Source organism: Loxodonta africana, chromosome 9, assembly GCF_030014295.1.
Source record: "Loxodonta africana isolate mLoxAfr1 chromosome 9, mLoxAfr1.hap2, whole genome shotgun sequence".
NCBI classification, from domain to species: Eukaryota; Metazoa; Chordata; class Mammalia; order Proboscidea; family Elephantidae; genus Loxodonta; species Loxodonta africana.
This window is the reverse complement of record NC_087350.1, coordinates 50,121,077-50,244,250: the sequence shown is the minus strand read 5'-3', so window position 1 is coordinate 50,244,250 and position 123,174 is coordinate 50,121,077. Positions and strand designations below refer to the sequence as shown.

At 40.7% G+C, this 123,174-nt stretch overlaps 1 protein-coding gene across 4 annotated transcripts; it reads left to right on the top strand.

The window, feature by feature from the left end:
• The first annotated feature begins 3,042 nt into the window (after positions 1-3,042).
• GAPVD1 (GTPase activating protein and VPS9 domains 1) lies at positions 3,043-85,994 on the top strand. Of its 4 annotated transcripts, XM_003407735.4 has the most exons (27): positions 3,043-3,182; positions 25,262-25,479; positions 26,756-27,599; positions 29,017-29,103; positions 29,830-29,964; positions 30,108-30,297; positions 33,167-33,327; positions 34,770-34,899; positions 36,712-36,837; positions 38,958-39,131; positions 41,096-41,236; positions 42,300-42,434; positions 42,904-43,023; positions 46,230-46,307; positions 46,438-46,808; positions 49,117-49,204; positions 50,151-50,231; positions 53,574-53,696; positions 55,115-55,244; positions 56,998-57,104; positions 57,432-57,591; positions 59,087-59,274; positions 59,749-59,962; positions 61,904-61,976; positions 62,923-63,120; positions 64,460-72,005; positions 72,932-85,994. In XM_003407735.4, exons 2-26 carry the CDS (start codon positions 25,295-25,297, stop codon positions 64,598-64,600), a joined length of 4,380 nt encoding a protein of 1,459 aa, XP_003407783.1. In that variant the 5' UTR covers positions 3,043-3,182; positions 25,262-25,294; the 3' UTR covers positions 64,601-72,005; positions 72,932-85,994. The 4 variants fall into 4 exon arrangements, with proteins under 4 accessions (XP_003407783.1, XP_010585929.1, XP_010585931.1 ...); XM_010587627.3 differs by lacking the exon at positions 72,932-85,994 and having other exon boundaries at positions 34,770-34,836; positions 64,460-69,920; XM_010587629.3 differs by lacking the exons at positions 50,151-50,231; positions 72,932-85,994 and having other exon boundaries at positions 34,770-34,836; positions 64,460-69,920.
• Positions 85,995-123,174: the final 37,180 nt, after the last annotated feature.

Genomic DNA, 123,174 nt, shown 5'->3' with positions numbered 1-123,174 from the left:
ATGGTTGAATTCTTGTTTCTTCTCTTTCATCTTGCTCTCCCTCTTCCTAAGCTTTATTTCTTTATGGATGGAGCCTTGCTTTTCTTTCTGGTAGGGTCTTCTGTCAGTTAACTGTCATATTTCTTTCCTAAGCATTTTGTTGTGTGCGTTCGAGTCGATTCCAACTCATAGTTGACCCTATAGGACAGAGTAGAACTGCCTCATAGAGTTGCCAAGGAGCAGCTGGTGTATTCGAACTGTCAACCTTTCTGTTAACAGCTTGAGCTCTTAACCACTTCACTACCAGGGCTTCTTCCAAAGCATAGATGTATAATATCTTTAAGTGTTACTCTCCCCAGGGGTATACACATTTCAATTAGGATCTCCCGAGGAACAGCCTCCAAATTCAGAAGAATGAGAGTGTTGGACTAAATGATCTCTGAGACTCAGCTCTACCATCTGTGCCCTTTTCAGACCTGGGGATAAAATATTTTTGTCCAGAAATAGCTGTCAGGGGCTCCTCAAATCACTTGGCATAGTACCTACTTTCTTGGCTTAACTCTAAGACTGGCTGTGCATACATAGAAAGAAAGAGGACATTTTTAAGTTCTAACTTTGTTGCTGCTTTGTAATTCTGAGGCAAGGTAGCTTAATGGGCAGTATGGAGTTGGGAGTATGAAAACCTGAACTCTAGTCAAGATCCAGTATGAATTTCGTGACTATGGACAAGTATCTTCGTATTTCTTTCCATCAGGGCATGCTGTGTTATAATGGAAAGAATAAGGCATTGGCAAGAATATACTGTTTATTCATCCCATTCATTAAAAAAAATATGTATTATATATCAGACAGCATACCAGGGAGACAGTAGTGAATAAGATGGCGTTCTTTGTCCTTAAATAGTACTATTTATTAAGTTTTAGAAAGTCTTCACTTTGAGTTATTTTCCTATGTATAAAATGTAGTGCCACCACTCATCTGTCAATTTGTCATACTGTGGTGGCTTGCATGTTGCTAGGATGCTAGAAGCTATGCCACCAGTATTTCAAATACCAGCAGGGTCACTCATGGAGAGATTTCAGTGGAACTTCCAGACTAAGATGAAGAAAGGCCTGGAGATCTGTGTCTGAAAATTAGCCAAAGAAAACCTTTTGGATCACAACAGTGTATTGTCTGATATAGTCTGGAAGATGAGCCCTCTAGGTTGGAAGGCACTACGTAATGGCTGTAACAGTGGGCACAAACATGACAATGATCATGAAGATGGTGCAGGACTGTGCAATGTTTTGTTGTGTTGTACATAGAATCTCCATGAATCAAAGCCAATTGGATGGCAACTAATAACAACAAAAGAGGGTGAGAATAACACCTACTTCATATTCTTTAACAATCACTGTTGTAGTGATCCATAGTTTCTAATGGGAGTGTTGTATTCCTTGGATGTGCTGGAGTGGAAAAAAAGACTGAAAACTGCCTATCTAGTTCAAGCTCTTCGTTTGTAGGTGGCACAATAGGACTCAGAGCTATTAATTCACTATCCCATGCCGGCGCTCTTTTACTTGCCACATACAATGAAGTTTCTTCACTACCCTTAAGATCCTTTCGAAAGTTTTGGGGGCTTTTCTTTCATTCCTCTCAGGCCTCTGTGCTCAGCCTTTCTAGAGTACTCAGTGTTCCATAGCCCACTGTGAACCCATTCATTTTGCTCAGGTCGAGTTCTTCCTTAGTAATCATGGAATGTCATTTCCCCTCTTTGAAGTCAAGCCATCCAGTAACTCCCAAGTGTCACCTCCTTCATACAGCCCCTCAACTTGAGGAGGCCCCTTTCTTCAGGAGCCTCATGCCACTTTGTACCTTAGCTTATTAGTATGATCCTTAATCTGTGGAACTTATTCTTCCATCCTAGATTGTAAACTGAGATCTGTTGCTTTTTTCATCCCCCTGGCGCTTTGGGCTATGCCTTATAACAGAGCTGATAAATAATCTTTGATCAAATTGAATTCTTGAACCTGTTGAATGGCAACATGATAGCAATAATACCTGACCAGCCTACCAGAGAATGCTATTGTGGTAATAAAATGAGACAATAAATATGAAGAAAATTTTGACAATTTTAAAAGGTCCCATCAAGGAGGATGTCTAGATGGAAAGTGGTTTGGGAGCTGATTCACATTTGAAACAGTTGGGAAAACTGATTGTTACTTTTTTTCATTTCTTTTTTCGCCTCGAGACTCTCAGTGTTGTTTTCCATTTTTTGAAGGGCTGTCAAGTGGAAAACATCCTCTATTGCTCCAGGCGGCATAACCACCAGCGTTGGACGGAAGTAAAAGGGAAGCAGATTTCAGCTCAGCAGGAGACAGAACTTTCTAACATTTGGAGCTGTATTACTTAAGGTAGTGAAATTTGAGCTGTTGAAATAGAAGTTGGATGACCATCTGTCTGGAATGTACAAGAGAGAATTCCTGCTCAGGGCAGGATGCTGGACTAACGACCTTTAACGTGTCTTCCAATTATAATGTTTATATTACTGTTCAATTCGGCTAACTTGACCTCTGAAAATATATATATATTTATTAGATAAGTTGTCAATTGATTTACTTTAAATAGCTGTATGGTCAGGTTTATAGATTAAGTTTGATAACATAAGTTGTGGAAAACAAGTTTAATTTCGAAAATCCAGATACCACCCAAGACAATAAACGACACTTTTTAACAGAAACCAAGGGGAAGGTGTGTGAGGGGTGTTGTGCGCGTTATATGTCATTTGTCCTGGACAAGTGAGAGTTGTTATAAAAAACGTAAATGCTCTAAATTGTTTTACTTTACACGTACTTCCTCAGGTGGATTCTTCTTGACCAGCATTACCGTACGCGGAAGCTACGGCCCACACTTGGTCAAAAATTTCCCGGAAGGGAATTTCCCGTCCTCCTACACCCACGACCTCTCCAGCCCGCAGCGGAAGTGGCTGACTAAAGCGGAAGGAGGGCCGCTGGCCGCCCGGGCAGAACTACCGGTCCCAGCGGCCCCCACGGCACCGCGCAAGCGTGGTGGCGTGGCGGCTGTGCCGCCGCAGGACGCAGAGAAGGCAACTAGCTGGCGACGGCGGCGGCGGTGGCAGTGGCAGTTCTCTGCGAGGACCACGTCTACGAGCCACGAGTGGCCATCCGGTGGACCTCCGTGCCCTCCTCCGCATGAGCACATTGGTGAGTGCACGCCCCCCGTTAACCCGCCCTAGGCGCGTGGATCCTTGTCCAGAGGCCAGGCTGCTCCGGCCTAGGGCCGCAGCCTGAGCCTCACGACCGGGCCGCCCGGTCCTGCTGATTCCAGGAGCCCTGGCCGCTTCCCTCTCGTGTCGGACGTGGTGGGAATGGGAGGCGACGCGGTTAGCCCCGGAGAAGAGGTGCGGCGGCGTGTAGGTGCCAGGGTAGCCTAGGGTGGACGGGAGGGAGGGACGCGTGGGGGATGGGAAGGGAAAGCTAGACCTCGGGGCGACTTCGGGTGGGGGCCAGAGGCGAGCGATCCGGCAGGTAGGGAAGCGAGCACAGAGGCGAGGAGATGGAGTGTCTTCTCAGTGCTGCTGGTGGAGATGTGCTTCGGGGACAGTGACAAGCTGGACCTTCGAATCTGGGGGCAGCCCACCTACCATAAACGTGCACACTTGGCATCTCCCCATTTGCTGCTGGAGGTCTGGAAGTGAGGGACTGTTGGTTGCTTCCCATCTCCTTTCCTTCAATTTCGTCTTTTACTAACTGGCAAAATTTAATGGGTGCTGGTCGAGCAAACCGCAGGAGTAAACAGAGTTTTGTGTATAAATCTGCATAAAAACAGGGAAGCGTGGTGTATGTTCAGACGAGAGCTAGGTCAGCGGAGAAACAAGTGCTTTTAAAATTGCGGCAAAAATCAGTTCGTGTAGGGCTTTGAACTAGAAAGACCCTTTAACTTGGGGTCTGTTAGTTGGTGGATAGAATTCAGGGGCTCCTTGAACTAAAATGGGGATAAAATTACACCTTTAATTTTTATGAACTGCTGACTGAAATTTATTATTTCCTTCAATTATGAATGTAGCAAACAAAGCGCAGTAGTATTAGCAATGCCTGTGAGTTTGTCACCAATAAAAATTACAGATGTTTTTGTATCATGTTTACGGTTGTTGCAAATATTTCAAAATATTGTTTATGGCTATCACTTCTTCAAATTTGTGGTAGTTGTTAAACCTTCTAGTGGAAGTGTTATTTAATGTGGAAATAAATTCGTACATATATTGTCATATCTGGGTTTTTTTTTTGTTTTGATAATTATTTTAATATAATTGGTTTCCTTTGTAATCCCACGTATATATTGCTTTTAGAAGCATTCTGAGGAGTCCGTAGGTTTGGCACAAAAAGATTAAGACCTCCTGAAGTGGAAATAAGTTTTTTTGAGATTTATAATCTTTTCTGGGAAAATATTTGAACCATTAGGTAAGAAGGATGACAAAGTAGATTGATAGTACAGATGAAAAAGGGAATTGTGTAATTAGGGAAATAAAAATAAAGATTTGGGTGGGATCAAAACAGTAGTTTTGAAAAATAGAATAGATGACATTTTATTTAGGATACTGGGGTATCAGCAAAATTATCTTAGGAAGAAGGTGCAGTGAATACGTTGGCGCCTAGCTTTTTCTATTAAGGTACCTTCCGGTTACAAGTGTTTGAAGCCTTCTGAGCTCTTTTGTAAACCTGTGAAAGGAAATTTTAGTGTATCCTGGTTTTATTTTAAATCATGTAAATAGTGTGGCTTTTAAAGAGAGAGTATCCTAGTTTTTCTACGCTAAGTGAAAAGTAGCAGGATCTCTCTTCAAATATATGTTCCTATTGCTGTTATAGAAAGTAAGCATGCAGATTATGGAGTTGGAGAGTTGAGAAGTCATTTTTGTAGTTCAGTGTCATTTTGGGATCAGATTTCTCACTGATGAATTACCCTTAACATTTTTTCAGAGTATGTGTGGCTCAAAACTTACATCTATTTGTAAAGCACCTGCCACATCTTGTATGAAAATTTTTTTCTCCTCTAAAATAATAGCAATAATGGAAAACCTCTGCGCACACTTTTTTTTTTAAAGGAGAGTATGGAAAAGTGAAAGAAAGTATTTGTGAAACAGGTTATTGGTGCTGAAACAGTTTATGCTGAACTGAACATGCCATATTACAAGTCACTGTGTTGGAGAGGTCTTGCCTGCCATTTTTTGTGCCCTTACTCTACTCCTCTTGTCATTCTTTGTCCCCTGCCTCTTTGTTTTCTTTGTAGCATGTATTTATCAGACATTATATTATTTGCATGTTTATTCAGTCCTATAATCTTTGTATCTCCACTAGAATGTCAGCTCTGTGAGAAAATGGGGTGTCTTTTTTTTACCACTGTACCAGAATAGCAGCTGGCACATACTAGATGCTCAGTAAATATTTGCTGAATAAATAAATGAATAAGTTAATTTATAGGACCTAGGTTTTTTATTTCTAGGTAAAAAGCACATCCATTTTTTTTTTTTTTAGTCTTGCAAATAATATGTATACTGAGTTGAATCTTTTCATCTTATATTTTTTAAAAGACAGGAAATTATTTCACAAACACTGTGTGCTGTTTTTGTGGGCCTTTGGTTTCATAGGGGACTAATCTTAGTGCATTTTAGTACGTGCTGCCACGTACTAAATAGCTTTTGAATAGCTTTAACTTTCTATGGTGTTGTAATAAAAGAAAAGGCCTGTAGGTAAAATCCTATTTTGCTGAGGTTCTTTTATTGTGTAATTCTAGGTTGGTTATTTTATTACTTAATTACTGTCTGGTTCGGTATGTTAAGTTGAAGAATCCTGAAGAACCACAGATTTGCTTCTGTCAAAAGTAAAAAAAGTAGCTTTAGAGGAGATACTGGTGCTAATATTAGGATTGAAAATTTAGCTTTAGAAATGTACTGTTCTTTAGGAGCCTGGTAGTCATGCATGCCCTATTAATCAGTGAAATATAAATTAAAATAAGTGATACAGCATTTTTCATATCAGATTGATAAAAAAATGTTTGACAACACCACGTATTGGTGAATATGTGGTGAAATGGTGATGGTAGAAACTGCTGGTGGTGTGTAAATCAGTACAGCCACCTTTGAAGAAAATATTTGTAGTACTTAGTAAAACTGAAGATGGGCATATCCTACCCTATAATTTCACAACTTCTGAAAGGAAATAAGAATGGGAGGTGGTTGCAAAGGGGATGATAATCCCCTTTATATATATGTGTACACACATATGTACTTATGCACATGTATGCGTATGTGTATATATGACTAGAAGCAACTATGACAACTATGACAGTATTTTAACAGTTAATTCTGGGAAGCAGAATACGTGTGCTAAATTATTCTTTGACCTTTATTTTCTGTTTTTTTTTTTTTCACTAATCCATAATTTCTGAATACTTTTTCCCAGTTCTTCGTTTTGAAAAATTGTAAGGCTACAGAAGAGTTTTAAGAATAGTATGGTGAACACCTTCACTTAGATTTGCCAGTTAACATTTTGTCATGTTTGCTTTACACAAAACACATAGATGCAGATATTTTTTTGCTGAACTATCTGAGAGTTAGGTTTAAATACCATCAGTACAGTTCACTTGCAGCATGTATTTTCCAAAAACAAAGACTTCATCCTGCATATCTATAATACAGTCATTATAGTCAAGAAATTTAACACAGATAATATAATATTATAATACTTAGCCGTATTCAAATTTCCCCATTTGTCCCAATACCGTCCTTAGTTTTTTTGTTTGTTTGTTTTTTGGTTTAATCCAAGATCTAGTCAAGGATCTTGCATCACATTTAGTTGTCTCCTTGACTCTAGAATGGCTCGCCAGCCTTTTTTTTTTTTTGGTCTCTCATGACAGTGACATTTTTATAAGTGTCTAGACCTACATGTCCAGAATGCTACCTAGGTGATTTTAGGTCTCTCATTGTATGACATCAGAGGTACATGATGTCAGTTTCATTATTGTTGAAGAATTTGATCATTTGATTAAGGTAATATTCACTAGATTTCTATTGTAAAGGCACCTTTTTTCCTTTGTAACTATTAAGTACTCTGTGGTGTGATAATCTTTTTTACTTTCTCAAAGTCGTGAGTTCTTAGTAGAGGTACTGGTATAAAGGGTCAAACAAATTTAGATTGGAGATACCACTTTTTTTTTTTAATTAATTTTTATTGTGCTTTAAGTGAAAGTTTACAAATCAAGTCAGACTCTGATACAAAAATTTATACGCACCTTCCTATACACTCCTAATTGCTCTCCACTCTAATGAGACACCACATTCTCCCTCCACTCTCTCCTTGTGTCCACTCAGGCAGCTTCTGACCCCCTCTGCCCTCTCATGGAGATACCACTTTTAAATAGGGAAGTGGGAAATCTGGGGGTGCTGTATGAAGATGATGTTTGAACTAGACCTTGAATCCTAGATGTAATTGGCCATGGGGATGTTGGAAAAGGGCTCCAGGTGGAGGAGGGAACAACTTGAACAAAGAAAAGACAAAAGAATTTGTAAATCCAATGGGGGAAATATCCAAGTCTTAAAAAAAAAAAAATTATTTTTTATTTTGGGGGCCATGAGGGGAGCTAGGGTGTTAAGTGCCTGAAAAGGAAAGACAAGAGAAAAGATTATAAAGGTAGCTCAGGATGAAAAACGTCTGCAAAAAACTGGGCTACCCAGCTTTTTGCCCCATTATGATCAAAAGTTTATTGTGGGCCCTTGTGGGATCATTTACCTCCAGATGGATAACTACTCCTAAAGTCCACTGTAGTGCATTACTCACAGGATGTCAGTAAACTGAAGAAGAGCCAGAGAAGCGGCACAGGGAAATGGAAAGAGTATGGGCTTTGGAGTCAAAGAAATCTAGATATTAAACACTACTCTGTTGCATTATAGCTGAGTGATCAGGCAGTGAGATATCTGACTTTTCCGAACCTGTTTCATCATCTGTAAAATGGGAGTGAGAAATACGTATCACATGGGATTAAATCTCATAATATACAGAAAGTATCGAGAATATGGTGTTCATTCAGTAATTAGTAGGTATCTTTTGGTGCTCCAGCCTTCAATCTTCTGTTACTCTTTTCCACCTTGGTACCACACCCCACACTTTAAAACAAGCCCTATCTTTTGGTGCTTTTTTGGCCATTGTTGCTGTGTTGTCACTTCCCACTTCACCTGGCTGGCTCCACTGTGAGTTTGCAAACTGCTTTCCAGTGATGGCACACAGTGCTTACCACCCTACAAGGTGTCTTATTTATTTATTTTATTGTGCTTTAAGTGAAAGTTTACAGTTCAAGATAGTTTCTCTTATAAAAATTTATACACACATTGTTATGCGACCCTAGTTGCTCTCCCTTTAATGTGACAGCACACTCCTCTTTTCCACCCTGTATTTGCCGTGTGCATTCAGCCAGCTCCTGTCCATCTCTGCCTTCTCATCTCACCTCCAGACAGGAGCTGCCCATTTAGTCTCATGTATCTACTTCAGCTAAGAAGCACACTCTTCACAAGTATCATTTTGTGTCTTATAGTCCAGTCTAATCTTTGTCAGAAGAGTTGGCTTTGGTAATGGTTTTAGTTTCGGGCTAACAGAGTCCAGGGGCCAAGTCTTCTGGGGTCCCTCCAGTTGCAGTCAGAACATTAAGTCTGGTCTTTTTTCTAGAATTTGAGTTCTACACCCCACTTTTCTCCTGCTCCATCAGGGTCTCTCTGTTGTGTTCCCTGTCAGGATCGTCATTGGTGGTAGCTGGGTACCATCTAGTTGTTCTGGTCTCAGGCTGATGGAGTCTCTGGTTTATGTGGTCCTTCCTGTCTCCTGGGCTCATATTTTCCTTCTGTCTTTGATGTTCTTCATGCTCCTTTGCTCCAGGTGAGTTGGGACCAATTGATGCATCTTAGATGGCCGCTTGCTAGCTTTTAAGACCCCAGATGCTGCTTATCAAAGTGGGATGCAGAACATTTTCCTAATTAACTTTGTTATGCCAGTTGACCTAGATGTCCCCTGAAACCATGGTCCCCAGACCACTGCCCCTGCTACACTGTCCCTCGAAGTGTTTGGTTATACTCAGGAAGCTTCTTAGCTTTTGGTTTAGCCCAGTTGTGCTGACTTTCCCTGTATTGTGTGTTGACCTTCCCTTCACCTAAGATAATTCTTGTCTACTATCTAGTTAGTGAATACCCCTCTCCCTCCCTCCTCACCCTTTGTAACCATCAAAGAATGTTTTCTTCCATGTTTAAACCTTTTCTTGAGTTATTATAATACTGGTCTTGTACAGTATTTGTCCTTTTGTGACTGACTAATTTCACTCAGCATAATGCCCTCCAGATTCATCTATGTTGTTTTTTATTGTTGCATAGTATTCCATTGTGTGACTGTGCCATAATTTGTTTATCCATTCATCTATTGTTGGGCACCTAGGTTGTTTCCATCTTTTTGCTATTGTGAACAGTGCTGCAGTGAACATGGGTGTACATATATCTATTTGTATAAGGGCTGTTATTTCTCTGGGATATATTCCAAGGAGTGGGATTGCTGGATTGCATGGTAGTTCTATTTCTCACGTTTTAAGGAAGCATCAAATTGATTTCCAAAGTGATTGTACCATTTTATATTCCCACCAGTAGTGTATAAGTTTTCCAGTCTCTTCAACATTTATTACTTTGTGTTTTTTGGAGTAATGCTAGCCTTGTTGGGGTGAGATGGTATCTCATTGTAGTTTTGATTTGCATTTCTCTAATGGCTAATGATTGTGAGCATTTCCTCATGTATCTGTTAGCTGCCTGAATGTCTTTTTTGGTGAAGTGCCAGTTCATATCCTTTGCCCATGTTTTATTGCGGTTATTTGCCTTTTTGTTGTTGATGTTTTGCTGTATCTTGTAGATTTTAGAGATAAGATGCTGATTGGATTTGTCATAGCCAAATTTTTTTCCCAGTCTGTGGGTTGTCTTTTTACTCTTAGGTGAAGTCTTTTGATGAGCATAAGTGTTTGCTTTTTAGGAGCTCCCAGTTAGGTAGTTTCTCTTCTGATGTCTGTGTATTGTTAGTAATGGTTTATATGCTGTTTATAGCGTGTATTAGGACTCCTAGTGTTGTCCCTATTTTCCCTTCCATGATCTTTATCGTTTTAGATTTTATATTTAGGTCCTTGATCCATTTTGAGTTAGTTTTTATGCATGGCGTGAAGTATGGATCTTGTTTCTTTTTTTTGCAGACGGATATCCAGTTATGCCAGCACCATTTGTTAAAAAGACTGTCTTTTCCCCAATTAAAGGACTTTGGGCCATTGTCAAATATCAGCTGCTCATAGGTGGATGAATTTATGTCAGGATTCTCAATTCTGTTCCATTTGTCTTTGTATCCGTTGTGTCAGTACCAGGCTGTTTTGACTACGATGTCGGTATAATAGTTTATAAAATCAAGTAATGTGAGGCCTCCCACTCTGTTCTTCTTCTTCAGTAATGCGTTACTTAGCTGGGGTCTCTTCGCTTTCCATATGAAGTTGGTGATTTGTTTTTCCATCTCATTAAAAAATGCCATTGGAGTTTGGGTTGGGATTGCATTGTATCTGTAGGTCGTGTTAGGTAGAATAGACATTTTCACACTGTTGAGTCTTCCTATCTGTGAGCAAGGTATGTTTTTCCACTTATGTAGGTCTCTTGGTTTCTTGCCGTAGTGTCTTCACAAGGTGTCTTTTAATGTTATTCTGGGAACCGTGACCATATATATTAACTTTTTTTTGGGTGTGACTAACAATACAAAATTGACTACTCTTTAAATGTGATGTTGTGTGCCATCAAGTTGATTCTGACACACAGAACCTTATAGAACAGAGTAAAACTGCCTCATAGGGTTTCGCAAGCTGTAATCTTTATAGGAGCGGATCACCAGGTCTTTTCTCCCTTGGAGCTGCTGGTGGGTTAGTAGCTGAGCATTTAAGCATTGTGCTACCAGGTCTCCTTAAAAGTGATATTCTTCAATTTAGTTTATTTGTTAGGAGAAAATTATCCCTAGTGTTTGTAGAAGATTTAGTGGTTTAAGAGGGAAAATGGATATATTCACAGTGAACATTTCACTTTATTCTTTTTTTTATAATCGGGTCAATGTATTGGGGAGAGTTTTTGCAGTGGTGGTATTGGGGAGAGTTGGTTACACGTTATTCTACAAACCTTAGAGGTAAAGTGTGATATTTTTTTAAATGCTAATATAAGTGAAATCCGTTTTCACTTTGGCAAGATTAGTACTTGGAAAAAGGTTTTTTTTTTTTCCCTTCAACTTTGTGGAGCTTTTCTGTTTTTTCATAACATGCATTTCCTTCTCTGGAATTTTTTCTTAGGCAAAATGGATTTCAGTTATGTATTTTTTACGTTTTAACTGCTTAAGCTTACATTTGTATAGATTTATTTTTGGCTTTAGCTCCTTAGATAATCCTAATCAAGGTGTTTTCATTTGTAAAGGATCTAGGACCAATAGTTTCTGTATTGTATATACATTTGAGAAGTTTTAGGCATCAAGTTGTTTGATTCTCGTTACTGAAATTATAGGTAACTAAAATTCCTTCTTTATGCTTACCTACATTTTCTTACTTTTCTGAATATGTATAAATACATATTATGATTTTTGCAAAAATGTTTCAAAAGAACATTCTTTATTGTTTATAGACTGAGACCCAATTTTGAACTCTGCAGTGCAGTGGTCAGAGGAGACAGTAAATATCTGTTGATATTTCAAGTTCTCATATTTAATATATAGAAATGAATGGTGGGGTGAATTAAAAGAGAAAAAAAAAAAACTTACAGACCTTATAAGTGTCTCTGTAATTTTTTTTTTAGGTTTGAATATGAACCAGATACCTAACAAGTATTTGTATCTGAAAGGAAAGTTATAACTTTTAATGCTAACATTGTAATTGTATATATAAAGTCAAAATTATGTTTATATAAACTGGTAAGCCATATTTTATAAGGCTTTAAGCGTACTCTTGTAACCATAAAAACATAGTCAGAATGTCTACTCATTAATCTAAGATGTCTGTCTGAGAAGGTGCTTGCTTGGTCTTGCTTCCATGTAATGCTGGTACACCCATGCCAGATACTTGTGGAAAGCATGTTGCTGAACGTGTTCAGTTCCTTTTTTTTTTTTTCTTACTAATTTATGTTTTTAATATATTTTTCATGAATCTTTGAAAAGACTAAAGTGTTGTTTTTCTATTAGAAAATTTAAAAGGCAAAGTTAGTCATGGAATATTATTAGCCTTTTCCCTTTTCTCAGGAACAGAGTCAAATATTATCTTCCCAAACAACTTAGTCTTAACTTAAAATACTTGTATTTTTCAGGTTTTTAGAACTTAGGCTTAACTTACCTACTTTCAGTCTACTCTGAACTGCCTTCTTTCACTTTCTAATGCAGAAGACTGATTGTACTTCCATTGTTTATAAATCCTTATTACCTGATAAAAATATATTAGGTTTAAAAGTCATGTTACTTAAGGCAGAATTGCAAAATGTTTACAAAAATAGATTTCTGCTGCAGAAAAACTTAGAATTTTTTTTTTTTAATACAGCAACTATTCATTTCATCTTTACTACCTGCTTTAGAACTCAAGGAATATAACTTTGACTCCTCCAAAACAAAGTCCCTTTTACTATCTTAACTCTTGAAGATTGTAATGGCCTACATCGATTGTGGCAGAAAGTGGCTTATTAATTTTCTCTATGAATAAGTTTCTGTTTCTATCATTTCAAAGCATAATTTTAATGATAATAATAGCTAACATTCATTGAGTTTCTTCTTGTTTATATAGCTATTTAAAATCATGAACTCCATAATTTTCTGGAGGCATCTTAATGGTTGGTTTGTTTTTGAAAAGCTGTTTTAACTAGGTAATTTTTTGTGTGTTCCAGAAGGTTCCTTTCAGGTAGAACACAATCAGTGATAGTAATACTACTTATAGTTTGGTAATGAATTTTTAGTAGAAGCCCTGGTGATATAACCGTTAAAGCCCTTAGTTGCTGACTGAAGTTTTGAAGGTTCCAACCCACTCAGCAGCTGTGGGAGAAAGACCTAGCGAGCTGCTCTTACAAGGATCACAGCCTAGAAAACCCTATGGGGTGGTTCTGCTCTGTCACATGGAGTCACTATGAGTGGAAACTGACTCAGTGGTACCTAATAACAATAATGAAATTTATAATTTTTATGAAATATCATTCTGGTGAATGATAAAATGGAGATGACAGGCTGCTGTTTACATGGTTTCTTTATTTTTGAGTGTAGACTCTTGGATCTTGAAACAGGCTTTACCAGTATTACAGCTCAGCAAAAATGCAGCTGAAGCTCAGAGTTCTCGTTCTGCTCTTCCATTTGGTTGTTTTGTACACCCACTGTATTTATGGAAGAAGCTAAGTTTATCCAGGGGACCAAAGCTTCCTCAAAGCATGTGGGTGGTGAAATCTTTTTCATAAAGGTTTGCAGAGGGTTCTAAGGACTTTAGGCTTTTTTTTTAGTTATTTGGTTTATTTTGATCTCCAGATTTATATATGTGTTAGTGTGTTGTCATTAAAGATTGTTGAATAGAAGGAAACTAGATTTGGTGGTATTTAATTTCAGACTATTAAAATTAATGGAGGTTTATTTAAGTGTAAAAGTTCCTGATAGTCATCTTTTTCTACATTGTAGTATCTATTTCTGCATTGCATCTCTTTGTATCATTTATTTTCTCTGGGAAGCAAAGGAATATAATTTTAAAGCCATTGCACTTCTGCTTTCTGTGTGTAGCTTGTTATTGTTGAACTATGTCTGTCTGAAAATTAAGTACTGTGTCCTTTTTGTTGGATTTGAAAATTTTCACATTTTAAAAATATTATTATTCACAGGATTTTGCCTGGTCCACAGTGTTTTAGTAATTGCACTAGCAGATATTTCAGCAGGGGAAATCTTAGTGCCAAGTTTTTATTATGTTTTTTCTTTCTTTTTTTTTAATTACTTAAGGTAATAAATGTTCTTTGTTAAAAAAAAAAAGTTCAAAACAATGCAGAAAATCATAGCTTTCTCCATCCCTCGTAGATGCATGTACTGTATGATTTGGATTTTTAAAAATTTTTTCTTCTTTTTCCAAAAATTATAGTTAAAACTTTTGTTTGCATAGTGCATTACACGTATCAACTTATTTAACCCTCATGATCCTATGAACAAACTATAAAGTAGATTCTATTATTATATCAATTTATGGATGAAACTGAGACAGAAATAAAATGACTACCCAGAGGTCCCACAGCTACTGAATGTCAAAGCTGAGATTTGAGCTCAGGTAGTCGGGCTCCAGGGTTTATGCTTCTAACCCTTACACTGCCTCTGGGATCTTACCAAGCATATTGTTCTATGGTTTGCTTTTTTCCCTCAATGGTATAGACACCTTTCCATGTAATTCTACCTCCTTAGTAACTGTGTAGTATTCCATGGCATAAATACATGGCAGTTTATCTAACTTAAGACCTTTCAGACTTAATCTTGTTTAATATTGCCAATCCCATTAGTAATGATCTTAGGTAATAATTTAAAAAGCCAAGGTTTTGAACTGGAATAGTGAGGATACATTAGTATTTACTAAGTAATGTATATTACCTATCCAAGTGTTTTTTATATTCTCTCAGTTGCGGTTTTCATTATTTTTGTGGTTGATGTGCCTTCTTTAGTTCTGAAAAATTAATAGTGCAGGGGAATAAAATCACTATTTGTTTGGATTTTATTTACTTTTGGTAAGGTCTGTATTTTCTGGTATCATAGCAAGAAGTCTGTTATATACAGTATTTGAATTCTGAATACTACCTGGCTTTTTATTACTGATATCTTCAAAGGAATGTATCTTTCAGTTTCTTGTACTTGTGCCAGGAATAGTTGGCAGTAAGTCTGCTCTCCTTTCTATGATGTTGTATTCTTGTTTCAAATATACCAACTAAAGTTATAAAGTATCACTTGTTTCAGAGATTTTTCCTCATTAACCTGCGTGTCCTAATTGTCAGGAAGCATTTTTTCTGGTAAATTAATAGTAGTTTCAAATGTACTCATTGGAAAATTAGTAGATATTTTTAACTTAAATTTTGTTACTGTCCTTTAATCATTTTGGAACTGAGCTAGCAACAGCTTATCTAATTCCTAACTGGAACATTGTTCTTCACCATTTAGTCAGTGATTTATTAATATAGCAAACATTCAGTACTTGCAGTGTGCCAGTCACTATGCTAGGTAGTGGGAATACCAAGATGAATATATCCCTACTTCAGGAAACTTGGAGTTTTGTTGAGAAAACAACATTTCGTTGTGAACAGTATAAATTGCTATGGTAGAAAACCAAAAACCCCTTGCTATCAAGTCGACTCCGACTCATAGTGACCCTGTAGGATGGGCTAGAACTGCCTCATAGAGCTTCCAGGGAGCACCTGGTGGGTTTGAACTGCCACCCTTTGGTTAGCAGCCATAGCACTTAACCACTGTGCCACCAGAGTTTCTATAATAGAGATGTGCCCAAATGAGGAAGTCTCTGAGTCAAGGGAATGGGCTGTAAAGGCTCCTCGGTATGGCCTGGGCCCTAAAGCCTAAGTGAATTTATTGGCCAATGAAAGAAGTGGGCAAAGAATTCTAAATAGAGGGTGTAAATAGAGGGTCTGGTCTGTGAAAGCCACTTGAAATTGCCATTAGAGTGTCGTGCATACCTACCAGAATGTGAGCTCCTCAAGAGCAGACCTTGTCTGTCTTGTTCATCAGTACCCAGCACATCGTTGGTGTCTAATAAGCATCTATTGAATGAATAAGTGAAGGAAGTACACTGAATAAGTGGTTAAGAGTTATGGCTGCCAACCAAAAGGTTGGCAGTTCGAATCCACCAGGTGCTCCTTGGAAACCCTGTGAGGTGGTTCTGTTCTGTCCTTTAGTGTTGCTAGTGGCATAGTGGTTAAGAGCTACGTCTTTTAACCAGAAAGTTTGGCAGTTCAAATCCACCAGGCGCTCCTTGGAAACTCTATGGGGCAGTCCTATAGGGTCATGAGTCTGAATCGACTTGATGGCAATGGGTGGGTTTTATGGATTGGAATTGACTCAATGGCAATGTGTTTTTTTTTTTTTTTTTTTTGGTTTGGTACTTGTCTGTCCACTTTTTTGAGTGAGAATGAACTCATTTCAGTACATTATTAAGGCCTGACAATTTTTAGATCATGTAATTTAACAAAGCATTATAAAATATGTAAGAAAGTATTCCTGGGCTGAAAGAGATGTATGTAGAAACAGACATGCAGCTAAATCACTGTAATTCAATGTGATTTTTTTAATATTTGTAAAGAGAGATTTGTAAGGGACACCTCTTTCTCTTTCTTTCTTTTTTTTTTTTTAGTGAAAAAATTTGTATTTAGAATTAGCTGGACTCCGTTTAGATAGCCCCAATTTTGTTGTCAGCTTTGAAAGCATCATGGTCAGGAGCCAGTCAAACATAACGCTGCCTTCTCTTCACTAGACCTGATCAGGGTGTTCACCTTGGCCGCATCAGTGTCAAAACTTCTTCACAGCCTACTTGGTGCTTGTTGACCTTGACAGCCACAGTAAACACAAGTGTGTTTTCAGTCTTTTTCATGGCTGATTCATTGGTCAAGCAAAACTTGGTGATGGTATAGTGGTTGTCTTAGACTGGATTCTTTAGAGAAGCAAAACCAGTGAAGCGTATATATACATACTCCATTGGTGTCTAGTTGATTCCAACTCATAGTGACCCTACAGGATGGAGTAGAATTGCCCCATAGGGTTTCCAAGCAGTGGCTGGTAGATTGGAACTGCTGGCCTTTTTGGTTAGCAGCCAAATGCTTAACCACTATGCCACCAGAGCTGCTAAAATATCATGACCCAGCCAAGTTCACACACAGCTTAACCATCACAGCAGTCAAGCTTGTTTCTCCTGGGTACAATCTTCTGAGGATATTTGGGCTGCCTTCGGAGCTGTAGTGTCTTGGGGTGATGAAATCGGTGACTTGTGGATCTTCTTTCTTGTGTATGGCTCGAAAACCCTGGTGGCATAGTGGTTAAGAGCTACAGCTGCTGACCAAAAGGTCTGCATTTCGAATCCACCAGACGCTCCATGGAAACCCTATGGGGCAGTTCTGCTCTGTCCTGCAAGTTTGCTATGAGTCAGAGTCCACTCTGCGGCAACAGGTTTGTTTTTTTTTTTTTTTTTGGTAGATGCCTTTCCATGCTGCCGCCTTGGCCTTCAAAGCCTTTGCTGTGGTTGGGTTTTAGGAGTGGAAGGTGCTTCCTTCTGCATTTTGGCACTGTCTTTGTGAAAAGGCAAGGGACACCTATCTCTCGAATTACGAGTTGGTTAGATTTCTGAAAAGTAGTGCGTAATTAAAATAAATGCTCAGATTAAAATTATTTGATTGAGCAGGAGATAGTATTGTAGTAAAACTAAAAAACCAACCCTGTTGCTGTTGAGTCGGTTCCCATTCGTAGTGACCCTATAGGACAGAGTAGAACTGCACCATGGGGCTTCCAAGGCTGTAATCTTTATGGAAGCAGACTGCCACATCTTTCTCCTGAGGAGCAGCTAGCTGGTGGGTTCCAACCACTGGCTGAGTACTTAACCACTGTGCTGTGAGGCCTCCAACGTTGTAGTAGGTTGTAAAAAAAAATGGCAGTCATGTCCTTTTTTGCTCTGTCACACCACCCAGGGACCTATTAATATGAATACTATGTAAGTACTATGAGGAAAAGTGCCTGTACAAGTAAACAAAAACCGTAACTGACAGCCTTGTGTAGGCATCAGTTCATAAAAATGTTTCCCAGGCTTAATCCTTTGAGTGACATCATGATTTCCCCCAAATCTGAATACTACTTTTGCTATTATTTATTTAATGTTTTTTTTTTTTATAGTATTCTAAAAAAAGTATTTTTAAGGAAGCTTTGCTATTTCTGTAAATGGAAGACTAGCATCACTTACCTTAAATAGAAGTCAACTTAAAGTAATAACAGCAAAACAGTGTAATTAAAACCTTCTTAGCTACCGTATGCAGAAGTCACTGAGTTTGAGGCTTTGTATCCTTTGTTAAAGGGAGAGATGAACAAGTATTAGAGACAAATTGACATCTTACTTAGACTTTCTCCCTGATGTAAATAGAAGGATTGAAAGAGACTCAAAAATGGAATGATTTTCTCACTTAGTAGTTCAGTGTTATTTGGTATCATAAGGGAGGTGAGTGTGTATTCTGTTTGTTGGCAAGATGAGTTCCTGGAGAGCTTCACAAAGGGGAGAGATTTTGGGGCTAGGCCTTAAAGGATAAGTCAAATATGGACTTCTAAGGATATATAATACCATTCGCAAATGTTGGAGACTTTAGGATACGGTGTTTTCAGTGGAACATAGTTCATTATGGCAGCAACATCTGATTTAGGGAAGTGGAGAAACGGTGGGAGATAAGGTAGGAGATGTAAAAGAGGGACTTTGTGGTCGAGGGCTTGATGCCATGTAGCAGATCTTGGACATTATCCTGTAGACAACGGAGGGTAGCATGACAAGATTTGTGTTTTAGAAAGAGTGTTTCAACAACAAGGAGAGAAGAGGAAGAGACTATTGAGATGTTGGACTGACTGGGAGTCAGATGATAATATTGAGGGATATTCTCTCTTTCCACTAGGGAGAGAGAAGAGAGGTAATATAAAAACTAGCTTTTCTTAATTCAGGCTAGGAAATATACTTGCTTTGCTTTAAACAACCAGGAGTTAGTATAAAATGTAATGTAGCAATGGGAATTTCTGTAGGATAGCTGGTAATCCCATTTCTAGGTGGTGGTTGTCTCTGATTTTAGTAAATTACACAGCTCAAATGTTTTTCTTAAGTTTGTGTTATGTTTTATACTGAAAAGAACTTGCCGAATATGTGGATGTAGAAGTATATTACTTGTATAATTAAAAAACTATTTAAAATAGACTTTATTTTTTAGAACAATTTCAATTTACAGGAAAATTGAGAACATAGTAAGAGAGTTCCCATATGCCCTGTACCAAGTTTTCCCTATTATTAACAACTTACATTAGTATAGTATATTTGTTGCAGTTAATGAACCCATATTGTTAGATTACTGTTAACTAAAGTCCGTAGGTTATTCAGATTTCCTTAGTTTTCACCTAATACTCTTTTTCTGTTCCAAGGTACCATCCAGGATACTAGATTACCTTTAGTTTGCATTATTTGTGTAGTTTTTAATGGGATCGTCTTATATTTGACATATCAATGTATTTGCAAAGGTATGCATTCTCAGAATTTCAAAACCATGCTTGTGTGTGGTGAGGAATATTATGTTACTGATAATGCTCTTAGGTTGAAGATATTTGGCCCTTAATTTCACTTTTAATAAGTCTTTTCAAACGCGAGTTCCATAATGTTAGCAGGTAGTCCATCTTTCAAGAAGTTTTGTTAAGAAGGGAAGAATTTAAGCTCAGCCAAGAGATGACAGCTGGGGGATATCTGTATTTTATATGGTGTTTGAATGTATACTCAAATTCAGTAGCTGTTACCACAGTCAGATAAAGTTTTGTAACTTTGCTAGTTGGCAAAAGGAATTTTAAGGAGTCAGTTATAGAACTGAAAATTGGTATATTTAGATAATTTGTTGAGAGCAAGGGCTTCTTTGGAATTGAACAGATCTAAGTCTGTTTGAATCTTGACTTAGCTACTTACTAGATATGTCAGTACTTTTCTCAACTGTTAAATGTGGGTAATGACAGCATAACCCTCATAGAGTTGTGAGGATTCAATGAGGGAAAAAATATGTAAAAGCACTTAGAGTGCCTGGCATAAGTAGACTTAAATAAATATTAGTTTGATATTGATATTGTTGGTTTTCAGGAAACTGATTTATTAGCTAACGTCTGTACTTTCCTGTTGTCTTCAATACGGTAAAATCTTCCCACTTTTAGTTATTCATGCCTAAATTTTCTTTAAGCTATACGTGGTGGCTGCTACTTCCATTGTGCTACCGTGGTACCTTGCAAGATAGAACGGTTTTATAGACTTTACCTTTCAGATTTTCAGATCCTTTTTCACAGCTAATGTTTTTAAATAGTAACCTATTAAGTAGGGTGTGGTACTATTTTTTTCAAAACGTGTGAGCCCATGTATGTGGTGTTAGGTAAACTGAGTTCGATTAACATTTTTGAACTTCTGCTTGCCATCAACTATACTAAGTTGCGCAGTTGTTAGTCCTTACCCTTAGTGTTTACAGTCTAGTTGCAGAGATAGATAGAGATAAAATATCATTATGACCTGGCAGGTGCTGCATGTTATACAAAACAATGTTCAGAGTATAAATTTAATTTAGGTAAACTGTGGGCAAAAATATGTCTGATTTAATTCATATTTTAAACGTCTTGGATTTTATCTAGTGGTTTACTGGCACTTTCCTGTCTTTGTGTGATAATAAAAGTATTATACATTTACACGATGATATTTTTTAAAGTACTGCTTTTTGTAGGTGAGCCACTACCTTTTTTTGACAGCATTCTAACCAGCTTATTATAGAAAAGAAAGCAACAAAGTTTATAATTCTTGAACTTGATTAAAGAAAAAAAGATGCTTAGCATGTTTATTAATGTCTTTGAAGACATTTGGGACTATTGAAAAGTTTAGAAGGTGAGTTCTTGTTTAGATTAGTTGGAGCAGTACTTTTCATGTGTTAATTTTTTAAGTGATGCTATATTTGAAAATATATTTCTATATAAATTGGTTCATATTTTGCTGTGTCACTGAAAACATGCTCCCTCTTTATCTTGCACACTAGTTTGGTTGTAATTAGACTGTGAGCTCCTTGAGATTAGGGGACCTGGCTAGGTTCCAGCAAAACTCATGCTAGACTTGTTCAATTACATTGAATTAAAGCAGCTAGAAAGACAGAAAATATTTTCCCTTAACTTTTTATTATTAAAATTTTCTAATACACAGAAACTGTTGTTGATACAGTGATCACTGTGTACTCACCAGCCAGATTCAACAGTTGTTTACGTATTGCTGCATTTTCTCTTTATTTTCCTGCTGAACCATGTACAAGTAAGTTGCAGATTTTGTGACACTTCACCTCTATATGCTTGAGTATACATCTTTTAAAAATAAGGTATTCTTCTGTGTGACTACAATACCAATATAACATCTCTCTGCCTTTGCTTGGCTGCTCCCTCTCTGTCTGAAATTTTACCCCATCTGTCATCTTCTTTATGTGTGGCAAACACCTTTAAAAAAATTTTTTTTTGCAAATACTTGGTTTTTAAGATTAGGTTCAGGTATCCACCTCCTTAGTCATTCCTTCTCTTTTATTCCTATTCTACATTGTACAGACTTCTAGCACAATGCCCATAATACTTTTGGCCAGCCATTTGCTTGCACGTTTGCCTCATTCTACTAGATTTGAAACTTCTTGAGTGCACTAGGTTTTATTCTTTTTTGTATCCCTAGTACCTAACACATTGCTTGTACCAGACACAAAATAAATCAAGATACTGTGTCCCCATTTTATGGATGAGAGAAAGTGAAGTTCAAAGGATATACATTATGTACCCAGAGTAACAGAATTAATTAATGAAGCAGACAGGTCTTTAAAAGCCCATTTCAAAAAAATTTTTTTAATTGCGTTTCAGGTGAAAGTTTACAGTGCAAATTAGTTTCTCATTCAAAAATTTATACACAAATTGTTTTGTGACATGGGTTGCAGTGTGTCAGCACTCTCCCTCTTTCCACTCTGGGTTCCCTGTGTCCATTCATCCAGTGTTCCTGTCCCTTCCTGCCTTCTGGTCTTTGCTTTTGGGCAGGTGTTGCCCATTTGGTCTCGTATACTTGATTGACTAAGAAAGGCATTCCTCACGTGTGGTACTATTTGTTTTATAGGCCTGTCTAATCTTTGGCTGAAAGGTAGACTTTGAGAGTCGCTTCAGTTCTGAGTTAGCAGGGTGACCACTGGCCCTAGTCTCGGGGGTCCCTCCAGCCTCTGTCAGACCTTTAAGTCTGGTCTTTTTTTGTAAGTTTGAATTTTGTTCTACATTTTTTTCCCTGTTCTGCCTGGAACCCTCTATTGTGATCCCTGTCAGAGCAGCTGGTAGTGGTAGCTAGGCACTATCTAGTTCTTCTGGGCTTAGGCTGGTGGAGGCTGTGGTTCATGTGGTCCATTAGTCCTTTGAACTAATATTTTCCTTGGGTCTATGCTTTTTTTTTTTCATTCTCCTTTGCTCTGGATGAGATGGGACCAATAGATGTGTCTTAGATGGCCACTCAGAAGCTTTTAAGACCCCAGATGCTGCTCACCAAAGTAGGATGTAGAACATTTTCTTTATGAACTATGTTATGCCAGCTGACCTAGATGTCCCCTGGGACTATGGTCCTCAGCCTCAGTAACTTGGTCCCTCAAGGTGTTTAGATGTGTCTGGAAAGCTTCTATGACTTTGCCTTGGTGAAGTAGTGCTGACTTCCCCTATATCGTGTGTTGTCTTTCCCTTCACCAAAGTTAATACTTGTCTACTATCTAGTTAGTGATTTCCCCTCCCTGTACCTCTCCTCCCTTGTAACTGTCAAAGATAGTTTTTTTCTGTGTGTAGACCTTTTCTTGAGTTTTTATAATCATGGTCTCATGTAATACTTGTCCTTACGTGATTGACTTATTTCACTAACCATAATGCTCTCCAGATTCATCAGTGTTGTGATATGTTTCAAGGATTCATCATTGTTCTTTATTGTTGTGTAGTATTCCATTGTGTGTATGTGTCATACTTTGTTTATCCCTTCATCTGTTGATGGGCACTTAGGTTGTTTTCATCTTTTTACTATTGTGAAGAATACTGCAGTGAACATGGACGTGCATGTATCCATTCGTGCTATGGCTCTTATTTCTCTAGGATATATTCCTAGGAGTGGGATCGCTGGATTGCACGGTAGTTCTACTTCTGGCGTTTTAATGAGGTGCCATACTGTTTTTCATAGTGACTGACTGTACTATCTTACATTCCACTAGCAATGCATAAAAGAGGTCCAATCTCTCCGTAACCTCTCTAACGTTTGTTATTTTCTGTTTTTTTGATTCGTGCCAGTAATGTTGAGGTGAGATGGTATTTCATTGTAGTTTTGATTTGCATTTCTTTAATGGCTAAAGATCGAGAGCATTACTTCATGTTCAGTATTGTTTTGATTAATTATGATGCCACTCATAATTAAAACCACCCGAGTGAGAATTTTGTTCTCAGCCTATGGACTAGATCCCCCTAGGGGTGTTAGAGTTCTCATGTAGAAATCTACAAACTCATGTACTCATTTTCTGTAGGCTGAGTTAATGAGATTATATGAGTGTGTATGTATATATATACACACATCACCAATTTTTGGTTTTTGAATACAAATAGATGTTTTTGTGACTAATTCAATAGAGCATCATTTTAGTGAAGCAGACATACTGGTAGATTGAGAGGAGAGTAATATGGGGACCTTAACAATGCAGGAGATTTAGAATAAAAGTTTTGCATAGTTTACTAGGGAATTGATAAGGTACAAGAAAGTGTTTTTTGAAAGCAGTTAAATTCAGGTTAGATAGAATTGCTGAGCTCGAACAATTAAAAATTGTTAAATCTATCTATTTTAGTAAAGTGACTTTAAAATATATTTCCAGCAGCTGCCATAATGTTTAATTCTTAATGAGAAATAATTTTCTAGTTTAATGACTGTCTGCTGTCAACATTGTGTTCTGTTTTCTATCCCACACATGCTTTTATTATAAAACATTCATGGTTTGGTAGGCATCCTAGGTTCAAGGGTATAGCTTAAATAGTAATGCTTTAAAACATGTGTGCAATTTATATCAGTTTGTTAAGCTATTAGATAAATAAGAATCATGTGATTTCATTCATTCCCTTGGCAAATATTTATTCAACTCCTATTGTGAATCAGGCCCTCTCCTAGGCTCTGAAAATATAGCTGTGAGTGAGCAAAGCAGACAAGCCTTTGGCCCTGGTAGTGCTTGCTGCCTTTTAGTAGGAGAGACATACAGTAAGCATGATGAACATGCAAATAGATATATTTTAGTAGGAGAGACATACAATAAACATGATGAACATGCAAATAGATATTTATAATAAAATGCTAGATAGGGGTAAGTGCTTAAAAAAAAAAAAAGGAAGAGGGAATAGGAAGTGCTATTTTCTATTTCAGAAAGGAGTTGTCTCAGAAGGCCTTTCTAAATAGACATTTGAGCAAGAGACCTGAATGAGGTGGAGGAACTAGCCTTCCAAACAGATGGATCAGCAAATGCACAGCCTTTGAGGGCGGAGTGTGCTTGTCCTCTTAAAGGAACAGTTAAGGAGGCCAGCGTGTCTGGAGCTGTTGAGCATGGATAGAATGGTAGGAGATGAGGCTGGAATAGCTCATACAGGACCCTCAGATTTCATTCTAAGTGTAAAATATGCCTTTGGATGGTTTCTAATAGGGGAATGAAGTTATCTGACTTAAGTTTGAAGGATCCCTCTAACTGCTGTGTCAAGAACAGACTTTACAAGTACAAGAAAGCAAGCAGGGAGATCAGTTAGGAGATGGTGATTATAGACCTCCAGGTGAGAGGATAGTGGACTAGTGATGGAGGTGGTGAGAAGTAGTCAAATTTGAGATAGGTATTTTGAAGATAGAGTCCACAGGATATGTTGATCAATTGCATTGTGAAAAATTGTAGTGAAGGACAAATAGACACTGGCTTGAAGGATATATACAAGCTATTTACAGTGGCTATCTCAGAGTACTGGTCTTATTAAAAAAAACCAAACCTGTTGCCATCAAGTCAATTCATAGTGACCTATAGGATAGAGTAGAACTGTCCTATGGGGTTTCCAAGGCTGTAAATCTTTACCAAAGCAGACGGCCACATCTTTCTCCTGCAGAGTAGCTGGTGGGTTCGAACTGCCGACCTTTCAGTTAGCAGCCACACATGCACTTACTGCTGTGCCACTGGGGCCACTAGTCTTATAGGAGCTTTAATTAATTAATTTATTTTTTGCTTATCTGTATTTCTAATTTTTCTCTAGTGAACCTATAATACTTCTGTAATAAAAAATATATAGACCATTTCAGAATTGGAGTTAACAGTGGTACTAAATGTAGTCCAATTCTTAATGTGTTCTACTTGTTTTGATTTTGGAAAACAAGTGACGTAAATTTTTTTAATTTGTCTTTCTACTCCCAGTGATCAGCCTCTGTACCTTTTCCACATCTGAAGATGGTGAAGTTAGATATTCATACTCTGGCTCATCACCTCAAGCAGGAACGCTTATACGTAAACTCTGAGAAACAGCTCATTCAGAGGCTCAATGCAGATGTACTTAAGACAGCTGAGAAGTTGTATCGAACAGCATGGATTGCTAAGCAACAGAGAATTAATCTGGATCGGCTTATCATAACCAGGTAAAGAAAAGATTCTGAAGTGTTAAATTTTGTGAGCCACTACAATTCTGCGCTAACTGCTAACTAAAAGTAAATCTGTTTCCAACAAAGTGCTTAAGATAGTTTAAATGGACATGCAGATAAACCTTGGCTTATAAAACAGATTGTTTGTTTTGTTTTTTAATTTAAACACTGTTAGGATTATCATTTAAGCGTTAACAATTTATTCCACACCAATTAGTTTTGTATCTTTGGATATATAGCATGTTTTATTGTTGTAGAAAGTAAATTATTTTGTGTTCTACTTTTCTTCTAGTATTATTTAATACATATATTCCTATGTTTTGATATTGTGTATCTGTTTTTCAGTTTTAGAAGCCACACATTTTATTGTATTAATACATCATTGTTCCAAGAAGCAGTTTTCAACTCTAAGAATAGTAGTGCTAAGATAAAATGTTGAGAAGAGAAACCAGACACAAACAAGTACATACTGTATGATTCAATTTATATGAAGTTCAGAAATGGGCAGAACTGATCTTTGATGAAAAAAGTCAGAATAATGGTTACTTCTTGGGAAGGTGGTATAGACTGGGAAGGGACACAAGGGAGCATTTTGGGTATTAAAATGTTCTGTGTTTTAATCTGAGTGGTGATTACATGGGTGTATACATTTGCAAAAATTGACAAGCAAATGCCTGAGACTTGTGTACTTTGCTGTATTTTTATCTCAATAAAAGAGTTAAAGAGAAAAAAGAATATGCTGCCGTGAACATTGTTACAGTTGTGTTTTTTTTCCCCTCTTTGGGCTTGTTTTATTAGGATTTGTTTCCAGAAGTCAAAAGCCTGTGTTGAAGGATTATAATTTTATATCTATTACATACTGGCAGGTTGCTGTTGAGAAAGGTGGAACTAATATGCCTGATATGGACTTAGTTTAAATTATTTTTTAGTACTTGGATATTTGTAAACTTTCTTGTGTCCATAAATAAGCAGTTTTTAACTGTAGCTAATTTTTATTTAATCAATAAGGGTGCAGCTCTGGGCAATAGTTGTTATGATCTACAACTTGATGCTTTTCATTGAAACTGATTTAGTATGAGGAATTTGTCCTCTTTTATACTTTTTGTTTTGCCTTTCTTTATACATCCGGGTGCTGTTGTTTGAAAAGATTTTAGCAATTCAGAGTGATCTCATTGCTGAAACTATAATCAACTCACATTTCCATGTTTTGATATAGTATACATGTATTATTATCATTAATATTATTTAAGCTTGTTTGCTTTTTTTTTTTTAGTGCTGAAGCTTCTCCTGCAGAATGTTGTCAACATGCCAAGATTTTGGAAGATACACAGTTCGTTGATGGATATAAGCAACTGGGATTTCAGGAGACTGCATATGGAGAATTCTTGAGCCGATTAAGGGAAAATCCTCGTCTTATTGCCTCCTCTTTGGTTGCAGGAGAGAAACTTAATCAGGAGAACACACAGAGTGTTATTTACACAGTCTTTACCTCCCTCTATGGCAACTGCATTATGCAAGAAGATGAAAGCTACCTCCTTCAGGTTTTGCGATACTTGATTGAATTTGAACTTAAAGAAAGTGACAACCCCAGACGACTTTTGAGGAGAGGAACTTGTGCCTTCAGCATCTTATTTAAACTTTTTTCTGAAGGACTGTTTTCTGCCAAACTTTTCCTCACGGCTACGTTACATGAGCCAATCATGCAGCTGTTGGTTGAAGACGAAGATCACCTGGAAACAGATCCAAACAAGCTAATTGAGAGGTTCTCTCCATCTCAACAGGAAAAACTCTTCGGAGAGAAAGGCTCAGATAGATTCAGGCAGAAGGTTCAAGAGATGGTGGATTCCAATGAGGCCAAACTAGTGGCTTTGGTCAACAAATTTATTGGTTATCTCAAACAGAACACATACTGCTTTCCACATAGTTTGAGGTGGATTGTGTCACAGATGTACAAAACCCTCTCCTGTGTGGATAGACTGGAAATTGGGGAGGTCAGGGCAATGTGTACTGATCTCCTCCTGGCTTGCTTCATTTGTCCTGCAGTTGTCAATCCAGAACAGTATGGAATAATTTCTGATGCTCCTATTAATGAGGTGGCAAGATTTAACCTGATGCAGGTATGCTGTTGCAGTTGTTATTAATGTGACATTCAGTTTAAAATCAGGCGATGGGTCAGGGGGTGGGAACATAAGATATGATAATGATATTCATATGTTCCTACCATTACTTTCCTTAAACTGTCCTAAATATTTGCTTAAGAAGTAAAAGCAAATGTACTGAGATTTTAAAATATTGCTGTCATAGAACATTTTATTTTAGTTTTTATATGGAATCCTCACATACTTGAATGTACAGTTGATTAGATTTTCTAGAATAAGTCCACAATCCTTCCATGATTTCAAAATCCAGAATGATTGAAAACAGAGTGTCTTTTATACCTCATTTGGTAATAAAACCTGACATGAAGCTAAATTATAATTGTTACTCCATTTATGCTAGTGAATACTTACGCGTTGCTGCAGAAACGTTAACATGTTTGATTACAGGGTGCAACCCTACTGGATGTGTTACACATAAGCACTAAATAACCCGTCTGAAATCTCCAAATTCTGAAATCTGGAACACTTTTGGATCTAAGAGTTTCACAAGGATTTTTAGATCTGTGTTGGCATTTATTTCATACTCATCTGAACTACTGAAGTCATGTTACTTTTTTTTAAGGGACTCTCTTAATCATAGCTTATACTCCAGAAATACCGTGAGGAAGAGACTGAGTTCATTCAGAACAGACTACATCTTTGGATTTTTTTTTTTTTAAGCAATAGTGTTTTTCATGATCCATTAACTATAGTGATTAACTATATAGAAGTCCCTGAGATAAAGGTTTTAATATTTTATCATCTGTGAAGCAGTTTATTCTTATGATGTATTTATAGTTTTTGTCATTCTAATGGAGGTTGAATCATATATTTTCAAACTGAGTGAAAAGGGAAATTGTCCCAGATATTAAGATAATACTATATGTTAACGTTCAGCAGAAATCCTTTAAAGAGAGTGGTTTAATAGTTTACTTTTGGCAGTAAAGAACTTGCTCTGAGAATTCGTATTTACCAAATAATTGGCATTCCTTAGGAATCATTTGCTTTTAAATTTAGAAAAAAATCTACCTCAAGTGCTTTATAAATTACATAGGGAAAAGTCATAGTAGTTCGAGTAAGTCAGCTTTTACAAATTAATTAAAAAATTGTGAACACATGAAAAGAACAGTATTAGAAACATGTTTTTTATTTTCTAATGCTGATACAATATGTTAAAGACAATAAGCAAAAATTTCTACTTACTCTCTAAAGTCTTAATCTAAAAATAGTAAAAGCTAACATAGGTAAGCTATACGTTTTTGGGGGACCCATATTTTACGTGTCTGGTTAGGTGATAAGAATTTTACTGTGAAACAGATTTTTAGAATAGATAGAAAAGAAGAAAAATTTGTAAGCATTATAGCCTGTGTCTCCCTACTGCTGTTTTGGGTTACAGGTTGGCCGCCTTTTGCAGCAATTGGCAATGACTGGTTCTGAAGAGGGAGACCCCCGGACAAAAGGCAGCCTTGGGAAATTTGACAAAGTAAGAACTAAAGTTCTTTTCATTTACCCTTTATATAGCTGTGGTGAATACTAGGTTGGATCAGCAACATTTAAAGGAAGAAGTCACAAAAGATTACTAACGCTCACTTATATAAAGAGTATGGAGATGCCTCTGTAATGCAAATCAAAGAGCTATTAAGATTATTTTTAGAAGTTTGATTTTAAAAATATCAATAAATCAAACCTATAGGTATATGAACCAGCAATAATTATATAATTTTAAGCGTATTTTGTAAGTTAACATTTATGGCATTGTTCGATTAGTTTAAATAAGTTTAATTGATCATTTTTGAGTAGGCAGTACATTCAGTCTGGCTTAAAATTCAAAATTACACAGTGAAGTTTCCCTTCCATCTCTGATCTCCAACCTTTATTTCCTCCTCAAAAGGTTTTTGATGTTACCTGTGTTTTGTTTATCCTTCAGAGATCTATATCTACTTATCTATATATATATAGATGTGCAAGCAAATTCCTATACGTATTCTCCCACTCACCCAACCTGTCTCTTTTCAAAATGACAGGATATGTGCACACTGCTCTTTACTTACCAGAATATCTTGGAGATTGTTCTATATCAGCACATAAGAGATTTAAATTTTTTTCTAATGTTGAGTTTTCAGGAAGTAAAACTTTTTGCATGCTTGTCCACCTTAATCAGAAACTTTGTTCCATTATTTTACTGCGATCTTGTCCTTTTTTTTAACAGAGTTGTGTTGCTGCTTTCCTTGATGTTGTCATTGGGGGTCGTGCAGTGGAGACCCCTCCAATGTCCTCCGTTAATCTTCTGGAAGGGTTGAGCAGAACTGTGGTTTATATAACCTATAGTCAGCTTATTACTCTGGTAATGTCTTATTCTTTAATAAGATTTTCTCCAAAGTTACTTAGCTAAGCATGGGCAGAGTCATAGATGAGTACATTGTGTGAGAAATATATATTGTGTTTGAAAATTTGATTTTGTTAGCTAATAGTCTTCCACTTTGTCAGGTGAATTTTATGAAGAGTGTGATGTCTGGAGATCAACTGAGAGAAGATAGAATGGCTCTTGACAATTTATTGGCAAATCTACCCCAGGCGAAGCCAGGAAAAAGCAGTAGTTTGGAAATGACTCCCTATAATACTCTTCAGCTGTCTCCAGCAACCACTCCAGCAAATAAAAAGAATCGATTACCTATAGGTAAAGAGAATTTCTTATATTGGGGCTTTCTCTTAAATTTAATATTTCTTCATTAGCTGTTGTTATTGTTTAGTGTTTTAGAATATGGTTTTTAATAATTTGGAAGTCTTTCCCTTTGGCTTTCTAATGGCGATTCAGTTTTCAAAAATCCCACCATATTAGTTAAGATTTGTCAGTAGACTTCAGTTTTATCTAGATGTATATCTTATAACTAACTGAAATCATGCCACTTACAGTACACTTTGTTTATATCTTAGAGTCTTGGAAAATTTTGAAAATGTCATTCCTTATAGCAGTTTTTAAAATTACGTAGCCCTCTGCTTTCGACAAAGTTCTAAGTAATATTAATCTAATAATAGTATAATAAAATCATACTATTTTAGAAGTTTCCATCAATAAAGTGAAAAATACAGTTACTATTTTTCCACTATTATAATTAATCTTTTATCAACTGAATGACAATATCTTAATGTTACTATAAAATAAAGTAGAAATTTCATTATGTTTTGTCAAATTCATTAATTTATTTAAGATTTAGGTTCAATTAGAATTTTAAAACATCTGTTATCTCTCTGTATATATGCAAAAAATGAGCATATAGTATGTACCACACACTGGATAGGCACTTTGTAAATGTTCCGTTTAATCCACACAGAAATCCTGTGAGGGTGGGTGTAATCATTACCTTGCAGGTGAGACACTGTGCTAGACACTGAGGATATAAAGACCATTAGTACATGCCCCTCCTCTCAAGTTAGTTGCTCCTGGTCTAGTTGGGGAGAACAAGAAGAGACCAGTAGGCTTCAGTGTGCTGAGTGTTCTGATGGAAGTAAGCACAGAGTGTGCTATGAGGACAGCTAACTTAGCCAGGTGGTGGTGATATTAGGAGGATTCTGGAGTAGGAGAAGCCTGTATTTTTCTTGAAGGATGAATGGGAGTTAAAACAAGACAGGGAGAGAGTGTTTGGGTTAAGGGAGCAGTGCTCATTTCTTAATTAGGAGCTCAGCCAGTTAGTGAACGTGCATAGTTACTGAATTTTAGTAATTTTGAAGAGGAAGGTTTCATTTTTCAACTTCCATGAACTTCTTTATTAAGAACTGTCAGTTTCTTAAAATTAATTTAGTTTACATTTAATATAATACGTAATTTTATCATCAACAGAAATGTGGCCTCACAGGACTACAAGTCTTTGGTTTTCATCATCCCAAAATGTGAATTTTCAGACTTAAAAATAGAAAAAATAAAGTTTTACGCTCAGTGGTTTTTCAGTATTATAGGATATTTGCAACCTGTTAACATAAATGATTTTTGTTATGCCAGGGATTTTTTTCCCCTCATGTTTCACTGCTATATTCTTTAATTTTCTGTCACCAAGAAGTGTCATTAAATATGATTCTAATGGAAAGTAAATTTCAAATGTTTACTGAGTATTGTTTTGTGTAGTCATTTGACCTGGTCATTACATTTATTTCATATTTTTAAAAATGTATCCATTGTTCAAAGGGTTGATTTTCTTTCTGTTTAATGCTTTCGTAACCCAGGACAACAGTTAGCAGCCATTACTGCCTGGGATTCCTCAGCCACCAATCTTACTGCTCATATTACTCTAGTAACCCCATTTGGTGGGTAATAGGCTGTTCTTGCTCTTCGTACATATTTAAGAAATAGCTTATAAAATTGTGCTTCATATGCATGTTGCTTTTGCTTTATGTAAATTGCTATGTAAAATTTGATTACATGCATTTTTATAGAGTTACAAAGTTTGTTACTTAAGATTCATGTACCTGTTCATGAAGTTGAATTTAAGTTCACAATTCAGTAGAAGAGTGAGGGCCAGCAAATAAAAGCATGAGTGGGCTTGCTTTAGACTTAGAAATTGGTACGTGTTCTGAATATTGAAACTAAAAATGATTGACAAATAGATGCACAGTATTGTGGAAGGAAGATGGTTGCTTACATTTCTGATTTCTCTCTTCTTGAAATAAGTCAGCTTTTGCTCAAAGTGAAGTTGAAAAACTTTTGTTACTCTGGAGTATTTTTACTTTATACTTCTGATTATTCTACATGGAAATAGAATTTCTTTTTATTCTAGTTGCATTGAATTTTATTCAACCTGAAAGAAAATCGAAAATTGTCACAAACTAGCTAAACCTTCAGAAGATACTAAGTGTCCAAAAGTTCTTAAAAGATCTGTAGGATGGATCTTCAGAAACAAGAAAAAACATTTATTTACAGGAAGAGGGAAAAACCAGAAGATCCTTTATTAATTTAGGATACTTCCATAAAGCGGAAAGGACCTCATATTTGAACATAGGGAAATCTATTCTTCTGCATCTGTGGAAAGAGATTTAAAAATTTCAAGAGGAAAAAATGGGTTTCAAAATGTATTTTGGCTTTGTCAGCAGTTGCCTAGTTATCATTTACATGCCCATTAGATTTCCATACGAAATTTTCTTGTGCTTATGAGTTCAGTTATTAACATGGGAGACCCATGGCAGTTAAATCATCTTACGGGAAAGATATTTGAGAATGTAAGAAATGAGAGGATGCTTTCCTTGTCGCCCCAAGTCTTCAGTTGATTGGGATGTGTTTGCTGTTCTGCTGGTGTGACCATCTGTGTGGCGCCCCCATCAGGTGGACTTGGAGCGTTGTTTCCGATAATCAGTTTTGAAGAAGAACCTGTATTAGTCAACAACAGTAGAGGAACTGGGAAGAGCTAGTCTTTTTTTTTTTAAATCCACATTTTCACCACTTTTTTTTGTGCATGCGCAAATGTTTTTAGAATAGAAAATACGTTTTTGAATTTAGTGTGCCATTTTCTTCATTTTGTCTTTTTCTCTAAATTATTTTATTTGAAAAATTTTATTAGCAACTCGGAGTAGAAGCCGCACCAATATGCTAATGGACCAGCATATGGATCATGAGGGATCATCTCAAGAAACCATCCAGGAGGTACAGCCAGAAGAGGTCTTGGTCATTTCCTTAGGGACAGGTCCCCAGCTTACTCCAGGAATGATGTCAGAAAATGAGGTATGAATGAATTATTGCATTTAACTTGTAGCCATCAATGCTAAGAGATTTAGAATGTTTTTTCCTAATTAGTGATCACTTGCTTCTATAAATTAATATGCTTTAATGCATATTCTTCATTATCTTCAAGGAGCCTACTATGCCATACCATCAAACACTAAACTCCCTACGGACAGCACTGGAAGCCCTTTGCATTAATACACCTGTGTCACTGAAGCTGGTGAGCAGGTCTACACCAAAAGGAATTTTCCTAGTAGTAGTAGAAGAGATAGAAAGCCAGGAAGTTGTGGTATGGAAGTTGAAGGAACTCTTCCAGTGACCTGTAGGAAGTGTTTTGTGTTTATTTTCTTTTTAGTCATATTCCTGCTTTAGGAAGGGCCGAAATTACTTGAGAAGTAACTTTTCTATCCTTTGGCTGGTCAGGAGGAAATGGAAGAGATAACTGAGAAGAAAACTAAGAAGTAAAATATTTTGAAGAAGTAGGAGTAGCAGCATGGGAATCAGTTTCGAGATACTTTTAAACAGAAGAGATTGGGACAGAGGCAAAAGAAGAAATCTTGGTTATCTAAAAGTGGGGGCCCCGTCTCATAGATTGTGACCTCCTGAAAAAGAAGCAGCATCTTATACTCAACAGTGATTGATTATCATTCAAGAAAACTCATTCCTGGCTTGGGAAGAAGAAGCCAGTTAATAGTGGTTGATAAAGTGGCGATGGTGGTGGGTAAAGCTGTGTTGGGGACTGTGGTATGGCTAGTAGGGAAGAGGACTCTCAAAGTGAATAGTGGAATAGGGAACTCCAAAACTCCATCGTGACACCATGAAAGTATTGAGTAAGTTGGCAGAAACTGCCAGAGTCAACTTTTTCAGAACTCTGGAATGTAATTTCAACAGTCTTAATATGTTCAGTTTGGTGACATTAAATACGTTCATCATGTTGTTCAACCATCACCATTAACTGCTTTGAATTTTACCATCATCCTTGACAGAAGCTCAGTGTCCCTCAGGAGTTCTGTCTTCCTTTCCCCCTCTTTCCTGCCCATCCTTGGTAATCACTAACAAACTTTGATTTCTGTGTAGTTGATATTCTAGATATTTCATGTAAGTGGGATCATATAATATTTGTCTTTTTGTGACTGACTTATTTCACTCAACATATTGTGCCTCTGGGTGGACTCAAACCACCAACCATTCTGTTAGCAGTCAAGCACTGCCCAGGGCCTCCCTAACACTGGAAGGGCGATTGAAAGGCATAGATTCAGTTATTGTAACTGATATTCTTTTATTCCAGGGGTACTTAAGAAGCTTGAATAGAACCTTATAAGTTGGTTTTAGTTAATACTGATAATTTAAGATTAAAAAGAACTTAAATATGGATTTGCTGTGGTTTATTTTCTTATCAGTAATCTTTCAGTTGTGATAAACTATTGGTATTTGTTTTTCAGGTCCTAAATATGCAACTTTCTGATGGAGGGCAAGGAGATGTCCCTGTTGATGAAAACAAACTCCACGGTAAACCTGATAAAACCTTGCGCTTTTCCCTCTGCAGTGATAATCTGGAAGGAATATCTGAAGGTGAAGGGTTACTTCATTCAAGGAGTTGTGTGATTCAAGTAGTATTTGTTGTGTGTTCTTTAAAGGAGCCTTATAAATTATAATTAGGCCATCTATACCTCTCACTGAGGAGAGTAATGAAATTTTCCTCTAAGGAGCTTGAACATTTGGCTGTAAAGATTGTTATTTGACTAAAATTAAGATTGTAGGAGACCTTGGATGCTATAAAATGGAGAGGATGTAAGTCATCATTGAGACTTAAATAGAACATCACCAGGTTTTGTGTCTCCAGAATTAATATACACCAAAGCTTATAGAGCTCCTTTAGAGGGATATAATGCATGTTTAAATGGAAAAAGATAGACTCACAAGTATTTCAGAATGTTGTGTATAGTTTTTAATGATCTGTATTTCTTTCTTCACATATTCTCACAACTTTATGAAATAGAAACAAACATTGAAAATGGAAATAGGAAAGAAAATTAAAAGCCAAGACTGTGAAGTGAGAATATGTCATTCCATGTACTAGAACACATTTTTTTTTTTTAATGGAAAAGGTTTGCATTTACTGACATTTAAAAATAAACATGAAATGTAATAACTTTTCCTTTTATCTAACTTTTTAAAAAAAAAACACGTAACTAAATATTTTCATTCCAAAAAATACGGTAAAGAAACTGAATCATCTGTAATCTCACCATTCTGGTAATAGCAGTTAACATTTTGGTATATTTATAGCAAAATTCAGCTTATACTTTTTATAATCTTTTTTTGTTTTGTGTAGCAGTATAACATTATTTCCTTTGGTAATTTAACATTCTTAAATAACAAGGTTTTTAATGACTGTTTTCTTTACCTTCACATGGAGATATCATAATTTATTTAATCATTTTTCTATGATTAAACATTTAGATTGCTGCTACTTTGCAGATATTATAAGAAACCCTGCAGTGAGCAACCTTAGATTAATTTTTGAGTATTTCCTTAGAATAAATTCCTAGAAACAGAATTGCAGGCTCAAAGAACGTGTGTGTGTGTGTATTACACACACATACACTTAAACATACATATATATTTTTTAAATAGACTTTATTTTTTAGAGCAGTCTTAGGTTTACAGAAGAGTTGTACAGAATATACACAGTTTCCATATGATCCCTTTCCCCTCACCCCACATACATAGTTTCCCCTGTTAACAACGTCCCTGCATTAAACCAAAAACCAAACCAAACCCATTGCTGTCAGGTCAATTCGGACTCAGAGCGACCCTGTAGAAAAGAGTAGAACTGCCCCATAGGATTTCCAAGGAGCAGCTGGTGGATTCGAACTATCAACCCCTTTTGGTTAGCAGGGTGAGCTCTTAACCACTGCACCACCAGGGTCCCTCATCTTGGATTAGTGTGGTATGTTTGATACAGTTGATTATATGATATTGATACATTATTATTAACTAAAGTCACCCTGTTGTACAGTTGTATGGGTTTTGACAAATGCATAATTATCACGTATCCACCATTATAATATCATACAGAATAGTTTCACTGCCCTAAAAATGCCCTGTGTTCCACCTGTTCATACCTCCCCACCTGCCCTCTGAACCCTTGGTAGCCACTGATCTTTTCACTGTCTCTATAGTTTTGCCTTTTCCAGAATGGCTTATAGTTTCAGACTGTCTTCTTTCACTTAGCAATGTGTAGACATATATGTTTTTAAGGCACAAATGTCGTATTAAAAGCACTTTAGTTAGTCTTTAGTCTCTGTTCAAAGCATGAAAAATTGATGGTGGCTCATGACTGTTTTAAAACAATTACTCACAGTAAAAACATTTCTCTAGGTCCTTCAAATCGCTCCAATTCAGTGTCCTCTCTAGACCTGGAAGGAGAGTCTGTATCAGAACTTGGAGCAGGACCTTCTGGGAGTAATGGAGTTGAAGCTCTACAGCTATTAGAACATGAACAAGGTAAAGTGAAGTTGAACACAGTTGCTCAAGTAGCAGAGAATTTACCTGGTTGTAAAATAAACAGTGTGCTTGCATGTAAATTGGCTATATTCAATAAGAGAATAAATTTAGCTATATAAAGACCATTAAACTTGCATTTATTTATAGTTTCTTCAGTTCTTAAAAATGTGTTTAGTTGGTAAGTGAATTGTTTAGGCTTAAATTACATAGAATAATTAACAAATATTACTTTAAATTCTGTAATATTTGATATTTCAGTTGTATAGTAATTAAGGGATGCAAGGATAAATACTCAGGGCTCAAGGAACTTGCAGTAGAATTGGGAATGGTATACAAATTATTAAAAGTGTTATAAAAGTGCTTTGGCAGTTCTCAGTGACAGGTACTTGTGGTTGAAAATGTAAGAGAAAGCTTACTGGGAGAAATACTAGCCTTAATGACTGGCTGGCATTGGGCTGGCAGAATTGGAGAGAGGTCATTCTAGGTGAAGTAATAATATAAGCCAAGTCACAGAGGTGGGAAACCATAGTACTTACTCAGGAACTATCCATTAGGAGAATAAGGAGAGAGTTAAGGATTGAAAAACTTGGTGGATCCCTACTGTAGAGAGAAAGAAGTCTGTGTTTTAGTAGCAAGCCAGAAGCCATTGAAAGTTTTTGGTTCGCTGAGGATGAGGGGGTAAAGGTGATATCATTCTGTGCTTTAGGAAGATTAATTTGAAAAAGTTCTTTGGATTTGTTTATTTAAATACCATTGGTGGCCTTCAAGAGAATGGTGAGGGCAACAGGATTTGAGGCAGTGATTCTTAGACTTTGTTATTAGTTGCCATCAAGTTGATTCCTACTTATGGCGACCAATTGTGTGCAGGGCGGAACTGCTCCATAGGATTTTTAAGACTGTGACCTTTTGGAAGCAGATCACCAGGCCTATCTTCCAAGGCCACTCTGGGAGAGTTCGAACCACCAACCTTTCTGCTAGTAGACTTTACTGTGTATAAAAATTACCTAGAGGGTTTTTTTAAATGCCATTTCTCAAGTCTCACTTCTAAAAATTCTCTTTCGGCCCATTTTTAGAAAGGAAAAGAGTATTGCCTTTGGAGTGTTTATGGCTTGAATAAAAATAATGCTTTTTTGGATTGGTTTATCAGTGTATCAGTTAGGATTAAATTTGCTGCAAATAACAGAGAAACCTAAAATAATATATTGGTTTAAGACAAAAGTTGAAGGGATATCACCTTTTTAACAAGCCATCTAGGTGATTCTCACGCTTTGAGAAACAAGTTAAGAAGTGAATTGAGGCAAGTTGCAGACTGCTTCTCACTGGTCAATGGAAGAGAGAAAAACTCTAGAATGGTGAGGGGTAGGTATCCAAGTCAGTTGAAAATTATTACTATTCTCCTTTAATATGAGTTTATCAGTTAACTATTGCCGCAGTAATGCTACATAACAAACCACCCCAAATATTAGCGATTTAAAACAATAAACATTTATTTTCGCTCTCAAGTCTATGGGTCAGTTGGGTGATTCTTCTGATTTTGACTGAGCTCATTCATGTATTTGTGGTTACCAGTGGTCAGGTAGGGAGAACTGCTAAACTTGGCTGGGGGTCAGCTGGTCTGCAGGAGTCTGGCTCTTCTAAGATGACCTTGACTTTGTTCCATGGGATCCCTCATTCTCCAGCAGGCTAATTTAGGCTTGTTCTCATGGGAGAAGCAGGAGTGAGAGAAAGCAGAAGTTTATAAGGTCTCTTGAGGTCTAGGCTCACAGTTAGTACACTTCCTCCTCACCCTGTTGACCAAAGCAAGATACAAGGCCAGTGCAGATTCAAAGAGAAGGGAGATATATCCCATCTGTTATTGGGACGAGCTTCAGAGTCACCCTGCAAAGGAAGTGGATACAGGGAGATAATTGATTACATCAACAGCCCCAGTTAATCTGCTGTAAGGGGGAGTACATATGTTCCGAGATGGATGCATCCATGAGGAAATAATTCAGTACTTAGTGTCCAATGTTAATGATAAAACATGTAACTTGAAATTCAAAAACATAAAGTTCTTTAAAGTTGATTAAAAAGTCATAGCTATGCTACCTTTTTAAAGTGTTTGATTTTGATTTTGGCAGCCACAACACAAGATAATCTTGATGATAAGCTAAGGAAGTTTGAAATTCGTGATATGATGGGCCTAACAGATGATAGGGACATATCAGAAACAGTGAGTGAGACTTGGAGTACAGATGTCTTGGGAAGTGACTTTGACCCTAACATTGATGAAGATCGCTTGCAGGAAATTGCAGGTAACTGCCATTTAATGTCTTTGGAAGATTGCTGTTTAGATACTCATATATCCACTGACGCTTCATGAAGTGCAGCTTGAGTGCTTTGACAAACATGGTGTGCGTATTAGCACCAGTGGGGAGCCTATGATAACTGTATGTAGCAAGGCATTTTTGTACTTAAATATAGTGTTCTTCCTTTTTCCATTTAACACTCCCCTCCCATCCAAAAAAGAAAGGAAAACCAATCCTTCCAGTTAGCTTTTGATCAAGTCTTGTCTGCAGGGTATAGTGTATGTTCTTAGTCTGTCTATGATTAGCATATTCTCCTTTTGAGACTGAATGCCTTACCTTAAGATGAAAATTCTTGCAGATTATAGCCATAAAATCTTTTGGCATAACATGATACTAAAAGTTCCCTAAAAATATTAACTCATCTCTGAAAAGATTAATTCTGTTCCAAAGGGTAGCCAATTTTTTTCTTTTTTTATGTCAAGTTTGTTGAGATATAATTTAAATTAAAATTCACAACCTTTTCAGGGTACTGTTCTATGAGTACTGAAAGGGTTTGGCAGTTTTGTAACCACCACCTTGATTTCCATTTTAAATCATGCAAATTTGCAAACAAATAAAAAAATACTATAATGAGCCTATTTTGCCCATCACTCAGCTTCAGCAGCTACAGCCACACATGGCCATTTTGTTTCATCTTTACTGCCACCCACTACCCTTTTCTCCCCTCCCCCCATTATATTTAGGCAAATTCTAGACGTTATTTTATTTGTAATTAGTGCATGATATATCTTTAAAAGGTAACTTTTACCAATAATTTTATTTGTAATTAGTGCACGATATATCTTTAAAAGGTAACTTTTACCAATAATTTTTTTCCAAAACTTTTCATGCCCTGAAGTACAATCATTTTTTATTGAGCCTAATCGGAAGTAGTAGAGCAGCCTGAGTGTGGGTATTTTTAATGCACGTGTACACTAATGTTTAATCCTTTCTATTTGTATTTTTGGAAACCCTGGTGGCATAGTGGTTAAGAGCTACGGCTGCTAACCAAAGGTTCAGCAGTTCGAATCCGCCAGGTGTTCCTTGGAAACTCTGTGGGGCAGTTCTCCTCTGTCCTATAGGTCGCTATGAGTCGGAATTGACTCGATGGCACTGGGTTTGGTTTTTGGTATTTGTATTTTTAAGTGGTGTAAATAGTAATTGGTTTTACATTACTTTGTTCCGGATGTCAAAGTAATATTTTTTCTGGCAGTGGCTGTATTTGAACAATAGACTGTATTTGCAGTTGAATGAACACTCTAGAGGAGGTGTGTATTTTACTGCAAATATGTTTTATTGCTCTGAGTATGTGGCTAATGTGCTGGAAGATAGCATATTTGGCCAGTATAACTCTCTGAGGTTAAATCTGTCTGAGTGTTTTTAATTTTTGTCAAAACCCCATTGCCATCAACTTGTTTCAGACTCACAGTGAGCCTATAAGACAGAGTAGAACTGCCCCATAGAGTTTCCAACTGTAAATGTTTACGGAAGCAGACTGCCGCGTCTTTCTCCCACAGAGTGGCTGGTGGATTTGAACTGCTGACATTTTGGTTAGCAGCCGAGTGCTTTTAACTACTGTGCTACCAGAGCTCCTCTTAATCCTTATAGGACTATAAATTTTAGAAAGATATTAGGGACACATATAAACTTTGTTGTAAAACCAAGGTGAAAGTTAGTTGAAATGACTTAGTAATGTGTATTTTATCTGTGGAGAAAAAGATGAATAGGAGGAAGCTGATGAAAAGGAAGCTGAACCACTGTGACCAAAGTGAGAAATTTGTGTTATTGATTGAAATTATTCTTGCCTTGGCTTCTTTCTTGTGGGTAGTAGAGAGAAGATTTTCTTAGCTTAGTGTTTGGTCTTTCTCCGTTGTCCCTGCCCTTTCCAGCAGGATCTTCCATTAATCCTTTGCTCCCTACCGGTTACACAGGTGCAGCAGCAGAGAACATGTTAGGCAGTTTGCTGTGCCTACCAGGTTCAGGGTCAGTGCTTCTTGACCCCTGCACTGGTTCTACCATATCAGAGACAACCAGTGAAGCTTGGAGTGTAGAGGTATTACCAAGTGACTCAGGTTAGTGTGTTGTCATTGTCTACTTTTTCATTTGCACAGAAGTTTTAAATGTGAGGCATCTTAATTTCTATTTTATGTACATTTAGTCAAATATGCATTTGACAAGTATGAGGCAATCACTTATTGAGAATTCCAAATGAAAAATTAGTTTAGGGTATTTTCTATCCATTAAGAAAAAATGCAGCATTGGATGGCATAGGCTAAGATGGTAGGTGCTTTCTGACTCTCTCTTCAGTTATTTTGGAAGCAAATGTTAGTATAACTCATCAGTGTTCCGTGAGGGACCTCACAGGATAGAAATAGCAACACAGCTCAAATCCTAAGTGGTTGGGTGCCCAGTAAGCATGTTTAGGTTTATTGCAGGGGAGAACTTAACTCTTTAAAAGATGTTTAATATATTTTTGTAATACATTGAAATTGAGACTTTGGAGTCCTGAGAATTATTCTGTGCAGAATTATTATAAATGTATTTGAAGTCTTTTGTGTTTTTTCGTATGCATTATATTTCAACTTTTCTTGATTTTGAAGTCTTCAAATAAATGTGAACTATTAGAATGCAGATATAAGTAACTATATATCTGTATTATGTTCTATCTGATTTCTTTGGCTCAAGAATAATTAAGTGATCCTTGACTGTACTTCATAATGTTAAAGCATTCAGTTAAATGCTAATAACCTTTACGTAAAGAGACAGTGGGTCTAGCTCACCATCTGTGGAGCATGCATAGGAGTTTTTAGGAAGTGGTTGATTTAATGCCAACCATACTGTATTCGCTTGTCCAGTGTCCAGTTTATATTTTAGCCAGCAGCATACTTTATGAGATTAATGATCTGGAAACAGTATTCATCTGTGCACAATGAACTGGCCTGTATTGGGACAGAACTGACAATCTTGACTCTGCTACCACTTGGTCTAACTAACTGTGTAGCTGGTCCAGACTTATAAATCTGTTTACACTGATTTCATTCATGGCCTGGTAGCTTTCGTCATCTGGGTCACAAAAGCTGAAACTGTGGCACGCTAACAGAATCACTAATGTAATACTTCGTGTCTTCTATTTAGAGGCCCCAGACCTAAAGCAGGAAGAGCGTCTGCAAGAACTGGAGAGCTGTTCTGGACTGGGTAGCACATCTGATGATACGGATGTCAGGGAGGTCAGTTCCCGCCCCAGCACACCAGGCCTCAGTGTTGTGTCGGGTATGTCTGTCTTGTTTTAAGGAATAAGGATTTGAGGTGTGCTGCCTCCCCTGCCCCCATTTATAAAGTTGATATTAAAGAGATGTTTTATTTAAGAGTTGAGTAATTTCCAGGAAACAAAATTATTTCTATGAGACCTAAAATCTACGAGAACTTAATATGTGACTTTTATAGAGCCTTTGAAGTAATTGGTGAACAGTCTGTGTAGTATGTTCCCTCTACAACTTTTTCTCTGTTCTTGGTAGCCTCTGCTACTGTATTTAGTTATCACATGATAATTCTGATTATGTTGTCCAAATCAAGTATGTTTAAGCAATAGTAGGATAAAGGATGTAATATTAAACATCTCACCAGTACAGAACTGAGACACTCGAAATTTGAGACTGTTTAAATTTCTCCAAACTTCATTTACTTTTTGTGTGGTTATTCTGTTGTTCTTGGTGTTTATTTCTTACTATTTTTTTTAAAGGCATAAGTGCAACCTCTGAGGATATTCCCAATAAAATCGAAGACCTGAGATCTGAATGCAGCTCTGATTTTGGGGGTAAAGATTCTGTCACTAGTCCAGACATGGATGAAGTAACCCATGGTAAGAAGGGCAAATGAGAATGGCTTTTTTAAAATGATCAGATCTGTGGGAGAAATGGCACTCTTATACATTGCTGGTGATAGTATATCAATTGGTATAAGAACTTGGGGCATAATTTAGCAGTATGTATTTAAAACCTTAAATGTTCTAAATTTGGCCCACTTAATCCACTTCTTAGAATCGATTATAAGGAAGCATTTCCATGTATGGAGAACATCTTATGCACAAAGATATATTCTTCATAATATTTATATTAGCAGAGAATTGGAAACAACTTACAATTAAAAAATAGAATGATTAAGTGTATTTTGGTATAACCGCTCATTAGAATTTATATATCTATTTTTTCAACACTTTAAAAAATATGAAATAACTTGAAGAAATACCTAAAACATAATATTAAATGAAAAAAATTTTTTGTAAAATTTTATATACAAGATAATAAAATGCTTAAAAAAAAAAAAAAACCTGTGCATAGAAAAAGAGCTGGAAAGAAATACCAAAATGCTAACAGTGGTTTTATATATTGGGTCCTGGGTTTTGAAGTACCTTGTCTTTTTTTATATTTTTATTTGCTCTAAACCAGGATTTCTCAACCTCAACATTGGTGACAGTTTGGGCCAGATAATTCTTTGTTTTGGGGGTTGATCCTGCTCACTATAGGATGTTTAGTGACATTCCTATTCTTTAACAACAGCACCCCCCCCCCCGCCCCAAGTTGTGACAGCCAAAAATGTCTCCAGATATTGCCAAATATCCCCTTGGGGAGCAAAATCGTTCCCAATTGAGAACAACTATCCTAAAACAACAGTTCAAAAGTATGGTCCATAGACCATTGAGGGTACTCAAGACCCTTTCAAAAGAAGGGGGTACAAGGTCAAAACTATTTTCATAATAATACTAAGGGGCTGTTTACTGTTTTCGCTGTGTTGACATTTGTACTAATGGTTCACAAGTAAAATGCGTAAAACTGCTGGGGCCTTAAGCATGAATCAAGGCAGTGACATCAAACTACACTAGCAGTCATTGTATTCTTCACTTGTAGTTTTAAAAAAACAGGTTTTCCTTAAGAATGTCATTAATGAAGCAAAAAAAAAAAAAAAATGTGTTAATTATATCTCAACCCGTGAGTACACGTCTTTTTAATATTCTGTGTGAAAAAATGGGAAGTACCCCTCACACATTTTTGCTGTGTTCCGAAATATGAGATGTTGCAAGGAAAAGCACTTGTATGATTGTCTGAGTTGTGAGTTTAACTGGCCATTTTATTTGTTTGTTTCTCATGAAACACCATTTTTACTTGAAAGAAGGACTGTCAGGCAAAGTATGGTTATGCTCACTTGGGTATTTGGCAGACATATTTTCAAAAATGAACAAAGTGAGCCTGTCACTTGTAGAGTTTGTTGCCAATGATAAGATTTAGGCTTTCACGAAGAGTGAGCTACTTGTATCAGGTGGACACTTGAGACTATGTTGGCATCTCCTTTCTGGAGGGGAGATAGGAGGGTAGAGAGGGTTAGAAACTGGCAAAATTGTCACGAAAGGAGAGACTGGAAGGAGGGAGTGGGCTGACACATTAGGGGGAGAGTAAGTGGGAGTATGGAGTAAGGTGTATATAAGCTTATATGTGACAGACTGACTTGATTTGTAAATGTTCACTTAAAGCTCAATAAAAATTATTAAAAAAAAAGATTTAGGCTTTCAAATAAAAATTAGAATTTTGGAAAACTTGTATCTGTGAGCTTGACAGCTTCTGTTATTTAAAGACTTTACTGGTGAGACTGGCGTGATAGTGAGAATATGATTTTTCAGTGTTGTATAATGAAATGTGTCAATATTGGGAGTGTTTTCCAGATGATCAATGTTATAAAATCATGCATGGGAAAAAAATTCCATCCAAAGTGTACCACCATAGACTGATTAATTTCAGTGTAAGAGTGCAGAAAGTTCACTGATGTGGTTCCAGATCCCACATTGTAGCTAACCTTTAAAAAACTACTTCTTATCAAGACTTAGTAAAGTATTAAAGAATAATACTCACAGTTATCTGAAACGGCTCTTAAAATATCATCCCTTTTCCAACTACATATCTGTGTGAAGCCAGTTATTTTTTTTAAATGTATTTCAACCAAGACAATTCATAGCAACAGATTGAATACAAAAGTAGAAATGTGAATCCACCTGTGTTCCATTAAAGCCATACATTAAAGGAATTTATAAAAATGTAAAACAGTGCCATTATTCCCATTAGTTTTTGTTTTGGAAAATAGAGTTATTTTCCATTTGAAAGAAGTTATTTGTGGTACCATTTAATGGGGTTATGATTGTTATTTTTTAACAAATTATTTTGAAATTTTTGTTTTAATTTCTAATGCAGTAATTAATAGAGATAGCCAACTTAAACGAAGATTCTCAGGGTCAATAATTTTGTAGAGTGTAAAGGACCTCAGACCAAAATTTTGAAAACTGCTGTTATAAACTGTCTTTCATAATGATAGACTATTTTTATAATTTTGAAAAAGGAAATAAAATGTAGAAAAGGAAAATCAAAAGGCATAAGGTACTATCACTTATTATCAAAAAAGATAGCTTTAGATTGAAAATGTTTAGATTAACAGTTCCTTTTATATATTTGAAAGTTTTAGCTTCTACGTATTTATCTGTTTTAATGCGTCCATTCCTGGTTGTTTAGTTATATGTTTAAAGAAGTCGTTATCTTTTACTCTGTAGCTTATTGTACTTTAACAGTTAAAATTGTTTCATGGTGTAGTGTAGTGTTTGTGTTTATTATAGTCTTTTTTAAATTATTGAGTTATTTTCTGAGAGCAATATTAGAATTCCAAATTTTACAGCTTTTTCTTTATACCTTTTTCTGCAGGTAGTATTGGCCCTATTCTTACAGGTAGGGGAGGTGAGACTCAGGGAAGCTGTGACTAAAGATTTTGTTGACTCTGTGTTCTTTGCACTGTTTGGCCATTAAAAGTCATAGCCATGTGCATATCCAGACCATGTAAATGTAATGAAAATCTATATAGACTAAAAACATAAAATGAATGTGAAATAATCAGAATTTTATATTTATTAGATTCTTTTTTTTTTTCTGGCATGCCCCTCTAGTTCTAATTAATTAAAAAAAGAAAGCTGTCAAAAAATACTTGAGCCCTGCAAGTTCTGAGTTGGTTTCACAGTTTGATATTCTGTTTCAGGTGCCCATCAGCTGACCTCTCCTCCTTCTCAGTCAGAGTCTCTCCTTGCCATGTTTGATCCACTGTCTTCACATGAAGGTAAACTAGGGAAATGAACTTCTTGACTCTTGTCTTGGGCATGAGCAGAAGAAAGAAACCAATACCCTTTTTTAACGCCTTTGTTGGATCATTTGTGTCTCAGTTGCAAAACTCTTTTTCTGTGTTCAAGGGGCTCCTGCTGTGGTAAGACCAAAGGTTCACTATGCTAGGCCATCGCATCCACCGCCGGATCCCCCAATCCTAGAAGGAGCAGTGGGAGGACATGAGGCCAGGTTGCCAAACTTTGGTTCACATATTTTAACTCCAGCTGAATTGGAGGCATTCAAGCAAAGACATTCGTACCCTGAGAGACTAGTTCGCAGCAGGAGCTCTGATATAGTGTCTTCTGTCCGACGACCCATGAGTGACCCTAGCTGGAACCGACGTCCAGGGAATGAAGAGAGAGAACTCCCTCCGGCTGCAGCCATTGGTGCTACTTCTTTGGTGGCTGCACCTCACTCATCATCTTCATCCCCGAGTAAGGACTCCTTGAGAGGAGAGGTATGGACACAGGCTGTGTAGAAGAATTTGCTAACTGTGGTCAGCTTTAGTGTTTTATTGGCTTAGTTCTCTTGATGTCTGGAATTAAAGTGAAATATATGAATCTAGGATTAAAGATGGCCAATAATCATGATTAAAGATGGTTTGTCAATCTGATAGGCAATGATCATAACCCACAGGAAACCTATGCAACTTTGATTTTGTAGTAATAGTATTTTGCATTTTGTGACTCTTTTTTCCAAACAATTTTATATCTAATTTTGTTTAAACCTCACAGTATCTCTCTGGGATGGTTAGATGAGGTATTTTATTTTGAAACAATCACGAAGTTATAAAAAAGTTGGAAGCACAATTCAAAGAACTTTTTTTCCCCGAGCTGTTAGAGAGTAAGTTGCCAACCTGATGTTCCATCATCTCTGAATACTCCTAGTACAGCCACCAAAATCAAGAAATTAACATTGATACGTTACTACTATATCATCCTCAGACACTGTTCATTATTTCCCCACTTACCCCAGTGCCATTTTTTATGGTGAAAGTATCCCTTTCAGAATCATGTGCTGTGTTAGTTGTCAGGTCTCTCTAGTCTCTGTCACTCTAGAACAGTTTTCCCTTGACTTTGGTGGCTTTGACACTCTTGAAAATTATAGGCTACTTATTTTGTAAAATGTTCCTCACTTTTAGTTTGTTTGCTGTTTTCTCATAATTAGATTCAGGTCATTCGTCTTTGGCAAGAATATCACTAAAGTAACACTGCATTCTTTTCATTGCATTCCATCACTGCACAATTTTGATTTGTCCCATCAGTATGGTATTCATTTAGATCACTTGATGGAGGTGTTTTCTGCCAGTCTTTGCTGCTGTAAAGTTACTCTTTTCCACTTTGTAATTAATAAGTACTTTGTGGAGAAGTACTTTGAAGTTATGTAAATATTTTGTTCTTCATCAGATTTCTAATGTATCAACTTATTAATTTATATCTGTAGTCTTGTAGTTTTCTATTTTAGTCAATAGGTTTATTACTACTATCATTTATTTTAAAGCTCACTTGTTACTGATTTGGCCAGTGGGCGCCCCTTCAAGCTGGCTCCTGATAGCCCTGTCACTCTTTGAACATTTCATTGCTTTCTGGCACAAAATGTGCCAAGCTTGTCTTGTACTTAGCCTGCCCTTGCCCTGGAATCAGCTATTTCTCCAATGAACCTTTATTCTTTTTAATGGAAAATTGTTTTTAGAACTCAAGATTTGAGTACTAAGTGTGCTAATTGCTATAGAGGTGTTGCTGCTCCCAGAATCTCTCTCTGTGGGCAGAACTAGGGAATATATGTATGCACATATACATACATATGTTTACATTTGTTTTTATTTCTGTACATATCTATGTACATATTTATATTGAGGACCATAAGCTCACACCAGTACAGTCAATTCCAGTCCAACAACACGAAATCTAATTTTATCTTTCTCCCTTTCTGTATGTATAACTCTCTTCTCCAACAGTGAGAAACCTACTTTCATTATTCTTCATGCATTTACTTACTTGATCAGTCCCCCTGTATGTAACCAGTTTTGCATTCCCACTGCCAACGCTTCCCTGGCACAGATGCCCTCATCTGTCTGCTTTGGCTCTCCCAGTTTTGTAGATGAAGAACTAGGTCACATGATAGGCCAGTAAAGGCAATTACTGTCCAGGCCCTTTGATATGTAGCCTTAATGATAATGTAATTGGTGTTCAGAACATGAACTTTGGAGTTGGTCACATCTAGGCTTGAGTCCCAGTTGTGCCACATATAGGCTCTGTAACTTTGGGAAGGATAGGGAGGTAACCTTTTTAGCCTGATAATTTCTCATTGATAAAAAGAACTTCATAATGGTGCCTATCTTTTAAGGCAACTCTGAGGATTAAACGAGATAATATATATCCTTACTCTCAGCATTTGCACGTAATACATACACGGATTTATTATTAGTACTACCACCACCACCTCTGCTACCACTCTGGAGTTTATTTGTATTGCATTTAACCATTATTCATTCAGTAAGTATTAATTGAGTGCCTACTATGTGCCAGGCTCTGTATCAGGCATTGGAATTACTAAGAATAATGAGGTAGTGCTTGCCATCAAGGCGATCACAGTCTGATGCTTACAAGGTACACTTTGATTTTTTGAATTTGGCTTCATGGCAATAAGAGCAGTTTTAAGGCAAACAGGAGTGGTTTTTGCATTTCACAGACTTACTGAACTCTTTTTCATAGTAATTTATCCTGCTACCCAACTCCAAATAAAGCATCAAACTCTTTCTACAGGCTGAAGAACGCAAAGATAGCGATGATGAGAAATCAGACAGGAACAGACCATGGTGGAGAAAACGTTTTGTTTCAGCCATGCCTAAAGGTAATTCTATTAAAGTATTAGAATGCAATATAAGTGACAAGAAGCAAAGCCCCAAAATCTCTTTCAGAGACCCAGTATCTCAACTGCTCTGTGAGGCTTGCTGGGCCTAAATTTCCACCTGTTTTTAGTGTGTATAAAATGGTTCCAGTCAGTGGATACTAAAGCAGAGCTTTAGAAATGACAGTTCTTGTTCTTTGCAGGAAGTGATAGTGGTTTCAGTAATGGAAATCATGCAGGTCACGGTTGTTTAAATACCCTATAACATAGTTATGTATTGCTGTTAATTACTGCAGGAAAAAAGGAATGTTGCTGGTAATTAAATACTGAAAAGTCATCCTTTACATTCCTGGAATAAATTTAAGTTTTTTATGTCTGTGTTCATTGAGAATGTTTATACCTTAAATATTAGTGTTTATTTTGGAAGGCAAATGTATACAATTGTTTGCTTTTTTTTTGTGATAGCCTGGCATCACAAGAGATTTGAGTTGGCAGAAGCATCTCTTCCTGAGGGGAGGGATCATACAGGATTAAAACTAGAGACTTCTTCCAAAGGCCTCTCTCAAGAACTGTGGCACTGAGGAGCTGAGGAAAGTTGCTTTCACGCCATACTCAAGCCCACTTGAGGAGGAGGAGGAGAGAATGATGCTCTGAGTTTTGAGTGTGTTGTTTATGAGCAGAGGTTAAGAGGCAGTGGTTTTTACTTATTTCCAATGAGTTCCTATTAAATCATTCTTGACCCCAAAGCAGATTCTGAAAGCTAATTTAAGAACCTTCAATGCTATCTTAAGAACAATTATCAATTGACGCTCATGATTCCTTAGCTTTTAAACTTTTCAGCCTCCTCTCACTTAGAAATATTGGCCCACCAGTAACTCCAAAATGACTGCTGTCTTCCGAGTAGTGCAGTATGTTATATGTCACACTACTGACTTTATTTAATTTCCAGCTCCTATACCATTTAGAAAGAAAGAAAAACAAGAAAAAGACAAAGATGATCTGGGGCCTGACAGATTCTCAACACTCACAGGTTTGTAGACCCATGGACTTCCTGGCTCCTTCATTCCCAGAGCACATATTTCATAACACTTTTTCTTGGGTGCCATAAGCGTTGCCTTTTTTAGAAGAGTGTGTGTGTACAGTGGGGATTATGTTCTTCATAGCACTGTGGTTTCCATTTGATGGCCACAGTGAAGCTCAGTGTGCTCTTCCTGCAGACCGCCACCACCATCATCATCCTCATTATCATAACTTCTGTTTATGATGAGGCCCCTGATCGTGAGCCTCTAGGCATATCATTCAACTCGACACTTAGTGGGATGATGAAACATGGTGCTTTTTAGGAAAGTCTGGTGACGGTTTTGGTACTGTGCATGCCGTATCTTTTGGATCACTGATTGAGAAGTTTTCTCTAATGTTGATCATAGAACTCTAAATTTATTTCCATCTATAGTTTGTTCTTGATTATTCAGGATCACAGTGAAATCCTGTTTTACCGAATGTTCTCTTTTTTGGTAATAAAGTATTTATTCAAACAGTATCATAAATGCCAACCATTATAATAAAAGCTTTATAAACTTTACCAGTTTTTTTCAGCTTGAACCATTTTAACATTGCAGTCTAACCAGAGGAAAGTATAACTAGGAGTTGAGTTCTTACCTTCTTCGGCATTTGTATTTCTGCAGATTCTTTGTGGCACGTTATGAACGAGTGTCCTAGAAGGGAAAAGTTTGAGAGGTAGTGTTAATGACCCAGCCTGAGTTTGGTAGTAGTGTACTATTTCCCCTGGCTATGGCGCATCTAGGGGGAAGTTAATTTCTCACCTCTTTTTTTCTTATCTTGATTTTAAATATGTTATCCTACCAAGTTAAAATGAAGAAATTATATAAAAATGGGATAAGTTTCAAAAGAACATCCTCCTCAAAGAGTTCAGCATAGTGCAGGTAGAATCCCATTTTAATGCATTTTATTCTAATATTTAGTCCTATATGTTTAGGTCTATTTCTGTGTCCTAATGTACATCCCTGCCTTATCTGATATGGTGACCTCCCTGAAATACAGGGTTTTGAACAGCAGGGAGATGTGCTTATAGGCCATAGTTTCCTGCTGAGAGCAGTCAGGCACTTAACTTTGCTCAGTTAGTAGGTACCTGGTGAATATCTGACTCATGCCAGGCATTGTGCTAAGCGTTGTGGGTATTAAGTCCAGTAGCACATGACCCCTGTTCTTCAGGAACTTACAGTCTGACTGGGAAGAATTGGAAAGACATTGTCCTTTTGGCGGGGTATTTATGTTACTAGTGTTAGTATAACACCAAAGTTTACAAAGGGAGATATTCTTAATGAAATTTCTTGTTTTTAAAATACTGAATAACTTTGGAGAAGGTACTCATTTTTACTTGTGCCTTTGTTTAATATTCTTCTTGATTCGTGGTGCTGAGACTAGAAGCTAGCTAGAAAACAGTAACTTTTTTTCATGAAATAATTTATTTTCTTGGTGTATGATTTAAGCAGTTTACATTCCCTTCGGATGCAGACATTGGTATCCAGACCTAATTAATGACCCATTTAAAAATTACTAAATCAATTTAAAAATGTTATGAAAGGAAAATTGCTTACCAGTCTGTCCATAATCCTGCCACCCTAATTGCTTTTTTTTATATTCTCCCATCTTTTCACATATCTGTATGTGGTTTTTTCATGATTAAATCAGAGTATGTATGTAGCTTTTTATTTTTATTTAATCACATGTTGTTCATAAACCCTCTCCTTATTTCTACTAGACATAGCTGGTTTTTTAATCATTTTTATTGGCTATAAAATAATCATATTCTGCTACAGCATCAACATTCTTTCATTTGGATATTTAAATTGTTTCTAATTTTTTACTATGAAAATGCTGCACACAGCTTTGTATTGATAGCATTTTTTGTTTGTTGGTTTTAATTATTTCCCTGGGATAACATTTACAAGAATGGTGTGATAGTAATAAAGGGCATAAGCAATATTGTGGCTTTTACTGTGTTTAGTCAAAGTGTCCCACCCCTTTTTCAGAGCCTTCCCTCACACTCGAAACCAATAGCCAAGAAGTACTTCCCCCTGCCCCAAAAGACTCTGAAATGATAAAGGTTTTGTCAATTTATATTTTGAAAAAGGTCATATTTAGTTAGGAATATGTTATCATGCCTTCAAATACATTATAGCAGACAGGTTAAATTACTTCGGAAATACCCTTTCTCCATAGTTTACTACTTTACAAGATATGAATACCAAATGTTTGTTTCGTAGAAACAAAAGAAGAGCTTGTGGGCTTGCTACTTAACCTCTCTGTGCCTTTGTTTCCTCTACTATAAAATTTGGGTAAATAGTACTTCCTGGCACTTGATAAGTGCTTAATGTTGGCTATTGTTAATAATAGCTGCTATTAAAATACACACACACACAAACACAAAATGGGATTCTACTAGAATGTGAACGTGTATGATTAACTGCTTGGCCTAGAGCTGTCTGTAGAGTTTGTCTGACTATGGAACTTAATTTTGTCCCATAGATCTGTAGCAATTCTTTGCTTTGACAACCCAGTTAATTAATGACTCTACCGTTTTAGACTCCAGGAAAGTATTTTTAATGTGCTGATTTTGTTGACAGGATGTAACAGTCCTGTCAATAAACAGTGCTGCATTTGTGATTGTGATAAGCTTTTTCTCTGTGCATCCCAGGTACAATTCCAGCACTCCCCAAGAATGTCTAGATTATCTAGGAGTGCCTCTGACACCATTGCAGCACAAAAGTGCTCTATTCCAGCAGCTGCACTGTCATGGTGAGACTTAGTGAGACAGAATATAAACATCTGTAGTTCTCAAATGTGATGTAGAGAGAGAAACTCATTAAGGGAAAATGGAGTAAGAAATTTTTTATTATTATATAAAAGGGCTTAATTCTAAAGTTTGGATACTTTACCTCTTTTTTTCCTCCTTCAGCATGGAGATGTCTGAATAAGTGGAGTCTGCATATAAAAACGCATTGTTGAAAGTTCTGTTAGCATGAATTGCTAATAACTGTGATCTGGGTCTAAGCACTTTAGAAACCGTCATCCATTCAGTCTGCACTGAACTTTGACACTGTCATGCAGAATTCTGGCAATGATGAGAAAGTGGAGCTACTCCTCCCAGTCTCCTGCTTTCACAAGGCTCTCAGACCTAGAAATGGGATGAGTAGGCAGCTGCATGGTGCCTCTTAACATTGAGATATGTGCTCTTTTTAAGTCTTACCTCCTAATCCACCCTTGGGATTGTGCTACTGGTGTCGTACTAACATCAGCATTGGTACAAACCAAAGGGAGCTAATTCACATACTGTCCTTTCCCCCTGCAGATGATCCCAGCCCTAGACTCAGTGCACAAGCTCAGGTCGCTGAGGATATTCTGGACAAATACAGGAATGCCATTAAACGAACCAGCCCCAGTGAAGGAGCAATGGCAAACTATGAAAGTACAGGTGATAATTATGATAAAGATTTGAATAGTAACTTTTGTATCACAATGATAAAGGTAATTAAAAGTAGTCTTTAAAAGAAAGAATAGCTAGAGGAATGTGTATTTCAAACCAAATCAAATTGAATTGCTGTCCCTCTCTATACTCTCCCACTATGCCTGGGTATGCCCAGATGTTCAGCTGCGTTCGAGTTGTCATCCCATAAGGCCGAGGTTACTGGCCCAGAGGGAATTTAGGGTGTGCTTTTTTTTTAATGGGAGGAGGTTCTTTTTCATAGTCTGCAGAACTGTGCTTTTATCTGGTTATTTAGATTCAGTATACATGTGGAAGCAGACTCTTAGGACAGGTTATCCATTGTTGCTTGGGACTTATTTTTTAAAGGATTCTGTTTTCCTCACAGTGGAATACTGAATAGCTTGTTAGAAAATATGATATAGTCCCCAAAATAAATTAAGTGGGTAACAAAAGTGTATAAATGCATAAATAGTATACTGTATATATTTATGCTTGAATGTGCATAGAGTGTCCCTGGGAGAATTCATAAGAAACTGGTAACATGAGTTGGCCTTGAGGAAGACTCAGGCACACTACAGGGGGCAAGGGAAGAGGAGAACTTTCCTTCCCACACTTTTTTTATTTCGAAAAGTTTAGAGTAACAGAAAAATTATAAGAATAGTAAAGGTCCATATATTCACTACTAGACTTAACAATTTTTGCCACGTGTTCTTTTTTCCTGAAGCATTTGAAATTAAGTTATCGTGTAAGAATAAGGATATTTTCCCCAAAACCGCAATATCTTTATTACCTTTTTATTCTTTTTGATTTTATATGTGTGCGTATTGTCTACCCTTGATTGATTAATTAAAAACTAAAGACAGCTCTGAGAACACAGATCTGTCCTTGCTGCATTTGTGAGTTAGCCCCGTGGCTCATTTGTGAGTATAGTGGAAGGAACTCTTGTCAGGAGAATCAGGAGACCTGAGCATTTGGTCCACCTCAGCCACTAGCTAACCAAGGGATTTACAGCAAGCCATTTTCTGACCGGGCAGAATTCCATGTCTATAAAATGAGGGTGTTAAGTAAAATAATTTTTGAGGTCCCTTTCAATTCTGTGGTTCAGTGATTCTGACTACAGAATATTAACTTTATTATGTTAATACAGACTTTAATTGTTCTATGTTAGGGTTGGTACAAGAAGTAAAACCATTTTCTTCTCAAAACAACTGATCTCTTGATATATTATTGTTGCTATCAATAACTTAAGTTTAAATGCTTGAAGGTTTTTTTTTTTTTTTAAAGAACTCTACTCTTATTGCACAATATAGTACTGATTTGTCAATGAGGTGCTTTGAATACTTATTAGTGGCAGAATACCCCAGAGTTAACCTGGCTATCCTTTTTTGGGGGATGTGTTTGTTTAGAGGTTATGGGTGATGGGGAAAGTGCACATGACTCTCCTCGTGATGAAGCACTGCAGAACATCTCGGCTGATGACCTCCCAGACTCTGCGAGCCAAGCAGCCCACCCCCAGGACTCGGCTTTCTCTTACAGGTAATTCCTCTTACAGAATTTAGGATTTTTGGGTTTGCACTTTTGGTTACCGTTGTAGTTACTCAAGTGATTGAGTCACCTGATAAATGTATATAACCGAGAGAGATAAGAATGAAATGCCTTTTTTTTTTTTCCTGCTGTAGATGAAGGCTTTAATTCAGGGTTAAAAAACTCACATGCACACAAGGGGCACATAAGTAATTTAAATGAAACAAGTGGCAGTGCTTCTGTCCATTCAAAGCTACCAGCCCATGTGAGAAATGTCCGGGGGGGGACTGAGATAATTAGGCAGGATCAACTGCCACATTGTTGAATGACTAGCTGTCCCCAGTAAACTAATTGGAGCCGTCTCAGTTTGTCATTCCTTCATGCCCTGGGCAGGTCTTTTTAACTGGGCTTGAGAAAGAACATGACTTTAGGGGCCTTTGTTTCATAGGAACCTCTACTTTCCCTGCCAGGAGCATCAGTTTTAAGACACCAGTCATTTTTTGTGGAGTTACAAGGTTTTATCTCTGTTGCTGCTTCTCCTTCTCTCTTTTTTTAACTTTTTTATTATAGAAATTCTCGAAATATACAAAAATAGAAGAATACAATGATGGACCCGTTACCCAGATTCAACAGTTAATTAATCCATGGCCAGTATTGTTTCATATGTAACCCCCCATGTCATTTTAAAGCAAAGTCCAAACAGCATATTATTTACAAGTAACGTGAGGCTTTATAACTTTTTTTCTATAGTAAAATTAGGAGGAGAGTGAGACAGCATTTTTATTTTCTGACCATGACTTATTTTATTTTGCTAAATTCACCAGGTCACTTTACCATTATATATTTCATAAGAGCCTTTGCAAAGTGGGTGAATGTTATATTTGATCAGCTTGATTTCTAAATTAGTCATTTTATAGGAAGAAAACGAATAGGGAAAGATTCCGAGCTAGTCAGATCAGGTGGCAAGTGCGTCTGCCTGCAGAGGAAGAGCAAACTGCCCTGTTCTCGAAGGTGTTTACTTAGGTTGTTGTCTTTGGATGGTGGGTCTGGACATTCTAAAGAAGCTGTGTTCCATGCCCACAGAAAGGGCCACAGGTTATAGCAGATAAAAGAAACTCAGTTGTATCTCCCAGTATGAAGAACTGCATTGTTGTGGAGGGCGACACCTTACTGAAGTGTGCTCTACCACCAGGTAGTATTTAGTCAGCAGTTCAAAGTTAAATGGAAGCCGATTTTGGCTCGATACAAAAAACTTTCAAACACAGAGCAATTGAAAAGGCTTCTTGTCAGATGGCGAGCTTGTCTTGTGGTAGGATCAGCGTTTCTCCAGAGATGAGGTGGAAAGGATTCAATTCTTATTTTGGTGGTGGTGGGGTCTGATGACCTCTGTGGTCCCCTCCAACTGGCATAATATGATCTTTGTACTCTTGCCACATACCCAGCATAGAGCTCAGCATATGACAGAAGTTAGAAAGGATTTGCTGTTTGACTGAGGACTTTACAGAATGATTCTTGCCCAGAGTACTTTCACAGCCTTGCTTCATGGGTAACTAGAAACTCTCTTCCTTTAAGTGAGGTGTCAGCAAGTTAAAAATTATCTTTATTTCTGTCCATTTGGAACATTTGAGTCCTCAGGTAGCATATTGATTTTTGTAGTAAATGTTTCTAAAATGTGACCATCTCTGGTTAAGAAAATTAATATGTTAGTGTTTTTTGTTAGTATTAGTATATTTTATTAATACATTTTGTAAATCTCATTCTTCAGAGATGCAAAAAAGAAACTGAGGCTTGCTCTTTGCTCTGCGGATTCTGTTGCCTTCCCAGTGCTAACCCATTCAAGGAATGGTTTACCAGACCACACAGACCCAGAAGGTAAGTTGCTGCATGATAGTTTATTTGTTCCTATATTTATAGGTTGAACTATATGAAATTGCCAGTATTTAACTGTGTTTAGTTCTGTACAGCACTTCCATATGGTTCAGTGTAATGGATTTATATTACATCACTTAAGGGCACTTTGATTATTGATGGTTCATTAATCAGTTCTATAATTAAATGGTTCTATATATGGGAGTGGTAATATAGCTAATGATACATGGTAAACCAGAGCTGTATGCAGAGCTGTTACAGCTATATGTGCCCATGGAAATTCTCAACAGTAACAGATTTCTTACTAGTATTTTTTGTTCATTTGTTTAGACAATGAAATTGTATGCTTCTTAAAAGTTCAAATAGCTGAAGCAATTAATTTACAAGATAAGAACTTAATGGCTCAACTTCAAGAAACAATGCGTTGTGTATGCCGCTTTGATAATAGGACTTGTAGGAAACTGCTGGCATCTATTGCTGAGGACTACAGGTAATTGACCCAACCTGTTCAGCTCTTAGACCTGAATTGCATCTGTATTTTCTCTTCAGTCATTATTCAGAAACGAATCTAGGCTTACTGCAGAATGCTTGGCTATGCTTTCCTGGGTATAGATTTCTGAGGAATACATTTGATTATTTACCCCAGAAATGTAGTCATAAACAAGCTGCTCTTACTAGTAGAGTAACATGGTTTACTTTAGCTTTGCACTAACGCAGCTTTAGTATGGCTGTATTGTGAGGCCAGAATAGCTAGGATATCATTTTCCTTTTTCAGGGGTGATGGGAAAGACTACTTCCATGGATCAGAGAATCAGGAGTAGGCTTAGGAATGGCTACCCTTTGTCTGCTGCCAGTCCTTGGCTAATGGTTATGGAGAAAAACTAACTGAGATGCTTAGGACATGAAGAGACATTGAGGCTTGGGGAACAGGTGCTCCAATGATTGTTATATTTAGACCATAAGTAAATAATCAGTGGGGAATGTTTAATGACATAGTGCAGTTTCTGGTAAATATGATAACCTACCAATGTGGAGATCATGCTTCAATATAAAGTGGACCAACTATGCAAAGGGACTTAGTAACATTTAGTGAGTTAGGTTGCTAAGTGTTCAGCCCAATAGATAGTATTTTTCACAAACATGCAAGATAATTTTTTTTTTTGTATTTAGGTGAGGGTTTACAGAGTGAATTAGTTTCTCATTAAACAATACATTGTTTTTGTGACATTGGGTGCCACCCCCATGACATGTCAACACCCTCCTCTTCTCGACCTTGGGTTCTACATCACCAGCTTTCATGTTTCCTCCTGCCTTCTTGTCCTTGTCCCTGAGCTGGTATGCCCATTTTAGTCTTGTTTTGTTTTATGGGCCTGTCTAATCTTTGGCTGAAGGGTGAACTTCAGAATTCACTTCATTACTGAGCTATGAGGGTGTCCGGGGACCATACTCTCGGGGTTTCTCCGGTTTCTGTCAGATCAATAAGTCTATTTTTTTTTTTTTTTTTTTGAGTTAGAATTTTGCTCTGCATTTTTCTCCATCTCTGTCCAGGACCCTGTATTGTGATACCTGTCAGAGCAGTTGGTGGTGATACCAGGTACCATCAGGTTGTGCTGGACTCAGTCTGGTGGAGTCAGTGGTACTTTTGGTCCGTTAGTCCTTTGGACTAATCTTTCCCTTGTGTCTTTGGCTTTCTTCACTCTTTCTTGCTCCGGATGGAGTGAGACCAGTGGAGTATCTTAGATGGCTGCTTGCAAGCTTCTATGACCCAGACACTACTCACCAAAGTAGGATGTAGAACATTTTCTTTATAAACCGTGTTACATGCAAGTTAATTCTGTTTCTTGAGCTGACAGCATGATTAGTCCTGCAGAAAATTGTCTACAGCCAGACATGCCAATTTGTAAAACCAAGGGTTATGAAATAATTTTCCAAAGAAATTGTGCACTGTGTATATCTGATAGCCTGCAATGCATTTTTTCTTTTAGAAAGAGGGCCCCGTATATCGCTTATCTAACTCGTTGTCGACAAGGACTGCAGACCACACAGGCTCACCTGGAAAGACTACTACAAAGGGTTTTGCGGGACAAAGAGGTGGCCAATAGATACTTTACTACCGTCTGTGTGAGGTTACTGCTTGAGAGCAAAGAAAAGAAGATCAGAGAATTCATTCACGGTACCTAAATGCCTCTTCAGCTGTATATTATTGAAAAGATTTTGGAATTTTTTGTTTTGAGTACCTACATGCCTTAGAACAGTTCCTTAAATACCGAGAGTTATTTTATAGATTCTTAATAATTAACTTTTGATGTCAAACAAATAGATTACCTTTTTAACCTGGATTGAATATCTGTAGTTAATAAAAAATTGGGAAAATTGACAACTTTCTGAATCTATAAAATTTTTTTCACTTTTTAAAATGAATTGTTTTTGTAACAAACTCCTTGCTCTTAAACTTGGATGTATGTCTTATTTTTTTCTTGATTTTAATGATTTGCCTGCATATTCTTCTAAAATAAACCAAACCCAGACATACCTTTGGCTTTAGATTATGGTATCTGCATAGCTAGTGATTAAAATTATTTCTATAACTTCCTTTTTAAAATTATTCAGATAATTTACTGAAACTTTTTATTATTTTGCATTGGAGACTTTCAGAAACTCACAGCAGCTGATGATAAAACTGCTCAGGTAGAAGATTTTCTGCAGTTTCTTTATGGGGCAATGGCTCAGGATGTCATATGGCAAAATGCCAGTGAAGAGCAGCTTCAGGATGCCCAGCTGGCCATTGAGCGAAGCGTGATGAATCGGATTTTCAAGCTTGCTTTCTACCCTAATCAGGATGGGGACATACTTCGTGACCAGTGAGTGCTTCTCTGTTTAGTGCCCCTGTTGAACTCTGTAGGGATACAGCAGGTAGCTGCATACGTTAGGCAGCGTATACATAAGACAGTATCTGATACTAAAAAGAAATGCATCAGTTACCATTTTTCACCCATCAGACTGACAAGATCAAAAAGAATGATAATATCCAGTGTTCTCAGGGATATGGGGAGTTAGGCTTGAAGGAGTATAGATTAGTAAGGTCTTTTGGGAAGAGACTGCGTTCTACCCTGCCTAAAATATTCCTCCCTTCCTTCTTCATGTGATCAACTCTTACTTACCCTTCAGATCTTGACTCAAGTGTCACTTCATTGGGGAAACTTTCCATACCTTTCTGACAAGTTAAATCTGCTGTTAGGGCTCCCAGGCCTGTGTACCTTTCACAGTGCTTGCCAGAGTTGCAATTTTACATTTGTTTGAGTCACAGTTTCTCAACCTGATGCTATTGACATTTTGGGCCAGAAAATCCTTTGCTGTAGAGGGCAGTCCTGTGCATTGTAGGATGGTTAGCAGCACCCTTGGCCTCTACACTAGATGCCAGTAACACCTCCCCCCAAATTGTAACAACCAAAAATGTATTCAGACATTGGCACATGTCCCCTGGAGGCAAACTCAGCTCCTGGTCTTGAGAACCGCTGGTTTATGTGATGATCATTGGATGAATGCTTCTCTCCCCGACTGGATCATTCCCAACGTGAGAGCAGGAACACAGTGTTTTTATTCACCCACTCTATTACAGTGTCAAGCGCAGCTGGACGGCTAATACATGCTCGTTATACATGTAGCAATGAACAGTTACATATTTTAATATCAGAAATACCTGGAATTGTGTGGTATGTGGATTATATCTCAATAAAGCTGTTTTTTTAAAACAAGTATATCCTAAATATACATCTGGAATGGTCACAGTGGTTATTTTTGGGTAGTAGGGCTATGGATGACTTAGCATTTTTATTTTTCCTCATCTGCGATTTTTTTGAGCACTGCTTCACAACCTTGTTGAAGTTGCTCCCATGCTTCCTGACAATAACAGTGGCTCACTGTGCCAGTGACTCTCAAGGGGACCATGTAGCAGAACCTCAGGGTGGGTCATTAGTGGTTTATATAAGTTTTTTTAATGGAAATTTTAAGATACCGCATATGTACTTGAGAGAACTCACTTTCGTGTGAATGGATTAGTATCATTTCTACCTGCCCCCTCACCTGTGCAGCTCTCAGAGGCTGCTAGCCCACCCCAGGCCTTGGCACTTATGTACACCACCTGGGTCCTGTTTCCTGTGCAGAGCACCAGCCTGGGGCTTCAGGCATAGGATAAGGAGTAGGGGCATTCAAACTGTAATTCCTGTAAAGAGCAGCCTTGAAGTAGATTATTCCTACCCATAGCCCTATGGCGTTTCTGCAGGTTTTATCAAGTGGAGAGTCAAGGTGTTCTGGAAACCAGGAAAGCTGTGTTTAGCCCCTGCTGCTGATCCATTTGTGGCCTTAGGCAAATTCTTTACCTTTTTAAGCCTGATTATTTTCATCTACAAAATGAGTTGGGTGTTCTCAAAGTCCCTTTTCCATTCCAATCTTTAGTTTCTGGCTTGTGATCCCTCTATTTCCTCTCAGCTTATTTATTATTAAAGAGTGTGTCCAAGCAACTCCTGGGCTAAGGACTCCTCTCCTTTATCCTTTGGAATGCTGTCCCGGTCCAGGAAAGTAGGACTTTCATCCTCCCTACATCCCCTTGGCTCTCTCAGCATTTCTACGCAGGTGCTAAATATGAGACTTTTTTGACCTAGAAGAATACTTACAGTCTCAACTGTAATTTCAATCTGTATTTAGAAATGTCTAAAATGTTTTTTAATGTTTTGCAAAGATCAGTTATAACTTTTTGTGTACCTGAAATGTATATTTATATGTACTTCTTGGGATGTTTTCAGGGTTCTTCATGAACATATTCAGAGATTGTCTAAAGTAGTGACTGCAAACCACAGAGCTCTTCAGATACCAGAGGTAATACAGGTTTTATAGCATGGGTGATACTATTAACTAAAAGTTACTTGGTATACCATGTATGTATTACAGGTTTTTCAAGAATTAGAATTTAATAAAAATATAGAACACCCTTTGCACAGGTTGTAATTCACTCTAATTATAAAGTTCCTGAATGTGCTTCTGAGGGCTGAAATTCTCTGGCATGGAGAGGGCCATGAGTAGTAGCAAGGAGGGAGGGCCAGCATGGAGGAACCCCTCCTCTGAAGCCACTAGGTATGCAGGAAGGGCTTCTGGCACTCAGCCCTGCTCTCCCTGGGGCGGTGCTCTGCATTGCTGTTTTTATAGTCAGGCTGTGCAGAAACTTCACCTTTGAAGAAAGAGTCCTGTGGCACTCCAAGAAGGATAACCACTGTTCCAGGAGAGGGAATTGAATCCATAATGTGGCCTCAAAATTACCTTTTTGTTATTGATAGTACAAGGTAGTTGAGCTTTCTGCTTGTTTCATTAAAATTCCCACTAATGGATTATTAATTGGCATAATATTTTTAATTATCTTTGATTTTACAAATGTGTTATTTCTAGAACTACTATAACAAGGGTACATATTCATTTTTTAAAGTATATTCTTTTAGTAGCTTGTCTGTGCTTTTGGAATCAGCTAGAGTATAAAAAAAAAACAGATGTTCTATTCTTGGCTATTTAAGAAAGATAATTGTTTGAAATTTTATGAACTCTAGGTTTTGTTACTGTATTCCCTTTGTCTATTAATGGATATCTGGGTTGTTTTATATGCAAAGCAAATTACAGTTTGAAAATTAATCCTCAGTTTTGGGTGGAATGGGAAGAACAGTAACATGGTTTTCCTGGAGAAAGGAAAAGGTAGCCTCCTGACATAAAGGTTGCTGTGGTCGCTACTTGTGGTTGCCTTTAAGGTAAAGATCTGCCTGTCTGTGGTCTCACTTAGGTATATCTTCGGGAGGCACCATGGCCATCTGCACAATCAGAAATCAGAACAATAAGTGCTTACAAAACCCCCCGGGACAAAGTGCAGTGCATCCTGAGAATGTGCTCTACTATCATGAACCTTCTGAGCCTGGCCAATGAAGACTCTGTCCCAGGAGCAGATGATTTTGTCCCCGTTTTGGTTTTTGTGTTGATAAAGGTAGGCTCCTTACTACTATTAGTTAAAAGAGCTTATTTGGCATTCTGAGCAGGGTAGTGCAGGACTTCACACGATGTTAGAGGATTCAGCTCTTTTCTACATTTCAAGCTCTGTAGTATCCAGAAAGAAGGTGTCTAGTGTTAAGATTTGTTCTGTCCAAAAGTGAGAGTTTTCAAAAGAAAGGATGGAAGGACTAGATTCCTGAACACTGTCAGCTTTTAAAGCAGTGCCTAGAATTTGTGGTTAAAGCATACAAACTACATGAGTTTAGGGATTGGTTATTCACACTGATACATCCTTCGCACCTAAACAATGCTTGGCACACAGTTGGGACTTAGTGTATAATTATTGAATGAGGGCAGGTTCTTTTTATTGTGCTTTTACTGTCTTCTTTCACACTGAATTCTTCATAGTACTTGTCACATAGACAAATTTACCAATCATGTCACTCCTTTTTTAGCTTATTTTGTAGTTGTAACATATTAGTTTTTAAAATACTGACATTTATTGTCCTTTTTTTTACTTTAAGATTAAAGTTTTATCATTAAAAAGGTTTATTTAGAACAATTTTGGGGGGAACCCTGCAGTTTGGGAGCACATACCCACGAAGTGACAGTATCATCAGTCACGTGTTCCAGTCAGCTCAGCCCGTCCATTGGTTCTCGATACTTTATCTAAAGATTAACACATCTAAGTTAATCAAATATTAGACTAAAAAACGATTGTTGAGAGCAGTTCTTAATTTAATGTCTAAAGTGTATTTGGCATATAATCGTACTAATTCTTAATGTTCGCAATATTTCTGCAACCTGAACTCTTGGAGTCAGAGACCTTTAGGATGAGTTTGCGATCAGCCATCACAGCTCCTCTTTTGACTGCTGCTCTTCTCTTTTCCACACATGATCTATGTAGACAGTCACTTTGCAGAGCCAGCCTAATCTAGTTTTAAGGAAAAGGCCTTAGCTTGTCTTTTCTCTTACGTGGAATAAGGCGAAAAAACAGTTACCTGTGTTACCTCGTGCAACAGAGGCCATATTGTCATTTTTTTGTTTCTTCTTCTGTTGATTCTGCCAAGACCTCCTAACCAGATATAACTCAGTTTGCATACGATTTATTTCCTTATGTGGTGTCCAGCTAGGATAAAACCTGGGTTGCCTTTCCTTTATACTGTTGCTACTCAGGGTGACTAGGTTTTACAAATTACTTCCAAAAAAGAATTTTGGGATGATTTTCTGACGAACCAGTATCTCCTTCACAGAAAAACATTTGAAGAAAAGTGAAATGATTTTCAGAGCTGTAGATCTGAGTAATTGAATCTTTTTGGTTTTCACTTCTCTAGGCAAATCCACCCTGTTTGCTGTCCACTGTCCAGTATATCAGTAGCTTTTATGCCAGCTGTCTGTCTGGAGAAGAGTCCTACTGGTGGATGCAGTTCACAGCAGCGGTGGAATTCATTAAAACCATTGATGACCGCAAGTGACCAAGACCAAGGCCCGCTGAGGCAGCAGACTGTTAGTTGGACAAATAGATCTCTGAAAAAATGTACCAGCTGCTTTGAAGGCTGAAGATTGCTTTTGTATGATATTGTACAGTGCTCAGACATTTTAAAACAGATCTTTACTAAACAGATTAATGAGCTAACAAGCAGGTTTTCTTTGGGCTCTTTTCCTTTCAGAGTTGCATATTTTGTTATTTTCTTGTCCCCCAGTAGAGAGTAGCACTGCAAAAAGGGACCACATTTTTCAGGTTTTTTGAAATATTAAAAAACAGAAAAATCTCTTACAGAATTCCTAGATCTCAATCCATGGATATACATATTTCCTTTTTTTTTTCTTTTTAAAGAACAGTACACCTCTTTTAAGATGCTGTCTAATTTGTATGCATCTAATGGAAGGAAAATACCAGTTGCACTGAGGATTGTAATAGTGGTGACAATAATGGCATTATCTATAAATACACTCACCTAAATTGAAAAGCTAAGAAGGAAATGTAAATATAATATATATTTATATTTGATGCAACAAGGACATCTTCAGATTCTAATAAACAAGGAGTATTGCTGATAGTAGGTTGTAACATACCCTCTTGTGAAATGGTTTCCTTGACAAAGTTAAGCTGAGCTTAAGAGCAAACAAAAAAATACACAGAAGTATTTATTAAAGTGTAATACAATTTATCGAACTTCCTTAGGTGTGGAGTTTTATGCGCAGGGCTGCCTTTGATGAGGAGTATAAAAATCACTGAGTAAGTCACTCAGATATTTCTCACTATGGAAGTTTTTGAGCCTGCACGTTGGAGGTAGACTCTTAATCGCCATACATTACATTAAAAGGAACAGTAGGTATCTAATACTTTTTTGTGGTACTTCTCTCATTTGAAATACTAAATATACTGTAGAAACCCCAAACAGAGCTCCTTACAAACCTTTAATTGTAATATATTTTTTGATGATTATTCACATTGAATGCACAGTCCAGGAATTCAGTGAATGTCATTTTTTTAAAAACTAATTTGTATTGTCTGCTCTAGTGATTCAGGTTTTACTAGTGATAAACTATTTTAATCAACCATACTATTCTTATGAAAAAAATCTATTTTGGCAAGTTTTTGTGCCTTTATTTCTCTCTTCTGAAAAAAAGTATGTGTTTTAGTAGTTTGGTTTGCATTCTACATCAGTAATTAATCCAAGAATAGGTTTTTGTGTCTGAGAAGTTGGCCAAGGAGGCACATCAAAGCTTCAAGCACAAGTCTTATACGTAGGCCATTGCTGACTGGTTTCACTTTGTATGTTTACTAAACATGTTTACTGATTGGCTTCTTTTATAACAAACTCAGTCCCGTATTGAGTCCCTGTTGCTGGCAGCAGAGTTTCCAGGCATTCGTAAGGGAATTGTGACTAACAGCCCTGAGCAGATGAATACAGAGGCTTTCTGCTCCCCCCTAAGATCTGTGTTTCTTAATGCCTGAAGAAACTGGATTTTCTTTATGCCTTCACCTCTTCTCATTCATTTATTTTAAAACATCAAGTTCCATAGAAGTGTGCGATGTGGTTTCTGCATTTTAGGGAGAGATCAAAATTAAAGTAGTACTACGGAATGTCCTTTTGACTGCTAGGTCAGGAAATCTGTGTACAGAGTCGTGTGCTTTATGGGCTGTTACTGTAAACTTGTCTAGGTATTAGAAATCAGATCCCATCATAAATACAGGACAAACCGTATACCATGATTTCTAAGACCTAGCCAGTAGTTCATTTACGTCAACATTTGATAAAATAAATGTTAACAGAAGACTGAATATTTGGAATTCATTGTAATGAGATTTAACTCGTAAGTCAATGAGAGTTTTTTTTTTTTTTTTTCCCTCCACAATGGTTGCTAAATCTATTCCATATTATCACTGTGGAAATAAATATGAAGATGTGGACTTTGCACAAGGCTCTTTTCTGTGGAGGAGACGGTGGTGGATTTGGGGTATAGGGCTACACTGGAGCCAGGAGATGGGTGTGCAGTGCTAGAGCCAGTGGGGCGGGTAGAACCACAGAGATTCAGCATCAGAATTACACACAAATGCTGATGCTCGGGCCTCGACTTGGGTGCTGGCAGAGACGCACAGCCCAGCTGTCTCAGGAGCAGTTACTTTTCCTTCTGAAAACCCTGTCAGCATTAACCATTGCTTGTCTGATTTCATGACAGGATTTATTATAGAGCTGATTTCTGAATTTAGCAGCTGGTATTAACTACATGGCAGTGGAGGTGGTGTGTGAGATGGAGTAATTTGATTTTGCTCTTTCAGGAAAGAGAAATAGTTGTTCTTCACATGTTTCTTACTAAACTTCCTCCTAGTATTTATTTTACATGAAAGATACAGAGCAAAGTACAAAATCACCCATGGGGAACATTTGGTAGCCACCAATTATAGTACTGAATTTACAAAGATAATGAATATTAACTGGGGAGACAGTAGCTCAGCTCATGGAATCTTGTAACATTAACTCTTCTCTACTGAAAAGAAAAATCAATTTGTATTTTGTATTAATATTTTGCTTTTGGAAGTTAAGTAGTAGAAATACAGGTTGAAGATTTCCTTTCCTTGTAAAATTATTATTGTTTAAACCTGGTAAACATTTTGTTTGACTTTAGGTCAAACCTCAACCATGGTTATTGCTTTCTGCTGCTTTTTCTTTTTAAAAACCTGCTTATGAAAGCCTTTTTATACAGATAGTTAAATAGCTGTAGTAAAAGAATTAGGTTTTCTGAGAGATTGGAAGATATATGTGATGCATGGTTTTTCCCATCCTGTTGTGTTCTGGAAGTCTTTGTTTAAAGTGGACTTTACATATACGTGATAATGTGGTATGTCAGCAAGAGAACAAAAACCTGGCTCAAGCAGCAACTATTCTTGCCATGAGATTGTAGCTGGCTGTGCATGCCAAGCAATGGCACCATTTTCCTGTTACTTGCCCTGAGTATTCCAGTTTGGACCAAATAAAGGTCAATTAGGTATTTTAAATGTGTAGAGTTTTACATTTTTCTTTCTTGGTGTCGTTGGATACGAAGAGGGAAAGTAGGAAGACTTGCTCAAAATTACTAGTGGATTGCATAGAAGCGATAGGTAGTGGAGTTATGCAGTCAGCAAAGGTAAATTAAGAGAGAGAAGGTGCTGTCCACTTGGGTAACAGCGGACAGTGTGGGCAGGGAGCCCACGCCTTAAAAATTCATCTCTGCTGCGTTGTCTTGTGTACTGTGTTCTCCTTGTGCTTCACCTGTGTTAAAAATCTGTGTACTGCCTCTTCTCTTGAACCTGGCAAAATCTTTATACAAGCCTGAATTAATGAGCTTGCTCAATCTTGTGTATGTACAGGAAACCCATCATGTCTTCTAATGTGATTGCTAATGTATGATACCATTCTGTAAAACTCATTAAAAAGGGAGAGCAGTTTAATTCACTGGGTTTATGTTTCCATCATCTGTTTTCGTATTCAGACAGAAGCATTTCTGAAAATTCATTTGGCTTTTTGAATATTATGGATGTTCTCCATGAATTCACTCTCATATTTTTCATCCAAACATCTAAGGATATTTGTTAAGTGTGATATGAGAAGGAACTAGAATGACCCAGCAGTTACTAATGAGATGGTAAACATTGACTGTTTTTAACACAGTCACTATCTGACCCTTATATTTGGTAGCTATTCATCAGCCTTCGTTCTGAAAGCAGAAGTGTCACCATTGTAATCACGATACTCATTGAAGCTTATATGAATCTTTTCAGCTGAGAAGGTTACTATTAGGGAAGGCTCTCTTTCTCGCAGAGGCAGACTCACTCTTTAGGCTCCTCTCACTGGTGGAAAGGCGCTTTCTCTATGCTGATTGCACTTCATTTAGAAGGGAACATTTAAAAACTTTCAGGGCTCAGTTTTCATTCAGTTCATTCAGTATTTAAGATTAACGCTATTACTTGCCTAGAACTGAAAATAGAATTCAGCTCTTCTTGCCAAGTCAGGACTGTATCTCTCTCGGATTCCTCTTATATTTGTATTACTCAGACCTTTCTCCTTGGAGTCCCTGGATAGCGTAAACGCATTCAGCTGTTAACGGAAAGGTTGGAGGTTCTAGTCCACCCAGAGGCACCTTGGAAGAAATGCCTGATGACCTGCTTTGGAAAAATCAGCCATTGAAAACTCTGTGGAGTACAGTTCTACTGTCACACGTGGGGTTGCCATGAGTCAGAGTCAACTCATCGGTAACTGATGGTAACCCCATGTCCCAGTAAGTAGCTTTGTAGCTGTTTTCACAAAGGATGCTGAGCTGACAGTGCGTGCCCACAGTGCTGCCTGTAAAATGTTCTGTGATGATCCTAAAAAGGGAAACCAGGTCAGAAGCTTCTAGCGGCTGCACATGTGCCCTCTACCTAACGATTAAGTGTTCACTGAAGAGCTTTCATTTCAGTCATTTTGTTCAAGAAGAATCCACATTGATTGAGGGTAGCGTTGTACAGCTGATTACTGTAATTGCTGTCAATAAGTTGTACACTTATAAAAGTTGAATTGGCAAAAGTGTGATATATTTACAACAATGACAGAAGTCACTGTTGAGGCTGCTTATGTACAACCAAACATCTCATGGGATTTGGTTCCTTGGTTTGGAGGTTTAGGGTCGTGGTTTCATGGGACATCCCAGTTAACTGGTCTAATAACATATTCAGTGCTTCTGTTTTACCTCCTACTGGCTGAGTCGTGTTTCATTGTATGTATGCATGTATTGTGTATAAGTACCACATTTTGTTTACCCATTCATCCATTGATGGACATTTAGGTTGTTTCTACCTTTTGGCTGTTGTGAATAGTGCTGCAAGGTACATTGGTATACAAGTCTCTTTTTTGAGTCTCTACTTTCAAGACTTTTGGGTATGCACCTAGGGGTGGAATTGCTGAGTCATATGGTAGTTCCAGTCTTTTAAGGAATCACTATGCAGTTTTCCACAGTGACAATAGATAAGGGCTCCAATTTCCTCACATTCTTGCCAGCTTTATTTTCTGTTTTTTTTTTTTTTTTTTTCCCCTTACCCATCCTAATGGGAGTGAAATGTCATCTCACTGTGGTTTTGATTTGCATCTGTCTGCTGCCTAATGACCCTGAGCATCTTTTCGTGTGTTTGGTGGCCATTTGTATGTCCTCTGGTGAAATGTCTATTCATGTCTTTTGCCCATTTATGATTGGGTTAGTTGTCTTTGTTGTTGCTGAAGTTTTATATATATATATTGGTTATTAGATTTTTGTCAGATACGTGGTTTCTGAAACACTTCTCTCAGTCGGTAGCTAGTCTTTTCACTCTTTTGGTAAAGTCTTGAAGAAAAGTTTTTAATTTTTATGAGGTCCCATTTATTTATTTTGTCCTTTGGTGTTTATGCTTTTGTTACTACATTTTATAATCTATTGTTGAAAGCTAGGCCTGACGACATTGCCCCGCTTGTTCTTCTAATAATTTTGTGGCTTTAATTTGCACGTTAGGTCCTTAACTCCATTTTCAGATTTGTTTTTGTCTATGGTGTGAGGCATCCTGGATCAATCTTGCCACTTACTGAAGAGTCATGGTTTTCAAATGGTGTATGGTTGTAGTGCCAGATCCGGCAATCTGAAGATGGTCTAATCTTAGCTCTGCTGCTTACCAGGCTGAAGGTGAGTGACTTGTCTTCTTCGAGAGGCTTTTCCTGATTTGGGCTATATTGCCTCAATGACCCCTTCCAGTCTGTAGTTTTGCCATATGTGTGTGTGTATAATCTTGAAATATTTCTCCTGTTCTATCATTTATTTGAGGCGTATAAAGTGCAGTGGCATCGTGGAGGTTGCAGTGAGTACCGTTGAGTGTTTGGAGCCTCTGATGAAAGAGGCCATCCACTGAGCTGACTCACAGGGGGATTTGAAGCAGAACTGATACCTTAGGTGACAAGACAGAGACAGTAGGTCCTGGAAGGCACTGCATTCCAGTATTAACCAGCTGAGCATTTGCTAGAAGAGGGCCGGGCACTGGTTATACCTCAAGACTCTCTGGGAGGTAAAGACCTTCCACAGTCAAATGAATAACCTCTGCACGTAGAAATCACTTAAACAAGAACCAATTTTTAACTAAAGGGCCCGGTGGTCATCCTACTCTGAGCTTAAATTCTGTTTTGCTATGCTCATGAATAACTACAGTGAAATAATTTCTGAAACTTTGTTACTCCCTCTGGATTTTAGACACTTCAGTCCTTGAGTACTCATCATCCCATCTCTCACAATCATTCACTCACCCAGTTTCCCAACATTTCTTCACTGCACCTAGTCCCCCAAAGCTTGTAGAGATGTTTTGAATCCACCCCCCACTGCCACAGCTATCTTTTTAACCTCCATTATTATAACTGCCTCCTGACTGGTTTCCATGCCTCCCTCTCACCCTCTCTCTTAAGTGCCCCCAGAACTAATCAAGTCTGCTCACACTCTTCTGCCTAAAATCTCTTTCTTATTTTGGTCCAACTTGACGTTTCAGCCTTGTGCGTCTGTCCTTTCCCCTTCCCCTTCCCCTGTAGCTCCACTCCAGCCCCTTAGAACTCTCACCTTGACCCCAAAAGTGCCATGCTTTATGTATCGCTCAGCTTTTGCCCTTGCTGAATCCTCTGGTTAGAATGCCTCTGCCCTCACCTCCCTTCAAGTGTTTCTTTCTGGAGGAAGACTCCCTAGATGCCCCATCCTTCCCTCCCTCCACAATGAGGCCCAATCCTCTGTACACCTCTCGACAGCCTGTGCTCTCCTTGGGGACAGTGTCTCCCACAAATGGCAGGTGTCCCCAAGTGTTTGCAGATGGTTGAATGGTGGGCAAACAGTAGCCCCTCAGTGCCCAGCGGCGATTCTACTGTCTTCTCCCAAGTGTGGCCCACCTGCCCCTGCTTCCTGGCTGGATTGCTCCCTCCCATTCTTCCCTTTGTGTAGGGTGTCCCTTCCTTCACGTAGTATAATCCTGGTAGTTCCTCACGTCCTTTGAGAAGACATGTGCACCAAGCCCTTGTCCTCCACAGGTAGACGTAGGTGGGGTAGCAGCTCCCCTGCAGCCCCGGCCCCGCATGGGCCTTGGACTCCAAGCTGTAGTCTGTACACTGCATAGTGCCACTCTACCCGCATGTGCCACAGTGTTAGTAAGTTCTGGATGGTGGGCTGCCAAGGCTCATGTCCCGGTCCCCTGCCACCCCTTCTGGCCAAGAGCTAGGGGTGGGGTCATGCTCCCTCTCCGCTTCTTCACCTTTCTAGTTTCAGGTGCCAAGTGGCCACAAGGCAAAGAATGGGGGTCCTGCTGGGCCATGTAGAGCTGACCAACCAGGAAAATGGAGTTGGGGCCACCACGAGTGGCAGAGGGTATGTCATGCTGTGTTCCCTCCCCTGTGCCTACCCACCTCCTCATCAGGGACAGAGACGGAGGGTGCCAGGCACTGTACTGTTTAATCCTACTCTGTGAGGGAGGGGCAACAAGGGCTATCTTCTGAACAGGAGTGGGGGGTTGGGGGGTGGATGGGGGTGGGTGCCCCTTGCTGGATATCCTGAGATTTGAACCAAACGTTGTAATCAGTGTAATCTGCCGTTCTTTGGGTTGAATTCTGGGCTGGCCAGATTCCTCCCAGACCTCTGCTTTGCTGTTCCTTGGGTGACATCTTGTGGCCAAGGACAGGTACAAACCATTGGCTGAAAACTGTGGAGTGAAAGCAGCCCTCCAGCTCAAGGGTTGTAGCCCCGCCCTGGAGCCCAGGCTGAGTGGTTGGAAGACCAGGGAAGGCAGGGAGGGCTCCAGCCCTAGAAACAGCCCCCAGCCCCCACGGTTCCCCCCGAATTGGGCTTTTCACTGAACCCTTTTCTAGGACAACTCTAAACACACCCCAGAACTCATCCACGTTGCCCCCCTCACACACACAACACACCAGAGTCCTCTTTGCTCACCCTTCGTTGTGGCAAATGATCATCATTATACCCAAAATACGAAGGTCATTATTCCCATATTACAGATGAGGCAGCAGTCTGAGTTGCAGAGCTAGTGGGTAACCAAGTCAGGACATGAGCCCGGACATGACTATCTCCACTGCTAAAAGACCTCACCGGACACAGTCCTGAGAACTGTGGGAGCCCTCGGTGGTGCCCATTCTCTAGGGAGGTGCTACCAGAGGAAGCAGGTATTATTGGTCACAACAATGCCTCTCGTTCCTTGACCATTTCCTGTGCCAGACCCAGCTCTGAGGACTTTGCATACATTACGTTGCAGAAGCCTTACCTGTGTGAACACTCTTTTACAGATGAAGCAGCTGAGGCGCAGTGAGGTGAAGAAGCTTATCCAAGGCCACACGGCAAATAAATGGCAGAATCTGCACCTGAATTAAGGTCTAGCAGGTGCCCAAGTCCTTATTTATAGCGTCTAATGGATCCTGTCTGCACCTCTGCAAAATACCAGTATCACAGGATTGTGGGCATTTGCACGTGCTGGAGTGGGGAGGAGCTTTGTGAACTGTGGTGTGCTGCCTGTAGTTGTTCGTTGTTATCCCCGTCCTGGTGTGCACGTCCCTTTGAATCTGAGTCTTTGGAGCAGGGAAGGCCCAATTCTCCATACGCTGCCAAGGTCCACTTCCTAGTATCAAGGCTATGGCAAGGACAGAGGCTGACATTCTCCCCCTCCTTCTGATTTGCCTCCTTTGGAAGGAGAAGGGGTGACCTTCACCTCCCCCTTTGTTGTAATAGGCTGGCACCTGGACTTCCATGTGGGGACCAGGGGGAGAAGGCCTGGTTTCGGGGGATCCCTTTCAGACCCTGGAGAAAGCAGCAGGGCAGGCGGTTATAAATGTGGCTGGGAACACAGAGGAACAGATGAGAGAAAGCCTCCAGGTGACTGGGTGGAAAGGATCCACCAGGGTGGCCACCTCCTCTCTGTGCACAGATTGAGCCCATGATGAAGATGAATGGAAACACCTTTGCTGGAAAATGTGGAGGCAATCAAGGCAGCTACCTGTGCTGCGTGGCCCTCCCACCATCCAGAGCAAGGAAATGTTAGGTTTCAGAATTTTCAGCAGTTGCCACATGGTCAGCACGGAAACCAGACAAAAGTCATGATAAGCAGCCCCAATTATGGGATAAATGATACAGGACGCCCGTTATCTTGGCAGGAATTAGTGGACTCAAACAGCGGCTGCAGGTATCAGGTAGCTCCTGCAAACAGACAACAGCTTGCACAAAAGAAAGGCAGCCCCGACTGGTGCGGACCCCATACCCCCGCCCAGACCCCTCAGTGTGATGCCTTAATCACCAGCAGCCTTTCTGCAAGCCGCTCTGGGACTTTTAAGGGCCGGTTGGGGAGGGAGAGGGAAGATGGGAGATTGCTTTGTGGGCTATCTAGCGTTTGTTGATGAAAACAAACTGAACTTGCAGCATCCAAATCCCACACTGGGAGGTAGGACTGATGAGGACATTGTGTCTTCATCTTTCCAGGCTGAAAAATCCCAATTTTTCTCAATATGTCCACTGCACTGCAATACGTGATCATCTGGTCACATGCACTGTGGACCAGGAAGAAAGGTTTGCTGAGCGAATTAATATTGTCGACGAGATTGCAGGGGGCATGTTTAACTCACTTCAGGTGCTTTAGAAGCATTCACACAATGGATAAGCTAATTACAAATCATGCCTATTTATTCATTAAACAGGGCCTGGGGGAAATTCAAAGAGGCAAAACTGTCTTAACTTCATTCAATTTGCAGTCTGTGATTAAATGCAACACAGCTGCAAGACTCCAGAAATGTTGCCAAATTTCAGCCTCTTCCCTGGTTCAGACTGACCTAGTCTCTGGGAGCCATACTGTCCTCTAGTGTGGCCTTGTCATCCTTCTTCAGCCCTTTTGGTGGCTCACCGGCTGCTTCTGACTTTGGCAAAGTCCCTTTACCAGCCCACGTGTCTCAGGTTCCTCATCTGTAAAGTGGGGCTCACAATCCCCTGGCTCTTGGAATTCCTGGGGAATAAGGGAGGTGGTGGATGTTCGGTGACTATTCCAGAACCTGGCCAGTCGCCACGTGATGAAGCCTCCTTCATTGCCCTCCTCCTCTGCCATGTACACCTGTGGGCTCTCACTAAGGTGGAGACTCCACCCACTTCTATGAAATATCGAAAATAGGCAAATCTATAGAGACAAAATTTTATCAGAGATTACCAGTTGGAGATGGGGAGCTGTTGATTAAGGAGTACTGAGTTTCTGGTTGGGGTGATGAAAAGCTTTTGGAAATGGATAATGGTTGTGGTTCTACAATGTGGTGAATATAATTAAGGTCACTGAACTGTACACTTAAAAATGGTTGAAATGGCAAACTTTTTGTTATATGTTTTACAACAATAAAATTAAAAAAAAGATGGAGGCCCAGGGCCACCCAGTCTGTGACAAGGAAAAGTTGTGTCTGCTGTCCCCCAGGGGCTGCTAGCTCAGCCCTGGATTCTGGCTTTGTGTCTCCTCACTGGGAGTCCAGGGCCTCCTCTCCCAGACAGAGTGACCAACTGTCCCAGTTTGCCTGGACTGAGGGGTTTCCCAGGATGCAGGACTTTCAGGACTAAAATAGGAACAGTTGCAGGCAAACCAGGACAGCTGGTCACCCACTCTCAGAGCCCATGAAGCTCTCCTTATTCAAATTCCTTAAAATAAACTAAAAAATAAAGCTAAAAGTTACCTTCAGTCCTCGGAAATACCTGGGAGGCTCCAGAGTTATTTGTTGTCATCCATAAATAACAAGAACCCAACAGCCAACATTTGCTTAGCATTTTCCGACTCATGAAGTGTTTTTAATTTAGGGGATGAGTGTTTAGGGGCTTCCTTTCCATTTACTGGGCACCCGCTGCCTGAGCCCTCAGGGCTGATGTGAGTTTGGTGGCCGTGGTCAAAGCTTAGGGCTCTAGTCCCTCGACCCTGTCAGACTGCGGAGCAACTAGCCCCGTGGATCCTGTGGCCCTCAGTCTGGCACACCATTTCAGCTCCTCCATCCTGCCTTTGTTAGAGGATCACTTACCTAGAAAAGGTCCCCAGATATTAACTTCAGCCATCTGAAATTACCCCTTACATGGACCCCACATAGTCAAGTAGTGGCAATTTCATATGGTTCAGCCTGAGATAATAATGACTTGAAACAACCTAATTTCTCTGAGCCTCAGTTTCTCAGTGCTGCAGGTAGAATTAAATGAGACAATCCACGTATGGCATTTCAGCAGTGCCTGGCACGTAGTAGGTGCTCTCTGAATGAGAGCATTTAGCATCAACTTGTATCTGTGCGTGCCCTTCGTCTTTCTGTGTTGACTGTGGTCAGCCCCACAGCAAGCACCAGACAAATGTTTGCCGAATGAAGGAGAGGGAGTAAATTCACGTGGCTCCCTCCCACTGGTGTTTCCCAAATGACCTTGAGGCTGCTCTCCCCCTTCCACCAACCAAAGGGTTCCTGCTCTGCCCACTTCCCTTGGAGGCCTCTCTGTTAAACACCCCATTTCCCATGGCTCCCCGCAGGGGGCCTGATGGGTTATAAGCCGTGTTTCCATCTCCCCTATGGTTTCTAAAACATACAAATCACTCTGGCTGCATTTCTGTGTTTCATTACTAGGGATGCACATTTGAAAACAACAGAGGGTGAGGTTTAAAAGCAACATGCAATTTTTATTACATATATCTCCAAATCTGCCATTAGTCTCGTCCCTGTGGTGTTATTGACCTTGATTCTTTCTCATTTGCATCCTGCATTTTTCATCCTTTAGAATATGGTGTTTTGGGACTTCTCCATCATTAAGTGGATTTACAGCAATTTCCCTGTGTGTTTTCTCCAAGGGATTCTGTTATGAGATGCACATTAAATCTCCATTAATACCTCATTATCCGACTGATAAGATTACCATGATAATGAGGCAGAAATTCTAATTGTTTCACTTCTTATTGTGCCTTCCATTTAATCCTTTACCTGTAAGCTGGTCATGAGCTGGCAAGCACCAGGCTGAGAAAGGCTTTCCAATCAGAGGACCTGAGGCTGGGATCATTCTGATCAATAGTGGCGGGGGGAGGGAAAGGAGGGGAACCCAAGCCTGAATGAATTCCCTCAGCAGGAAGTGTTGGGGTAGAAAGCCATCTGGGGTGAGTCTAGTTGGGTTTATAGAGCTCTTTGCTCCAGCCCAATATACTCACACACACAGAGGCATGAACATGGACACACAGAAGTGCACACAGCCTGCACACACAGCCACAAACTCACATGTACACACACACGACATGCACATGGACAAGTGTACACACATGCACACACATCACGTGCATGTGGACACATGTACATGTGTGCACATACATATCATACAGCATGCATGCACATGGCCACAGTTCAAGAGAGCCCAGCCTCTTACTCTCATTCTCTATTTTTCTACCCACCAGACCCCCTTTCAGACCATTCCTAGCTGTGGAGCACTCCATTAACCTGCCTTCCAGATATATAAACTCACCTGACAAAGAGGTAGAGGCATCAAGCCAGAAGATACTGGGGGGTCGGGGAGGAGGGTAGAGGCAAAGGGAGAAGAAGCTTCTCCAAGAGAGAACTTTTATCAGGGCTCTTTGTGAAGGGTGGTCCCCGCAGGAGCATCTCTGTGTCCTTCAGGTCCCGTTCCTCCATTTGTTGGATGGGAGTTACCCAGAGAATGATCCTGATAACGACAGCCCCCCGGGTACCAGGCTTAATGCATTGAACTTTGCGTGCATCACCAAAAAAATCTCTAAGTGGGGTTCCTTGGACCTTTGAAGAGACAGGCTCCCTCAGCCTTTATCCTGTCTTTCCTGCTTGGAGAGGGGCCCCAACCCCACAGGGGCCCTGCTTTGAGGCAGAAAGGGCCTTTTCAAAGCCTCTGCAGGGGTTTGGAAATAGCCAGAAGGATTGTGGCTCTCAGTTCCTCAGGTGTCCTGAGGCCAGCCTAGCCTGGAAGGCAGGAAGCTGACCCCACTTTCACAGATCAGAGCAGCAGCACCACTGCTGGACAAGGAGTTGAGTGATGCCCAGACAAACTTTCCAAAACATCGCAATAGTAATGCATTCTTTTTTTACAGTTATCTTAGGTTAATGACAAAGAATGTTAGTTTTCCAGTTACCTTCTGAAATATATCCATGTAATTAAAATATTAAAGATAATCGTAAGTAAATACTAGTACAACTGGCAGAATTTGTGAATGGGGTCCTCCAGTGTTGAAGTTTGGGCTACACTGTAATGGGGTGTCTAGGGCTGGTCTAGATCAGCACTGCGGGAGAGATGACCCTCACCGTCCATTTTCCACAGCAGTTGTAGGCGCCAGGAAGGCTTCTGAGAACAATCAGTTCAACCCTATCATTTGCTTTATGGTATTTTAGTTATTTTTTTTTTTTTCCTCAAAGTGATACAAATGAGTAGTTTTTAAAAAATACAAATAGTAGTAAAACCTCCTAACAAAAACCAGCTGTCCCCTCCGCAATCCCTACCTCCCTCCTGTGTCCTTTTCCCCAAAAGCAGCTACTTTCAACTTACATTTCTCAATACCATGTTTATACCACTATTTCTTGACTTACCAACTTGAGACATTGTCTACTGACTTCCTGTAATGGAACGTGACAATTGAGCTCTCTCACTAGCCCTTTCCTCTATTTTCCCTCTTTCCATGCTCACAATATAAGTATGTATCAATATTTGTTAAATCAATATTCAGCATTTGTATTATTGTTCATATTTGAACCATGTAGGGAACCCTGATCACATTTCTTTTCTTCTGTAACGTTTTGGAGACTTGTGTTTTCATTTGATTAGTTTTCTGTCCTGATTGTTAATTCTTCCCCAGCTCTCCAACAGAACTATAGAATCCCTCTGAGATCTGCTTTCCATGTGGTCCAATAATGCATTCAGTTGACTTTCTCCTTTTGGTGACTTTCTACTGAAACCCTCTATCCTCCTGCTCCAGTCTGGGCTGATTGTTTTCAAGCGCCACTGCACAGCTGTCACCCCAGGATTCCCTTCGCTTCTAGCCTGTCTTGAATCCCCTGCTCTTTGAATGGCACGTGTTCCTCTTTCTTGATATTCTGTCTCACTTGGTAGATCACATGGTACATGTTTCAAAATGGACTTATTCCATGCTCACTTGTGATTGGTAGTTTGGTTGGGTATGAAATTGTAATAAGTAAATCCTTTTCCTAGACAATTTTGAGGACTATGCTCCTTCATCTTCTACTTTCAACTATTGCTGTTAGGTTGGTGAGAAGTACAAAGCTATTCAGGTGACTGATTCACCGTGTGTGAGTTTTTCCCCCTCCCATTTCTGGAAGTTTTTATTCCCCTCACCACAGTCTGACATTGTAAAACTTCATGACAGTGTGCCATGATGTGGGTCTTCATTCACTGTGCTGGGGTTTGATAGGACCTTTCAGTTTGGAAAATTATTTCCTTTAGTTCTAGAAATGTAGTACATTATTTTCTTAAAACTTTCCTCCCAACCATGTTCTTGGTTCCTCTTTCTGGAATTCTGTGTTAATCGGATTGTATAACTCCTGGATTGGTTCTTTATTTTTCATATCTCTTTTTCTCCTTCTTCGTATCTGTTTTTTTACTATTTTCTGAAATATTTCCTTTATTCTTCCCCAAAACCTTGTATTGAAATTTTTTACTATCAAAACTTTAATTCACATTATTTTTCTTGTACTCTATTTCTTTTTTTTTTTAATTCTAGATTTATTTCATGACACTACCTACCTGAACTAACACAAACAGAGGTAGAACAGCTAAATAGACCCATAACAAAAGGAGAGATTGAAAAGGTAATCAAAAAACTCCCAACGAAAAAAAGCCCTGGCCCAGACGGCTTCACTGCAGAGTTCTACCAGATTTTCAGAGAAGAGGTAACACCACTACCACTAAAGGTATTTCAGAGCATAGAAAAGGATGGAATACTCCCAAACTCATTCTATGAAGCCAGCAAATCCCTGATGCCCAAACCAGGTAAAGATACCACAAAAAAAGAAAATTACAGACCTATATCCCTCATGAACTTCGATGCAAAAATCCTCAACAAAATTCTAGTCAATAGAATTCAGCAACATAAAAAAAAAAAAAAAATTCACCATGACCAAGTGGGATTCATACCAGGGATGCAGGGATAGTTCAACATTAGAAAAACTAATAATGTAATCCACCATATAAATAAAAGACAAGAACCACAAGGTTTTATCAATTGATGCAGAAAAGGCGTTTGACAATGTCCAACACCCATTCATGATAAAAACTCTCAGCAAAATAGATTTATTTCATGGGTGTAATATTTTGTGTTATCTTTTTAATTATGTTTTCTTTTCCTCCTTTCTCTGCCTCCCTATCACCCTCCTCCTCTTTCCTCCTCTTTTTTTTTGCACTGTTTCTGTTTCCCCTGAGCTTCTGTTTGCTTGTTTTGGTTTTCCTCAACATGGTTCTTGGATGTCTATTCATAGTTAAGAGTGGGGCTCTAAAATGTTGACTGGAAGCTCTGTTTCCTGGGCAGAGTTTGGCTGGTGGATTTCAGGTGGGGAGTTTTCATTGACTGACTCCCAAATGTCAGTATCTTGTCTGTAGTTCTTTTCTCTGAGGCCATTTTTCCTCTCTAAGGAGGATTCCAAAAACCTCTCCACCAAGGGCTTTTTCGTGGCATACAGGGCGTTTTTAGTCCTGTGGTAGATGAGGCTGGCATGGCTATTGTCTCAGCCTCTACAGTGCTTAGTGTACCTCTCTAGTTCAATTATATCCCAAGGTAAACCTCTCATCTCCTTCTATTTGGGATTTGGGGAGTAGAGGGAAACTGGGGGGCTCATAGAGACAATCAGTTCTTCTGTTTGCAATCTGCCGGGGTCTGACTTGTCAGGGATTTAAAATGTGTACCATTTTTTTTTTTTTAATTTTTATTGTGCTTTAAGTGAAAGTTTACAAATCAAGTCAGTCTTTCAGACAAAAACTTATATACACCTTGCTACATACTCCGAATTGCTCTCCCCTTAATGACACAACCCGCTCCCTCCATCTACTCTCTCTTTTCATGTCCATTTCGCCAGCTTCTAACCCCCTCTACCCTCTCTTCTCCCCTCCAGGGAGGAGATGCCAGCATAGTCTCAAGTGTCCACCTTATCCAAGAGGCTTACTCCTCACCAGCAACCCTCTCCAACCCATTGTCCAATCCAATCCCTGTCTGAAGAGTTGGCTTTGGGAATGGTTTCTGTCCTGGGCCAACAGAATCTGTGGGCCATGACCACCAGAGTCCTTCTAGTCTCAGTCAGACCATTAAGTCTGGTCTTTTTATGAGAATTTGGGGTCTGCATCCCACTGTTCTCCTGCTCCCTCGGGGGTTCTCTCTTGCGTTCCCTGTCAGGACAGTCATCGGTTGTAGCCGGGCACCGTCTAGCTCTTCTGGTCTCAGGCTGATGTAATCTCAGGTTTATGTGGCCCTTTCTGTCTCTTGGGCTTGTAATTACCTTGTGTCCTTGGTGTTCTTCATTCTTTGCTCCAGGTGGGTTGAGACCAATTGATGCATCTTAGATGGCCGGTTGCTAGCGTTTAAGACCCCAGATGCTCCTCTCCAAGGTGGGATACAAAATGTTTTCTTAATAAATTTTATTATGCCAATTGACTTAGATGTCCCCTGAAACCATGGTCCCCAAACCCCCGCCCCTGCTTCGCTGGCCTTTGAAGCATTCAGTTTATCCCAGAAACTTCTTTGTTTTTCGTTTAGTCCAGTTGTGCTGACCTCACCTGTATTGTATGTTGTCTTTCTCGTCACCTAAATTAGTTCTTATCTACTATCTAATTAGTAAATACCCCTCTCCCACCCTTTCTCCCTCCCCCCTCTTGTAACCATCAAAGAATATTTTCTTCTCTGTTTAAACTATTTCTTGAGTTCTTGTAATAGTGCTCTTATACAGTATTTGTCCTTTTGCAACTGACTTATTTCACTCAGCATAATGCTTTCCAGGTTCCTCCGTGTTATGAAATGTTTCACAGATTCATCACTGTTCTTTATCGATGCATAGTATTCCATTGTGTGAATATACCATAATTTATTTATCCATTCATCCATTGATGGGCCCCTTGGTTGCTTCTATCTTTTTGCTATTGTAAACAGTGCTGCAATGAGCATGGGTGTGCATATATCTGTTCGTGTAAAGGCTCTTATTTCTCCAGGATATATTCCAAGGAGTGGGATTGCTGAATCCTATGGTAGTTCTATGTCTAGCTTTTTAAGGAAGCACCAAATCGACTTCCAAAGTGTTTGTAGCATTTTACATTGCCACCAGCAGTGTATAAGTGTTCCAGTGTCTCCACAACCTCTCCAACATTTTGTGTTTGGATTATTTTGTGTTTTTTGGATTAATCCCAGGCTTGTTGGAGTGAGATGAAATCTCTTTGTAGTTTTGATCTGCATTTTTCTAATGGCTAATGATTGTGAAATTTCCTCATGTATCTGTTAGCTACCTGAATGTCTTCTTTAGTGAAGTATCTGTTCATATCTTTTGCCCATTTTTTAATAGGGTTATTTGTCTTTTTATAGTTGAGTTTTTGCGGTATCATATATATTTTAGAGATCAGGCGCTGATGGGAAATGTCATAGCTAAAAACTTTTTCCCAGTCTGTAGGTAATCTTTTTACTCTTATGGTGAAGTCTTTGGATGAGCATAGGTGTTTGATTTTTAGGAGCTCCCAGTTATCTAGTTTTTCTTCTGCATTGTTAGTAATGTTTTGAATACTGTTTATGCCATGTATTAGGACTCCTAACATTGTCTCTATTTTTTCTTCCACGATCTTTTTCGTTTTAGATTTTATATTTAGGTCTTTGATCCATTTTGAGCTCGTTTTTGTGCATGGAGTGAGGTATGGGCCTTGTTTCGTTTTTTTGCAGATGGATATCCAGTTATGCCAGCACCATTTGTTAAAAAGACTGTCTTTTCCCCCATTTAACTGTTTTGGGGCCTTTGTCAAATATCGACTGCTCGTATATGGATGGATTTATGTCTGGATTCTCAACTCTCTTCCTTTGGTCTATGTATCTGTTGTTGTACCAGGCTGTTTTGACTACTGTGGCGGTATAACTGGTTCTAAAATCAAGTACAGTAAGGCCTCCCATTTTGTTCTCCTTTTTCAGTAATGCTTTACTTATCCGGGGCATCTTTCTCTTCCATATGAAGTTGGTGATTTGTTTCTACATCTCATTAAAGAATGTTGTTGGAATTTGGATTGGAATTGCATTAAATGTATAGATCGTTTTTGGTAAGATAGACATTTTTATAATGTTAAGTCTTCCTATCCATGAGCAAGGTATGTTTTTCAAGTTATGTAGGTCTCTTTTGGTTTCTTGCAGAAGTGTATTGTAGTTTTCTTTCTATGTCTTTTACACCTCTGGTAAGATCTATTCCTAAGTATTTTATCTTCTTGGGGGCTACTGTAAATGGTACTGATTTGGTGATTTCCTCTTCAATGTTCTTTTTGTTGGTGTAGGAGAATCCAACTGATTTTTTGTATGTTTATCTTGTAGCCCGATACTCTGCTGAACTCTTCTATTAGTTTCAGTAATCTTCTTGAGGATTCCTTAGGGTTTTCTGTGTGTAAGATCATGTCATCTGCAAATAGAAATACTTTTACTTCTTCCTTGCCAGACTGGATGCCCTTTATTTCTTTATCTAGCCTAATTGCACTGGCTAGGACCTCCAGCACAATGTTGAATAAGAGGGGTGATAAAGGGCATCCTCGTCTGGTTCCGGTTCTCAGTGGGAATGCTTTCAGGCTCTCTCCATTTAGGATGATGTTGGCTGATGGCTTTGTATAAAGGCCCTTTATTATGTTGAGGAATTTTCCTTCTATTCATATTTTGCTGAGAGTTTTTTTTTTTTTTTATCATTAATGGGTGTTGAACTTTGTCAAATGCCTTTTCTGCATCAGTTGATAAAATCTTGTGGTTCTTGTCTTTTGTTTTATTTATGTGATGGATTACATTGTTTTTCTAATGTTGAACCATCCCTGCGTCCCTGGTATGAATCCCACTTGGTCATGGTGAATTTTTTTTTGATATGTTGTTGAATTCTGTTGGCTAGAATTTTGTTGAGGATTTTTGCATCGAAGTTCATGAGGGATATAGGTCTGTAATTTTCTTTTTTTGTGGTATCTTTACCTGGTTTTGGCATCAGGGATTTGCTGGCTTCATAGAAGCAGTTTGATAGTATTCCGTTCTTTTCTATGCTCTGAAATACCTTTAGTATAGTGGTGTTAACTCTTCTCTGAAAGTTTGGTAGAACTCCGCAGTGAAGCCGTCCAGGCCAGGGCTTTTTTTCTTGGAAGTTTTTTGATTACATTTTCAATCTCTTCTTTTGTTATGGGTCTATTTAGTTGTTCTACTCTGTTTGTGTTAGTTTAGGTAGGTAGTGTGTTTCTAGGAAATCATCCATTTCTTCTAGGTTTTCAAATTTGTTAGAGTACAATTTTTCTTAGTAATCTGATACGATTCTTTTAATTTCAGTTGGGTCTGTTGTAATATGGCCCATCTCATTTCTTATTCGGGTTGTTTGCTTCCTCTCCTGTTTTTCTTTTGTCAGTTTCCTCAGTGGTTTATCAATTTTGTTGATTTTTTCAAAGAACCAGCTTTTGGTCTTGTTAATTCTTTCAATTGTTTTTCTGTTTCATTTAGTTCTGCTCTAATTTTTATTATTTGTTTTCTTTTGGTGCCTGAGGGTTTCTTTTGTTGCTCTCTTTCTATTTGTTCAAGTTGTAGGGATAATTCTTTGATTTTGGCCCTTTCTTCTTTTTGTATGTGTGCATTTATTGATATAAGTTGACCCCTGAGCACTGCTTTCGCTGTATCCCAAATGTTCTGATAGGAAGTGTTTTCATTCTCATTGGATTCTATGAATTTCTTTATTCCATCCTTAATGTCTTCTGTAATCCAGTCTTTTTTGAGCAGGGTTTTGTTCAGTTTCCAAGTGTTTGATTTCTTTTCCCTGCTTTTTCTGTTACTGATTTCCACTTTTATGGCCTTATGGTCAGAGAAGATGCTTTCTAATATTTCAATGTTTTGGATTCTGCTGAGACTTGCTTTATGACCTAATATGTGGTCTATTCTAGAGAATGTTCCATGTGCACTAGAAAAGAAAGTTGCTGTTTGGTGGAGTGTTCTGTATATGTCTATGAGGTCAAGTTGGTGGATTGTGGCATTTAGATCTTCCGTGTCTTTATGAGCTTCTTTCTGCATGTCCTGTCCTTCACCGAAAGTGGTGTGTTGAAGTCTCCTACTGTTATTGTGGAGCTGTCTATCTCACTTTTCAATGCTGTTCAAGTTTGTTTTATGTATCTTGCAGTCTTGTCATTCGGTGCCTAAATATTTAATATGGTTATATCTTCTTGGTATATTGTCCCTTTCATCATTATATAGTGTCCTTCCTTATCCTTTATGACAGATTTAACTTTAAAGTCTATTTTGTCAGAAATTAATATTGCCACTCCTGTTCTTTTTTGATTGTTGTTTGCTTGATATATTTTTTTCCATCCTTTGAGTTTTAGTTTGTTTCTCTAAGTCTAAGGTGTGACTCTTGTAGGCAGCATATAGATGGATTGTGTTTTTTAATCCATTCTGCCACTCTCTGTCTCTTTATTGGTGCATTTAGTCCATTTACATTCAGGGTAATTATGGATAGGTATGAATTTAGTGCTGTCATTTTGATGTCTTTTTTTGTGTGTTCACAGTTTCTTTTTCCCACTTGATTTTATGTGCTGAGTAGATTTTCTTTAGATATTGTCCTTTCCTCATATTTGTTGTTGTTGATTTCGTTTCTGCTGAGTCTCTATTTTTTTCTTATATTTTATTTTGATGAATAGGATAGCTTGTCTCCTTTGTGGTTACCTTATTATTTACCCCTATTTTTCTAAGTTTAAACCTAACTTTTATTTCTTTGTATCAGCATATCTTCCTCTCCATATGGAAGATCTATGATTACATTTCTTAGTCCCTCTGTATTGTTTTAATGTTGTCTTCTTTTATATAATAACATCGCTGTTACCCTGTTTTGAGCTTTTGTTTTATAATCTTGCTTTGTTTTTTTGATTTCCCTGTCTGGGTTGACTTCTGATTGCTCTGCCCAGTGTTCTAGTCTTGGGTTGATACCTGATATTATTGATTTTCTAACCAAAGAACTCCCTTTAGTATTTCTTGTAGTTTTGGTTTGGTTTTTATGAATTCCCTAAACTTCTGTTTATCTGGAAATGTCCTAATTTCACCTTCATATTTAAGAGACAGTTTTGCTGGATATATGATTCTTGGCAGGCAATTTTTTTCCTTCAATTTTTAAAATAAGTCATTCCATTGCCTTCTTGCCTGCATGGCTTCTGCCGAGTAGTCCAAGCTTATGCTTATTGGCTCTCCTTTTTAGGCGACTTTTCGTTTATCCCTAGCTGCTCTTAAAATTCTCTCTTTATCTTTGGTTTTGGCAAGTTTGATTCTAATATGTCTTGGTGAATTTCTTTTAACATCTACCTTATGTGGAGTTTGATGAGCATCTTGGATAGATATCGTCTCATCTTTCACGATATCAGGGAAGTTTTCTGCCAACAAATCTTCAACAATTCTCTCTGTATTTTCTGTTATCTCTCCCTGGTCTGGTACTCCAATTACTCATAGGTTATTTCTCTTGATAGAGTCCCACATGATTCTTAAGGTTTCTTCATTTAAAAAAAATTCTTTTATGTGATTTTTCTTCAAATGTATTAATGCCAAGTGATCTATCTTCAAGTTTAGAAATTCTGGCTTCTACCTGCTCAATTCCGCTCCTCCAACTTTCTATTGAGTTGTCTACTTCTGTAATTTTATTGTTAATATTCTGAATTTCTGATTGCTGTCTATGGATTTTTGCAGCTTACTGAATTTTTCATTATGTTCCTGAATAATCTTTCTAATTTCTTCAATTGCTTTATCTGTGTGTTTCTTGGCTTGTTCTGTGTATTGCCTCATTTCCTTCCTGATGTCTTGAAGGGTTCTGTATATTAAACTTTTGTATTCTGCCTCTGGTAATTCCAGGAATGCAGTTTTATCTAGAAGATCCCTGGATTCTTTGTTTTGAGAGCTTGTTGAGGTGATCATGGTCTGTTTCTTTATGTGAGTTAATATTGACTGTTGTCTGTGAGCCATGGGTAAGTTATTGTATTAGTTTATTTTATGTTTGCTTACTGTGTCGTAGCTTCTTGCTTTGTTTTGTTTTGATATGCCCAAATGCGTTGCTTGAGTGAGCTGGCTTGATTACTTTCACCTTTGGAGCTCTGATGTCCTGTCTCCAGATGACTAGAGCTGTTATCAGGCATACCAGTCTAGGAGTCCATTTACCTTTCTTGTATGAATTCAGTTCAGGTGTCCAGGTAGCTGATCATCAAGTATGTGTACAGGCTCTGTCCTACAGTCTTAGAGGGGCAGGGGTGATTGGTGTAGGTACCGGTATCTGGTTGCAGTAGGGGGTCACACTCTGAACAAGACAGGGGGCTGAGAACTGACCACTGAGTGCCTCTCTGAGGAAAGCGCATCCCTGTTCCCTAGAGCGTGCAGGTGGGTGGGTTCTGCAGACGGACCGTGGGCACCCGATGTTTTTGCGTGTAAGGACTGGCAGGTACCACTTATCCTTGGACCCCTGTCGCGTGTGGCTTGGTGACCTGAGGGGAGCTACCAGTCCTTGGGCCTCTGATGTGGGTAGGTGAGGACCCTGTTTAATAGGCAAAGCAATGTCAAACATCAAACACCCACCTCTGCACCACACAGTTGAAACGGCTGGAGTCTGCCAACAGGGGCCTATTCTCCTGAAATAGGCCCACACAAGTCCATGCAGAGGGGAAAGGTGCTCTAAGTCCACAGACCATTTATGCCTGGAGAGGAGCCGCTTCTGTCCTGAGCTCCCCTGGTTAGTGGAGCTGGCAAATTATCTGTTTCCCCAAATCAAATTTTTCCCTTCTCCATTGCCAGGAGGATGGCTGTAGGCGCTCAACAGTGCCTATTTCAGGCCCAGGGAATTCAGCCGCTGAAGCTGGCTTGGGGGTGGGAGGGCACGGTAAAATATATGCAAGTACTTAGCTTTTTCCGAGAGCGCTGTTCTTCTCATGTTCCAGAGGTGTGAGTAGGCTGTGTGGCTGGCTGCTTCTCCCTGAGAAAACTGCGGCCTAATGCTAGTGCCAGCCCGCTGCCGCCGCTCCGGGAATGGTGCCTGAGGGCTCCCTGCAATTCAGGTCTGGTAACTCCTCTCTGCTTCTGAGCTGTCTCTTCCTCTCCCTACCCCTCTGTTCATTTTCTAAGCTTGCCTTTGATGCTCAGGGCCCCTGGCTTGTCATAAATATACTCGTTTCACTTGTTTTTTTGGGTTTTTGTTGTAAAGAGGGCTCACCGGAAGCATCTGTCTATTCCGCCATCTTGGCTCCACCTCAAAATGTGTACCAATTTTCTGTTACACTTTATTCCTAGTCATCTGCTTGTAACTGAAACAAGAGGCTTTAGAACAGTAGGCTGCCGTTTTATCAGGGTAAAAAGCAAGGCTAGGCTCCTAGAAGTGGTTGGTAGATGTTATTACAGCAGAACAAATGCTCCTGTCTCTTATATACAGAAAGCCTGACTCTTCCACCCCTGGAAAATCTCTCTCTGTTGGCCTCTAAGAAAGGGCTTCTTTCTGATAATAAAAGGGAAGGGAACAAATAGTTGGTTAACACTGTGTGCAGGCAATGTGCTAAACTATCTCATGTAGTCCTTTCCACAACTTTGCTTTGCTAGATGGTGATATTCCCATATTACAGATAAGTAAACTGAGGCTTAGCATTGAAAATAACTTACCAATACTTACATCACAATTCCACCAAACCAGTATTTTCCAAACTTCACAGTCTTTCCTGTATCAGCATCATAATTTTTTGTCATTTCCTAATATTTAACATTTTTAATATTGAATAGTTAGTTAATACTTTATAAACCAAAATTTATTTTAGAAGAAAAATTTGTCTTTATTCTAAATAAAAAATTATTGTCATAAAAAGGTAAGGATAAAAATAAATTTAATGAAAATAAAATTTGTTAAAATTGAGCTACATGTTGTCTGCCTGAGTCTCTGAGTCTTCATTAGAAAGGGAGATTAGCAAGTATTAGAGGCCATAGACAGACTAGCACCAAACTGAGAGTTTTCTCCTGATGTAATCTGAAGGATTGAAAGAGAATTGAAAAGGCAATAGCATTGGAATGTTTTTAAATGCCTTCTCTGGGTACCACTTATATCCATCTCGTGTTTTGGGAGGTATTGGTGTTTGGGAGATACTGGCGATGGAATCCCCATTTTACAGATGAGTGAGCTGAGGCTTAGAGAGGTGAATATAACGTTCCCATGGTGGAAGCACTAGTCTGGTAGACCTTACTGCCTCTGTTCTCCCTCCCCTGCAATACGCAGTGCCTCCCATACCCGCCTTCAGGAGTCCTGAGGATCAAAGCCACTTGCTTCTGTTTAGTGTTTGTCTGCACTCTTGGGTTCCAGTTTCCTCAGCTCTGCTCAACACATTCTCAACCAAAATGTGTTGTCTTTTCATGCCCATTGTGGCTCCCTCCCTTTCACTGTTTGTCCTTGTGGTTTTTTGTCATTTTTATAACTTTGTGGTATTTGGGGATGTGAGTGAGATAGTGCACGTGTTTACTATCCCTGTTTGACCATCATAACAGGGAAGCTAAGCCTCAGAGTTATGTGGTGAACTTGTGGTACATATGCAGAGACTCCCAGACGTGATGGAGCCCTTAAAGATCATCACATCCCTTCCTCTGCTCCCAGCAGCCCTTCCGACCATGAGCCGTGCTATCTCCTACGGAGTCCTTATATTAACACTTACCACGTGCCAGCACTGACATCGGCTGTTTTATTTTTATCCCTGACACCAAGCCCTGAGTGTCATGTACTCCTCATGAGAATGTGAGCTCTGTGAGGGTGGGGTCAGATCTCTCTGCTTACTGCTGCCTCCCCAGCACCCAGAATAAAGTCTGCCACATAGTAGGCACTCAGTCAATATTTGTTGAATGAATAAATGAAGTAAAGTGGGTCTGGGCTGGGAAACCCTCTCTCTGGGCCTGGCTGCATGTCAGCACTGGGGACCTGGAGTTGAATCCCACCCAGTCTGTTCCTTGAGAAGTTCCTAGCATGGGAAGGACAGTCATAAACACATATATGGGCAGACTAGGGTAGCCACTCCCAGAGTCAGGGGGGCCCCGAGGCAGTACCACACCCAGCCAGGTGAGGAGGGTAGTAGAAAAGAATGCAAAATAACAATCCAGATAAGCAAGGTTTAAGAGCCTAGGCTTGGGAGTCAGGCAGACCTAGGTTCAGACTCAGCACCACCACTGACTAAGCTGTGCGACTTCACCTCTCTGGTCTCATTTTCTGCATATAAAACAAAGAGAACAACCCAAACCTTGTGGTGCTATTGTGGGGAAATGATACATGTAAAGTGCTTAATAGTAACAGCTTCATAATGGGAGCTATTGATATAAAAGAAGGAAGGGCATTCCAGCAGAGGGAACAGCACATGCAATGGTCTGGAGACACAGAAGTTAGAATAATAACAAAAAGTCCCTGCTCTCCAACGCATGTTCAAAGTTACACATGGATCAGAGAGGTAGGACAGAGACAGGCAAGGGACCTCCAATAATGGCAGCTACACCTATTTAGCACTTACTCTAACAGGCCTACATGACGATGCCACAGTCTTCACCACAGTCCCACTTTACAAATGAGAAAAATGAGGCTCAGAGAGATGAGGTAGGCCAAGGGGCTTTGAAACCCAGGTCTCTGGAACTCCAAGCTCGAAACCAGCATGTGGTCTACGACATTTCCTGGGGAGGAGAGAAGTGGCACGAGGAGGGGAGCTAGGGGCAGAGGCCCCCTGTGACCCAGAGGCCCCAGGCGTCAGTGTGACCATTGCCTACTGAATCTCCAGGCCAGACCTCCAGACAGACGTGCTGCAGCAGGAAGGAGTGTGACCTAGAAGTGGAGGAGGCCCAAGGGCCTTCGTGTGTCCACCAAGTACAAGTGCTGGGCAAGTGCGGAAGAGGGAGCAAAGTGTCCTAACCACTTCGAGTGAATCTGTGGGATGTCTCTGAAGCTGTGAGGCCCCTTAAATGCAATAAATCAGGACACTCAGAACCTAGGACCGATCACCTGACCAGTCGATTCCAACTCATAGCAACCCACAGCACAGAGTAGAACTGCCCCATAGAGTTTCCAAGGGGAGCCTGGTGGATTCGAACTGCCGACCTTTTGGTTAGCGGCCGTAGCACTTAACCATTATGCCACCAGGGTTTCCTGGCCAGTACAGTAAGCCCCTTTTTTGCAGTTAATTTAGTGGCATGGAGAGTCCAATGTGGCCAGATGGCAGTTCCAACTTCCAGTTTAGTGGGCCTATTGCTGTGTCCCCTGGTGGGAACACTGCTCCTTTGGGAGCTCAAAAATTTTGCTAGTGGGTTACTAGGAATAATAGTGAGAAGAGCTACACCCATTTCTATCCTTTGACTCTTGGGCTCATGAATCCTGGCTATGGGAGACATAGTACCATGAATTGCATACTGGTTCAGATCATATACCATCTCCTGGAGGATACTGCCCAAGCTCTGTCAGGTATTGCCACCTAGCTGGTGGTGTAGCAGGGTCTTCAAAAGGCCAGTCCAGCATTCAACAAAGCCTGCTGCTTCAGGGTGATGGCAAATATGGTAAGATCAGTGGATTCTGTGGGACCATTGCCGTACCCATTTACTGCAAAATGAGTGTCTGGTGAGAAGCAATGCTGTGTGGAATACCATGACAGTAGATAAGAGGTTCTGTTAAGTCATGGGTGGTGGTTTCGACAGAAGCATTGTGGGCAATGTAAGAAGTCTAACTACTCTGAGACACCATGCTAAGTACTCTAGTTCCAGCTGAGCCCAGTCTTCCAGCCATTCCTGCCAAGGCACCAGATATGTGAGAGGAACTGTTTTGGACCCTCCAGAACAGCCCATCACCAGCTGAGTACCATTCAGTGATCTCAGTTGACATCACAAGGAACGAAAGAATCTCCCGCTGAGCCCTGTCTAAACTCCTAATCCACAAAATAATGAGATACAATAAAATGGTTATTGTTTTAATCTACTAAATTTTGTGGTGGTTTGTTATGCAGCAATAGATATCCAGAATACTTCCAGAAGCCCATCTCTGACTGGTGACATTTTAGGTCTCCAAGAATTTGTGTCAGTTCAGAGTCAGCATCCAATAATCCTTTAAAAAATCTGGTTATTTCTCTATCTCCAGTGCAGTCACCCTAGTCAATGGCTTCAGATTCCTTTGTGGGGGAAAACTAGGAGGAAGATTCACAGTATACACTTTTGGCTATGTAGCAGGCTCTTCAAGGGAATACAGCCTCGCCTCCATTCAAGGAGCTCTGAGTCTATAAACTGCTCAAGTCTGGGAATTGATGGAGGAGCCTTGATTCTCTATTAAGTTGATTCATCTCAGACTTCTGTTCACAAGACCTAGAGCCTTTCTGCTTAAACAATCCAGGCCTTGTTAGGATACCCTTTTATTTTGTTCTTAGGGGCACCATGTCTAATTAGCCATCACCAAAGATCTTTGCAAGTCACAGCATTCTGATCACAGCTTTGGCTCCTCTGTCCCTTACAATAACTATGCCCATCTTGTCTTTGGAGACTAAGTGCCACCACTTGGCCCCTGCCACCCCGGGATCCCATCCTCATTGGATTCAGAGAGCCCAGTTCCATGGCAGTGTTTCCTACCATCATTTCTGTCCTGCAGAAAATAGACACTACAGAGCTCTTCAAAGCTGCTGGGCCTCCCCTTGCTAATGCAGTTCTCAAAGCCTTGGTGACTGTGTTTTGATGAGTGTATCCAGGGAGACATAGTGAGGGGCTAGGTGAGTAGGTCTTAAATGATAAATCCACTCCAGCATTCCAATCTCTTTAAGCCTTTGAATACCTTCTTTTACATTATACCAAGGAAATTCTGGCATCTCAGCTTCACTCAGTGTAGATTACCTTTGGGTCCAGGTTTCAGTAAGCCATCTGAGCAAACCTTTAGAGTCACTCCTAGCCTTTTGAGTTAGCACAACAAATCCAGAATCTCTGCTTAGTGCTCCCACATCAATACATTCAGCCAGATCCAACATTATATTCCTTCCACTATGACCCCTTAAGGGTCCTGTTATGGATTGAATTGTTTCCTCCAAAAAGATAATGTTTAACCCTTGTTCCTGAGAATGTGAACCTATTTGGAAGTAGGCCTTTTCTTTTGTTATGTTAATGAGATCATCTTCAGGTAGGGTGGGTCCTAAACCTAATCCCCTCTGAGTGGCATTTTATAAAAGGGGATATAGACACAGAGAGACACGCACAGGAGGAAGACACCCTGTGAGGATCCATCTACAAGCCAAGGAATGCCAAGAAACACCTGGAGTTGCCAGAAGTGGAAAGAGACAAAAAATAGTCTTCTCCTAGAGCAGCAGAGGAAACCCTGGTGGTGTAGCGGTTATAGTGCTACGGCTGCTAACCAAGAGGTCGGCAGTTTGAATCCGCTGGGTGCTCCTTGGAAACTCTTTTGGGCAGCTTTACTCTGTCCTATAGGGTCGCTATGAGTCGGAATTGACTCGATGGCAGTGGGTTTGGTTTTTTTTTTTTTTTTGGTTTAGAGTGGCAGAGCATGGCCCTGCTGATGCCCTCAATTCAGAGTCCTAGCCTCCAAAACCATAAGAGAATAAATTCCTGTTCTTTAAAGCCACCCACTTGTGGTATTTTTGTTACGGTAGCACTAGATAAATAAAACAGGTCCATTCCCGTACCTATTTCCCTGCCAGTATAAATTAGCAACATCTTGCAATTCTTTTGATGTGTATGATGCCTCCTCATGGGTTGCATTTTGTACTTGATCTCCCGGGGACCGCCTGGTCTTGAGTCTGTTATAGACCCAGAAGCAATGAGAGGAAGGGGTGAATCTTGAGGAAAAGCATCATGTCCCTGCAAGGACACCACCTCAAGTAAGTTTATTAGACATTCTTTTGGCAAAGGGACAGAAACCTCTTCAGTAGGGGAGGAAAAGCTGCTTCTCTGGCAGAATTTGGGGTTCAAGGTCTTTGGCTTCACTGTAATCTGCACATACGCCCCATCTCGATGTTTAGGGTTCTAGTCCTCCCCAATTAATGTCCTAACTTTAACATTAGAGACTTGAAAGTTTGTGGATTCAGTTAAGGTTATGATTCAGCCACTCACAGGATGTGACTTTGGGCTCAGTTTTCAGAAATCTCCAACCCTGTAGCTATAGGAAATAGGCTTTCTTTTAGGACAATTATAGACGCTTGCTAGTTCCTCACCCAGATCTTCATCTAAGAATTCAAAGCCCTGAGCTCATCATTTTTCCTTTTCTTCAAGTTTTACAGTACACTTAGACCAATTCTATAGTCCTTCTATTTATTATTTCCACTGAAATGTTCTATGGCAGCAGCTACTTGGTCATCCAGAGCTTTCTGTAGGCACTTACTGCAGGGTTCTAAAAGTCTAAAGGTGATAATTTAAATAACTGCTTTACCAGCGTGCTATGGAATGAATTATGTCCCCCGAAAGATGTGTTGAAGTTCTAAACCTCCCTGCCCCTCCGCACCTATGAATGTAACCTTGTTTGGAAATAGGGTCTTTGGAGATGTTACCAGTTAAGATAACAGAGATCATACTGGAGTAGGGTAGGCCCTAATCCAATCTGAGTGGTGTCCTTAAGAGGAAGGATGGCCATGCGAAGATGCATCTACCAGAAATGCCTGGGGCTGCCGAAAGCTGAGAGAGACAAGAAAGGACATTTCCCTAGAAACTTCAGAGGAAACATGGAAACATGCCGACACCCTAATTTAGGACTACTAGCCTCCAGAACTAAGACAGTCAATTTCTGTTCTTATAAGCTACCCAGTTTGTGGTATTTTTTTTTTCTTACAGCAGCCTTAGAAAACTAATATAGAGTGCCTGCCATGGACCACAAGTGTCCACTTTACCCCTAGCAACCAACAGGGTCTTTAATCTGTAAATCTACTCAGATTGAAAAACCAATGCCCCATTCCCATCCGCAAGGTTCTGTTCCCCTGGAACCACTGCCAATACCAGTAACTTTATATGCAGTGTTTGGCCAGAAAAGCAAAGCCATGTCAGGGATTAGACCTGACATGGCTGAGGGCAGAGTGGGGACATGAAGGTCCAGAAGGAGTTGGAGACTCAGAGGAGCCTCCACTAGTCAACATGAGAAACCAGGCTGGTCCAGCTGTGAGGTGCACTCCTGGAGAGGTCTAAGGGAAACTATCACCTTTTTGTAGCTACTGCCTCTGGGGGTTCTTGGCCAAGCATTGGAGGTATGTCTGGGACTGCGGTTGGTCAGAAGGATCAGCAGTTAGGAAGACAAGCTGGATGAGCAGTGGAGGAGAGTGAGGATAAACTGGGACACAATGGGCACTTCTGGGTCTGCCTGTCACCATGTCTAACGAATATAACCTTCAGAGAGGAATGGTCCCTGCTTCATGTCTGCTTTCCAGATCTTATGTACATTGCTCTTTTGGCCACTCTAATGTGGATCCATACAGGAGGGAGTCTGGAAAATGTACTTTGCAGCTTAACTTGCCAGGTTGTTTGGTACAACCTGCACATCTCTTGCCTGGAGTTCCCTTTTATCCTTCCCCCAACCCCAAGCTGGATCAGGGACCTGCAAGGGCTTCTCCCTTCTCCCCGTGCCTGCCTGGGGGCTGCTCCTGGGTCTGCTTTGTTCATTGAGGATGTGACCAGCACCTAGCACATGCCTGGCATAGAGCAACACTCACTACCTGCTTGGCAAATGGATGAATGGATAAATGATGCCCGCTTGGTGCCAGGCCTTGTGCTGAATGCTAGGATCCCAGAGAGAAAAGTCAGAGAGAGCTCTGCCCTCAAGGAGGCCAGCTGCTGCCACAATGATTGAGCACTTATTTCTGCAGGACCCTGGGCTAGAAGCTGTGGTAGCAGGTAGGAGGCAGAGATGAAAAGCACAGGCTAGAGATGAGTTGACCCACAAAGACCCAGGGTGACTATAACATGCTTGGGTGAATGTGTTCAGGGCCCTTGGACAAACCCAATAAACGACTTGGCTGGGAGCTCAGGCGAAGTGAGGCCCTGCCAGTGGCAAATCAAGGAGGACTTCCTGCAGGTCACAAGGGGGAGGACCGGAACAGGTAGAGTTTAGGTGGGGGTGGGTGCATTCCACACAGAAGAAATGGCTTGTGCAGATGTGAGCAAGAGGGAAGCCTAGGGCACAACTTAATACTGACAATACTGTCTCCCCCATCCCTTGGGTGGGATAACTCTGAGATGTGTGTTCTACACTGTCTCTCAGAGTTCCCCAATGGGATTGAGCTCCAATTACCCACAGGAGTAACTTGCCTGGTTACTATGGCAGATTGTATTTTCTCACATGTTCTTGTTACAACAGATCATGACATTCCTCCATCCTTGACCTCAGCCAACTTTTGTAACTGATGGAGGAAGTGAGGGTCATCATAGCAGACAATAAGTCTAGCGCTGGCTCACTCTCTGTCAGGATGACTGCCTTGGGAACAGCCAGCATGTTTGAGGAGCCCAGGCCACCTGGAGAGGTCACATGTGGGGGTTTCAGCTGACAGCCCCAGGTAGGCCCCCAAGGACAGCCAGCATTGACTTCCAGACCTGTGAGCGAGTGCCCTTCAGATGAGTCCAGCCCCAGCTTTGTGTTTTCCACAAGGTCCCATACATTGTAGAGTTGAGACAACTATCCCTGCTATTCTCCATCTGCATACCTGACCCACAGAAATTCTGAGAGATAATAAATAGTTATTGTTGTTTTAGGCCTCTTTAGGATTTGAGGTATTTGTTACTCAGCACTGGGTGGGGTGGGTTACTCAGCAATAAATAACCGATACAATCATGCACCCTTTATTTATTGCTTCCCCTTCCTTGTCTTAATTCCCACTCTCCTAGTTTTTTCTGGATCACCTCCCAAAGAAACTACCTGAGCTCCAATTCTTAACTCAGAGTCAGCTCTGGGGGAACCCAAACCAAGACAACATATTTGGAAAAGGTATTTTTTTTATACCTAGAAAAACGATCTGAAAAGCCAAACAGAAAAGTATTCAGAGTGCTTCTGTGTGAATGGGTTTGAGAAACAGAAACTTTACTTCGTATTCATTACATGCTGAATTATTTACATTTTAAACAATTCTTCATTATAATTTAACAAAATAGAAACATTTTCCATAAAACCTTGAGTCAGGTCTCATTAAGCCCCGTAAGTACTAGTCGATGGAGTTGATCTCTGGGGAGCTGAGCTCCAGGCTTATTGCTGTCCGCTGAGCTGTGGCATGGGACAACTGAGTGGTCCCAGGATCAATCCTGTGGTCACTGCCACCCATAGCCATGCTCCCTAGCACATGGCCTGCACCTGCCCTGCACAGGTGTGTCTGACGGCCATGGTGGACAGCGGTGGCCGGCAGATGTGGCAGGCAGCGTGGCTGGCACAGGCACTTCGTTACAGACCAGCTCGCGGCGCTTCCCCTTCCCCAGTCCCGAGCAGAATTGCCAGGCGAGGGTTAATCAACATTCAGTCATGTTTCCAAGTTTAAATGGAGCATTTGTTTAATTATGTGTAAGTAGCAATACATTGTGGCCATTATCTAAATCACTATTTTATTTCCTGGATGTGGTTTCATAATGCAGGGTTTCTGCTCCAGCCTAGCATCATTAACAGAGAAGAGTTAATGAATATAAAGGCGTAAAGGCTAATTACACTTTAATTTACAATCATGGTCTCATTTTGGGACCACATGAAATCTGTTTTGAAAACAATTAAAAAAAAAAAAAAAAATCCGCTCTTGCCCTGGTAAGTGGAGGGACCCCGGCCAGGAGCCCAGCTCTGTCTGCCACGTCGTGGCTGGGCGGTTGGCTGGCACTGATCCCCTCCCTGGTGCCATTACCGGGAGGCTGGCAAGGCCAAGTTCAGTGCCCTGTGACTCTGTTTTGTTTCCAGCAGTTTTCCTCTTGCTTTAGAGTCTGGTCCTGCGGCTGCAGGTGAGAGTTGGGGGCACCTGGTGGCCTGCCCTGGTGTGGCCTCACAGAGGAAACCTGCCTGCAATTAAAGGTGGTAGCAGTGATGGAAGTCAGGGGTGTGGGGACACTGGTATTTACTATGTTCCTATCATTGCCAGTACTGTGTGCTGCATCCCTTTTTCTTTTTTTTAATTTTTATTGTTGTTGTTGAGACTATACACAGTGGGACACACAGCAATTCAACAATTTCTACATGTACGATTCAGTGACATTGATTACATTCTCCAAGTTGTGAAACCATTCTCACCCTCTTTCTCTGAATTGTTCTTCCCCTGTTAACATAAACTCACTGCCCCCTTAGTTTCCTATCTAATTTTCGAGTTGTGCTGGATATTTTTACATATATATTATTCTATGAAGTTGCTTATCAATATCGATTAGTACTCCAAAAATTTGAATTAGTCTCCCTGAAATGTTTAATACAACCATGGAATCGCTGTTAATTTTTTAGGTGTCATAATGGTGTTGTAACTATGTAGAAGAATGTCCTTATTCTTAGGAGATGAGTAGAAGTTTGGGGGTAAAGGGTCATGATGTCCACCAACTACTTCTGAATGGTTCAGAACATTTCTATATCTAGAGAGACAGAGAGACACCCTGGGTGGTGAAAATGGTAAAGCGGTCAGCTGTTAAGTGAAAGGTTGGAGGTTTGAGTCCACCCAGAGGTACCTCAGAAGAAGGACCTGGTGATCCAAAAGACCAGCCGCTGAAAACCCTATGGAGCACAGTTTTATCCTGACACACATGAGGTTGCCATATGTTGGGGCTGACAGCAGCTGGTTTTTGTTTTTATATGTGGGTGTGTATAGAGAGAATGAGAGACAGGGACAGAGAGAAAAGGCTGATACGGCGTAGTGTGGACCATGGTTGAATGTAGGTGGAAGGTATAAAGAGTTTCATTGTATAATTCTTTCAACTTTTCTGTGTTTTTAAAAAATCTTACAATAAAAATGGAGAGAAGACATCATCCTCTTGGGTCTCCACAATCTGCTTTACCTTCTTCGCTTGCTAAGCAAATTCCTTTCTCCCAGTTGAGGTCAAAAGAGCATTTAAACCCAGTCTTTGTATGTATGATTGTGCATTATGGGTAAGTAGAAACTGCAACGAGAATTGATCAAATAAATATGCAAAAGGCAAACAAGAAAAATAAAAAGTTACATTTGGTCACTGGGCTTCTGTCTTGTTGCACTGTCTGAAGACCAGGGACTGTCCAGAGAGGGGTGGCCAGCAGTGGGGCCCACTCGCCTTTGACTTCCGAAACTCACTTCAGGTTTCCCTCGTAAAGAACAATTAAAAAAAAAAAAAAATCTCACCAGTTATTGCTCATTTATGGCAAGGGGGGAAGTAAAAGGGAGCTCCTTGGCCACGATTAGTAGATTATAAACTGCCACCACCTTTAGGAATTTATCCTCAGGAAACTTCAGGATAGGGCTTGTTGTTGTGTGCCACTGAGTCAATTTTCAACTCATAGTGACCCCATTTGACAGAGTAGAACTGTCTTACCCTATAAGGTTTTCTAGGCTGCAATCTTTACAGGAGCAGATGGTCAGGTCTTTCTTCCCTGGAGCTGCTGCAGGGGTTTGAACTGCCAACCTTTCGATTAGCAGCCAAGCGCTTAACCCTGGTGCCACCAGCAGTCCTTCAGGATAGAGCTGCTTGTCAGTAAAACTGTTTATGCTAAAAATAAAAGTAGGAACAACTTAAATTAGTGAGTTGTATAATGAGATGAGAAAATAACTATGATAGTAAATAAACTGATCAAAGAGGATAAAAATTGCATATATAACCTGATCTCAGCAATAAGAAAATACTCATAGAAAAATCTGAAAAGAAATATCAAAATATCTTTTCAATTCAAACAATAAAGTGCCTTTTAATATTTTCTGTACTTCTAGTCAGGTGTTGGAGGGTCTTCCTTCCCAGCTCACAAATCCATAGGCTGTACTTCCTACCCATGCGGAGTGAGGGTCCTGGTGACATGTGACTCCGCCTCCCTGGTCATAGCTGATTGGATCAGTACAAGCACTGATACCCACGTGGGCCAGAGTGCCTTCCCCAGGAATTTAGAAAAGGGACTGAGGAATTCCAGGCTCAGTCTGTGAATCTGGGAGCTGTGGTGGCCTCCTTCTGCCACATGGCGTGTGCCGCAGAAAGAACAGCTCAGACACAGACAGAGAAGCAGAGAAGAGCAAGAGAGCCCCAATAACATTTCCAGATCCTGATTCTAGGTCATGGGCTTGATTTTGAGTTTCATGAGACTCTCCTGTAGCATTTTATTACATTCTCTTTTTTTTTTTTCATGTTTAATCTGGAAACCCTGGTGGTGTAGTGGTAAGAGTTACGGCTGCTAACCAAAAAGTCGGCAGTTTGTGCTGCAAAATATACTTTTTTTTCTAGTGCACATGGAACATTCTCTAGAATAGACCACATATTAGGTCATAAAACAAATCTTTGCAGAGTCCAAAACATCGAAATATTACAAAGCATCTTCTCAGACCACAAGGCAATGAAACTAGAAATCAATAACAGAAAAACTAGGGAAAAGAAATCAAATACCTGGAAAATGAACAATACCCTCCTGAAAAAAGACTGGGTTATAGAAGACATCAAGGAGGGAATAAGGAAATTCTTAGAAAGCAACGAGAATGAAAATACTTCCTATCAAAACCTCTGGGACACAGCAAAAGCAGTGCTCAGAGGCCAATTTATATCGATAAATGCACACATACAAAAAGAAGAAAGAGCCAAAATTAGAGAACTGTCCCGACAACTTGAACAAATAGAAAGTGAGCAACAAAAGAACCTATCAGGCACCAGAAGAAAACAAATAATAAAAATTAGAGCTGAACTAAATGAACGGACAGAAAAACAATTGAAAGAATTAACAAAGCCAAAAGCTGGTTCTTTGAAAAAATTAACAAAATTGATAAACCATTGGCTAGACTGACTAAAGAAAAACAGGAAAGGAAACAAATAACCCGAATAAGAAACGAGAAGGACCACATCACAACAGAGCCAAATGAAATTAAAAGAATCATTTCAGATTACTACGAAAAATTGTACTCTAACAAATTTGAAAACCTAGAAGAAATGGATAAATTCTTGGAAAAACACTACCTACCTAAACTAACACATTCAGAAGTAGAACAACTAAATAGACCCATAACAAAAAAAGAGATTGAAACGGTAATGAAAAAACTTCCAACAAAAAAAAGCCCTGGCCCGGACGGCTTCACTGCAGAGTTCTACCAAACCTTCAGAGAAGACTTAACACCACTACTACTGAAGGTATTTCAAAGCATAGAAAAAGACGGAATACTACCCAACTCATTCTATGAAGCTACCATCTCCCTGATACCAAAACCAGGTAAAGACATTACAAAAAAAGAAAATTATAGACCTATATCCCTCATGAACATAGATGCAAAAATCCTCAACAAAATTCTAGCCAATAGAATCCAACAACACATCAAAAAAATAATTCACCCTGATCAAGTGGGATTTATACCAGGTATGCAAGGCTGGTTTAATATCAGAAAAACTATTAATGTAATCCATCACATAAATAAAACAAAAGATAAAAACCACATGATCTTATCAATAGATGCAGAAAAGGTATTTGACAAAGTTCAACACCCATTTATGATAAAAACTCTTACCAAAATAGGAATTGAAGGAAAATTCCTCAACATAATAAAGGGCATCTATGCAAAGCCAACAGCCAATATCACTCTAAATGGAGAGAACCTGAAAGCATTTCCCTTGAGAACGGGAACCAGATAATTGCCCTTTATCACCGCTCTTATTCAACATCGTACTTGAAGTCCTAGCCAGGGCAACTAGGCTAGACAAAGAAATAAAGGGTATCCGGATTGGCAAGGAGGAAGTAAAGCTATCACTATTTGCAGATGACATGATCGTATACACGGAAAACCCTAAGGAATCCTCCAGAAAACTACTGAAACTAATAGAAGAGTTTGGCAGAGTCTCAGGTTATAAAATAAACATACAAAAATCACTTGGATTCCTCTACATCAACAAAAAGAACACCGAAGAGGAAATAACCAAATCAATACCATTCACAGTAGCCCCCAAGAAGATAAAATACTTAGGAATAAATCTTACCAAGGATGTAAAAGACCTATACAAAGAAAACTACAAAGCTCTGCTACAAGAAATTCAAAAGGACATACTTAAGTGGAAAAACATACCCTGCTCATGGATAGGAAGATTTAACATAGTAAAAATGTCTATTCTACCAAAAGCCATCTATACATATAACGCACTCCCGATCCAAATTCCAATGTCATATTTTAAGGGGATAGAGAAACAAATCACCAATTTCATATGGAAGGGAAAGAACCCCCGGATAAGCAAAGCATTACTGAAAAAGAAGAAGAAAGTGGGAGGCCTCACTCTACCTGATTTCAGAACCTATTATACAGCTACAGTAGTCAAAACAGCCTGGTACTGGTACAACAACAGGCACATAGACCAATGGAACAGAATTGAGAACCCAGATATAAATCCATCCATGTATGAGCAGCTGATATTTGACAAAGGACCAGTGTCAGTTAATTGGGGAAAAGATAGTCTTTTTAACAAATGGTGCTGGCATAACTGGATATCCATTTGCAAAAGAATGAAACAGGACCCATACCTCACACCATGCACAAAAACTAACTCCAAGTGGATCAAAGACCTAAACATAAAGACTAAAACGATAAAGATCATGGAAGAAAAAATAGGGACAATGTTAGGAGCCCTAATACAGGGCATAAACAGAATTCAAAACATTACCAAAAATGATGAAGAGAAACCAGATAACTGGGAGCTCCTAAAAATCAAACACCTATGTTCATCTAAAGACTTCACCAAAAGAGTAAAAAGACCACCTACAGACTGGGAAAGAATTTTCAGCTATGACATCTCAGACCAGCGCCTGATCTCTAAAATCTACATGATTCTGTCAAAACTCAACCACAAAAAGACAAACAACCCAATCAAGAAGTGGGCAAAGGATATGAACACACATTTCACTAAAGAAGATATTCAGGCAGCCAACAGATACATGAGAAAATGCCCCCGATCATTAGCCATTAGAGAAATGCAAATTAAAACTACGATGAGATTCCATCTCACACCAACTAGACTGGCATTAATCCAAAAAACACAAAAGAATAAATGTTGGAGAGGCTGCGGAGAGATTGGAACTCTCATACACTGCTGGTGGGAATGTAAAATGGTACAACCACTTTGGAAATCCATCTGGCATTATCTTAAACAGTTAGAAACAGAACTACCATACAACCCAGAAATCCCACTCCTAGGAATATACCCTAGAGATACAAGAGCCTTCACACAAACAGATATATGCACACCCATGTTTATTGCAGCTCTGTTTACAATCGCAAAAAGTTGGAAGCAACCAAGGTGTCCGTCAACGGATGAACGGGTAAATAAATTGTGGTATATTCACACAATGGAATACTACGCATCGATAAAGAACAGTGACGAATCTCTGAAACATTTCATAACACGGAGGAATCTGGAAGGCATTATGCTGAGCGAAATGAGTCAGAGGCAAAAGGACAAATATTGTATAAGACCACTATTATAAGATCTTGAGAAATAGAAAAAACTGAGAACACATACTTTTGTGGTTACGAGGGGGGGAGGGGGGGAGAGGGGTTTTTTATTGATCAATCAGTAGATAAGAACTGCTTTGGGTGAGGGGAAAGACAACACTCAATACAAGGAAGGTCAGCCCAATTGGACTGGACTAAAAGCAAAGAGGTTTCCGGGATAAAATGAATGCTTCAAAGCTCAGCGGACCAGAGGCTGAGGTCTGGGGAACATGGTTTGAGGGGACTTCTAAGTCAATTGGCAAAATAATTCTATTATGAAAACATTCTGCATCCCACTTCGAAATGTGGCGTCTGGGGTCCTAAATGCTAACAAGCGGCCATCTAAGATACATCAATTGGTCTCAACCCACCTGCAGCAAAGGAAAATGAAGAACACCAAGGTCACACAACAACTAAGAACCCAAGAGACAGAAAGGGCCACATGAACCAGAGACCTACATCATCCTGAGACCAGAAGAACTAGTTGGTGCCCGGCCACAATCGATGTCTGCCTTGTCAGGGAGCACAACAGAGAACTCCTGAGGGAGCAGGAGATCAGTGGGATACAGACGCCAAATTCTCATAAAAAGACCATACCTAATGGTCTGACTGCGACAGAGGAATCCCGGTGGCAATGCTCCCCAGACCTTCAGTTGGCACAGGACAGGAACCATCACCGAAGACAACTCATCAGACATGAAAGGGACTGGTCAGCGGGGGGGAGAGAGATGCTGATGAAGAGAGAACTAATTAAATCAGGTGGACACTTGAGAGTGTGTTGGCAGCTCTTGACTGGAGGGGGGATGGGAAGATAGAGAGAGAGGGAAGCTGGCAAAATTGGCACGAAACGAGAGCCTGAAAGGGCTGACTCAATAGGGGGAGAGCAAGTGGGAGAAGGGAGTAAGATACATGTAAACTTACATGTGACAGACTGATTGGAATGGTAAATGTTCACTTGAAGCTTAATAAAAGTTAATTAAAAAAAAAATAATGAGAAAATAAGTGTTCTAAAAAAAAAAAAAGTCGGCAGTTTGAATCCACCAGGCGATCCTTGGAAATCCAACTCACAGCGACCCTGTAGCACAGAGTAGAGCTGTCCCATACGGTTTCCAAATCTTTATGGGGAAATCCTGGTGGCATAGTGGTTAAGTGCTATGGCTGCTAACCAAAAGGTCGGCAGTTCAAATCCACTAGGCGCTCCTTGGAAACTCTATGGGGCAGTTCTACTCTGTCCTATAGGCTCACTAAGAGTCAGAATCGACTCCACGGCAACAGGCTTGGTTAGGCTTTTTAAATCTTTAAGGAAGCAGATCTCCCAAGGAGCAGCTGGTGGATTCGAACAGCTCAGTTAGCAGTCAAGTGCTTTGCCATCGTGCCACCAGGGCTCCTTTCCGTTACAATACACAAACATTATTTCATAATATCCTTGAAATGCCCCTCTGAGGGAGGTATTAGTATCCTCACATTGCAGATGACAAAACTGATGCTCAGAGCAGCTAAATAATGTGTCCCGAAGTCACACAGCTTTTTACAAAGCTCAGAAGCCAAGCTCTTCATCACTGTATTTTCTGTATTGCTTTCTATCACCACCTCTATAAGTTAGAAAGAAAAGTTATTGTTAAAAAAAAAAAAAAAATCCAATACTTGTGGATAGTTTTTCAGTATTTCACCAACAAGTGGTAGTTTCTTAGAGGTTAGTTGCCACGTGGAATCTCACACCATATGAATGATATTTCTATCCTCCATTACATTCAAATTCATCGGTCTATTCTTTAAAAGGATCTGCTACCCAGGCATGATTTGGTCACATCGTGCACTGGTCATTTGGAAACTCCTAGTTCACTGAGTTATGCAGATCTACCACATCCTGACATGTTTCATTACACATTATCAAAATATTATATTTGTTAATATTACCACTTCTCTCATCAGAAAAGACTTTAAAACCTGAGAAGGTGTCAAACTCATGGTGGTGGATACAGCTTGAATTTTATCACTGCCAACAAACACTGTCAGTTGTTTTCTTTGAAGAGACTGGCTCATTTTGGTCTCTTGTGGAAAAATGTCTAGCAAATATCAAAGTTTGAATAACCATAGTTTGTCAGTCACTCTTTCAAGCAAAAATGGTGTTCCATAAATAAAATGACTAATATAACTAACAATCCAAACCACTGCACAAGTGCTTTCCGTCAGACAGCCACCGTGCTTCAGAAATGCTTTGGATGTACTTCCCATCTCATCATACAGAATATTAAAAAGATATGTACTCAAGGGATGAAATGTAACAGAATTATAATTCTCATCAAGGACAAAAAGCAACATCAACCTCAAAATCCATCCTGACCTCCAGAACCTTTCTGTCCTGCCCAGCTGGGTGAGTACAGAACTGGTTGAAGGATCTAGGTGGTCTGGGCTGGCCTAGGAAATGTCCTCAGGCAAGTCCAGCCTCTCACATCCCCAGGCCAGTGCAGAGACTTGTTCTTGAATCCTGGCACCTCTCCATACTAGCCGTGAGATCTTAGGCATGTGGCCTCACCTCTCTGAGCCTCAGTTTTATCCTCTGTGTTGTTGTTAGAGTCTGTTGAGTCAGCCCCTAGCTCACCGCAACCCCATACACAACAAAACAAAACGCTGCCTGATCCTGTGCCATCCCTGTGATCAGTTCGGATCAGACTGTTGTGATATATGGCGTTTTCATTGGCTGATTTTCGGAATCTGATCGTCAAGCCTTTCTACCTAGTCTGTCTTAGTCTGAAGGTCCACTGAAACCTGCTCAGCATCACAGCAACACACAAGCCCCACTGATAGACGGGTGGTGGCTGCATATGAGCTGCATTGGCCAGGAATCGAACCCTGGTTTCCCGCATGAAAGGCAAGAATTCTACCACTGAACCACCAATGTTTCTTTTTCCTTTATAACATGAGAAAAATCATGTCTAGAAGGTGAGCTCCTTGAGGGTGTCCCTGGTGCCGGGCAGAACCTGGCACAAAACAGGCCATAGGGATCGATTGTTGAGTGGATGCACAATGGTCAAAGTGTCCATACATAGCCTCATAGCCTGATGCGGTCACACCCAATAAGCACCTGAATGGTGGAATTTGCCCGGGAGCTTTGGCCACCGAGTCCCCTGTGCTGGGGCCTGCAGCCACCCATGCACAAATGGAAGAGAGGAGGGGAAGCGGACACTTTTTCTCCCCATAACCTTCCTCAGTCCCTATGAGACCCATGGCCAGTTGCACCCGTTCTATTCATTTACTTATGATGTTTGTTGCATCAAAGATTATGTTTATCTATAATATCTATGAAACTCTGGGTTTGAAGGGCTTGTTATATTTTTTTATGATGTTGTTGTTAGATGCTGTCGAGTCTGTTCCAACTCATATTGACCCTATGTATAACAGCATGAAACACTGCCTAGTCCTTCACCATCCTCACAATTGTTGTTATGCTTGAACCCATTGTTGCAGCCACCGTGTCAATCCATCTCATTAAGGGTATTCCTCTCTTTTGCAGACCTTCCATTTTATTAAGCATGATGTCCTTCAGGGATTGGTCCCTCCTGATAACATGCCCAAAGTACATAAGATGAAGTCTTGCCATCCTCATTTCTAAGAGCATTCTGGCTGTACTTCTTCCAAGACAGCTATTTTTGTTCTTCTGGCAGTCCGGCATCAATTCTTCTTCGGTCTTCCTTATTAATTGTCCAGCTTTCCCCTGCATATCAGATGACTTAAAATACCATGGGTTAGGTCAGTTGTCATTTGATTTCTTGACTGCTGGTTCCATGGGCATTGGATCCAAGAAAAATGAAATCCCTCACAACTTCAATATTTTCTTTGTTTATTATGATGTTGCTTAGTGGTCCAGCTGTGAGAATTTCTGTTTTATGTTGAGGTGCAATCCATACTGAAGGCTGTGGTCTTTGATCTTCATCAGTAAGTGCTTCAAGTCCTCTTCATTTCCAGCAAGCAACATTGTGTCATCTGCATATCGCAGGTTGTTAATGAGTCTTCCTCCAATCCTGATGCAACATTCTTTTTCATATAGTCCAGCCTCTTGGATTATTTGCTCAGCATACAGATTGAATAATTATGGTGAAAGGATACAACCCTGATGCACACCTTTCCTGATTTTAAACTATGTAGTATCCCCTTGTTCTGTACCAATGACTGCCTCTTGGTCTATGCTCAGGTTCCTCATGAGCGCAATTAAGTGTTCTGAATTTCCATTCTTCACGATGTTATCTGTGAGTTACTGTGATTCACACAGTCAAATGCCTTTGCATAGTCAATAAAACACAGGTAAACATCTTTCTGGTATTCTCTGCTTTCAGCTAGAATCCATCTGACGTTAGCAATGATATCCCTCATTTCACATCCTCTTGTGAATTCAGCTTGAATTTCTGGCAGTTCCCTGTTGATTCACTGCTGCAACCGCTTTTGAATTATCTTCAGTAAAATTTTACCTGCCTGTGATATTAATGATATTGTTCGATAATTTCTGCATTCTGTTGGATCGCTTTGTTTTGGAATGGGCAAAAATAGGGATATTTTCCAGTCTGTTGGCCAGGTAGCTGTCTTCCAAATTCCTTGGCATAGATGAGTGAGCACCTCCAGAGCTGCATCCATTTGGTGAAACATCTCAAATGGTAATCCGTCAATTCTGGGAGCCTTGTTTTTTTGCCAATGCCTTTAATGCAGCTTGAGCTTTTTCCTTCAGAACCATCAATTCTTAATCATATGCTACCTCCTGAAATGGCTGAACATTGGCCAATTCTTTTTGGTACAATAACTCTGTGTACTCCTTCCATCTTTTGATGCTCCTGCATTGTTCAATATTTTCCTTGTAGAATCCTTCAGTATTGCAGCTTGAGGCTTGAATTTTTCCTTAAGTTCTTTCAGCTTAAGACATGCCAAGCCTTTCTTCCCTTTTGGTTTTCTAACTCCAGGTCTTTGCACATTTCATTCTAATACTTTACTTTGTCTTCTTGAGCCACCCTTTGAAATCTTCTTTTCAGCTCTTTTATTTCATCATTTCTTCCATTCCCTTTAGCTGCTGTACATTCAAGAGCAAGTTTCAGAGCCTGTTCTAACATCCACTTTGGTCTTTTCTTTCTTTTCTGCTTTTTTAATGATCTTTTGTGTTCTTCATGTATGATGACCTGGATGTCATGCCACAACTCGTCTGGTCTTCAGTCACTAGTGTTCAACGTGTCAAATCTATTCTTAAGATAGTCTCTAAATTCAGGTGACATATACTCAAGGTTGTATTTTGGCTCTTGTGGGCTTGTTTTAATTTTCTTCAGCTTCAACTTGAACTCCCATATGAGCAATTGATGGTCTGTTCCGTGGTTGGTCCCTGGCCTTGTTCTGACTGATGATATTGAACTTCTCCATTATCTCTTTCCACAGACGTATTCAGTTTGACTTCTGTGTATTCCATCTGGCAAGGTCCACATGTATAGTTGCCATTTATGTTGTTGAAAGAAGGTATTTGCAATGAGTAAGTCGGCAGTCTTAAAAATTCTATCATGCAATCTCCAGCGTCATTTCTATCACCAAGCCCATATCTTCCAACTACCGATCCTTGTTTCCAACTTTCGCGTTCCAATCACCAGTTATTATCCGTGCATCTTGACTGCATATTTTATCAATTTCAGACTGCAGAAGTTGGTAAAAATCTTCAATTTCTTCATCTTTGGCATTAGCGGTTGGTGTGTAAATTTGAATAATATTATTAACTGGCCTTCCTTGTAGGTTTATAAATATTACCCTATCACTGACAGCATTGTACTTCAGGATAGAACTTGAAATGTTCTTTTTGACGATCAGTGTGACACCATTCCTCTTCAATTTTTCATTCCTGGCATAGTACACCATATGATTGTCTGATTTAAAATGGCCAATACCAGTCCATTTTAGCTCAGTAATGCCTAGGATATCAATCTTAATGCATTCCATTTCATTTTTGATGACTTTCAATTTTCCTGGATTCATACTTCATACATTCCACATTCTGATTATTAATGGTTGTTTGCAGCTGTTTCTTCTCATTTTGAGTCTTGCCACATCAGCAGATGGAGATCCCAAAAGCTCTACTCCATCCACGCCATTAAGATCGACTCTACTTTGAGGAAGCAACTCTTCCCTAGTCATATTTTGAGTACCTTCCAGCCTGAGGGGCTCATCTTCCAGCACTATATCAAACAATGTTCCACTGCTATTCATAAGGTTTTCAGTGGCCAATTTTTTCAGAAATAGACGGCCGGGTTTTTCTTCCTAGTCTGTCTTAGTCTGGAAGTTCCGCTGAAACTGTCCACCATGGGTGACCCTGCTGGTATTTGAAGTACTGGTGGCATAGCTTCCAGCATCACAGCAATACACAAACCACCACAGTACGACAAACTGACAGACAACAAGTGTTGGATTTTTCTTTTTTCTGATACACATGAAATTAAATGTATCCCTAATAAGTAAAACATGCCCCTGGGAGAATGTGGGAAACAGTCTCTCCCACCCACTGGCAAGTCCCCAGTCGTTGATATCCAGGATTCAGAAGAGGGCAGATTTGTTTCAACTGTGACTCCACATGTGTTAGCAGGGTGACATTGGACAAGTTACCTCACCTCTCCCAAGCCTTAGTTTTCTTACCTATAAAATGGAATAATGGTGATTCCTACCTCAGGAGCCCTGATGGCACTCAGGTTAAGCACCAGCTCAGCTACTATCCCACAGGTTGGCAGTTCTAATGCACCCAGCAGTTTGGAGGGACCTGGTGACTGACTCTGTAAAGAGTATAGCCTAGAAAACCCTATGGGCCAGTTTCACTCTGTCACATGGGGTCACTATGAGCAGATAATCGACAGTGCAGCACCCAAAAACTACCACCTCAGGGCTTATTGCCAGGGTTCCTTCAGCTAGTGCAAGTACAGCCTTGGAGCAGAGACCCAGGGAACAGGGTATGATACACTATGTCTATAGTTATTTTTACAGGTTGCTTATCGTGTTACTACAATCACCGGCAACACCAGCGGTCCCACGCCGTCCCCTGAAGCCTAGGGAAGTGTGGCCGTGAACTGAGCGCCAGAGTCCAGGGGTTCCCAGATGGCCCCAAGGTCGGGCGCTGGGGTGCGGCGAGGGCCGCCCCACACTCCGCCGCCGCCGGCTCGGCCGCCATTATTGCTGAGGAATGGAAATTCGTGTCTGGGATGGGGCCGAGCGGCCTGGAGCCCTCGAAGGAGACACGGATTTATGGGCCTGCAGAAGGGAGCCCTCGCCGGGGTTGCTGACGCAGGCACTTTAAAGCATTTACTGCGCCGCTGGCGCCGGTTCTGGAGGGTGAGGAAGGTTTGAGACGTCCTGAATCCCTGGTGACCTTCCACCTTTCACGCGTCAGCAGCTCTCCAGCCCAGGCCAGACCCTTTTTGTGTAGCCATAGCAGACTCCCCCTTCTGGACACATACGGAGTTTGCTTGAGCCAGAGTTTGACAGCCGAGAGATCTGGGTGCAAATTTTGTCCTAGTAGGCAGGAACGCACGTTGCTTAACCTCTCCCAGCCTCAGTCTCCTCAAGTGTAAGCTGGCGATAATATCTACGCCGTGGGCTCAGCCATGCAGTAAGTCCTTGCCAAGCCCCTTGCTGAACCAGGCTCCAGGTTAGGCACTGGGGATAAGGACCAGAGCAGATGGGCCAATACCTGTCCTGTGGACATCAGGGAAAGCTGGGGACATTTCCTATAAAAACAATAATAAAAGTCATCATTTACTGAGCCCTCACCATGGGCAGGCCATGGTGCTAACTGCTAGATCTGATGCCCACTGCACCCTCACAAGGCACCTATGGGATAGGGATATCAAAGGGACACCAAAGCTCACACGCTGTGAGTGGCTGAGCCTGGCTCAGAGCACAGGTATATAGCCCCTCTGAGACAGAGCCGCCAGCTGCCTCAGTTTCTTCAACTGTACCCTGTACAGGGCTGGGTAACGATTCATGGAAGTAATGAGGTGAAGTGGCTGGCGTGGTGTTGATGCAGAGTTGACGTCCATTCATGGAGGGTCATGGTACCTTCTGGTACCTATGAATCTAGAATGTCTGGAGATGGGCACATCAGATGTCACCTCTGGGGGTGGGGCTAGCCTTTCTTTCTAGTCCCTGCTCACCTCCCTGCTGGCAGGAGGCTCTTCATCTTGCCTCACTTCCTCTCAGAACTGGCAGGACAGGCAGTTCCTTGTCCCTTTCGGCTTGATTTTTAAAAATATATGTATTTATTGTGTTTCCAGTGGAAGTTTACTCAGCAATTTCTATACAAGTTGTTCAGTGACATTAGCTACATTTTTCATAATGTGTCAATATTTTCATTAATTGTGTTCTGGTTGTTCCCTTTCCTGTACAGTACTCTAGTTTCCCTGCCCCCACCCCCCTTGTCTTCTCATCTTTGCTTTAGAGTCTCATATAGATGGTTTTTTAATGGAGCCCCATACTCATAGGTACCAAAAAAAAAAAAAAAAAAACCAAACCCATTGCCATCGAGTCGGTTCCAACTCAAAATATCCCTTATTTTGTGTGCCAATCTGTTACTTCGTTAAAAGGTGACTTCAGGGGATAGTTTCAGTTCAAGGTTCAAAGAATATCTCAGGGCAATAGTCTCAGGGAGTCCTCCAGTCTCAACTGATCCAGTAAATCTGGACTTTTTAAGAATTTGATTTTCTGTTCTGTAATTTTGTCCCCTTCTATCAGGGTCCAGCTATTGTGGCACTGATCAGAATGGTTGGTAGTGGTAGCCGGGCACTATCTAGTTCTTCTGGTCTCAGGGTAGATGAGGCTGTGGCTTGTGTAGACTATCAGCTCTGTAGATTAGCTTCTTCTCTGAGATTTTGGTTGGCTTGATTTTTCTATGGCTGTACTGCATACTTTTCTAAGTAATGCACCGTATAACCCTAGGAGCGCAGCTCATATTATAGACATGGTAGATTTTCCAAAGTTAAGACAATTCCTAAAGATGCGAGTAAAGTGAAAGTAAGGGTGCCTTTTCCAAATTCTCAGAGAGGCTACATGCACCAGAATCATTTCCACTTCCAGAGAATGACACCCCCACCTGGTGAACTCCCATTCGTCCTTCAAAGCCCAGCTCTAATGGTCCCTCCCCAGGAAGCCTTTCTCAACCCCCTGTGTCAGGTCATTGTCCACTTCCCCACCAGGGATCCCTCAGCCCCGTGCTCCCCTCTGCTATAGCTCAGTTGCCCTAAATAGCCTGTTGCTGTCTGTGCTGTTCCTGTGACCGGCTGTGTGTTCCTGATGGCAGTGATGGCTGGGTTGGATTAGGACCCCTCTCATGCCCTGAATTCTGCCTATTCCAAAGGAGAGAATTCATGGGCATCCCAGAAGACCCAGCCTGGGCATGAGTCAGGAGGCCATATGGAGTTTCATAGGAGTCTAAAAAACTGGAGCTGGGAGGGCTGACTGAATTCCCATCTGCTCCCATTAAAAGATGGAAACACTGAGGCCTAGAGTGGTGAATGACTTGCCCGAGGTCCCACAATGAGTTAGAAACCTGAGCCTCCTACCTGCCCCTTAAAGCTGCTTACACTGCTTCCCCCTGCATGGTGGGGGAAGCAGCCAAGGGGTGTGGAGGAGGTTGGTGATGGTGACAAGGACAGGGAGATACCCAGGTCACCACTCCCCCACCCCATAGCCCTGGAAGCCATTTCCACCACAAGCCACTTCCCAATAATTACTTCCTGGGTGAGTTCCCAATATGGAGCTGTCATGTCCAATTTCTGGGAGACTGACTGTCTGACAGTACTTGGGGTGCGGTGTCTGGGGTCCTGGCCTAGGTGCTGGGGACCAGGGTGAAGACCCTGTCTTGCAGCTGCTTGGACCCAAAGTAACCCCCACTCCCTGCCTGCTCAGGCCCCCCATCTCTAGTTTCCCTCCTCATCTGATGCACTTCATCCTTCCTAGATTTATTCCCGGGCTGGGAGCCTGGAAATAATTTGCTGACAAAGCCCCGTCCCCGGCAGGTGCTTTAATTGGTTTTGTGGGAGCAGGTCTGGGAGCATCTATTTAGAAGGAAATAGAAATTATGGTGGTGCCGCCTGTCCTTTCTCTGTAATGGGGCCTGCACAGTGTCTGCGTGTGTGTGGCAGGGGGGTAGGGGGGTGGAGGAGTGGGTTGGGAGAGGGGCTCCTCTGAAGGAAACAGAAGCTTGGTCTCAAGGATTCCTGGTTCTTTTTCTTGGGGGGCAGGTGTCAGGGGCTTGTGGGGTGACTGGAGGGCAAAGGGCACTGGAAGTAGGGGCTGCAGGCCAGTCCTACCCCAACACCAGCTCTAGCTCTGCCCCAGTATCAAGGGCAGAATGGCTTCTCATTCTCACAGAGCTGAGGGTGAGAAAAGGTGTTGGGACTGAAGCAGCATGGAGCAAGGATAGGGATGGGGGCGGGTAAGAGATCAAGGTCTTAGTTTTCATTCCTCCTCAAGGGGACCCCAGCTTCTGCCCTGTGGGCACCTTCTAAAATACAAATCAGATTTGTGCTCCTTGGCTCAAACCCCTTCCATGGCTCCGCATTGCTCTCAGAGTGAAGCCAAGTTTCTTAGCTTGACATTCAAGATCCGGCATGGTCTGGGCCCTGATGCCCTCCCAACCACTTTACCATTAGTTCCTGCCCCCAGACAACTCCCCACCAATAGCCTCTAGTTTTCCCTGGTAGGTTCCTGTGTGTCCTGTCATGTGCTAACCCTGCAATTGTCCCATGACAGAGAGGAGCATAATGTCCTTTATTTTATAGATGAGGAGACAGAGGCTCAGAAAGGTTAAGCCACCTGCTGGAGGTCACACAGTAGAACTGGACTCCAACTGAGGCCTGCCTGGTACCTGAGCCCGCTTAACTCTTAACTAATAAGCTTACAGCTGGAACTGCCTATGGTTCCTCAGACCTCTAAGCCTTGAACCTATGGGCCTTGATTTTCACGTCTGTATAATGGAACTCTAATAATACCACCTCACAGGGTTGATTTGTTGTTAGGATTATGGGAGAGAAGCACAGGGCCTGGCCCAGAGCATATGCCTTCCTGAAATACCCCTCCCTGCACTTTTCCACTAGCAAACTCCTACTTATCTTTCAAAGCTCACTTGATGTCACTTCCTTAAGGAAGCCTTCCCTGACCACCTGGCTCCCCTAGTCTCTCCTCTGGGCTCCCCCAGCCCCAAGTCAAGCCCTCTAGATTTATCATTGTCTGTGTTAGTGTCTGTCCCCATCTCCCAGATCAGGAGCTCCTCCAGGGCAGAGATAGAACCTAAACTCCTTCTGTGCCCCTAGCTGCGATGGGCTAGACCAGCTGAATTGTTGTTGACCCTACAGGGTGGAGATTGCAATCTACCCCTTGAAGCTTAGGTGGGTCAAGGACTCTGGGATCCCTTATCTTTCCTGGAATATTGAGCAACCTAGGCCACAGTTCTCGGAAGAAGTACAACCAGAATGCTCTTTAGAAGCAAGGGTGATGAGACTACGTCTTACATACTTTGGACATGTTATCAGGAGGGATCAGTCCCTGGAGAAGGACATCATGCTTGTAAAATTGAGAGTCAGCGAAAAAGAGGAAGACCCTCAACGAGATGGATTGACACAGTGGCTGCAACAATGGGCTCAAAGCATAGCAACAATTGTCAGGATGGCTGGCGCAGGACTGGGCAGAATTTCATTCTGTTGTGCACAGGGTCACTATGAGTTGGAACCAACCTGACGGCACCTAACGAAAACAAGGCCACAGCGACTCTATGTGATCCTGAGCAAGGCCTGTTTCTCTGTGGACTCAGCTTACCCATCTGTAAAGCAAGAGGGTCAGCCTTGAGACAGACAGCCCCTCCTGAGTCAAACTGAGGTTGGAAACTCATACCATGTAAGTAGTGTGATTGTGGCAAATATGACATATGTGTGAATCGGTGGCTGCTCCCACCCCAGGGCAGGACACAGCACAGGGTCAGTGTTGAGGTCCCAACCTGGGTTCCAGGTGCCAGCTGTGGACTAGGTTGGGGGGGCCCTGACAGAGACCTGAAGTGAGTCTCAAGTCAGGGCTGAAATCCCAACTCTGCAGTTCATCTGCTGTGTGTGACCTGGTGCAAGCCCCCTGACCTCACTAAGCCTCCATTTCCTCATCTGTAGGATGGAACAATAATAATACCCCTTCACAGTGTTGATTTGATATAAGGATTACAGGAGAGACACACAGGGCCTGGTCCAGAGCATATGCTCCAAAGGTGTTCACCATTGCTGCCCATGCAACTAATGTTGGGTGCCACACCCCTGCTGAACAGTGAAGGATGGGTGCGCCTAAAAGGTCTCAGTCTGGACAGGCCACCAGACTAACTTACAGAGAGCAGTCTAGAACAAAGGGGCCCTATGGGCCTTGGTTCCCCCCATCCATGATGGGAAATGAAACTGGGTCTCCAAGGGTCTTTTCCCCTGGTGTGATTTTTCCAAGAATCCACTATATTAAAAAGGTGAATGCAGTCCCTGAGGACAGATGGGTAGGATGTGGGAGGGGAACTCAGAGGAGGGCTGGGGGCTGGGGTGCAGGGGGAGGCCCCCAGGGCTTCCTGGGTGAGGTGGTGGTACAGGGGAAGAAACCAGCATGGGCAGGAGGTGAGCCCAGGAGGCTGCCGGCCAGGTTCAGCTGCCCCAACTCCTGGTGCTCCAGCTAAGGTCTAGTCCTGGTTTCCCCACTTCCTGGCTGTGGGCCTGAGTCTCAGTTTGCCCGTCTGTAAAGCGTGGCAAGTCCCCCCCTGTGGCAGTTGTGGGGGTACTGTCAGAGCACTGCCGGCATATAAGGCCTCTGGTATTGGGTTCTGGCTGCTCTCTGGACCCTGGACATCTTGTAGACTCCCTTCCCGGGGGCTGAGTCCGATGAGGGGAGGCCGCAGGGCCTGGCTGTGCCAGGCGTTAAGGGTGGCAGCAGTGGCCATCACGGAGCCCACGGGAGAGAAAGAGTCAGACAGAGAGACAGACCCACCACAAAGCCCACTTCAGTGTCCTGGGCCAGGAATCCTGGCGGCGGACCGTAGGTGGCGCCGCAAGGCTGCAGTTGAGTAGAGCGGCAGCGCAGAGGGTCCACAGAGACCCCGCGTGTGTTCGGGCCACTAGGGGTTGCACCCCGGCCGGTCGAGGCCAAGGCCCACGGACGAGCGGGCATCATATCCCACAGCGGCCGGGCGTGGCAGCCGAACACCCCCCCCACCCCCGGCCATCTCCAAAACACACGAGCCACCGCAGCTCGTCCAGGGCTCGGCGACCGGGGCTCGAGACACAAGGGCCCCCACACCCTCAGGCCTGCCCGGGCGGCGGCGCTGGGGCGGTGGGTGGTGCGGGCGTGTGCGCGCGGGACGGGGTCTTCAGGGAATGCGGATCCACCCGCGTTGTGAGCGGCGTGTGGAACAAGGACAGGTTCCGGGGCTTGTGTGCCCGTGTCGAGACCCGCATGTGGTTGCCTGGTGTAAGTGTGATTGATGAGCGAGTGTAGGTGCCCAGCGCGTGGGGCGTGCGACTCTGCGTGGGGTGGGGGCGGGGGGCTGCGCGCGTGGAGGGCGAGCCTACCCGGGCGAGTGTGTGGTGCCGGCTGGGGACCCTTCCTTTGTTCGGTCTTCTTCTCCGCTGCCGGCCGGGGGCGGGGGTGAGGGAGGTGAGGAGAGGGGGTCCCAGCTGGGAGCCGCAGACATGGGGGGCGGTGAGGGTGGGCAGAGGTACGAGAGGGGGTCTCTTCCTCCTTCCCTCGACTTCTCCAATGGGAAAGACTTCAATGGGGGATGGTCATGGTCTTTATTTGAAGGTAATGGGAGCCTCTCCTGTCTCATGTGTAAGTGTGTGTGTGTGTGTGTGTGTGTGTGTGTGTCTGTGTGTGTGTGTGTGTGTGTGTAGGGGGTCTTTGTTATGGCATCTTCTTGGATCTACATTGGGCCTGGAAAAAGGCTTTTGATCCTCTCACTGTTTTGGGTAAGGAACAGGCTCCAAGTTACCCAGCTGGAAAGTGGCATTTGAGTCCCCGGGGTTTGGTTTTGGTGTCCCTGGCTCCACGCCCTGGGGAGAAAGCGCTCAATACACGTGAGCTCTTTCTTATAAAGGCAATGGTCTGGAGCTGACTTCTGGTGGGGGTGGGGGTGGGCAGAGTGACTTGCTCCAAACTAGCAACAGAAGGGAGAGCCTTGGAGGTGGTGCGCTGTCTAGGACTTGTAGGTCCTTCCCAGCTCAAGGGCTCTCTTTGAATCCTGTGTTTCAAGAGCAGCTGGGGAGGGAGGGGGTGATAAGAGATGAGTGAGGCACTGCCCCGGTCAGAAATGTCCAGTCCAGCAGTGCAGGCAGGACATGTCTTAGGTGACTGGTACATGGGGGAGGGATGTGGTCAGAGGAGGAGGTGGGGACTGGGAAGGCCCTGATTGAGCCAGAGCTTGGATGACCTAGAAAAAAAGAAATATGAACTTTTCCCTACAGGGCAAAACACAGGCACACAGACACACACACACACGCACAGACACAGACACACACGTTTCAGAGCAAGGGAGGGGTATGCTGTGTGATCTGGGAGGGTTGCTTAAACCTCTCTGCTCCATTTATAAAATAGGCTGTGGTAACTTGGTTTTGGAGCCCCAGTGGCGCAGTGGTTAAGAGCTCAGCTGCTAACCAAAAGGTCAGCAGTTCAAATCCACCAGCCGCTCCTTGGAAACCCTATGGGGCAGTTCTACTCTACCCTATAGGGTTGCTGTAAGTGTGCACCTAACAACAACAACTTGATTTTAGGGTTCCACATTGTTTTCTCCCTTCCCTTCTGGTAGTAAACTCCACCCCTAACCACCAATGACAGAGAAATGGCATGACCCACTCTGGCTCTGTGGTTGGTTCAAGATAGGCATGTGACCCAATCATGGCCAATCAGAGGTCTTCTTGAAGGAAAAAAGCTACCGGAGCCGCCGTTCTCATCTTTCCTTAATTTTAGTCTTAAGTTCCTTTTTTACTTTAGCTGGTTTGCCTTAATTTATGTGTCCAGCAATTGAGAAAGTCCTGACCAATTGACGAATAGTAATAATGACTTCTTGGTCTCCATGAGTCGAACTCGACTGGGTGGCAATGGGTTTGTGGGGCAGATTCAGTGACACCATACCTGTGCAGTGCCAGGAACAGTGCCAGCACATCCCCATGGCTGCCATTCTGGATGGGAACAGCTGGATGCACAGGGAAAAGAGTGTGAGGTAGAGGGAGTAAGGCTTCAATGTGCCCCCATCTCTGCAGCTCTTCCCTGAGTGACCTGGACAAATCACTGCCCTTCTTGGAGCCTTAGTCTTTTCCTCTGTAATATGGGGGCATAGCACCTCTCAAGGTTGCTGCGAACACTGAGTGGAGGGGATGGCAGGGCTGGGTGGAGGGGGAGGCATGGCTGTTCCTGGAAGCATGGAGTGAAGACGGAGGTGATTGATGAGCAGGGTCCGGAGGAAGGGGAGATAAGGACGCAAGAAGGGCTTCCCTTCTTTGACTGAAGAGGGCAGGTTAGGTTGGGGCTTGGGCCAGTGAGGCCACAGTGAGGGGTGAGTGACAGTGATGACAGTGCCCCAGGCATCTCCATTTCAGCCATTGCTACAGGTCAAGGGTACAGGCTGCAGGTTTCCTGGTGGACCCTGAGGCCTCTGCCTCCAGCCTGGAGCCAAAGAGCCAGGAAGATGCAGAAGTAGGGAGGAGGCAAAGAATAACTGCTGGGCTGGGCCCAGGTGTGGGGAGATGCTGCTACAGCTGCAGGAGGGCTCTGACTCAGAGCCCTAGTCACCCCCGCCCATGCCTAGCTCTCATTACCAGGCCATAGCCCTGTCAGTGTGCTGGTCACATCTGTGAGGCCTCCTGTCTATCCCTCCCTTCCTTGCCCTTTTTCTCTGACCCCCTGGCCACAAGATAGCTTGGTGACACTTAAACCCAGACATGGTCATGAGCCTTCATGGCTAAAACCCAAACATGACCCCCTTTTGCCTGCTTAACTGAATCCCGAGTCCCTAACCCTCCCTCAGGACTCTACCTGTCCATCCAACTTCCCCTCTTGCTGTGCCTCCATCCAGCTGTACAGGACCCCTGGATTCTTCCAGGCCTCTCAGCCCCTAAACGCAACACCTGGAGCAGAGTGGATAGTGGCACAGGTTTTGGAGTTTGAGTTTGGAGTTTTCTAGTCTACAGGACCAGACCTGTGTGAGCCATAATTTTATTTTTATCATCAGTGCCTGCCTAAGGAAGACCCACTCAGCCTTTTAATGCAGCTCTCCTGGAAGCCCCCGTTGACCACCATCCCCACACAGACTAGCTGCCCCTCTTTTCTCATCTCTCAGGGCTTTGTTCCCTCAAGTGTGGAGGAACTGAGGTTTTTGGAGTGGGCCTGTCATCCCTCTGGGGCTGCTGTGTCTCCAGCTACTCTTCCCAGGAACTGTGACCCAGACTGGGGAGAGACTGGGAAGGAAGGGTGAGTGGGACACATGGCCATGAGAGGAGGAGAGCCCTGAGAGAGACCTGAAGAAAAAGATACACTGGGGGTTTGACGTCATTTTCAAATAATTGCAGCTATCACAAAAGACTCCACATCCTATCCCAGACAAAGGGAGGAAGTCATGTGAGTCCTGTTGTTGTCAGGTGTGCTCAAGTTGGTTCAGACTCATACCAACCTTACGTACAACAGAACAAAACACTGCCCAACCCTGCAGCAGCCTCATGATCGTTACCATGTTTAAGGCCATCGGTGCAGCCACTGTGTCAATCCAGCTTGTTGAGGGTTTTCCTCTTTTTCTCTGACCCTCTACTTATCAAGCATGATGTCCTTCTCCAGGGACTGGTCCCTCCGGATAACGTGGCCAAAGTATGTGAGACGAAGTCTCGCCATCCTCGATTTTAAGGAGCTTTCTGGCTGAGTGAGGTCAGAGTCCTGAGGGAGGCAAAATTTGACCTGAGCAAACTAACTTGGGTAGGGAGGTAAGCATGGTGGCAGTGGAACAGAGGTGACATGATGAAAGGGTCACTGTTAATTGAGTTTTCCCCAAACCCTCAGTTTTTCTTGTCTAGGTTGATGAAAAATATGCTCCTTTCCCACTATCAGAGAACAAAGAGAATGACTTCCATTTACCATGTACCTGGTTTTGTACCTTCTGTCTGTGATCTGTTTGCTATGCACTGTAAAATCTCCCTGCCCCTGGACAGGTGGGCCCATGGACATGGTGGTGAGTGGGCCACTTACCTGCCTCAGGACTTTCAGTCCCTGCTTAGCCCTGGTCCCCAGCCCTTGTCACTCTGGGACACAGACCCTGTTGTTAGAGGGATAAGAAGGGAATGGGTAGGGAGAGAAGGCCAGGCCATAGTGCCTTGGGTGGGAAGGTGGGTGGGTTTGCCCAGGCCCCAGGCTCCCTGGTGTCTTGATGTGGAGACCTGGGTTTGAAGCAACAGCATGAGTCTTTGGGGGGGATCCTGGACCTTATCCAGGGGAGGTAGCATAGGATGGGTTACAAAGCACTGTCTTTGGAGTTGAGACACCTAGATTCAAATTCTGACCTCTCCACTTCTTGGTTCTATGTTGGGCAGCTGGGCCTCTCTAAGCCTCAGTTTCCTCATCTGTACAATGGAAGTAATAATAGTCCCTACCTTCTCATAGGGATGTTGGAAAGATTAAAATTAGATAATGTGTGATGTACTTGGCAGAGCACATGGAAGTGCTCAATAAATTATTATCATTATTTTAGCTCCTGGATGTACCAATAAATGTCCTACCTGTAGACTTTGCAAATGTTATTCCCTTTCACCAGAATGTCCTGGTCCGGTTGGTGGACCCATCCATCAATGCCTAGGTCAGGAATCTTCTCTTAGAAGCCTCCCTAACCCTACCAAACACCCAGCAGGCTTGGTTCCTCCCTTTGTGTGCCACCCAGTATCTGGCATGACCTCTTCACAGCCCCCTTTCCGACCCACACCTGGCCGAGCCCAGGCTGGCTTGGATCTGGCTGTCCCCTCCGCAAGCTGTGCAATATCCAAGACCCCAGTGCCAGGGCCCTCCCTAAGTTCGTGTGGGAGAGGTGGCAGCCATTTTTACCTAGGGCACCCTTGACCACAAATACAGATAAGGAGGGCACAAGAAATATGGGGGCCCCTGTCAGGGGCCAAGACCCAGGTAGGCAGATGGCCTAGGCCTGAGAGCATGCTCTGTTGGCTCTGGGCTTGGGTCAGTTCCAAGACTTTCTCTTCAGTCCAAATGGAGACCCAGTCAGCATAGCATTAGTTTCAATTGGAGAGGAGGGATTTTATGGCCTTGGTGAGGGAAGTGGCAGACAGGCAGGGGGTAAATGGCTTTCCCGGAATCCCAGATCGCGCTTTAATAATTTGTTTCAGAATTAATGTCCATTCACACCGTCTTCACTGTTCCAGCTCATTGGAAGATTAAATAAAAACTTGCCCCCACCCCCGAAACGGAGGGGGACCAGCCCGTTCTTTCCGGCTGGGCTGGCTGCCTGAAGCCAGGCGCAGGAAATAAATCTCTCAGAGAAAACCACTTTGCTCACATGATTTCAATCCAACAGGGCATAGTGGCCCCAGTCACTTCTTGTTTTATTTAGCTGATAATCTTTTACTGTATCAGGAGACCCTCACAGAAGCACCATGTCTTTACAGGGCTGAGGCCTCCCTCCTCAACAGCCTGGCTGCCCAGGCCAGGTCTCCAGAGTGAGGCTCATGCCTTCTTCCTCTCCTGGGTGTCCTCCACTTGTTGCAGGTGGCAGTGCCAGGTACCCACAAAAGCGGGTCCTTGGGTGCTAGGGTGCTGGAGAAGAGGCAGGCAGTAGCCTCCAGTGGACAGACCAGGGCCTCTGTGGGAATGGTGCCAGGCCTCAGAGCCCCAGCCCAGGGAGGATCATAAGCTAGTGAGGCTGTGGGCAGAAGTCCTACGGAGGCAAGGTTCATTCATTCATTCAACAAATATTTACTGCAGGCCTTCTCTGTGTCAGACCCTGGGAGTAAGACAGACAAACAGATATTTTTCCTGCCCTCCTGGAGTTACAGCCTCTCAAAGCCTTTGTCTTACTGCGTCACCTGATTAAAATGTCCTGCTCTTGTACTATTTTCTCTGAGTCAGGCGTTTTTCCTCCACTGGTTTTATTTCATATGGATTATCAAGTACAGAGACCAAGCTATTAATTAATAATATTTAGAGATATTAGATGCTGATAAAATATTCTAAAAATAAGTAAAAACGTGATTGGATCATGATAATAATGAAAATTCATCAGTCTTGGGGGTCAGGAGAGAAAATTAGAGACCATTAAGGTAGTGGAAAGAAGCCTGATGGTACAGTGGTTAAGTGCTCAGCTGTTAACGGAAAGTGTGGTGATTTGAACTCACCACCCACTCCTCAGGAGAAAGATGTGGCAGTCTGCTTCTGTAGAGAAAACCTATGGGGCAGTTCTACTCTGTCCCATAGGGTCTGTATGAGTCGGAATCGACTTGATGGCAACAGATTTTTAAGGGAGTGGATTACTACTTCATCCAATATTTATGAGTTTTTTTCGTATTATTTTCAGTGTACCTCTTAACACTAGTATCACTTAAACTTGTTATGGATTAAAAACTTCCCCCAAAGAATAAGCTCTTTGATTTTATAAATCATATCTTTCATAGTTCAACCAGGGCCTTGTATTCCTTCTGGGATTTAATAAATGTTATTTAAATAAAGGCTT

Coding starts and splice junctions, on each gene's coding strand:
- GAPVD1 (XM_003407735.4), top strand. CDS start 25,295: ATGGTGAAGTTAGATATTCATACTCTGGCTCATCACCTCAAGCAGGAA. Junction 46,308..46,437: donor TCCACTGTCTTCACATGAAG/GTAAACTAGGGA, acceptor TCTGTGTTCAAG/GGGCTCCTGCTGTGGTAAGA. Junction 59,963..61,903: donor GGGGACATACTTCGTGACCA/GTGAGTGCTTCT, acceptor GGATGTTTTCAG/GGTTCTTCATGAACATATTC.